The sequence below is a fragment of the Danio aesculapii genome, chromosome 9 (genome assembly GCF_903798145.1).
Source record: "Danio aesculapii chromosome 9, fDanAes4.1, whole genome shotgun sequence".
NCBI lineage: Eukaryota > Metazoa > Chordata > Actinopteri > Cypriniformes > Danionidae > Danio > Danio aesculapii.
The window spans coordinates 14,431,642-14,575,820 of NC_079443.1; the positions used below are offsets into that span (position 1 = coordinate 14,431,642).

Sequence of the window (144,179 nt, forward strand, 5' to 3'; positions counted from 1 at the left end):
CATAAATCCTGATAATTACCATGCATAAAGAAGCAAGTAAGGATACAGTAATTAGAATGTTTTTGCAACATATAATACGAGAAAAAAAATTCAAATATCAGAATATTTTAACTAAACTTCGGTCATGAAATCCTTTTTGTTTTGAAACAAAAAACTTTAATTGTTTTGGTGATTTGATTGACATTAAAACAACTTTACAACTCTAAATCTTACTAATGAGTTAGCTCTATTTATTGAATCTGATAAACATGCAGTTATTTAAGAAAGAAATTCTCCAATTCCTAAATTTAGCTGAATAAAACGCAAAATAGACTTTTTAAAAACAATTTATTCTTTCTGCAAATGTAACTGAAAACGACTATTAAAGACTCTGTCAAAGAACATGAAAATAAACTTTGATGATTTGTACAGTGAGATCACTAACAACAAATTGACCTGAGGTAAATCACGTCAAGTGTGTGTTTCTCTCTACAGCAGGGTGACGTCAGGCAAAACAGAACCCAGCCCTTCGCATTAATGAGACAGCTCTGAATATGCCGTACTACATACATATGTGATATCGTTGAATTAGTAACATTAAAAATAAAAAATAAAAAAAAACATGTAACGTGAGCTGGTGATTAATATCAATCTGCTAAAACAGCAATTTATTAAAGGGGGCTGACATTTACAATTTGCCAGTAGCATGGCAATATTTAAGCGAGTATTAAAGTTAATATAATTGATATATAAGGATTAAGCCTTCCTTTTTTATAACACATTAAAGCCAGTGAAGCTATAATCACAATTTAATTTAGCCACGTCCTATTAGCACAACTTCGCTTTGAGTCAAAGCAGCTGGTTAACAACTATAGGTATCGATCTGGTTTTGCAAACAGCTTTAAAACGACATTGCTGTCTATGACAGCGCGGCGATGGTGTTTTTAAAGGGTGCACAAATGAAAAGCGACACAAACTGAGCTTTTCCGTTGACCTGGATAAAATGAAACGAATGTTTAAGCTGCGCTAGCTAATGCGATCTCGCTAAGGAAGTTAGCAGCATGCTAACGGCTACTGCTGTTTGGGCTCAAACGAGCTGCTCATGTATAACCCAATGGGTTTTGTTTACAAACACATCCAGCTGCACGCCATCGCACCCTGTTTCTCGTCCAGAACCGAGCCGGTAAATCAGACCCACCTGCCGAGGTTGAGCCCCTGCTCTTTGTCGTTGATCGCGGTGGTGTAAATCCTCCGGTACCGCTCCGCCAGTGCTCGCCCTGAGAGAAGAAGCTGGTAGCGGCTCCGACAATCCGAGCGGGCCCCCACAACTGCACAGGAGCCCATCCCTGATCCGATCGGTGCGAAATCGTTTCCAGCTCCGGGCATGACCCTGACACCCAGCCCCATGGAGTGGGATGAGGAGGACAGAATCCCGCTTCCACCGGCACCCGCTGCCGCAGCAGCACACATCATCGTTTAGGGGAACAACGCATATATTAGATTACACTGTCAATCAACAGAGCTAAAAGTCCCAGTCGCACTCCATAAATCCTCCCCGCAAACCCGCAAAACGTCCGGCGAATTACATCCGAGTATCTCCGATTAAAACGACGTTTACGGTTAGCCGCTGTGCTGCGACTGCGAAATACGCGTCCCTTCCTGCGCTGGATCGACCGAATCAACCGTTATTTCCCCGTTTGCAGGCGATCCAACCACGTTCAACTGGCCGAAGTGTAATAAGTCAAATGCGCGAGCTGCCGTCCGTGCCCTGCGTTTGTTCCTGTTGTTTTTCTTGACCCCGTAAAGACAGCACCCCTAGTAGCGCTGCCATCTTAGCTTCATCATCCTTCCCTGTTCATGTCGCTGACTGTCAAGCATGCTGGGATACATTCCCATCCACAGCACACACCGGCTGCGTTTCAAAGCGCAAGCACTTGGCCTACATAGATACCATTTGGCCGCGCAAACGAAGTTTGTGAACGCGCATACAAGTGTTGTCTTGTTAGGGGACTCGTTAGAATTTGAAACGCGACTGTAATGAAGCAGCCGAGTATAACGCCTTCAGAAGCGGTTTAAACGCTTTATCGTTTGTTTGTTTATTCTCACTGAAGAATTTAAATTTAATGCAGGATTATATAAAAACACTACCAGCACGGTTATTTCATGGTAAATCTTACATACATCAAATATGTATGGTTATTATGCCATGGCAATACTACAGGCTATGAATTTATGAGTATATTGTAATATTTCTCCTGTTTTGTAAGCTCTGGTTATGCGTGAATATTGTATTTAAGCAATGGGCCTATATTACAAAAATGCTCTATTCTGAATTAATCTTATGTTGTTAATAAATTAATTTATTCTATATGCTTTAGCAATGCACTTCTCCCAAAAATGCAATTTATTTAGCGTACCACATGCTAATTGGACAACAAAATGATACGGTTACCAACATTGTTCATGGTTACGGGTTTTGTATAACATTAGACTGATATTATAAAATTAACAATTTGGGTGAACTGTCCGAAAATAAACTAATAGTAATGATATCCCAAAATAACTCATCATTTTAAATAATGTGCTCAAACTGTAAACTTGTTGTAAGAAAGTGTTTCCACAGATTATGTTTCTGCATGTTATCTGGCATAGGCCTACTGTTTCTGGTATAGGATTACCATAAGCTCCCTTAACAGTGACCTTTATTACAATAGATCTAAGGATGTAACCTTGGAGAGCAAAAGTAAACATGCAGAAATTAAAAATATGTATCAACCCAAAATAAAATATAAAAATCTAAATATATTTAATGTAAATTAAATGTTTTTAAAGAATTATAATAAATAAATAATAATATAAAAAAAACTTTATATGAAGATAATACAATATTAGCAAATTAAGTTCTCTAAGTTTTAAGTAGCTACTCTTAATGATAACGTTTCTTAATATTAATTGCATTTCATAAGAATTCTGGATATATGAATTTGTATGTAATATAATTTGTAACAGTACAATACATTCAATTATTCATTCATTCATTCATTCATTCATTTTCTTTTCGGCTTAGTCCCTTTGTTATTTAGGAGTCGCCACAGCGGAATGGACCGCCATGTTCAATTATTATATTAATATTTTTATTAATACATTTTAAATATTAAATATATACAGTTGAATACATTCTTCAAGAACTGTCAGTAAATTTGTCAACAAATAATAAAAGTAATAAAAACACATAAAAGTAAAATATATTCACAAAAGATATTGTTTAAATATTTGTCCGTGCATTAAGCATTTTACTTTAAATAGGTTTAAAGACAGTAGACATAAGGATAAAATTACAGCATTCACTTTGAATCTTTTATTTATACAATCCTAGAATACATTTCAGCTTTTTGTATCTGCATAGATTTCTTCTCAAATGTTACATTTCTCTTAATTTCCAACTGTGTTGGTGAGTATAAGTTTATGGTAAACCCAGCAAACTTACGTTTTTATGTAGTTTTTAGACATAAGTGAAACTTTTGAAACCAAAACATATGAATGAATGAACAAATAAATGAATGAATAAGTAGTATGGATAATGCTCAGCAAATATGAGTAAACCCCCTGCAAATCGCTCATTTAAATTAATATTTTCTATAGGAAGCTGTACATTATTATATTTATGCATATACATTAATTTAGTCAGTTCTGAAGCCAAATCTGGAGCTAATCTAACAAAATAACTTACAATAATGGTTCAAAAATTAGTTGCCCAAATGTATATGTTAGGGAGAAAATTTAAATCAATTCTTTTAAAACAAAAAATAACAAAAATCAAGAGAAACAAAAAATATATACAATTTTGTTGAAATGTAGTAATTTGTAATTTTGTTTTGCAATATTTTGCATGAATTTAAATGTTTTATCTTTCCATTTCTAAAGATGTTCTGTGACAAAAATATTATTTTAATACATATGTCTGTTTAATAAATCTGTTTTGTTCAAATGCACCAATATATATTACTATTGTTCACTGAGAAATGGTTAAAAATATTAATTTTCAAAATGGTTTTTACTTATATATGCTGAGCACTTTATAAATAAATAAATAAATAAATAAATAAATAAATAAATAAATATCTGATGCAGTATTTAGTACAAAATCTACCATTAAATGGTATATTATATTATATTATATTATATTATATTATATTATATTATATTATATTATATTATATTATATTATATTATATTATATTAAACCCAAACTTTGTTTGTAGGTTTTAGTGAAACTTTTGAATCTAAAACATATTAATTAATTCCTTACAGTATGAAGTTTCTTAATGGATAGAATAAAAATAAAATATAAAAATGTATCGGATTTATATTATTATATTTTTTGTACATGTATTACATCATTGTATGTTATATTATTATATTATATTATTTTATTTTTTATTATATTATATTATATTATATTATATTATATTATATTATATTATATTATATTATATTATATTATATTATATTATATTAGCACTATTATGCACCACTGATATTATCTGCTGGTAAGTGAGACAAAAATAAAGACTGTGCATATACTGTATGTACATGAAACGAGAAGAGAGATAGTGAAAAAAATGTAAGGTGACAGAAATTGCTTCAGACAGTACTTCAATGAAAAATGCCATTTTCCCTCCTCCCTTCACTGTCACAGAGACAGACAACGGTTAGGGTGGTGTCAGCAGCAGTGAAGTCATTTATTCTGCAATGAATCTCAATTAGCATGTAAGTGTAATCGATGTGAGACTCCTCGGACACCTTCACTTGGGTAGGGAGTCAATTTCCCCCAAAACAAATCTCGTAAATGGAAAATGGATAGGGGTCTTGACAATATACACAATATGACAAGGGAATGAATGTGCACAAAACCTGCCAAATTAAAGTACCGATTACAATTATTTTAAATACAAACAGATAGATCAATTTTATTTTTAATTGGAAAGTAAGAACGCGGTAAATCAAATAATTAGTATGCAAATATGAGACAAACTGGAAACTATAATCGAAATTACATTTCTTTTAAATGTTTCGCGCCATCTAGTGGTGATTGTCTTTTAATTGCTACAAAGCTGTCAGGTTATACTGCAATAACCCCTTGAACATAAATATTGTAAATTAATAAAATGTAATAAAACAATTTTTTCCAAGAATATTTTAAATATATAAAAACGTATATGCACTAGAATAGTTTTTCATGGAACAGGCCAGCTGCAGACCCGCAGACCCACATTCGTTTCAGTACACACAATCCAGGACACACGATCTAGGCAGGGGTGAACCATATATGGACGGATGTTAATGTTATTAACGTCTTCTCGGACCTCGTCATCAATATAGTGTACACAATAGACAATAGTGTATACTATTTCACAAAAATTGGCGCTACCAATAAAGTATTTAATTAGTAAAGGAATAGTTCACCCAAAAATTACAATTCAGTCATCATGTACTCAACCTTTCTTTCAAACATTTATGAGATATTTGCTCTTTTAAACACATGAGATATTTTGAAGAATGTTGAAAACCTCTAACCATTGACTTACATAGTAGCCTATTTGTTTTGTTTCTACTATGAGGTTCAATGGTTACAGGTTTTCAGCTTTCTTCATTTTTGTGTTCAACTCAAGAAAGAAACTCATAAGTTTGGAACCACTTGAGAGTGAGCAAATAGTAAGTACATTTTAATATTGGGTGAACTATCCCTTTAAGATAGGGCAACATGAGAAAGTCCTTTCCACTTGGAAGCCTAGATACCTACTTGGAGTATTGTGTGTCCTAAAAAGTTTGTAGAGTGTATTTATGCAAATTATTCCCAGAGCAATCGTGTAGTGGTCCTTTTCCCCGATAGAAGGCGCTGTAAGCTTTATCGATCACTTGAAGAAATTCGGACATGGAGAACCGAACCACAGTCTTTTGTTACAGCTGTTTCAAGTTAATCACTCACTAATTGTTCGTGCAAAATAAATCTATTGTATGTACAATGTCTTAATTCCTAAATTTTACTTTAAAATGTAACTTCCTACAATTATATTTATATAAAGCACACTAATTTTTCCTTATTTTTAGACTAATAAGGTTTAACTAGTGGTTATAGGGCTATGGGTCAGTTTTTCAATTTATGGGTAAATACAAAAAACTATAATTATTATTAGAACATTTGATCTGCTGTTTTCCGTAGTGTGATTTATACCGAGTTTAGATCAGTTTGGCATACAAATATTAACATATTTATTATTATAATAGTATATGAAACCAGGTCCGTAACATACCTATTGAAAGGGGTGGTTCTTTTTTTCTCAAAATGTGGAGATTTTTGCAGTTATTCTCCTCAATTTCTATTAAATTATTAGCTTCAAATACATCATTTGTGACATTTTAAATCTTTGCTGCATTAGCTTGTCAGATGGTGATCATAACCACACTTTTTGATGATATAACAAAAATATTTCCTACAGTTTTATCAAAGTGCTTACAATACTATTTTACCACAAAACGTTTATTTAGAAATGTGCATTTAAACTGTAAGCTATTACAGTATTATAAATAATGCTGTGTGATTAGATCTTTTAATTAAAAATTTTGAATCAAGAATAAAAATACTTGTTTTTATGCATCCTGCATCATTAAAAAACAATTAGGAATCTGTTAAAACTTTTTAAAAACCAACTAAATCATATTAAAACTGTAGTCTGTAGGTAAATAACAAACTGTCCAGCTCATTTCAAATTAGTAAATTTGAAGAATTAAAAATTAAATTTGTCTTAAAGCCTCCTTCTATCGATTATTTTCACAATATATGATGGCATACTGTCAAAAATGGGACACATCTGAGCTCATATAGACGCCAAATTCTGGATTTTGTCAGTGAGGGGGTGGGTCTTTCGAACCGCCTGAATACCCCTCCCCCTACCCCCGGCTATGGGCCTGACATATGAAACATCAACATTAAAACAAAAACATTAATTCATTTTCTTTTCGGCTTAGTCCCTTTATTAGTCTGGGGTCGCCACAGCCGAATGATGTGCCAACTTATCCAGCATATGTTTTATGAAGCGGATGCCTTTCCAGTTGCAACCCATCACTGGGAAACATTCATTCACATTCATTCACACACATACACTACAGACAGTTTAGCCTACCCAATTCACCTCATGTCTTTGGACTTGTGGAGGAATCCGGAGCACCCAGAGGAAACCCACACCAACACTGGGAGAACATGCAAACTCCACACAGAAACGCCAGCCTAGGCTCAAACCAGCAACCTTCTTGCTGTGAGGCGAACGTGCTACCCACTGCGCCACCGTGCAGCCCTAAAACAAAAACATATTAAATGTATTGTCTCTGGTTTTCTATTTAGAAAAGGTGACCTTACTTCTGTTTGTTCAGATATGGCTTATAGCACTAATGCCTCTTTACATTCTTCTGAAATTCAGTGAAAGAAACACACACACACACACACACACACAATGCTAAAATGTTACACAATGCAAAATGATTCACTAGTCCACACTGGGTGCATCATAATTCAATTAATTCAGTGCACTTATTGTGTGTACATACATGTTTTTACACATTTCTTAAACGTTTAAAATGTACATCAGTATATATAATGGATGCTAGTAATTGCAATAAATCTGTATTGCTCTTATCATCTTACCTCTAAATCCACTCCTCGAAACTGCAAAAAACCTTACACATTGCCCTAAATACAGTTTTGACATTTAGGATGGCATGGTAGCTCAGTAGTTAGCACTGTCGCCTCACAGCAAGAAGGTCAAGTCCCGGCTGGATTGGCTTTTGTTTCTGTGTGGAGTTCGCATGTTCTCTCTGTGTTGGTGTGGGTTTCCTTTGTGTGTTGCAGTTTCCCCCACAGTCCAAAGACATGCGGGACAGGTGAATTGAATAAGGTAAATTGTCCATAGTGTGAATGTGAGAGTATATGGGTGTCTCCCAGTACTGGGCTGTGGCTGGAATGGCATCCACTGCGTAAAACATATGCTGGATAAACTGGCGGTTCATTCCGGTGTGGCGACCCCAGATTAATAAAGGGACTAAGCCGAAGGAAAATGAATGAATGAATATTTGACATTTTACAAGTACACAGTAAAGACACTAATGTGGGTAAGTTGAGATAATATTTGTGTTTGTGTCTTATGTTAAATCTTATTAGCACAACATTTCCTTAAATAAACACAACTATTGTTTCAGCACTCCTTCAAACCTCGTATTTTCAAATATTAATATTTGCTTAAAAAACAAGGCATGCTTTGTGAAACGGAAGCAGCAGAGTTTTTTGTATTGTTTTCTGCATATTACACACTTCTAAACTATTGAATAAGGGTGTGAAGGACCGGTGTCACACCCGACAGACATACTCTTCATATTTGCTGTCAGACATACTGTACTTAGCTTTACAGAGAGAGAGAGAGAGAGAGAGAGAGAGAGAGAGTTTTACTTGACCCACCCAAAACAAATGGCAAACCAAACAAGCCACATGCTTCAGCAACAACACATCTACTTATTTTGGGACCAATAAAATTTTTTATTATTTAAATTGATAATTTTTAAGACTACCCACAAAGCAAAATTTCTCTGGCCCAGATCTGGCCTACACAATCAGCTTTTGCTTGGCCCACATGCCGCAGTGTATTACGGTACATGATTGGTCCAATTCTGGCTTCCATACAAGGGCCAAACATGAACCATATCTAGGCCAAGTTTTAGGCAAGTTAATAACCTGGGCCTGAACTGGGCCAGATATTTTGGTGCATCACGACTGCAATGACTTTGATAAACCCATTAAGCATTTCACTTTATGGCCATGCTTTTTCTTGAAGCAACCTGATTGGTAGAATTGTTTCTTTCCTCAGAAATGATATAAATGTATTTTAAAAGTGGGTCAAGATAGGCCAAACTTATAAATTTTTTACATCTGGGCCAAATGCTACATTTAATATCTGGCCCAAGTCTTGTGTGCCGCCTGGTGCCACCTCTGCGAAACCTGGGCCATGTTTGGCCCACATGCCAGTGCCAGGCGAATGCCTGTATGCCAGCTTTATGCCAAATCTGGGAAAGAATTCTTTGCTATCTAGGTAAGAATATGCCAGCAAACATGGAATGTTTCCCTAAACTTCTATAGCTCATTTCACACACACTTAAATAAATGATTGTTCAAACTTCTTATTAAAAATGAGCTGAATCAACACAGTTCTTGAGTTTGTTTCGGACAAATGAATTGTTTTATGTTCAGTCCACTTAAATTTGTAAAAACAAATAAGTCAACTTAATCTGTTTATGTTTGGACAACTTAAAGGAATTGTGTGGAACCCAGCATTTTTTACAGTGCAGTAATGCTGGAAATTGCTGTAAAATTCCTGGTTTGACCTTACAGTAAATCTAAAATCAGAGGAATTCCAGCAATTTATTGGTAATGTTTCCAGAGAAATTTTGGAACAAATGTTAACAAATGATCTCTTAACACCATTTTACTAGTAATTTTCCAGCAAAATTCTCATCTTTGGGTCATTTTTGGGAATAATCTTAACTTAGCATCTAACTAAGGTTTCTTAGCAAACACAAATCTTTTTTAGGTTTATTTGACAACCTTATGAGAACCATATGGGGTGCTTTTCCCAAAAGCAATTTTAGCCATTTATGGTCTAACATGGTGCTCCACTGGAAAAAGGTGGCTTGCAAAGGTCCTTACCCCAGGTGGAGGAGTTCAAGTATCTTGGGGTTTTGTTCACTAGTGAGTGTGGGAAGGATGGAACGTGAGATTGACAGGCAGATTGGAGTAGCTGCAGCAGTAATGTGGTTGACGTATCGGTCTGTTGTGGTAAAGAAGGAGCTGAGCTGAAAGGCAAAGCTCTCGATTTACCAGTCAATCTACGTTCCTACACTCTATGGTCATGAGATTTGGGTGACCGAAAGGACACGATCTCGGATACAAGCGGCTGAAATGAGTTTCCTTCCCAGGGTGGCAGAGCACACCTTTATGGATAGGGTGAGGAGCTCTGACACCCAGGAGGAGCTCAGAGTAGAGCCGCTGCTCCTCCACATCGAGAGAAGTCAGCTGAGGTGGCTCGAGCATCTGTTTCGGATGCCTCCTGCATGCCTACCTAGGGAGGTGTTCCAGGCATGTCCCACGGGGAGCAGGCCACTGGGAAGACCCAGGACATGCTGGAGGGACTATGTCTCTCGGCTGGCAAGGGAATACCTCAGGATCCCCTCGGAGGAGCTGGAGAAAGTGTCTGGGGAGAGGAAAGTCTGCGGTTCTTTCCTAAGACTGCTGCCCCTGTGACCCGGCCCCAGAAAAGCGGACAAAAATGAGATGAAATGGTCCAACATAGTTCAAGCATTTAGTGTTTCCCAAATCCATAGTTTATATGATCATTTGCCAACAGCAGGTGGTTTCAAACATTAAAGACATTAACCAAAAATAAAAATGTACTCACTATATATTCACCCTCAAGTGGTTCCAAACCTTTATGAGGTTTTTTCTTCTGTATAACACAAAAGGAGATATTTTGAATAAAGCTGAAAACCTGTAACCATCGACTTACATAATAAGAAAAAACAAATACCATAGAAGTCAATGGTTACAGGTTTCCAGCTTTCTTCAAAATATCTTCTTTTGTGTTCAACAGAAGAAATAAACTCATGATGGTTTGAAACAAGTAAAGAGTGAGTAAATGATGACAGAATTTTCAGTTTTGTACACTGTTAAAAATTTCTGTAAATTACACAGTATTAAACTGTAAAATGAACTTTTTTACATGAAAAGAATGTAAAAAAAAAGGAATGGAAAATTTATTTTACTGTAGGACAGTTATACAGTATGTTGCTGTGTATGAAATATCCTTTTGGCACCATAAAAATACAGTATTTTTTTAAACAATTTGTTTTGGTAAAACAAATGAGCATGAAACATGACCTATAGGAGAATGGAATTTTTTTCTGCCTGGAGGATATACAGTTGAAGTCAGAATTATTAGCCCCCCTTTGAATTTTGTTTTGTATATTTCCCAAATGATGTTTAACATTTTGACAGTATGTCTGATAATATTTTTTTCGTCTGGAGAAAGTCTTATATGTTTTTTTTTTTTTTTTATAAACCATTTTAAGGTCAATATTATTAGCCTGTGGGCAACGCAGTGGCGCAGTAGGTAGTGCTGTCGCCTCACAGCAAGAAAGTTGCTGGTTCGAGTCTCGGCTAGGTCAGTTGGTGTTTCTGTGTGGAGTTTGCATGTTGTCCCTGTGTTAGCGTGGGTTTCCTCTGGGTGCTCCGATTTCCCCCCACAGTCCAAAGACATGCGGTACGGGTAAATTGGGAAGGCTAAGTTGTCCATAGTGTATGTATGTGTGCGAATGAGTGTGTATGGGTTTCCCAGTGATGGGTTGCGGCTGGAAGGGCATCCGCTGCGTAAAACATATGCTGGATGAGTTGCAGGTTCATTCCGCTGTGGCAACTCCATTTTAATAAAGGGACTAAGCCGAAAAGAAAATGAATGAATGAATAATATTAGCCCCTTTAAGCTATATTTTTTGATAGTCTACAGAACAAGCCATCCTTATACAATAACTTGCCTAATTCCCCTAACTTGCCTAGTTAACCTAATTAACCTAGTTAAGCTTTTAAATGTCACTCTAAGCTGTATAGAAGTGTCTTGAAAAATATCTAGTCAAATATTATTTATTGTCAATAATACATACATAAAATTGGGGCAAAAAATAAACAGGGGGGCTAATAATTCAGGGGGGTTAATAATTCTGACTTCCACTGTATATCTGAACTATCCCTTTAACGGGTTTATTTCCTTTGTTTATCTGAAGAATGTTGGAAACCAGCAACCATTTATATCCATAGTAAAAACAAAAAATACCCATTTCCAACATTCTTCAAAATATCTTTTTATGTTCAACAGAAGAAGGAAAAAACACAAACAGGTTTGGAAAAAGCGAAGGATGAATAAACAATTACATAATTTTCATTTAATAGGGGGAATCTCTTAATTGACACTGACTAACTCTCGACAGACACAACAGATTCAGGAAAAACTTTAATAACCCACACTGTAAAAAATGTCCATGATTTTAACAGTAAAATCTGTACAATCTACAGTGGAAACCTGTTAAATGATTAACAGCTCATTTCAGTGCAAAATACGGAAAATAACTAACAGATACAACCTTTGTTTTCGAGAAACTAATCAGAGTGTCTGAAATCTCACCACACACCCTCATTCACTAGTCCCTAAATTAGTCAATTAGTTTAGTCCACTAGACATAGTGAATGACCACAAATAAGTGAATGTTGAACACCTGCAGCTAACAAGCACAATCACTGAAGGAAAGAACAAGAAATAAAACTACAGACACAGCCTCACACCAAACCAACTGAATTAAGACAGAGGATTAAACAACTCCATTAAATAACAGCATTAGCAGCTTCACTGATTACAGTTTGATTCAATTCTCTCATATCTGCAAGAATATTTGATAATTAACAGAGGTTTATATTTTTATTGAAAATGTCTGATTTAACCTCACCATCATGGAGATCAGAGGCTGCATTAGTTCAGCTCTTGAACCTTCACTCTTTGATCTTATTGTTTCTCTGGCTGTTATAACTGTGTTTCTGTCACTCATCAGATATGGCAAGAGAAGCAAAAAAAAAACCTTTATGTTTTATTACAGATTGAGGTCATAAGTCACAATAAAAAATGCAATTTATTATATTTAATATATGTGATGTTGGGACAGTAGTACAGCTTCCAGAAGGGTTAACAAACAATTATTAAGGAATTAATCATTAGAGTTTTATGCAGAAAGCCCATACAGCTTCGGCAACTCATTTAAGACACACAGACATCAAGAATCAGGATATGAACCTCAACCATGGTTGCTAAAAAACAAAACAAAAAGCTGCTTCATTCATTCATGCTGGGTGTCAGCATAGTACAAAAAAACTCCCAGCAAGCATTGCAGCATGAATAAGTTATGCAGCTTTATGCTCTTAACATTTCTTTCTTTGCCTTTATTTAGTTTTTTGGGGTGTGATATTTCAGTAGAGTGTTTTTTATTTTTGTTTGTCACCATTATTGAGATTCAAAAACTAATTGTTGACATCTGTGTGTTTTCAAGTTCTGCCATAGCTCAAATGTTCTCATTATGACTAGTGTGTTTAGACCTGTTAAACTGTCATTGATTCTGACACTTAAGATGATATTCATCAAGGCAAGGGTTGCTTTGATATGATACATAATGGAACCACACTTTAATTTATGTTTATTAAGACTTTTCTTGCCATGCAATTAGTGTGATTAACACAGTTATTTATAGTAACCAATGTATAACTGTTTTCAATCAAAAAAAAGTTGAAGATCCCGACTAAAGCAGGCTCTGTCCTCTATCATGGTGACTTCAAATGAACAACAACAATTTCATTAAGAGCTTTTGTTCATGTGACAGAAATAAGTAAAGCTCCTGATGTTTGTAGAGTTGTTTAATGATCTCTGCTGAGATCTTGAGAAATAAAAGTTTTATTGAGTAATTATTTTTATTTTCGTTAATTATTATTTTTATTTAGAGTTTTATTTTCAGTTGATTTCATCTTTGATTTTGGCTGTAATTTGTGTTATTTGGTCTTGTTTTTCTTTCCTTCAGTGATTCTGCTTGTTAACACTTGTTCATCAATAAGTATTAATCCTCCTTTAATTAGACACTTAATTATCTTTTTAACTTCATCACTGTCTGAGTGTTCAACCCTCTGTAGTGAGGACACTAGTAAGGATTTTGTTGGGTGAAAAATACAGACTGTAGAATATTTTTTGCACAGAAATATTCTGTAGATTGAATTTACGACTGTAAAATGTTAAAAACAGTAGATTACTGGCAACCACAGCTGCCAGTATTTTTTTTGTAAAATCAGGAAAAACAACAGCAAAATACTGTAAAACATTTTTGTATCACCATTATGGAGGACAGTAGCATCTGTGTGCAAGGTCAAGATGAACTAAAAGAATCTGATGTTATGCTGCATCTTCTTTTGTTTAAATGTGACTGTGTAGTTACTAATGCAATGAAAGTCTGTTTGTTAATTAGTCACACATGAACACAATAATGCATTTAATGACTTTTCATAATTTAAAAAAGTTTTTGTTGTGAACTAATGTACAATGGTTCTCAATAACAATGTGCTCAGATATATTACTTAGACATTTAAAATATTGATTTTAATGCCAGTAAATGCCAATTAAAATGTAGTTGCTTTCTGCAAATATAAATAATTAACTCAAAGGTTTGTAAACGGTCATTGCATCAGTTAATAAATAAAATTTCTCATGTTAAAAATACAACATTTTTCTGTAAAAACAATTTTACAAAAAAATTCTGTATTTTTTACAAAAAAGTTCTGGCAACCATAGCTGCCAGTATTTTTCCGTAAATTATACAGATTTTTTTTTACAGTGCAGGGGAATTAACTAAGACCGGGGACTGGGACATATGAAATGTTTACGCGTAAACAAGACAGACCACAAGCTGAGTTTATTTATATACACTATATGAGGGACCAAAACAGTAACAGCAGAATAGAACAATTCATGATAATTTCTTTTTTTTCTTTTTTATTTGCACATTTTAATCCAATATTAATAATTTTTATTCTTTGTTGTTTTTATTTCTTATACTTGTTTCTTTTAGTATTGTTTATGAGAAGCACTTTGTATTACCATTGTGTATAAAATGTGCCATATGGATAAAATTGCCTTGCGTTGCCTTACTCTTTTCGAGAAGTGCCATGGGATTTTTAATGACCACAGAGAGTCAGGACCTCAGTTTTAATGTCTCATCTGAAAGACAGATAAAATGGATGAGGGTAATTACTAATTACTCTCCCTCATGGTGTCTCAATCCCCTGAGATTTTCGTTTATCTTCAGAATACAAATTACGATATTTTAGGTGAAATTTGAGAGCTCTCTCATGTGCACACAAAGGTATTGTCATAGCTTGATAATATTCCGATTACTGGAGGATTAATTCACTCATTTTCCTTCAGTTTAGGACCAATCGGAATGAACCGCCAATTTATCCAGCATATGTTTTACACAGCGGATGCCCTTCCAGCAGCAACCGAGAACTAGGAAACATCTGTGCACACTCATTCACACACATAAACTACAAATAAGTCTTATTTGTTTTTTTCCAACTACAATAAAAGCAGTTTTAAATTTTTTAAAACCTTTTTTAAGGTCAAAATTATTAGCCCCTTTAAGCTAAATACTTTTTTGATAGTCAGTCTACAGAACAAACCATCATTATACAATAACTTACTTAATTACCCTAACCTGCCTAGTTAACCTAATTAACCTAGTTAAGCCTTTAAATGTCACTTTAAGCTGAATACTAGTGTCTTAAAAATATCTAGTCAAATATTATGTACTGTCATCATGCCAAAGATAAAATAAATCAGTTATTAGAAATGAGTTATTAAAACGATTATGTTTAGAAATGTGTTGAAAAAAAAATGTTCTCTTCGTTAAACAGAAATTGGGGGAAAAATAAACAGGGGGGCTAATAATTCAGGGGGGGCTAATAATTCTGACTTCAACTGTATATTTCCTCAGTACTTAAAGTTTTTTTATTCTACATAGCACAGCATGTTTATTTATTTATCTATTGGATAAACACATTTGGATTTATTTGCAGTATTATCCATTATTATACAGGGTGATTCAAAAAGAACACCACAACTTTGAAAATCTGTATTTAATCAAAGAAACATGATGGAACCTTGGGTAATTAATCAGTGTGAAAAGTACTTAACAATGTTTTTTTTTTTTTGGTAGAAAACAAGTTTGTAGATGGTCAATATGACCTCCTCTAGACACTCTAGATGCATGTATTTAATTAGCAATAAAATATTTTTTTCTATTCTATTTAAAAATATTCTCTATTAAAAAACATTTTTTTTATTTAAAAAGTTCCCAACATTCAAAAGTTCCCACTCAAAATGCAAAAATAATTTTGTTAGTTTAATTGGTGTCCAACAGTGTGTAGCTTATTTGTAAGACCCTGTAACAACTAACTCCACTGTGTCATGTTCTCCCCAAAGTTGGCTAGCAGTTACTGTGTGTTTTTTATTTATTTTAAAATGGTTCCATTTTTTAGCCTAGAAGACGGTAATCACAACAGTATAAGATTTTACGTACATACTTTCACAGATTTTTATTAATTTTTTTAAAGTAAAAAAAAAATCGAGTAAAATAAAAATACTGTTATGCTGCAAAAATGGTTTCTCCTGTGTTTTTCATCTAAATTTCGCTGAATTTTTTAAATAATTGGCAGGAAGACATCTGCCGATATTGTGGTGAAAACCTCAGAAGCATGCAGTGGTGAACCCTGAGCAAATACCTTACTGTAAAAAAAATCTGTTATTTTACTTTTTTTTCCGGAATGTCGGAGAAAAACGTAAAATAACAGTCATTACATTACAGAAATTTACAGTTAAATTACATACATTTCCTTAAATTTACATTTCCGGTAAATTTCAGTTTAAAGTCTGTTAATTTACGGTAAATTTCTGTAATTTAAAGTCTGTTATTTTACAGTAAATTTCTGTAGTTTAACAACCATTATTTAAAGTTTTTTTTTTTTCGGTAGGTGGGGTGCCGAAAAAAAAAAAAAAGTAAATTAAAGGCCACAGAAATTTACTCTAAAATAACGTCCGCTAGATCAGTGTATCCCAACCCTGTTCCTGGAGGCACACCAACAGTTCATGTTTTGGATGTCTCCCTCATCTGACCCATTAACTTCAGGTGTTGGAGTCTCTTCTGATGTTCTGATGAGTTGTTTCAGGTGTGTTTGATTAGGGAGAGAATGAAAATGTGTACTGTTGGCGTGCCTTCAGGAACAGGGTTGGGAAACACTGCGCTAGATCACAGAAATGTACCATAAATTATGCATGTTAAATTACAGAAAGGTCCTTAAATTTAATTTCCGGTAAATTTCTGTAATTTAAGGTCTGTTAATTTACAGTAAATTTATGTAATTTAACATCTGTTATTTTACGGTAAATTTCTGTAATTTCATGGCCGTTGTTTTACGTTTTATTTCCGGCACCCCAGCTGCTGAAAAAAAAAAAACAGATTTTTCTTTTACAGTTTTACCCTGCATTACTTTGTGCCCTGCACTCCTTAATTGTTTTTTTTTTTTTTTTTTAATTTAGGTGAATTGAACAAAAAACAATTCAAGAACTGTGTTGATTCAACTAATTTATAATAAGTATTTTTGAACAAGCAGCAAAAATAAAATTGAGTTTAAAAACCACTTTTTCTAAGTGTTCTTTGAGATAATCTGTATCGTTTAACGTTTTAAAGAATTAATAAGTGAGTAAAAAGAACATTTTAATAATTTAAACAAGATTTGTCCTCTATTAGGAATGCATGCAAACAATCTATATCATGGGTGTTCAAACTGGAGGGCCGTTGTCCTGCGAAATTTACTTCCAACCTTAATTAGATACACATGGGCTAGCTAATCAAGCTCTCACTAGGCTTTCTAGAAACATCCTCGTAGGTGTGTTGAGGCAAGTTGGAGCTAAAATCTGCAGGACACCGGTCCCCCAGGACCGAGTTTGGACACCCCTTTTCTTTATATTAAAGGACGTCGACAGTTTCAAAAGCTGAAACAAAAATTACTCAAGTATATCCACAATTTTTTGCCCAATTGCCTCAACATATAGACTTGTGTGAATGAATTTGAATGTGAGTGAATAACTGTCAAAACATTATAACCAGTAACTTTTAAACCTTGAGAATGACAGCTGAACAGTTTTTCTTTCGTCTTATCTCGATCCGTATCTGCCCAAGGGTTGTTTTGGCTGCGTTCAAATAGTTTCCTATGTCAAACAATCGTCTGCTGTTCTCCAAATGACATTCATTAGTTACCGCCTTTTCATCATTCCCAGCTAAAGGAAAAGACCTCGTAAAAACACGCCTCTACAGTAAACCACACTGCTGACAGTTCAGGTTCAGTTGCTCTAGTGTGTGTCATACGAATTCAAGCCACACCTTTCAACACACTCTTTTTTTTTCCCTGCCCAGGTCAAAAATGTAAGACGGGAAGAGCAGTAAACTGTTTGTTATTCTCATCCAACTTCTATCACATCCTGCGCACACCTGAAATACCAAGGTAGGACTGTTCTTTATGTCATATCTATGCTTTATATGTGCCTCTGAATTCTCCTCAGCCTTTTTCATGGTTAAAATTTGATCTTTTTTAATATATAATCAAAGGGATTTTGGGTTAACAGCATGCGATTATGTCTAAAAATGTTTTTGTTTCTTTAAAATTTATTATACTGATTTGTATCTCTTGTATGAAATTCAGATATTTTGAGTATTTGATTGTCAAGGTGAGACTGAAGGACACAACATTGCATTTGACAAAATTTTAGATAAAACTTTGACAGTGAGTTTCTTCTCGTATGAAAAGACAAATCTTCATCGCCAGTATTAGTACAGGTTCCTGACTGATGTTTTTAACGGATTTGATAGTTATTTAAGGAGACATAATTGTAGCAACAGTGTTTATAAATAGTCTGTTGAGTTTTTAAATGAAGATTTTATAAATGAATGTAAAACATATAATTGTGATATGTACATTAGTTATCAGATTTCTCTGGGTTAATAATTTATAGTTATGTGTTTGAGTTAAAAATAAATTTTATTTAATTTTCTAAACTGTTGATATGTTTTCCAAAAAAAAAAAGGTTTCTATTTTTAGAATTTTTTAGGCGTAAAATAATAAAAATGTTTACATGCTTTCAGACAAATTTATATTTATTTTTGGAAATATTTGCAGACATTTAGTCAAAATATTAACGTTTTAACTCAAAGAGTTAAGAAATCAATATTTTGTGGAATAAGCCTGCATTTTCAATCACAACAATTAAAAACATTTTCTATTTTTGAAAAACTAATTGCTCTAAATATTTTATTTGAAATTTGGAAGAACATTTATCATACATTTTTACTATGATGTGAGTTACAAATACACTTACTAAATTGTCATTCAGTGTAACATTGCACCAGAAACACTTGGTATTTGATCATGCATATTTGAACAAGGCTGCACAGTGGCACAGTGGGTAACACGATTGCCTCACAGCAAGAAGGTTGCTGGTTTGAGCCTCGGCTGGGTCAATAGCCGTTTCTGTGTGGAGTTTGCATGTTCTCCCCGTGTTCGTGTGGGTTTCCTCTGGGTGCTCCAGTTTCCCCCACAAGTCCAAAGATGCGCTATAGGTGAATTGGGTAAGCTAAATTGTCCGTAGTGTATGTGTGTGACTGAAAGTGTATGGGTGTTTCCCAGTGATGGGTTGCGGCTGGAAGGGCATCCGCTGTGTAAAACATATGCTGGATAAGTTGGCGGTTCATTCCGCTGTGGCAACCCCTGATTAATAAAGGGATTAAGCCGAAAAGAAGATGAATGAATGAATCAATATTTGAACAATAATAATTTGATGACATATATGGTTGTTGCTAGATCGGATACGTTTGCGGCTAGAAGTTGACGAGAATTATTTATATTATTTATAAAATTTCTCATTTATTGTATTTTTTTAACATCTACCCCCACCTCAACCCAAAACCCAACTGTCACAGCAATGTAAAAACAGTTGTATCAAGTATTATTCATGCTATCTATTAAATTACCCAATAAATTGTGATTTATTAACACCTACCCCCAACCCTAAACCCAACTGTCGCAGTACTGTTAAAATATTAATTATTGTTATGTTACAAAAATAACGCAATACTGATGTGCATATCTGTAGCTGTATCCTATCTAGACTTTACTCAAAGTGCAGCTCCAAAATAGTGTTAACATTTTTTTTTTTTTTTGTAATTTACACCGGATTTAACTGTAATATCAATTTTATTTATAAATGTTTACATTTTAGAAAAAATCTTCTTGGAGCCATTCAAAATGCATCTTTTATTTGCTGTAAATGGAATTACAGTAAAAAAAGATGAGCATGAAACCTGACCAATCATAGAAAATACAGTAATTTACAATTTGGACTATTTTACAGTAAATAGATAAATGGACAATGAATTACAAGTTGATTTCTTAATTGTATGAAAATATATCGCAATAAAGAAATCTAAAAAACACTTCAATACATTACTGTATAGTTATTTTTCAATTTTCATATTTACAAAATACTGTGTATTTACAAAAAATATTAATACAATGTTTTTACTGCAAGTTTGATTTACAGTAAAATGTCTGCCTGTAAGTTACTGTAAATTCTACAGGCCATTATTACCAGTATACATATTAATTCTAATAAAAAATTTTCATGAATACAAAAGTCTTTTTTATCATCAAGTTTTTAATCATTTTAAATATACTCACTTTTTCATATATATATATATATATATATATATATATATATATATATATATATATATATATATATATATATATATATATATATATATATATATATATATAAATATATATATTGATAAGTAGGTCAGAATAAGAATGTTTAAAGGAACATAAAAGAACATTACGCTGAATGAATATGGAAGATTATTTTGCCCAATATTTATTTATTTTCACAAACTTTCACAATTTGAAACACCAGAAACAGACTTTACATATATCACATGAGTTTAACATTAACATGTGGAACACTTGTGAAACACGTGTATAGTGCTGTGTTTTTTTCTGTAATGGTTCACTTACATTCAACATGCTTTCTGCGTATATGAAATCGTTTGTATTTTTAATGCAGACACTCTAAAATAGGATGTCTGATCTTCAGCCACTAAAAAATGAAAAACACCGAATGAGAGTTTATATCATTAAACATAATTACAGTTACAAACTTTCCCACATAAAATCCAGTGAAACCTGTCAGCTGATGTTAGTGCATGTAATGTCCATTGTATGTGAAACTTCTTTCCAAGCATGAGTATGTTGCCATGGTTACAGGTTGTTGGCAGGTGTTTGAACAGGGTGTGTCTTTACAGGCATCAGGACAGACTAGTTTTGGGTGTAACCAGGAAAGTTAAAGGGCAGTGCAACATCAAACACCTCCGTGGGATAGACAAATGTATTATTAGAATGGAATGTATCAACCGTGATTTGTAAAATCATAGTGTTTTAGCTATTGGCACCTTGTGGATAGTATAGTATGACACACTAAACATAATAATGTGCATTTTATTTTACAGTGTAAACCATGTCTTTCACTGGAAAATCATCCAGCCAATCAGGTGAGAAAATTCCAAATTACATTGTTCTCAAAATAAAATATAAAGTTGAAGCCAAAAGTGTACATATACCTTACAGAATCTACAACATGTTTATTATTATTATTATTATTATTATTATTATTATTATTATTATTATTATTATTATTATTATTATTATTATTATTATATTATAGATATTTTTTATATAATAATGAACTGAATATGATCATTTAAAGAAGAGACATTTAGTCTACAACACAAAATTATTTCAGATGCTCACTGATACTCACTCCAGAAGGTAAAAAGATGCATTTAGAGCTTGGTGTGTGAAAACTTTGTGAATTTGAAGATCTGGGTAAATTTTGTCTTCTGGAAAACATGTATGTATCTATTGTAGCTTCTGAAAGGCAGTACTAAATAAAAAACAAGTATATACATAAAATATAAATACAAAATATCTACATTTTAATATCAGATAAATAAACATCTTATACGGGTCAGTAATACATCTCAATTGATCCCTCTTTAGTTTTTTGTTTTTCACTCAAAAACTTATTTTTGCTGCTTGATAAAACTAAAATGAGCTGAAACAACACAATCTTTGAGATTTTTTTGGGGGACAACTTAATTGTTTTATGTTCAATCCAGTTTGTTAAAACAATTAAATTAACTTAATTTAAGTTAAGCTAAATGATACAGCAAAAATGCAAAAGTTTCACAAATATTTTTATAGGAAATACCGGATGAGCCCCCAAATTCATGTTACAAGTCGAAGTCAAAATTTATGCACAATGTAACCTAAATAAGGTTCACAGAGTCTAGTTGTGCCATGAATGATGATACTTTAATACAAATAAGAATAAATTCAGCCAAAGACATGACAATTACCCCCCTTCCAAAAACAAAAAAACAACAAAAAAGAAAGCCTCACACTTCCAATCTTGGATGTTAAAAGGTTCTTGCATGTTCCCAAGAAAAGAGGTGAGTCTATCATACAACCAAAAAAAAAAATACTAAACCTAAACTATAAAAGTGTTGCATTTTTTTAACTAACTAAACAAAAACTAATGTAAGGTTTGGTGTTTCAAACATCTAGGGAGAATCAAAGGCGAGAGAGTGTGGCATCTTGCTATAGGGGTGGTATTTATTCAAGATGGCTAACCCTAAACAACACAAGCTATATAACACATGAAAAATGCTTAATGGAAACGACAAGATGTGCATACATTTTGAAAAAGCACATAAAAAAAACTGAGTAGGATAAACTTGATATCTTTTGTAGTTTCTGAAAGGCAATACTAAAACAAACTAAACTTATAAATAAATCATGAATATGAAATATATACATTTTACTATAAAATAAATAAGCATCTTATTCGAGTCAGTAAATCTTAAATGATCCCTCTTAAGTTTTTTGTTTTTCACTCAGAAAATTATTTAGCTGCTTGTCCAAACTAAAATGAGCTGAAAAAAACACAATCCTTGAGTTTTTTTGGGACAACTTATTTGTTTTATGCCCAATCCACTTAAATTTGTTAAAACAATTAAGTTAACTTAACTAATTTGTGTTGGGACAGCATGAAGGAATTGTGTGGAACCCAGCCTTTTTTTTACAGTGTTGTTTAGTTTTTATCTTCAAAACAAAAAGCTAAATGATACAGCAAAAATTCTAAAGTTTTACAAATCATTATGTAGAAAATCCCGCACGAGCCCCAAAATTCATGTTATGAGTCAAAGTCAAAATTTATGGACAATATAATATAAGGTTCACAGAGGCTAGTTGTGCCACGAATAATAACATTTTAAGAATGAATTCATCAAAAGACATGACGATTGTAACATCTTGCTATAGGGGTGGTATTTATACAAAATGGCTAACCCTAAACAACACAAGCTATGGAATGGCATATCACATTTTGGAATATCACATGAAAAATGCTTTATCGAAACGACAAGATGTGCATTTTTGAATATGCACATAAAAAAACTGAGTAGGATAAACTTGATATATCCGCTGAGAAAAATTGTGCATAACCTACAATGAAGACACATTTACTTAATAAATTCCAGCATGTGCATTAAAAAAATAGGCGTGATGGGACGACATTTATGAACAAACCAGTGGACGACCACATTGTAATACATCTGAAATTTTGTTTTGGTCATTCTAAAATTTCAAACCAAAGTTCATCATCAAAGTGGTTCAGTATTATTACCTTTGAGCAACATCTGCGCTCCCAAAGAGTGGTCTCAGGCCTCCAAAAGCTGAAGCACTTTCATTGCAAAAGACCTACAAAAAGGCCCACAGTTGCTTTTCCTGCCATTGCAAATTCCATTTTACTTTTTAATATTTGGCACCAGGGAGTGAGGATTTTATTCTCTTACACTCATTGGATGGAAACTGCGCTTTATTTAAAAAAAATAAATGTGAAATTTCATTACTGTGTATTTAATTTGGATGGAAACATAGTTACAGACACATCCAAAGCCCATTTTCCAACTACAAGAATAAAACAACAACAAAAATTAGACACTTAAACAGTAAAATAATTAATATTTTGTAGATTTTGAAAGGTGTATGCTAACTTTAGCCTTCAACTGTCAGTACATCCATAATCAAGTCATTAATATTTTTGATCAAAACAGGCACAACTTCAAGCACAGGATCCATTAATCCAGTGAGTGAAAGCAAAAGGACAACATCCCTGCTAAAGGACAATAGCTGGATCAAGGCAAATGTGAATGAAGACCAAAAAGCTGAGTAAGTTTACAGCAAATTCATCTTCAAGACAGATACAACTTGTTTAACATCTTACCTCTGTAATAAATGTATAAATATACTGCAGATGACTTCTCTGGCAGACTAAACAGCTGACAAACAGAACTTGTGTTTCATATTTTTCAACAGACAAGAGACAAACTACGGCAAAACTGTTTTGAGCCGTTACAAGTCCAATGAAAACCTCACCAGGTAGTAACTCTCATTTAAATGCCATTGTGTGTTGAACTCACGCTGCCATTTAAAACTGAATATGACATTATGATCTTCTTTTTTATCAAAGCCCTCAAGATAAAACTAGCAAAACGGAGACTAAAACCACCACTGTCACCACTTCACCTGGCTCTTCTGTTCAAGCTCTCAGTAAAAAGTAACACACTCATCACTTTCACACTTTAAAGATATTAAGTTATGTCATATAAATATCTTTAGCTTAATAATAACAACATGCAAGGAAATGTAAACACTCTGGTTTACAAATTAGATTCAAATTACACATTATATAACTTCTCTCTAGAAGCTTTTTTCTCATAAGAAAACTTTTGAACGACATAAGCTGCAATTACAAGATATACAAAGTTGAAATTATGATATTGAAGGATATAACCGTAATATTAAAAGTCAAGCTATGATGTCAAATTACTAGTTAAAAAAACACACAATTATTAAACAAAATGTCAGAATACATATACGTTATTATTATGACGATAGAAATCATAACAAAAACTGGAAATAAAAAGAATTCAGCATAAACTGAAATACAAAGTCATTTAAAGCCTAAATTATCACAGATCATATGGCATAAATTCTAAATAATTAGTTCAGATCAAGATACATAGGGTGTGATTTGTGGAAAAAATATATTTTTTTTATTATTATACAGATCACAAAGCACCCTGCAGCTATTTCGCAGTAATTTAGATTTTTTTGTATGAATTGTTTAACTATTTTTTTAACACTGTGTTTTTATAATTAGGCTATTTAAATGGAGCCATACACTACCTGATAAAATCTCGTCGCCTATTCAAGTTTTAGGAACAACAAAGAATAACTTGCCTTCTAGTTGATTATCTAGATTACGATTATGTGACCAAAATAAAATATGATCAAGCCTTGATTTTTAATTATTTAATTAGGACAGTAAGGTCTGACTTTGCTTAGGCAAAGTCTTGACACTTAACAGAAATAATGTACATTTTAGAATATAAAGTCATGGTGCAGTGGAAAACTAATTAATATTGTGTATGACTGTCATGAGCTTGGAGGACTGCATCCATACATCTCTGCAATGACTCAAATATCTTATTAATAAAGTCATCTGGAATGGCAAAGAAAGCGTTGCTCAATAATGTTTATGCCTGGTGACTGGGCTGGTCAATTCTGGAGCATCTTGACCTTCCTTGCTTTCAGGAACTTTGATGTGGAGCCTGAAGTATGAGAAGGAGGGGTATATCCTGCACCCTCTCCTGTGGTTTGTAATGTAATGTGCAGCACAAATGTTTTGGTACCTCAGGCTGTTGATGTTGCCATCCACTCTGCAGATCTCTCGCACGCCCCCAAACTGAATGTAACTCCAAACCAAGATTTTTCCTTCACCAAACTTGACTGATTTCTTTGAGAATCTTGGGTCCATGCGGATTGCAATAGGTCTTCTGCAGTATTTGTGGTTATTGGGATGCAGTTCAACAGATGATTCATTGGAAAAATCTACCTTCTGCCACTTTTCCAAATTATCAACTTGAATTCAAGTTATTATTTGTTGCCCGTATCGATGACAAGACTTTTGTCAGGTAGTGGTTTAATTATATTGCACAAGGCACCATGAAGATAAAAAAATAAAAAGGCTATGCCTATTTTGAACTCTGCATTCTCAAAATTATTACTCAAATTAAGCTATTAACTGTATGGCACAAGATGCTATGAACATCATCCTAAGAAAGACTAAGAAAACTGTCTTCTTTGATGATGCACTTCTGTATTTTTTTCTGTTTTTCGATGAAAGGATCATCTGTGGCATGTCGCACCTCTTTCAACCACATCTCTGCAAATCTTTGCACAGGGAATGAGGCAACCTCTAAGCCCTTTACTAAAATGAACAGCAGGCTGTTCAGCATTGAGACATTTGCTCTGTTTACCATTAGTTAGAATATGGTTCATTGCACTGAATCCCCTTTCACAACCGGCTGTTAAAATCAGAAGCGTGGAGACAATAATGAGCACTTTACGCAGATTATGTGAATTTGATCATGCACTGAATTCCGCAGATTTTTAGCCCATCATTGATCCTGTTTTTTTACTTGTGTAAATGTGAGTAAATTTATATTTATTCAGTTTTTTATTAATTTCAGTAATATTACTGACTAATATGAAAATATTCATATGGTTTATTTACAATACAGTTTGTAAAATAATATTTTCTGTCTTGTGGTAGATAAATTGTATGAGAGACTTGCTTTTTTACCAAATAAAATGGATCTAATTGGATTTGCATTTTAAACATTAAATAAAAGTTAAAAAGGTATTACTTTTAATTTGATATATTAAGTTTTTAGTTATGATACTCCCAAAATCATTCCGCATAAATCTTTTAACAAAATTCTGTGCAGAAATAGCAAAAAATGTCCGCAGATTCCGTCTGGCCCTAACCATAACAGACCTTCAATAAAACATTCAAACCTCTCAGTCATTGACTTTTATAATAAGCTGAAGGAAAGTCAGTGAATGAGTGAGTGGTTTGTTCTCTAACCAATTTGTAAAAACACTTTAACAGGGCTAATAATATTGAACTTAAAATTGTTTTTAAAAATTATAAAATTACTTTTATTAGATGTTTTAATTGTGAAAAATGCTTTAAGGTATATATAATTGTTTTCCATTTGTAGATTTGGTGGGAGCCAAGACAAGCTAAAGGAAACCAGGTAAAACACACTCTTATCACTGCACATCATACCATCCAACTTTTTAAACTGTAGGTTAGACAGTTGTAAATCTATGAACTATTACAATATGCATAACACACTAACACAACACAATAATCTGTTAAACAACATGGACTTACATTTAAAGGGATAGTTCAGACAAAAATGAAATGACTTCTTTTTTCTGCCTTTTAATGAGTTTCTTTTTTTTTGCTGAACACAAAAGAAGATATTTTGAAGAATGATGATAGCTGGCAGCCATTGACTTTTACGGAGGAAAAAAATACTGTTAAAGTCAATGGGTGCCAGCAACCAACATTTTTTTTTTTCAAATTATCTTCTATTGTGTTCATTAGTAGAAAGACAAGTAACAAGTTAAGTGTGAGTGAATGATGATATAATTTTCATTTTTGGGTGAACTATCCCTTCAAATTAGTCACTACTGTTCGGAAGAGTGACGAAAATCCAACAATGATTAGAATTTAAAAAATTTTAAGAGCTCTATTGTCTTTCCAACCCAACCCTACAGAACCACATCAACTAAAACATCTGTGAAATCGCAGCCCAGGACAAGGTAAAGCTTCGAAAGTCTCTGAGACACACCTATTTAAAAGTGTGAGTGAATAAAGACTGGCTTCTTACAAAAATGATGATCACTCTTTCAGCACTACCAGCACAACAACAACAGTCAAAAATGGTACAAAGACAACTGAGACGACTGTGACCACTACCAAGTAAGATACTGAGAGAATATGTTATATAAGTATCGTGCTATATTCAGATTACAGTCAGAGGACATGTAATGAATGACAAGATCAATTCAAACAGTTTCTGCTATTCTAAAGCAGTTTCTGCTATTTTAACTTTATTTGTAATTTTTCCACTAGACAGGATGTGGTGAAATCATCTACCAAACCTGAGACAGTCATTGATCGAAACCTGGCAGATTCAAGTACCAGGAGATCAGGGTAAATAAGTTCAGTCCAACAAGTATTTGATCGATAGGTTAGTGATTGATAGGTTTTAATTGAGCTACACTTAAATGTGTATGTCATTGCATTGTAATGAATATTAAATGCATAGTTGAGTTAAAAGTAAAATCACCTCACAATTTTCTCACCCTCAAGTAGTTCCAAACATTTACAAGTTTCTTTTTTGTTGTTGTTGAACACAAAATAAGGTATTTTGAAGAATGTTCAAAACTGGTATCCACTGATATCCATAGTAGGAAAAAACACCGTGGAAGTCAATGGTTACAGATTTTCAAGGTTTTTAAAATATCTTCAAAGAAAGAAACTAGGTAACTAAGTAATAAACTAGGTTTATTTTGATGGGTCATTTGAGTATTAGTAGACTGTCTGCTTAATATCTGTTGATACTGCTGCTTTAACAGACATTTAACTGATTATAAGAAACTTTGCAATGTCAACTTACACTAAACCTAAACCTAACCCTAACCCCAACCTAACAGTCTCATAATCTAATGAGAATTAGTTGGCATGTATATGCAATGCAACCTAAATTCAACAAATAGACCATCAAAATAAAGTGTGACCAGAAACTCACACATGTTTGTGACAAGTGAAATGTGAGTAAATGATGACAGATTTTTTTAATCATCTTCTTTAAAGCAGCGTTATTGAAATTTGCACTTTTTAAAATGCATTTTATACATTTTGTGTGACTGTGGGACAAAAGTAGATACACTATTCAAAACTAAAGGGCCTTTATATAGAATTCATAAATTGTTATTAGCAACACCAGTGGCTGTTAAGTGAACTGCAGTCAGCAACTTGTGAGAGTTTAAACATTGAGGCAATAGTCTAGTGTAGAGGTCTGCAAGGACTGTTTTTATTGTCCTGCTCCCGCCAGGTTTTATTCCGCACCCAACCGCTCCCGTTGTATATTCAGTCTTTGTTCACTCACTGCCCGCTTAGAATAATGTTCTACCCGACCCGACTGTTCCCGCTAAATTTAGATCTGGTTTTCAAAATCTCATGTTTAAACTTGGTTCTAACCCCCCTAACCCCCCACCCGCCGCGCAAAATAAACAAACAATTATTATTTGGGCACTACCAAAGAGAGAGAAAACAGATAAAACTGTAGGTTGTGCAAAGATTGTAGACTAAATGTCAGTTTTGTTTGCCCCTTTATGATGAGACATGAGTGCCACCTTGAATCTGAGGTTCCAGTCTTATGACTGCTAAGGGGTAAAACTTTGAGGTATTATCACATCGCATATGGATTTTTTGTTTCATTTGTGTCTATGACATACCTGCCAACAACTCCCGTTTTTCCCGGGAGTCTCCTGTATTTCAGACCCATCTCCCACCCACCTCCCGTATTGTTTTGTCTCTTGGAAAAAGCTAAGCTTTTTGGTTCAGTCGCCATGCGCACCGAACCCACCATACCTTCATACCTGCTTCCCAGTTCACGCGCAGCTTAACCCCCGCTCTTCGGTTCGCGCACACCTTCACCCCTACCCAACACCCCACCCCAACCCCCCAACCCCCACTCTTCACTTCACGCACAGGATAAAATCTCCTGGATTTTATGATCCGAAAGATGGCAGGTATGGTCTATGACGCATGAAAAAAGACTCCCATACATCAAACTTGCCTGAATTGTGGGTTTCCTAACAGTAAACTGACCATTTTCTAATGCAAGCTGAACATCTTTCAAAGGACAGCACATCTTCCGTTTGCTCTGCCATGTTGGTAAAGCATGCTCAGTAATCTGTGTTATGAACCTTTCAGATAGTACTGAGGGTCTCTGAAAGTCTCATTGCACATGTTATCTGTTCCCAAAGTGACTACAAGACTACAAAACAAGAGGTCATTACTGTGAACTCATCAAAGGACACTATTGATGGGTGAGTGCTGTATAGCAGAACCTCATAATTAAATTATTGTTAGTTGCATTTGTACTTTAATTATGTATATTTAAAAAAAAATAAACCAATAATTATTTTTGTGTAGACCATCGTCACCTGTCAAGACTCCCACAAGGTAACGTTAACCATAGCCTTTTTTTTTTTTTTAATTTCTGACTGAGATTTCTATGACTTTCTAAACATCTTAATGTTTTCAATTCAAGCATCAAAAGCTACACCAAGGAGGAAGTTTCACCAGCTAAAACAACATCCTATTCTGTCCAATCCACAAAGAGGTGAGAACCTGACAGAGCATTACATGCTTTCAGTTACTTTATGACTAAAGGGTCAGTGAATGTTTTTGCACAGCTCTGAGAATCTCACACCAACGTCAATCAAGACAACTAACACAAGACCTGAAATCAAGTAAGTGGTATCTAAATGACTCAATCAATATCTTATTTTAATTAGAATTTAAACCTCTGCATTCTACATGATTCTGTAGATCCACTGCTGATCTAAATCTGAACTGAAAAGTCTAGTATTTACTGCTGAAAATAATGAACTTGTTGTTTGTTCCTAAAGTGACTCCAAGACTGAAATGGTTGCTGTGAAATCATCAAAGACCATCATTGATACGTAAGTGTCTCATCTGATGGAGAAAACATGCTAAATACAAAGAAATCAAATGCATCTTATCATATATTCATCTATTAGAATTAGCCCTTAAGTAGTATGCATTAGTAGTTTACTTTACATCTCAAAAGTGTAGAACGAATAAAAACAACATACTGTATGTGGTGGAATGGTGAATGGTGGAATGGTGACTCACAACAGGAAGGTCCCTGGTTTGAGTCCCGGCTAAGCCGAGATGCCTTTCTGTGCAGAGTTTGCATGTTCTCCTCATGTTCGTGTGAGTTTGCTCCATGTGGTCTGGTTTTACCTGGTATAGGTGAATTGGATAAGTAAATTGGCTGTAGCATGTTTGTGTTTTATTTGTATGTTAGTGCAAAGAGATGTGTCTTTAGTAGATTTAAAAGGAAAGAGTGTGTCTGCCTCCCAAACAGTTTAGGGACCATTTATGAAATAAACATATTTCTTTTCTTTTGCAAGGGACACAAAAAAATCCCTTTATAGTACACAGTTTCCCATAAAACAACAGAAAATACACAATGTCTGTATATTTTTTTCACACTCATTAACATTTGTGACTTTCACAGTACAAATAGGGACAAATACTGACATCACCATAAAAGTCTACACTGTAAAATATGTACATGATTTTAATAGTAAAAGTCTGTACAATCTACAGTGAAAACCTGTTAAATGATTAACAGCTCATTTCTGTACAAAATACGAAAATAACTGCAACAGATCTAACCTTTGTTTTCGAGAAACTAATCAGTGTCTGAAATCTCACCCCACGCCCTCATCCACTAGTCCCTAAATTAGTCAATTAGTTTAGTCCACTAGACAGAGTGAATGACCACAAATGACTGAATGATGAACATCTGCTGTTAACAAGCACAATCACTGAAGAAAAGAACAAGAAATAAAACCACAGACACAGCCTCACATAAAAACAACTGAATTAAAACAGGATTAAACAACTCCATTAAATAACAGCATTAGCAGCTTCACTGATTACAGTTTGATTCAATTCTCTCATATCTGCAAGAATATTTTATAATTAACAGAGGTTTATATTTTTATTGAAAATGTTTCATTTGACCTCACCATCATGGAGATCAGAGGCTGCTTTAGTTGAGCTCTTGAACCATTACTTTTCTATTTAATATTTCTCTGATTGTTGTAACTGTGTTTCTGAAACTCATCAGATATAGCAAAATATGCAATGAGAAACTATATAGTGTGTACTCAATCTTTACATAGATCATTTCTAATAATATATAAGTTAGGTCAAAGAAAATAGTTTTATTGGATATTATTTAGAATGTGTTACAGCTTCCCATGGAGGTTTAATGAACAATAATCAAGGAGCTAATAAGAAATAAAAAATTAATTAGTGTCATGCAGGAAATTCCCAGCTGTATAGTATGACACACAGACATCAAGAATCAGGATATGATCCTCAACCATGGTTGCTAAAAACAAACTGCTTAATTAATTCATGCTACAATGCATCCTGGGTGCCAGCGTAGTACATAAATCCCAGCATGCATTGCAGCTTGAGTATATTATGCAGCTTAAAGTTCTTACAATTTCTTTCTTTTCCTTTATTTTGTGTTGTTTTGGGAGGTAATATTTCAGTAGAGTGTTTTGTATTGTTCTGGGTTGTTTTTATTTGATTTTTATTTTTTGTTTGTCACCATTGTTGAGATTCAAAGACTAATTGTTGATGTCTGTGTGGTTTTATGAATTCCCTAAATTGAACATATGCCTTGTGAAAGGTGTGTTTAGATCTGTTATACAGACATTGACTGCTGTAGGTAAAGTGGTTTCATTTACAAATGATACGTAATTCTCATTTCTAACTTACAAGTTAATAATTGAGTGCACAAGCAGGTGATAATGGCTTTGATTAATAGTTAATGTCATATTTTCTTTATACAAATAGTGTGAATAACACATTTAATTATAACAGCAAATATAAACCCAAGCGTCTGAACAAATAGTTGAAGAGCCCAACTAAAGCAGACTCTATTCTCCATCATGGTACCTTCAAATGAACAACAACAATTTCATTAAGAGGTTTTGTTCATGCAACAGAAACAAAATCAAAGGGCAGTAATAAGTGAAGCTCCTGATGTTTGTAGAGTTGTTTAATGGTCTCTGCTGAGATCTTGAGAAATCATGTTTTTATTCTGTAATTTGTTTTATTTTTATTATTTGTTATTTCAGTTGATTTCATCTTTGGTTTTGGCTGTAATTTGTGTTGTTCTTTCCTTCAGTGATTTTGCTTGTTAACAGTTGTTTATCAATAATTCTCAATCCTCCTTTAATTAGACACTTAATTATCTCATTAACTTAATCAATGCCTGAGTGTTCAACCCTCTGTAGTGAGGACACTATTGAGGATTTTGCTCTGGCATTTAGGGGTTAAATGTGTTTGATGAAAAATACAGACTGTGGAATGTATTTTTAACAGAAAAATTCTGTAAACTGAATTTATGACCGTAAAATGTTAAAAACAGTAGATTACTGGCAACCACAGCTAACCGGTATTTTTCCATAAAATCAAGAGAAAAACAGCAAAAATTTCTTTCTTTAGTTTAAGGGAACTGTGTAGTTACTAATGTAGTGAAAATCTGTTTTGTAATTGTAAACACACATGAACATATTAGTGCACTGAATGGCTTTTATGCACTAAGCTACATTTTTGTGAACTGAACATTGTATCAGTTCATGAAATGCAGTTATTTTCCGTAAATTTAAACAGTTCTATAAACATCTTTATTTTTTACGGAAAAATTCTGGCAACCACAGCTGTTGGTATTTTTCCATAAATTTCACGGATTTTTGTTAATAGTGTATATAAATGTATTTTGTGTGTGTGTGAAATAAGGGAATGTGCCACATAGTATATATAAAGTTTTCAGTTTGGCAACCCCTGTTAAAGAAGAAAATAATTAAAAGGAAAGTAAGTGAGTGAGGGAGAAAAAGATACATTAGTGTATGTAATAAAATATGGTTAACTGTTTATACTGTAATAAATGCTGGTGTCACATGGGAGACACTGACAAGGGAAGTGCAGATCCAAATGCAGGTTTATTAAACGGAGAATGGTCAGACAGGCAATGATCACAATCAGGAGCAAACTGTTGTATACAGAGCCGTGGTCCAATAACAGGCAAATGGTCAATACAGGCAGGCAATGTAAACAAACAAACAATGCTAGGGTCAAAAACACGGCAGTACAAGGCAAGGAAAATGCATCGTAAAGTTAACTTCACAGATAAACGAGACTTGAGTATGTGTGCGGTTTAAAAAGTCCATGGAATCAGTCTTTGACAATCCTCTGGCTGTGTGTTTGCAATTAGTCAGGATCAGGAACCGGTGTGAGTTTTTGTGGTGCATGACTGGGTCTGTAGTCCAAAAACCGGCTGATTTGTAGTCCGTAGGGATCTGCAGCCACTGGAGATCATAACAGAGGTTCCACACAAGACTTTCTTTGTTGGGACAACATGAAGGAAATTAAGTTATTTTAGTTTTTTACAAATTTAAGTGGATTGAACAAAAAACAATGAAGTGCCCACAGCCCCCAACCCCAAAAATTATTATTTTTTTTTTTTACATTTAAACATCATTTTATTTATAATCATTTTAAATGAATAATTTGAACAAGCAGCGAACATTTTAGGTGTACAACTGTATACAGGGAGGGCCATTTATGTGGATATAGCTTAATAAACTTGGGAATTTCACAAGAAAAAACAATGGTGTGCTTTGTTGTAACGTATCTTTATTCTTTCATGCGTTATTTACCAGCACATATACTAATGTGCCACAAACAGGACGTTAATATCACCAACCATTCCCATTTTATTATCCATATAAATGGCCCACCCTGTAGTTTCATAACTGTTTTATAAAATATTTAATAACACACTTAAATATGCCAAAAAATAGATTTTGTATTGATCATGTAAACACTCAAAATATGCAATGCATATTCTGTGTAATCTGGTATATTTTCATAATTTCTGTCTTTGTGTATTAACATTGAACCTATACCATTCTTTTTGTTTAGGCCAGCTTCACCTGTGAAGACCACCACAAGGTACAGTAGTTCTTGATTACAGATTCATGACGAACCTGAAATAATCAAACTACTCTATTAACCTTTATTAATTGCAACTTTAGCATCAAGACTTACACCAAGGAGGATGTGACACCCCCTAAAACAACAACATATTCTGTGCGCTCCACAAAGAGGTGAGGACCTTAAAGAAAATTCCATGCATTCAATTTCAGTCACTGTAAGACAAAGAGCCTCACTGATTGTTTCTTCACAGCTCTGAGGATCTCACACCAACGTCAATCAAGTTAACTAGCACAAAACCTGACATCAGGTACTGTATGTGACATTTACATACTTATTAACTAAACACATCAGTCAACATCTAACTCCACAAGACTTTAAGAAGTATTATTTTTCATCACAATATCAATTTGCCACAGGATTATGTAGTTCCACCACTGATATGAATATAAAAAACTAGTGTTTACTGTTGAAAATAACGCTTGTTGTTTGTTTCTAAAGTGACTACAAGACTGAAGTGGTTACTGTGAAGTCATCAAAAGACATCATTGACATGTGAGTGTATTAACTGATGGGTATGACCCACAATAGCCTGAAAGTATGTAAAAATCCACATTAGTGTTCTTTAAGAATTAGATTTTTATTACTACGTTTAATAGTTATTTGGATTTTGCAGTTAGACATGTTTTTTCGCCACAATATTTCTTTGTTTTTTGAATGTCATTCCTATCTTAAAATTAAATCCACATATAATTTCTATCCCTAAACCCAAAACTGTGTCCTAACTACACACAATAAGGTGGTACATTATGCAATACAAACTCTTTCCCATGTTAAACTTGATGACAACGTTTCTATTTTAGAAACAGTTTCTATTTCAGTGATGTCACGACTGAAAAACAGCAAAAACTGGTGCTGATTATGTGCTGTTTGTAACACACATACATCACTGAGATGTCTATTTGATGTTTTTGCTTACAAAAAATATTTATTAGAGTGTTTGTTCATCTGCAAAACATTTATTAGATCAGATGTGCATTTTCAGATGTTAAATAAATGTTTAGAATGTCTTTAAAATGTTTGAAACCGTAATGTTCATTCAGCAGACGTTTATTATACCTTTGAACATAGCAGATATATCATTAAAATACACATTGCATATGTACTTGCTCTGTCTCTAAATGTTACTACTTAACAGTGTAATTTTGAATATCATTTTACGTGACACTTATTGCCATACTTAAAGTGGTAGCAGATAGTTTACTGCAGATCTACAAAAAAGAACGCTAGAGTGACTCAGCACAAACCAATAGAATCATCACTCAGCCTGTATTTTTTATAATGTTAATGAGGTTTAATAGTTATTTATTAGATTATAAACCTGTCCATGTCATTGGCAGTGCAGTTCTGAATATCTATGAGATAAAAGATTTGTTGTGTGGCATCAGACAAAGTGCTTGCTGCTAGAATCTTGTGTTGTTAGGACACGGGTGTTACAGTAAATTGTAATTAAAATCTGAAGGAAATGATAAGTGAATAAAGATGTATAACCCCAATCGTAAGCCTGTACTTAAAGTCCACATGAACCAGAAGCCGCGATCCTTTTTTCCATATTGTGACATAGTTTCTAGAGAAACGGAAAATTAAATGAGAAAACAATGGGCGTGGCTTGTTTTTTCTACTGTGAAGTTATTGGCTGTAGTAAAGTAGGCACTTCACTCAGAAAGATCGAGAAATGGGATTCAGGAGAGTTATTACAGCCTAACAAAAACCTCCTTCTCACCATTTTAATTTGTTGCTATAGCGCTGTCAAAACCGACAGTTGAAGGGGCATGATTGACTTTGTTAACCACTCCTCAAATAGACGTAATATGAGAGTTTAACAAACAGGAAGTACATTTTCAGATTTCCATTTTAGATTACAAGGGCAAACAAATTATTTTTTCTTAATGACATACACGGATGAATTGTTCACCACATAACTAGCAATGTGAGCTAACAAAATCAATATGACTAGTTTTGATTTCATGTGTACTTTAACGTACAATTAGAAAAGTAAAGTTCGTAGACAAACTTTATGGTAGCTTGAGAAAGCCGAGTCTGAAAGTATGAAGTAGTTTAAATGTTTAAATAACTGAAGTAGTTTTTAACGAAGTTTGAAAGAGTCGGCACAGATAAGTACATATATGTTAGCAAAGATGGATTGGCATGTTACTTGCTAGGCGGTTCGTAGGGGGTTCTGAATAGTTGCCAAGGTGTTGCTAGGGTGATCTGAGTGCTTGCTAAGGTGTAGCTAGGTAGTTGCTATGGTGTTCTGAGTGGTTGCTTGGCAGTTGCTAAGATGTTGCTAGGAGGTTGTTAAGGTGTTGCGAGGCGGTTGCTAAGGTGTTCACTAAGGTGTTGCTAGGCGCTTGCCAAGGTGTTCTAAGTGGTTGCTAGGTGGTTACTAAGGTATTCTGGGTGGCTGCTAGGAAGTTACTAAGATGTTGCAAGGTGGTTGCTAAGGCACAGCCTAGGTGTAGCTAGGCAGTTGCTAAAGTGTTCTAGGTCATTGCTAAGGTGTTGCTAGGTGGTTGCTGAGCTGTTCTAAGTCATTGCTTAGTTGTTGCAAGATGGCTGCTAGGGTGTTCTAAGTGGTTGCTAGGAGGTTGCTAAGTCATTGCTAGGTGGTTGCTAGGTGATTGCTAAGTTGTTCTAGGTTGTTACTAAGGTGTTGCTAGGTGGTTGCTAGGGTTTCTGATTAGTTGCTAATTGGTTGCTAATGCATTGCTAGGTGGTTACTAAGGTGTTGCTAGGCGGTTGCTAATGTGTTGCTATGTGGTTGCAAAGGTGTTGCTAGGGTGTTTTGAGTGGTTGCTAGGTAGTTGCTAAGCGGTTGTTAGGGTGTTGCTAGGTAGTTGCCAAGATGTTGCTATGTGGTCACTAAGGTGTTGCTATGTGGTTGCTAGGGTGTTCTAAGTGGTTGCTAGGCTGTTGCTAAGGCATTGCTAGGTGGTTGCTAAGGTGTTGCTAGGCAGTTACTATGCTATTCTTGGTCGTTGCTATGGTGTTGCCATGGTGGTTGATAGGGTGTTCTGAGTGGTTGCAAGGCAGTTGCTAACATAAATTAGCATGATTCTAGTATGAATTAGCATTATGCTAGCATGTTTCCAGCATAAGTTAGCATGTTATTAGCATGTCACTAGAATGTTTCTAGTATGAATTAGCATGTTAGCCTGAATTTTATATGAATTAGCATATTTGCTAGTATGTTTCTAGTATGTCTTGGTGTGTTGTTAGTATGTCCAATAAAAAGCCAATGGCAGTTTTTATAATGGAAGTCTATGGGACAGTGTCTAGGGTGTCGTAAGTGGTTGCTAGGGTATGACTAGTAATTTGAACGGTCATCAGTGATTGGCAGATTGGTAGTCTGAGTTAAATGAGCCCAACCTTAAGTCTGTATGACAGTCTGGCGCAAAGTTATGAAGTCATAAAGTTTGGTCCAATGTTAAGTCAATGGGACTTTTTTTAATTTTCCGGGTCAGTTTTCAGAAAACCAAAAGTTGGATTAGTTGGATAAGATATAGCAACCCGAGTCAGACCAGTTTGGAGTAAGTTTGGTGCTTGTAGGTTTAACGGTCTAGGAGGAGATGCATATAGAAATTAGTCTCAGAAGACGGAAAAAGAAGACGTATATGTAGTATAACATTATGTTGGCTTTCCCAAGCCACCATAATAAACAGGTCAGATCTGAATGAATGATTGGAATGTTTTTCCAGGATCAAGATGTTCATATAGAAAATTTACACTTGGTAAGTTTTTTTTTGTGCATGTGTATATTAAAATTCAACCAATCATTCTTTTTGTTTAGGCCAGCTTCACCTGTCAAGACCACCACAAGGTGCAGTTACAGCTAATCAACCCTGATAAAAATAATATGTCAACAGATTTCTGACTAACCTAGATAAAAATTTGTCTACTCTCATAACATTTTAACTATTTAATTACAGCATCAAAACCTACACCAAGGAAGATGTTTCACCAACTAAAACAACAACAACAACCTACACCACAAAGGGGTGGGAGCTTAAAGTCACGTCACACTTCCAGTATTTGCAGTATAATTAAAGGAATAGTTCACACAAAAATGAAAATTCTGTCACCATTTACTTATCCTCATCCACATTACTCATGAACTTGAATTTTGAGACTAAAATGTTGATCACTGTATATTTTGTGTGTCTAAAGTGACTACAAGACTGAAGTGGCTACTGTGAAGTCATCAAAGAACATCGTTGATATGTGAGTGTCATAAATCACTGCTTCACAACCAGTGTTGTGCAAGTTACTTCCAAACTGTAATACATTACAGATTACTTATTACTGTGATTTAAAAGTAATCCCTTACCTTACAATATTACTGTCTCAAAATTGTAATATGTTACATTACTCTTATATTACTTTTTAGTTACTTTCACCAAAATAACTACAGAATTAGAACTTAACATTCTAAAATGACTAAATGTACTGCAGAGCAGTTTACATCCAGTAGAAAGCGATATGATGTAGCAGAATGACGGTGACCTATCCAGGCTACTAACAATATAGTATATATTTGGCAACGTGAAGGCTCAAGACAATGCAAGAAAGGATAAGAGCTAGAATCACAAATGATCAAAGTCTGTTGAAAGTATGGTAAAGGTAAAGTGGCTATTTTCATATTAGACACAACAGGCCTATATGTAAAATCCAATGCCATGACGAGATGCATTTTTTTCTTAATCTTGCCATTATTCTATTCACTTTAAATTCAGGTTCACAACACAAAACTGTCATGCTCAAAGTGAGCATGATGAACATAGCTTTCTCAATATAATGCTCGTGCACCGATTTCCTCTGTGGACAAAACTGCTTGTGAGCTCTCAAATATACGCTGCTCGCGTGCAAATTTTCTCATGCTCTCTCAAATATGCACTGCTCACGCACAAAATTTCTTGTGCGCTCACAGTACACTACTCGCTCAGTGAGATTATATGCAGACTCACAATTTGTGTCTTGTGTTCCCTCTTCCTTTCATGCTTTTTGATATAATTTATATTTGTACACTATTTATTAACAATAACCAAAATACTAAAATAGACTTACATATAAAATTTTTAATCTAATCCACTATAACCTTTTTTGTTGTTTGTTATATGATGAAATATTTCCAATTTCAAACACTTGAGACACAGAGAAAAGAAGTTGAATGCAAAGAATACATTTTTAAAAAACATTTATTAAACATCCAAAAGGTGCACCATACTAATCAAATAAAACAACATTTAAACAAAAATATAACGAATGCAAGCAGAAATGTAACCGATAAAAATAGGGGAAAACTTGATGAGGTATTATAGCCTACTGAACTATTCACTCCTCAAATAAATCTCACTATCAATCCCATTTTATCATGGCAACTAAAATAAATTGAACACATCTCTGTTGTCTTCCACATTGCTGATGAGATTGTGGAGGACATTTTCCCTGTCATGTACAGTGTTTTGAACAGTTCTACAGTAAAGTACTTCAATTAATCAGTTGTGCTAATACTAGTTGCTATGGTAACACAAGCGTAATATAAACAAATTACCCAGTGCTGTAGTTTTTTTTTTTTACAATATAGGGTATACTATACTACAATTCACCACACTTTACTGTAGTAAAACTACACTTTGTATTTCAATTTATCAGTTCACTATTCTTAATACTACAGTATGCTGAAGCATTCATTAACAAATTGTAAATAATACTAGCCTAAAACATAGGCAGTATATCTAACACTCAAAAACACAAGTATTTATTATAGAATTTATCATAACCTTTTAGTGTTTCGTGTATTGCTAATAAATACCGTAGCAATATATAAACCATATCAACATTCTTGGGATAACCAATTGAACAGGAGGATCTCTGGAGAGCAAAAGCACGAAAAGAAGAGGAAACATGAGGCACAAAATGTGAGTCTGCATCATCTGACGGAGCCAGAGCAGATCATTCGCACGTGAGCAGCCGTGTTTTGAGTGCATGCGACTGCGAAAAAAAAATTGCAGTCGAGTTGTCCACGAACAGAGAATTACATGAATGCGCTCTTGTAAAACTGCGCTTACGACTGTTGTCAGTGAAATAACGCCATATGCACATACGTCCATCTCGCGAATGTACTGTCTTCAGCTCATCTATTTTGCCGCTCTTCCGCTGCACGTCAGGGCTTGACCTTACTGTGAACCGGGCTGAGCCAATAGCCTCGGACCTCGAGCTCAGAGGCTGAAATCATTCCGCGTTCAAAGTAAAAAAAGTTCCAATAGCCAGAGGGATATTAATGACAACAAGCGCATATATTCACTAACCACGAACAGAAAATAGAACTTACTTGCGGTATTTTTTATTTGGTAATGTCTTGCGGGCGAAAAGTTTGTTGTAACGCACGCGTTACTGAACATGTACCGAGTAAAATATTACTGAAAATGTATAAGTAATGCCTTACACTACTGCGTTACTGGAAAATGTAATACATTACTGTAATACATTACTTTTGTAACGCATTACTTCCAACACTGTTCACAACTGATGGCTCATGAACTAAACAATTCTAAAGTGGTAGCAGATCTACAAAAAAGAGCAAACATGCAGTTTAATTTGAACGCTAGAACTCTGACTCAGCACAAACCAATAAAATCATCACTCAGCCTGTATTTTTTATAATGTTAATGAGGTTTAATAGTTATTAAATAGATTATAAACCTGTCCATGTCATTGGCAGTGCAGTTCTGAATATCTATGATGTTTAAATGTTTTTTTTTTTTGTGTGGCATCAGACAACGTGCTTGCTGCTAGAATCTTGTGCTGTTAAGACACGGGTGTTACAGTAAATTGCAAATGAAGGAAATTATAAGAGAATAAAGACCTATAACCCCAATCGTAAGTCTGTACTTAAAGTCCACATGAACCAGAAGCCGTGACCCTTTTTTCCATATTGTGACGTAGTTTCTAGAGAAACGGAAAATTAAATAGGAAAACAATGGGCGTAGCTTGTTTTTTCTACTGTGAGGTGATTGGCTGTAGTAAAGTAGGGACAGTAATATGGAACAATAATACGCATTCCCTAGGCTGCATTTGATTGGCCACATTTCCTTGTAACATTATAACAATGACATTTTCCCCTTAATTTCTGTTTATCTAAGCTTATATTAAATTTAGCATACATACTCTTTTTTTTTTTTTTTTGATCCAGCCAGTGCAGATTGCTGGTAAAAAAAAACTGATTGCATAGAACTACAAATCCGCCATTATATGGACCACAAGATCCGGTCATGCACTGCACACACACACACACACTGGTTCCTAATCCTGTCTGATTGCAAACACTCACAGCTGAAGCTGCTCATGGACTGATTAGAGGACTATTTAAACAGCGCACACATACACACACATCAGGGTTGTTGCTAGATCCGATATGTTTGCGGCTGGAAGTTGGTGAGAATTATTTCTATTATTTATAAAATTTCTCATATATTGTATTTTATTGACGTCTACCTCCACCCCAACCCTAAACCCAACTGTCACAGTAACGTAAAAACAGTTATTGTATTGAGTATTAGTTATGTTATCTATTAAATTACCCAATAAATTGTATTTTTTTAAGGCCTACTCCCACCCCAACCCGAAACCCAACCCCCACAGTGTCAAAAAAATGCTGCTTTATTAATGTGCATATCACACTTTCGGCCAGCCGCATATCCAATCTAGACTTTACCACACATTAGACCTGAGTCTTGTTATACTTTCCCTGTGAACATTACGACGCGTTTTTCTTGCCTTGCATTGCCATGTTTTTGACCTGTGCCTTGTTTGTTTGTTTGTTTTTGTTGTATGCTGCATGCCTTTTGGCCATTTGCCTGTGTATTGACCCCGCCACTGGATTGCTCGTATACATCTGTTTTCTTAATATACCTGTATTCTTAATAAACCTGCATTTGGATCCGCACCCCTGTCAGTGTCCCCACTTCACATTGCAGAACAATGACGTGTGTGTGTGTGTGTGTGTGTGTGTGTGTGTGTGTGTGCTGTGTTAATAGTTCTGTAATCAGTTCATGAGCAGCTTCAGCTGTTAGTGTTTGCAATCAGATAGGATTAGGAACTGGTGTGTGCAGTGCATGACTAGAGCTTGTAGGCCATATAATGGCGGATTTGTAGTTCCATGTGATCTGTATGTTTATCTGCACCAGCCTGATCTCACGAGAAAACGTAAGTATTTTACGTTTTGACAGTTTAGTGGCTAATTCGTACGAATTCGTACGAGTTCAGTCGTACGAAATGGTACGATTTTAAAAAGGAGGCATGGCACCTAACCCCGCCCCTAAACCCAACTGTCATTGGAGGATGAGCAAATCGTACTAAATTGTACGAATTAGATCGTACGAATTCGTACGAATTAGCCACAAAAAAAAGTTACAAATTGCCGTGAGATTGTGTTGTCTGCACTGGCTGGATCACTGGTGACCGTGACACAGGAAGACTAAAGCCTAGCCTGCCACGGCACTTCTTTACAATGTTTTCTATAAGTTGCTTAGTGATCCAGAACATTAGTGAATGGCGTTGCCGATAAATTCATAAACATAAAAAAGAATTTTTTAACTTACAAGTCATATACCTTTTCTCTTTCTTATGTTGAAATTAAGCAGAGTAGAGTGGTTCAGAACAAAGAAACAATAAAGCATTAATTCTAAAATAAAATACAGTTTCAGTGTTATTTTTACATTGAAACTGGCTTGTTGTGTATTTAAAGGGATAGTTTACACAAACATGAAAGTTCTGTTATCGTTCAATCATCCTTTTTTTTTTGTTCTGTTGAAGACAAAAGAAGATATTTTGAAGAATGTTTGAAACCAGTAACCACTGTCTTCCATAGCACGACATACAAATACTATGGAAGTTAACGGTTGCCGGTTTGCAATGTTCTTCAATGTATGCTCTTTTTTTAAAAAAAAACTCAAACTGGTTTGTGACAAAAGAGTGAGTAAATTATGACAGAATTTTCATTTTTGGCACAACTATAACTTTAATACATACAGTTGAAGTCAGACTTATTATCCCCCTTTGATTTTTAAATATTTCCCAAACGATGTTTAACAGAGCAAGGAAATTTTCACAGTATGTCTGATAACATTATTTCTTCTAGAGAAAGTCTTATTTGTTTTATTTTGGCAGAATAAAAGCAGTTTTTATTAAAAAAAAAAACATTTTATGGTCAATATTATTAGCCTCTTTAAGCTATAATTTTTTTCAATTGTCTACAGAACAAACCATCATTATACAATAACTTGTCTAATTACCATTACCTGCCTAGTTAACCTAATTAACCTAGTTAAGCCTTTAAATGTCACTTTAAGCTGTATAGAAGTGTCCTGAAAAATATCTACTCGAATATTATTTACTGTCATCATGGCAAAGATAAAATAAATCAGTTATTAGAAATGAGTTATTAAAACTATTATGTTTAGAGATGTGTTAAAATGAAAAATAAATTTTAAAAATATAAAAAATAAAAAAATATAAAAAATTAAAAAAAAAAAATAAACAGGGGGGCTAATAATTCAGGGGGGCTAATAATTCTGACTTCAACTGAATGTAACTTCACATTTTTAATGATGAGGATTTAATTTACTCAATAAAAATTGATAGTTTCCCAGTACTGGGTTGTGGCTGGAAGGGGATTCACTATATTAAACATATGCCAGAGTAGTTGACGGTTCATTCCACTGTAGCGACTCCTTATAAATCTGTGACTAAGATGAGGGAAAACGAATGAATAAATGAATAATATATAGTAACTTTAAATGTAAACCAAAATTAAATTACAATCTAGTATGTACTGTATGTGCTTTAGTATTTGTATGTTTTAGTATGTAATGAAAACACAAAAATAAGTGCATGTTAGAACACAAAAATGCTTTAACATACACGTTAAAATTAAAAACAAATTAAAGAGTTAAGTTTTATTAAGCATACTTAAGTTGCATTACACTTTTTGTGAGCCCTTTTTTTAAAAGTACTTATAAAATGAGGTTTAAATTCACTAAAATTAACATTAGATTAACAGAAATGTAGCATATTTTGGGATATTTCAGTTTATTTTAATTTTAAAATACACCTAAACACTGTAGAAAATTTTCAAATCCAATACACTCAAACTACTCTCTTAATTCTGTTGGATGCTGCTTTTAGTTTGTTGTTGCTTTTTAATCTTAAACCTATCATTCTTTTTTTAGACCAACTTCACCTGTGAAGACCACCACAAGGTACAGTAGTTCTTGATTACAGATTTCCAACAAACCTGAAATAATCAAACTACTCTATTAACCTCTTAATCTCAATGTTAGCATCAAAACCTACACCAAGGAGGATGTTACACCACCTAAAACAACAACATATTCTTTGCGCTCCACAAAGAGGTGAGAAATCCTTAAAGAAACCTTCATGCTTTCAGTCACTGTAAGACAAAGAGCCTCACTGAATGTTTCTCCACAGCTCTGAGGACTTTCTGTATGATACTCCTACTAAAACATCAATCAGGACAACTAACGCAAAGCCTGACAGCAGGTATGTGCTATCTAAATAACTCAGTCAACATCCTAAGAAAATGTATTATTTTTCATCACATTCTCAGCGTGCCACAGGATTGTGTAGTTCCGCCACTGAATATGTAAATCATTTATTGTGAAAAATAATTTGTTATTAAATTATTTGTTTCTAAAGTGACTACAAGACTGAAGTTGTTACTGTGAAGTCATCAAAGGACATCATTGACATGTGAGTGTCATATATAATCTTTTTTTTTTGTTTATTTTTTGGCTGTTTCTGCACAGATTTTTGTAAGAAAAAAACAAATAAATAACTAAATAAACTTCTTAACTAATATCTTATCTAATAAATGGTTTAAAATGCAAATCATACTAGAACCACTTGACTGGTAAGCAAATATACAGTAGAGCTCTTATATAATACATCCACTAAAAGGTTAAGAAAATATTATTTTACAAATGTATTTCCTCACAAACCCTCTGAACATTTACACATTCAGTAGTCATTCTGAAATTAATATAAAATTGGAGTAAATATATATGTACATACATTTGCATAAGTAATCAAATTATGTGGCTTTGTATGTGAGTAAAAACACATCAAATGAAAGATTATCAAAACAAATTTGTTTAATACACACTTTTAACTTTGAAAAATGTAAAAAGTTTTAACTCTCAGTTCCTTAACGGTATAGTTCACCATAAAATTAAAGTTTCCTCACTATTTACTCACCTTAAGTGGTTCCAAACTTCAACAAATGAAGATATTTTAAAGAAAGCTGAAAACCTGTAACCACTTTCCTTAGTAAGAAAATCAAATATTATTATCTCGATGATTACAGGTTTTCAATCTTTTTTAAAATTTTGTGTTCAAAAGAATAAAGACATTTTTGGGTGAACTATCCTTTGAAGTTGTGATTTATTAAATTTAGCATAATATATATTTTTGAGTATTGTATTTTATAATACACATTTGATTTGAGATTTAAAATACACTACACGTCAACATTCCATTAAATGCATTTTATTTCACATCTGTAATACTAATAATTTAGCATATTGTTTGGATCGTTTCATATATTTTAATCCTGAAATACAGCTCTCACAGTGTTTCAAATCCACCCTACCCTAAACAGTCTCTTAAATCTGTCACTGTTAAATTGGTTTATTGTTTTTTAAACACGATCCTACCATTCTTTAGACCAACATCACCTGTCAAGACCACCACAAGGTACAGTAATTTTTTAATTCAGATTCATGACCAACCTCAAATAATCAAATAATCGTTGACTCGCCTTTCACTTTTCACAAACCTGTTTGAGTTTCTTTCTTCTGCATGTCGAATACAAAAGAAGATATTCTGAAGAAAGCTGAAAACTTGTAACCTTTTACTTCCATAGATTTCATTGATTTATTTATTTTTTTTGCTACTATGGAATTCAATGATAACCGGTTTTCATCTTGATTGATTGGTGGAATACTGATCTGACGTGTGTGTTTATTTTACACATACAATTACTACATTTATAACCATCAACAAATGTAAATTAGCATTTTTGCTATAGCTAAAATATTATTGAAAAAGGTTTAAATGTAACGTTGTGGGGCAACACAGTGGCTTGCTGGTTAGCACTGTCGCATCACAGCAAGAGGCTGGTTCGAGTCTCGGCAGGGCCAGTTGGCATTTCTGTGTGGAGTTTGCATGTTCTCCCTGTGTTCGCATGGGTTTCCTCCGGGTGCTCCGGTTTCCCCCACAGTCCAAAGACAGCTATAGAATTGAATAAACTAAATTGGCCGTAGTGTACAGTATGTGTGTGCATTTGAGAATGTGTGGGTGTTTCCCAGTACTGGGTTGCAGCTGGAAGGCTATCCACTGTGTCATATCCTGGATAAGTTGGCAGTTCATTCAGCTGTGGTGACCCTTCATAAATAAAGAGACTAAGCCGATGTATTGCCCTGTTTAAATAAACTAAACTAAGATCTTTCTTCAAAATATCTTCTTTTAAACTAATTTAGGGAGAGTAAACAAATTGTGAGTACATTTTCATTTCAACTGTCTCTTTAATTTCTTATTAATTCCAACTATAGCATCAAAAGCTACACCAAGGAGGATGATTCGCCAACTACAATGACATCGTATTCCATCCGATCCACAAAGAGGTGACGTAAAATTCCCTTAACTAAACTCCCGTAAATGTTTTCAGTCACTGTAAAACAAAGAGCATCACTATGTGTCTCTCCACAGCTCAGAGGATCTTCTGTATGATACTCTCATACCGACGTCAATCAAATCAACAAACAGCAAACCTGACAGCAGGTATGTGGCATTTGCACATTTATAAGGTGTGAACCTTTTTGTGCCGAGTTTGACATTTGCTTTGGCTTTTAAGTAGTTTAACCAGTCTTACGGCTGACTGGTTTAAAGCAGGCGTACAGTCGTATTTAAGCTCTTTCATGACTTTCCATTAGAGCTTCCCTCTCAGCACAGCAGCGTTTATAATATGGATTTTTTTCGTTCTTACAGTCGTGAGGATTTGTCATCCTCCAAAACTGTCAGAACCGTGTACTCGACAAGTGACAGGTAGGACGGTGTTTATAATTCAAGCTTCTTTTGCTTAAAAGTCATTTATTACACTCATATATACCTTTTTTGAATGAATAGAAATGAGTGGAGTACAGTCACAAGTCCTTCTTACACCAGAACATCATACACAGAAAGCAGGTTATGATGCATTTAAAAACACTACACACCATATTTAAGCAATATTAATTAAATCAGACCAGGTTTGTTGATTTAGGATTGTTTTTTTTCCACACAGGCCTTATGATTACCTGTCTGACTCTCTCACATCAAAAACTACTACGACTGTGTACTCATCACCGGAAAGGTATGGAGGCGGAAATAGTTTTTATTTCATTAGGTTATGCGTATACTGAAATGCATGTTGTTTTGTTGCAGGAAAGTAAATGTGAAGGACATCTGCACATATTGCAGTCAAAGCATGTACACGGATGAAAAGATTATCTTGGATGACATGAACATAAACTGTCATGCAAGATGTTTCAAGGTTAGTTGTTGTTGTTATTATTATTATTATTATCGTTATTAATAATGAATATATAAATATATGTGTTGTCAAAATATTTATTATCAATCACATAGGTTTTATTAGAAGTTTGAAGGCTTTGTTTTCTATTTTAATTTTATTTTGAACGTTTTGTTTTGTGTTTTCATCATTTTAATTGTCTTTAAAAATATTATTTACGTTTTGTTGTTTATTTATTTATTTATTTATTTATTTATTTTGTTTTTGTTTATTACATTCCAAAATGTCAATTTAAAATAATATATGTATTTGCATCAGTGTTATTTTCAAGTATCATGGTTTTAGTTTTTGAGTTTTATGTAAAAATATATATGAGTTTTAAATATGCTACTTATAAACTATAATTGCATTTATACATTTTAATGTATATTTGTATTTTCTAACTAAATATTTGCATTTATTATTATTATTATTATTATTATTAGTATTAGTAGTAGTAGTAGTAGTAGTAGTAGTATTAATGCATATATAAATATCTGTTGTCCAAAATATTTGAGTATCAATGACATTGGTTTCATTAGAAGTTTGAAGGCTTTGTTTTCTATTTTAATTTTATTTTGAACATTTTGTTTTGTGTTTTCATCATTTTAATTGTCTTTAAAAATATTATTTACATTTTGTTGTTTTTTAATTTATTTATTTATTTTGTTTTTGTTTATTTAATTACAAAATATCAATTTAAAATCAGTGTTATTTTCAAGTATCATGGTTTTAGTTTTTGAGTTTTATGTAAAAATATATATGAGTTTTAAATATGCTACTTATAAACTATAATTGCTTTTATACATTTTAATGTATATTTGTATTTTCTAACTAAATATTTGCATTTATTATTATTATTATTATTATTATCATTATTATTATTATTATTATTATTAGTAGTAGTAGTAGTAGTAGTAGTAGTATTAATGCATATATAAATATCTGTTGTCCAAAATATTTGAGTATCAATGACATTGGTTTCATTAGAAGTTTGAAGGCTTTTATTCTTTAGTTTTTTATTTTTATTTTATTTTGAAAGTTTTGTTTTGTGGTTTTCATCATTTTAATTATCTTTTAAAATAGATATTGTTTTTTTTTTCTTTCTTTATTTAATTACAAAAGGTCAATTTAAATAATATATGTTTTTGCTTTAACGTTATTTTTAAATAACATGGTTTCAGTTTTGTATAGAATTTTTTTAAATGTATATTTGTATATTCTATCAAAATTAATATTATTATTATTATTATTATTATTATTATTATTATTCCCAGTACTGGGTTGCAGCTGGAAGGGCATCCTCTGTGTAAAACATATGCTGGATAAGTTGGCGGTTCGTTCCTCTGTGGTGACCCCTGATAATTAAAGGGACTAAACCGAAGGAAAATTAATGAAATATTATAATCATTATTAATGAATAAATAATTATGTGTTGTCAAAAATATTTCTAACATCAATGACAAAGGTTTCATTAGACGTGTGAAGGTTTTTATTATTTTGTTTTCTATTTTAATTTTAATTTAAAAGTTTTGTTTTGGGGTTTTCATCATTTTAATTGTCTTTTTTAAAAGTCTGTTTTCTTTTATTTTTTAGGTTTTAACATTTTATTTATTCATTTCATTGTTTAATTCATTCCAAAAGGTCAATCTAAAATAATATATACACTTTATTTGCTTTAACTTTAATGCTATGATCAAGTAACATGGTTTTAGTTTTGTGTAGAAAATATGTATATATAAGTTTTAGATAAGCTGTCAACTATAATGATTTTCATAAATATTTGTTATTGATATTTGTATTTTCTAAGAAACTACCTAAATGAATTTAGGTAATTAGTTTATGAAAACACTGTAAATATATAAAAGGATTTAAAAAAAACTGCATTTAAATGTTTTAGTTAAATATTTTAGTACCAGTTGAGACTACTTTATAAGTTTGAATGTTTTTATTCTTTTGTTTTCTATTTTTCATTTGAATGTTTGTTTTGTTTTTATAATTTTAATAGTCTATATAAAAATGTGTCTATACAGGTAATTTTTAAAATAATTTCAGTTTTTTTTTAATCCTGAAGGTTAATCTAAAATATTATAACATTAACATAATATTATAACAGTATTCTTTGAATGTTATTTTTAAGTAAATCTGTTTTAGTTTTGTAATATATGTGTATATATAGATTGTTTTTTAGCCATCAACTATAAATGTTTTCATAAATATTTTTATTTATATTTCTGTTTTTTTTTTAATTGTATGTATGTATGTATGTATGTATGTATGTATGTATGTATGTATGTATGTATGTATGTATGTATGTATGTACTGTATGTATGTATGTATGTGTGTGTGTATGTGTGTGTATGTATATAATATGTGTATTAAATAAATAAATATATATATATATATATTATCATTATTATTAGTGTGGGGTTTGCAATACTTCACTGGGAAACCTGAAGGCTGGGGACAGCTTGTGGGTTTACCGCCGTGCAATTCACTGTGAGAGCTGCTTTGGCGTCACTAAGAGTAAGACAACTCTATGCAACTACATTTTTCAATATTCTGAAACATATAGTCAGTATGCTTGACAAATAAACCAAAATGTATTTTAAACAAAAGCATATGTTTTTGTTTTACAGGCAAATGGAACCGCTGAAACAGTTCCCACTGATAAAGTGAGCTAATGAAGGAGATGATGGCAAATGTGATAAAACTGCCTATACATTGATTTAACATGGACACGGGTCATTAGAATTATGGTGGTGGACTTCTGTTTGATAGAGTTTGGGGTTTATTCATTGTATTAATATATATTTATATACTTATAGAAGTACCAATACTAATAGGACTATTTTAAAGGAAGAATAACATTATTGCCATATATTTTTATGACTGCATGAAATACAAAAACACATTTGTTTGCATCTGCATGATTTTTTATCGGTCAGATGCGCTTGATGTATTTAAGGAAGTATTTCTATTAAAGAGAACTGAACATGCTCTGATCAAACCAGACAGCTTATGTGTTATGACAGGATTCCTATGAGAATACAAATAAAGAGCTAAAGTTAGCTAGAACCTGAGAGACTTTTCTTATATAATAGGGTTTTGGGCTTAAAGAGATGATTTCAATTATACAACAACTTCAATGACAACAAACACTTAATACCCAAATACACTTCATTGAACATGTATTATACACCTAGACCTCACCCTTTTGCAAGTATACTATATACTGTATAACTGTTACCTATGGTTACAGTTTATATTGTCCACCCTATACACAACTCATTAAATCTTTTGATTTTGACTATTGTATTGATGTGAAGCTGCTTTGGAATGATAATTATTTTGAAAATGCTATACAAGTAAACTTGAATTGAATTGAATTGAATTAAATAGGGTCAATGAACTGGTTTTGGAAATTTTTTAAGTATGATTTTTTAATTATATCTATCTATCTGTATATACACACAATTATTGTTATTAGTATTAATATTAATTATTATTATTTATTATTCATAAGATGAATGTGTCACAATTTACAAAATTAATTTCTTCAGCTTAGTCCCTGATTTACCAGTGGTCGCCACAACGGAATGAACCAACAATTACTCTGACATATATTTTATATCTTATCAAATATCTTATATCAAATATATGTAAATGTTAATATTACCTTTATTTTTTAAATACCCTTGGATGACCCTTTTGATATTACAGTTTTTTTTTTCATTGGAAATCAAAGTTATTAAATGATCTGAGTGAACTGACCACAGGAAATGTTTAATTAATTGTGATTGCAACAAGTTTTGAGGACCATCGAGAAGAAAGAGCTGGAGAACCGAACAAAGCAAATACTTTTAATTATTAAAATAAACATAAGACAAAATGGCAATCCTGGGGCCTAAATGCAAGAACATTTGAAGAGTGCCCTCAGTGGAGGCAGTGATGATGAAGAAAGGTTGGGGGTTGACAACGATGAATATGGACAGTTGGTGGGGTGTTGGGTGGATGTATGACAATAGTTCAGCCAGGCTCAGGACGCCTCACATGCCAGGCCACTCTCACCTTTTTCCCCACACTTGCGACACCCCCAGGAAACTGAAAGCACTGCTGTCTCTCCTCCAGACCTCTTCCATGACCTCTTCCACTTAACGCTCCTGCCACCATGTCTCGTACCGCTCTCACGGCTTTCCCCACTCTCTAGAGTCTACAGTGATGTTGTGAAAGCCTAATACGTAATATAAACACTATTATTATGAGAATAATGTTAAATTACCTTATATTTAATATATTTTCATGTTTCAAGACTAATGACTTGGTTTCTGTGTATACAAATTAAAACCATTTGTTTTTTAATTATGTAAATTAAAAAGAACTACGGAAGTCCCAAGAGGCCGTGCATTAAAATATTTTTCTCTCATTTTCATGACTTAATTTTTTCGTGATCTCGACATAACAAAAAGTTATGTCGTGATCACAACTTATTTTTTTGCTTTTATTTTTTATGTATTACAGTTTTCTCAGTTGCTTTGGTGCATTTCTCACAACACTATTTACATTTGCACAACAGTTAATGCATTTCTCAAAACAATTAGTATAAACTGCAAAACCTAGTTGATAACCTCAAAATGGATAGCTCATTCCTCAAAAGCAAGTATTCATGTCAATGAAAGTGTCAGTGTCATCAAGATGAAAAGTCCTGACACCATTGTTTATGAACAAGATGGTAAAATGGCTTTATCATGTTTTCATGTTTGATACTCTGTACATTTTTTTCCAATTTGTTTCCAAGTGTCACAAGTCAGATTTTGGTGACACTTCCTGAAAATGCTCAAAACAGCACTATATACTATTTGCACAGCCATTTGAAAACTACAGTAAAGTTAGACATCACCAAATTTAGTGAGGTATCTGAGTACAAGACACTGAATATGTGTTTCACATTTTTCTTAGCAATTGTAATTTATTCACAGCATTGTGCAAAAGAATAAATAAACCCTTATTTACAACAAACATAAACTTCCTTTGGGTAGAGCTTTGCACAGCTGTAAACAATATAGCAGTACATATTGGAACTGAACCTACAACACACATAGATCTGTAAATGATTCATGAAATTGTTCAATTGTTCAAAGAAGAAATTTTTGACAATTAGTTTTATATGGAATGACTATTCAGCATTCACAAGTTTAGATAATTTTGACCGACATGACATTAGCTTGTATAAAACAGCAGAGAGTTGAATGAAAGCAATTGATGCCTGTCCAAAAGCATTTGCAATTTGTTGGAAGGAATGAGAAACTGCTACTATGATGTGCACAAATGACTAATTGTTTTGAGAAATGCGTAACTGTTGTGCAAATGTAGTGTTGTGAGAAATGCACCAAAGCGACTGAGAAAAACTGTAATTATTATTATTATTCATTCATTTTCTTTTCGGCTTAGTCTTTTTATTAATCTGGGGTCGCCACAGCGGAATGAACCACCAACTTATCCAGCAAATGTTTCACGCAGAGGATGCCCTTCCAGCTGCAACCCATCACTGGGAAACCCATAAACACTCATTCGCACACATACATACACTATGGACAATTTAGCCAACCCAATTCACCTGTAACGCATGTCTTTGGACTGTGGGGAGAAACCGGAGCACCCAGAGGAAACCCTCGCAAACGTAGGGAGAACATGCAAACTCCACACAGAAACGCCAACTGAGTCTGCACCGGCCCTGAGAACAGGGAGAGAATAGCCCAACTGCAGACGCGCATTCCTGCAACACCTAGGCGTTCAGAACATCCATAATAATTTGCGCGCAAACACTCGGGCTCATGATTAATGTTCATTCATTATTATATTCATGTATATGGTTATATACCATTGTTATATATCATTATTTACAATAATATTCCCTAAACTACCATTGTAAAGCAACTCTATATGGCGCAATTTCAAAGTAATTTTAAATATGTTGCGGAAAGGCTGAAAGCAAAAGCAGGATGTTCATCATTTTACATTTTACATTCTTACATGCAGCAACTTATTTTGCGCCATATACTGTAGAGTTGCTTTAAAATGGAAACAGTTGAGGGAATATTGTGAATAATAATACATTATCATATACATGAATATAATAATGAATGTGCACTAAAAACATTATCTTTTAAAAATAGGTTTTTATGAAAAATGGTTTTGACCCCGCTCTCCACTAGCACAATTGATTAATTCAAGTAGCCTACTTCACTACAGTATGGTTCAAAAACTCTATAGTATTTTTTTACTATGAATGTCAATAGTGATCAAATATTATGTCAATGTTAATAACATAAACATAATTACATAAAATGTAATTTCTCCTGAGATGGTAATGTTTAATTTACATCACTTTATTTTATTTGTAGGCTATTCATTTCAGGATTCTTTGATCAAGAAAGGATTTAGTTGGAAATAGAAACATTTGTCACATTGTAATGTGTAACGTGTAAATACCTTTACTGTGACTTTTGGTCTTTTTAATGTAGGCTATCATTGTCCACTAATAGAAAAGATTTGTTTTATCAGTTTTTTTCTCAAATTGTTCCTGGAAGGTATGCTAGTGGTGCAGTATGGGCATGACAAGTTGAATATAGCCTAATTCTCCAAAAGACACCATTTTTGCTCGTCGTCCTTTGAATGAAAGGAGCAGTGTGTGGTAGCGTGACTGTTTTTGCCTGGTAATGTGGTGGTCGTGTGTTGTGTTTTGAACCGAGTGGGAGGAGACACAGACATGAGCAGCACATCAGCATCTGAATGAAGCATGTAACCCCGCTGAAAGCACTTCGAGTCTGGGCATACAGGGTAAACAACGCCGCCACCATTTTACTATCGTTTATATGCTTTTCTCTTCAATGGACGGGCTATTGTTCAAGCCGCAGATGATGGCGGACGTCAATGGCAACAGTAAGATGATGAACGCAGAACTGGAGGTGAAAAAGCTTCAAGAGCTCGTGCGAAAACTGGAGAGGCAGAACGAGCAGCTCCGGACGAGAGCGAACGCTGCGAACAACTGCACCTCCAGTGTCCGTCTGTTAGCCGCTCCGGCGTCGGCCTGTCCCGCAGGTCCGACTGGCCCAGACACAGGCACGTTTCAATCCGGGAATTATTGCGTTTCACCTTCATATTCCCCGTCCTTTGGCTTATCGGATGAGCACTATCCGTATTTTCATCCGCAGTCAGTGACTGGTGCTGATGAGGAAGATGAAGATGCTACTGTAATGGATGAGGTGGAAAAACTAGACCTTCATGCTCTTCTTCCCATCGATGGAGAGTCTGATTATAGCTGGTACTGATGCTTATACTAAACATTTGTTTTCATTGTCTCTTTGTCATCCCTTATGGTCAGTTCTCATGAATTGTCACTATAGTATGTGTCCTGGTCCATTGTTAGGTCGGTGAGTGTAAACATCTCAGAAGACATCTTCATTAGGAATACCTTCATTAGTGTAGTAGATTGGCTTGGTGTTACATTGCATCTGGTGATGTGAATATATATATATATATATATTTCCTTTTTGAGGTAGCCTAATATGTAGACATAATGCAAGGCACATGAAGTGCAGAGACTGAAATGCTAGATTTGTTTTGATTGTTTATGCCAGATCATTGTCAAAATCTTTTATGCTTAACCACTGCAATATGTAGACTAGACGAAGGGGAAAATCATGCCAAATATGGATGGAACCACATCTAAATACGGATGTCTTAAACATTAAAATAAGCAGGACATTTAGATGTTTTTATTATTTACAATTTAAAAACATATTTTAATATATTTAAACTATTTCTAATATTTGTATCTATTCAAACAATTATCAAATCAGATGCATGTACATATGAGCTCTTTGATCAGATGTTTTTCCTTACAGTACTTGCCCTTGCTTCTGTAGATCTTTCTTCTAATAAACACAAAAGATATTTTGAAGAATGCTATAAACGTTTAAACACTGACTTTGGTAGCCTATTTGTTTTTATGGAAGTCAGTGGTTACAGGTTTTCAGGTTTTTTCTAAATGTGTTTTGCATTCAAGAGAATAAATAAACTCATAAATGTTTGGAAGTACTTAAGGTTGAGTAATAGTGAGTGAATTTTTATTTTTGGGTGAACTATCCAAATTCACCCAAATTTGAAAAATTAGTGCAAATAAAGAAAATGTAACTGTAAAGTGAAAGTGAAAGTCATGATGTGGCTAAGTATGACGGTCCAAAGTACTCAGAATTTGTGATCTGCATTTAACCCATCCAAGTACACACACAGCAGTGAACACACACCCGGAGCAGTGGGCAGTTATAGTGGACTGGAGTCATTTCAAGCATGGAACATGATAGTGATAGAAATGTATAATTTAGCTATATCTCATACTTTTAAAAATATATTATAAATCATTAATATATATCATTAATAAATCATATATTTTGCATATAATAGAATTTACATTGTTTAAAAACAGTATTAACTGTATGATTAATGCGATACAATTAAAATATAAAACATTGTCCCACATTCATGTCCTAAAGATTTAGAACTCTTATTTAAAGTTGGATCTTTAGGAAAACTAAACAATAAAATTACAGGGAAGTTTACATAATTATGTGGCAATTTAATGATTAAATGTCTAAATATTAAATATTAGATATTGCAATGTGTGTGTCCATAAGGTCACATCACTGGAAATGCAATGTTTATTTGGGATTATAGTTGATCAGCATAAAAGTTGAGAATACATGAGATTTGTCATTGCAAAGAATAACCATAACAGACTGAAAGTTTATCATTTGCATGTGTTTTAAAGGCAATTCCAGAGTGCTTAAAACATTTGGGCACAAAAAAGTACATTTGTAACTTTAATGAAGAATATTTTACTGAATTATTAATACAATAAACACTATAGAGTGTAATTTCATGTTTCATTATTCAATTTCTGTACCTGAATACTTTTTGACTCAATTTGCACGCAAAAGTTTACTTTTTATACATGATTTACAAATTAGAGCTATTCAAGCTATCTGGTGAAATTGCATTCATATCGCAATATATATCGCAGAGAAACAAAATATCGCAACGTCAGATTTTCCAATGTCATGCAGCCGTAATTCAAACACTATAAACAAATCAGTGAAAATCAGTAGTTGATATAACTTTACTGTAAACATAATGCTAGGTTTATTTTAGATTTTACACATTTAAATTTACAGTAGAACAAAAAACATATATATAGTTAATATTCCAACATTTTGAAGTACTAATGTGTGTTGTGTATGAAAAACACATGGTGATTAGAAAGCCTATAAGTTAATCACAAAGAGCTTCTACATGAGCTTAAGTAACTTTTAAAATATTGAACATGCATAGTGTCATAGAGACAAATACAAAACATCATCATGGATACTCGCACAGTGCTAATGTATTGTAAAAAATTTAATTTAAGAACATATGGTGTAATATAAAACTCATGCATGCATAAACGATAAGAAAAAATGAAGTATTTATTGTGAATTAGGAAACTGCTGCTATTCAATTGACCCTTCGCTAAGCCACACCCGAAAACCGCCACACACCAATCAAGGCTTAGCAACCATAGCTACGCGCAGGAGGTCTGTCAAGCTTTCGAGCGAGGGAAACAAGCCAAAGCTTTGTGCATATGGATTGTGCAAATCTGATACCCGGTATCCTAAAAGTTTGGACAGGGTGGTGGAATTTTTTTCCCTTTCCAAAATCTAAAACACAAGAGGAGAAATGCCAGCGTGGATCAAGCTCTGTGAGAGGCGCTAAAGGAGTTAAATTTTGTTTTCGGTATTCCTGACTAGGCATGGGCCTGTATAAGATTCTGATGGTATGATAACCTTGGATAAAAATATCAGTATCAGTTCACAGTATCACGGTATTTAGATTGCTACTCTAAAATATATTCTTTTTAAATGTTGGGGTAAACAACACATTTTCCCCCCTTTTAAGCATAATATATGAAAATTTTTTAAATATTTAAAACATTTTGGAGCAGTAAACTTGTCAGGCTAAATTATGAAAATGAATCATTGACTTCTGCTATCTTGATTAAGTTTAAAAATACTGTTGTCCTAAAAAACAAACAAACAAACAAAAAAATCAAATAAAAAATCTTACATATACCTTAGCAACGGTATTACAGAAAGTTTTGCCGGTTTTAAAACCTTGACTTTTCCAAAACGTCGTATACCATGAAAACGGTTATCGTCCCATGCCTATTCCTGACACATTTGGTGATAGGAACTCACACACGTCTTACCCTAAAATTATCTAACTGAGTCAGTGTTTCCTTCAAAAATACAAAGCAGGTTATGTTTCCCAGCTGTCTTTTTCTCTTTTTTCTCTCGATATTATGAGCACTGCTCCGTTAAGCCCTTGCCATAGTGCACATACTAATAGCAATCATATTTCCATCTGTTTCAAGCAACAAATATTTGAAATTACGTATCAACAGATCAAAACCGAGATGTGATCACAATCTGAGCACTTGCGACCAATATACTTCACCTGCAGCTGTTTTTCAGTCATTCATAACCCTCATGTCCATGTCAGAGCTACAAATCACTGATGTTTTTGGCGGTCTTTTAGAAATTAGTCATTGGTGATGGCATTATACCAGGTTAGTGTCTGCTTTTATATTTGGTGTCTGATTAATATTTGCTGGTAGGGAAAAATCAATTTGTTTGCTTCTGCTATTTAAAGTTTGATTTGAATTTTAATGTATTAATTTTTTCCACTTAACTGCAAATTAGAAAAGAAACAGTATAAAAAGCACATAAACATACTGACAGTTATAGGCGCTGTACATTGTTATGGGTCAATGATGCTAATATTTGGCACAAATCAATCAATTTCCCCTTTCTGTCTGTTCTTTCTACGAATTAATTATGTAGAAGCACTGTCCATGTGTGTTTCCTCGTTGGTTAGTAACGCTATATTTCATTGCACAACAATTAGTCTATCAGGCTTTTTGGCTAAAAATAGAGAAATCAGGGTTTATTTTGTTATTATTAAATTATTTTAAAATTTCACCTCTCCTGCTGTGCATGAACTAAACTGTTGAATGGTCAGTATATGAGGCAGCTAGTCTAACCTAGCTTCAATTTTGATTTAATAATTTTCTAATCGGTTGCCTATTATGTCGTGAATATACCCCTGTAACGCATACTGCAGTCTTTTTTTTTTTGTCTTGCTTTCTCAGATATCTCACCTGTTCGCCAAAAATGACTAATTATAGCCCTTAGAATGTCTGACACCGGCGCATACATATTGTAATAGACGTGCCAGGCACAAAAGCTTGACAGGCGTAGCAACAGTAACCAAGGAGGGCAGGGCTTAGCGAAGGGTCAATTAAATTTTTACCAGCACATTTATATATTTATATTTAAAATGGCAACCTTTATTCTACAATGCCTCTTGAATCAAAATGTGGATAAAATTTACAGTAGGACACATAAAAAATCAGTATATAAATATTTTTCGCTTCTGTGGTTGGTTTTTATATTGCAGACAGTTTCCACAGAATGTCATTAATTATTGTTCTTTTTAAACAAATGACTAAGATTTAATCAAACATTTAATTAAACCTAATATTTTTATGTGCTGCTGTAAAACTATTTAAAATTTTAATCAGCTGAATTGTGAGTTTAATGATAAAATTCATAAACCAGTGCTCAGCAATATGGTCTTCCTGTTGGAACGGGGCCAGCATGATGCTCAGGACAGTAGATGGGATCTGCCTTGTCACTAAAGTTTAATTTGCCTGCGACTGTTTGTCAAACATTCGAGAAACAGTTTGTGCTTTTAAGCCTTTAAAGGCCATCTTTTCTGTGATGTTGTAAACACCATATTTGATTGGATATTGTGAGCACATCATTTTTTTCCATAACCTGGTAACAATCAGGGGTGCGTTTCCCAAAAGCCAACCAATGTCGCAGGTTCTGTCCAATGCTCCAACAAACATTCGCAAACTGCATTGCAAACTTTTACACTTGCAACTACACATCTAGAGCTGTAGTTAGAAGCATAGTTTCTCGCTATGTTCTATTCCCAGTTATCCCTCTATGCTTTATTCCTTTCAAAAGTTCCAACATTTAAACTTAGAATGATTTAAAAAAAACATTAATCTCTCTTAGGTGTAGGCTAATTTGCTTTCAAAGTATTTTTAACAGTTCAGTTTTAGCGATCTTCATATTGACAATTGCGCTTCCTTTGTTGTGCACTTTGAAAATATTTATCCTATTTTGGCCGGAGCCGTGGCTCATGACGAAAGCTATAGGTGAAAGCAAAATTTACATTACGTCTCCAGAGCTTGTGAAAACCAAATATATAGCATACGTTAATGGTTTTAATTCATAGTAGGTTATTTATTAAGAAATGTGTCTGTAGCCTGCCGTATATAACATGGGCCTAGTGGTTAGAACATTTCTGCAGTGGTTTGAATGTGTCAAAGTTAAAAAGTAGACTTTTCAAAAAATAAATAAATAAAAATAAATAAATATACAATATCCTACTTAATAATAGATAATATAATAATAATAATAATAATTATTATTATTATTATCATTACTTTTCTTAATATATAGCTTACTGTAAATTACAGCCATTAACAATTTATATGATTTATATATGAGAATAGAATACATGTTAGCTAAGTTTTTATGTTTTAGCATGGAATATGGAATGTTCTTAATAATATTTGTAAATTAAACATTGGCCCTATATGTGCTGTTTACATATATTTCAGTTAATATAGAAAACAAGATATGTTTTTACCAAAACTAATATTGTATTTTTTAAGTGTGTACGTGTAAAACAACATGATTGTAAACGAAAAAATTGTGGGCATTTTCTCTAAAGAAGTTGTTACTCCGCCCCATTAGAGCGTCATTATGGAGATTTTATGTTATAACTAACGTAGTTCAAACGATGGATCTGCAACAGAGAATCTACAGTTTTGGGGAAGCACTGATAGAATGATAGTTCAGCCATGAGTTATGTCGTTGTTTGGGAAACGCACCCAGTACAGCGAAGAGACGGTAACATGGTGACAACATCAAATTAGGAGACTAAAAGAAAACGTTTTTTCTAACATCTTGGAAGCAGACATTTTCATGGGTACAACATGACAAAAAAATGAAGTGATGTTTTGCACAGTTGGTTGTCAGTTTGGCAGGTCAGCCACCTTTTGTAAAATAATTTAGAACTGCAATAAAATACTTGCACATTGCACATACTGCTCTTTTTGGTTGCATAACACTTAGAATTTTGCTTATACATTTTTTAACATTTTAAAAATATTTAAATTCTAGATTCACAGACGTTATTTTTGACACATTATTTAAACTATGTGGTTAAGAAATAGCTTTTAACTTTTTGGAAAAAAAGTAAAAATCTAAACCAATCAGGCCAGTAGAAATAAATCCTTGTTTTTGAACCCTGATCACCCATACAGAAAACAATACAAAATTGATGTTTACAACAGCACAGATTGGAATGTATTGACCAAGTTTTTATTTCATCAGGTTGTACGTGTCTCCCAAAGCAAAGCTGTTTCCTCATGCTCTCCTCAGTCCTCTTCAGTGGTGCAGGCATGTGCTGGACAACCCCAAACCTGAGGTGGAGTTAGCCAAACGCTCCTTATGCTACAAACTGGACCAAGGTACCAGTGATAAGTGACATATAAAAAACACAGTAATTACATTAATATAAAGTTTCTCAGTTTTGTTTCTTCCACAATTTGATAAAGATGTAATATTTGTATTTATTTTATATCGTTGGGATAGAAATGGTTTATGGTCTTGAGGTTTTAAAATGACTTACAGAAATGTTGAGCATGAAGGCCTTTTACACCAATGATAATTAACTATGATCATGTAGTTTTAAAAATCTTTTTTTAAGAATTCACAACATAAAAGACACAAAGATAAACAAAATCATTGAAATCACCTTCATAATTTTTCGATGAATGATAAAAACAGCCAATCAGAATTCATACTAATTTTAAAAGGGCAGAAACAAAACTGCAGTGTGTGTTTTTCTGTGAATGGTAATGTATTTATAGTTGTTTTTATAGATATATTAAGCCTTTACAGCTTTTTAAATGGAATTTAGGTAGTCTGTAAAAAATATTTTTCCAACATGTAATTTAAAAAAATAGTTTCAAGAGTTCACACTTAGCTGATGATTCATCAATAGCTTGTTTGGCATGCTGTCCCGGGAGAGAGCCCCGAGCTCAAGGGATCCTCGAGCCCGGGGCTTCCTCCCGTTTGCAGAGCGAGAGGGGAGCCTGAGCTCGGTGGATCTCAGAACTCCCCGTCTGCAGTAGCTAAGGGAACCCGTGAGGAAAAAGCAAGGGGGCTAGACAAATGTTTCATTGTTATGCATGATGTATATTTTTTGGATGGTGGGAGGAAACCGGAAAACCCGGGGAAAACCCACGCGGACACGGGGAGAACATACAAACTCCTCACAGAAACACCTACTGACCTGGCAGGACCAGGGTTGGCAGTGTTCTTGCTGTGGGGCTAACAGTGCTAACCACTGGGCCTCTGTGCCGCCCGATCTAAGGTGAAGGAGGAGAATGGGGAGGAAGGGAGGTTTCTTCCAAACGAAGATAAGGTGGACTGAAAACTGTGGTTATTTATAGTAGCTTATGGCTCATATGATTGGATGATACTGATTAGCTTAATACGAGACCAGCTGTGATAAATCATAAGCACGTGATCCTCCCGAAATTAGTTTATTAATAAACTTCACTTAGTACATTTTAAAAGAAATTACTATTCTAGATTTTCCATTTCAAAATTTCACATTTAATTAAATGTGTTATTTTTTGTTTCTTAGTAATTATTTCTGAATATTACTATAGCTGTTTTTACAGTGATAGTAGTTTTAAAGCCAATTATTTCAGTTTATTTGCAGTTTATCAATGTTGGGAATAAAGTAATAGGATTGGAAGGACGCTGGACAACGGAGTTGAGGATCCACATGCAGTATATTAAAAGTAGTAGTCACGCTGGCAATGGTCAAACAGGAACAGACAGAAGCATGCAGGTTATCCAAAAGAGTAGTCGGGGTCACAGGGAAAAGGATCAGTTCAGGCAGCAAACAACATAAAACAATTAACAAGGCGAGGGTCAGAAAACAGGGCAAGGCAAGACAATGAAACACTTCGAAATGTTAACCATGTCATTAATGTTATAAACCAACAAGACTCAGCAAAGTCTGTGTGTGTGTGTGTGTGTGCGCTGTTTACATGGTCCATCTGATTAGTCCATTATGAGCTTCCAGTTATGTGTGTGCAATCAAAGAGAGAACTAGAACTGGTGTGTGTCCGGTGCATGATGGGATTTATAGTTCTTATCAGTGGCATATGTATAGTTCTCCAGCAATCTGCACAGGCTGGATCGCTAGTGTTTGTGACAGTAATACTTTACAGTAATTTATTCCTTTTTTTGCTGTAACGTGATGGTCCAAGGCATTACTAATCAAATTTTAGTAATTTTTGACTCAGTACATGTTGAGTAACACATGCATTTCAACACACTTTTCATCCAAAATGTAATTGTTCAAAGTAAAAAAAAATACAACAAGAGCACGAGATATTAGAGCACTACTAGAAGTCATGTATTTAAAACAAACAAAGCTATAGTTTGATGACACAGTGACTGAGTGTGGACTTATGGGAGTTGTCATCTTCATATTAGATGCTTTGGCTGTTTCAGGCTGTGGCAGTTGTTAATTTTTAATGGGAGATATTCAGAAAGCAGCACAACCCACATTTTCCTTGGTCATTATTAAGCCTTTCCCCCTTTTTTGTTCACATATGAAAACTACCAAAAGTAGTTGCTATAATGTAAGTACAGAAGTCAGCTAGATATACAATGCTGTTCAAATGTTTTTTAGATATTTTAATAAAAAATACAATGTATTTGGAGTGCTCAGCATAATTGAGTACACCTCCTTTTGAAAATGACTATTTTTATCTGTTTCTCAGTGAATATAGCCTTTCATTTTTGGTGCATTTAAACAATATAGTTGGATCGAACAGTTATATCTATTAAGATAAGAGTTTGGTCACCTTACATCTTAAGGAACAGAAAGATAATGGGCCCTATCAAACACACCCCGCAATAAGGCGCAAGACAATTTGTTGCTATTTTGTGACCAACGCAACCCTAATTGTGCCACTTTGCGCGACATTGTTTAAATAGTAAATCCATTTGCGCCACTTTGTGGACTCATGGGTGTTCCGGTCTAGAAAGGAGGCGCATTGTTGGCACGTTGCTATTTTGAGGAACTAAAATAGACTGCGCAATAGCCTTAAATGCCTACACTTTGCAATACACACAGGATGTACAGCAATGCGCAAATATCTTTACAAATGAAAAAGAATTAAAGGATTAAAATGTTACACAATATATTGTTTTCTACATAAATAAAAAAAAAACACTACCTCCATGCCTTCTTCATCTAGGGTGACTTTTTTCAGTTTATTCATGACAATTTGTATTTGAATAAAGTTATTATAAGTAGTATTATTTATTATATGCATATTTATATTTGTTTTAATAAAAACAAGTTTAGATTTGTCTACCTGTTGGGTTTTGTAGATGTATGCATCACCATATGAGGCATAAGAATAGGACATATGTTTGGATATAACTAAGTTTTTTGACCACGCTTTGTTATTATTGTTCATTTATTTGTTTGCTGGAAATTACAACTGAATTTAGAAATAGTTTTGAAACAAATCTTTGTGCTTAACAAACGAAATGAAATATTTAGGCTAATGAATGTCTTCAGTGGAGTGCGTACAACACCGTTTCCTCATCCACGAAAGTTAAAAAGTAAAGTAAAGAGAAAGTAAAGAGGACAAATGGCGGAGGCTCATTCTTTATGCTCGCTGCAGATGGACTGTTTAACTCGCTAGTGAAGCATTCAGTTTTTCCACTTACAGATATATATGCCCGCCATGTAAATAGCAAATGCACCATGGCCCATAAAGGGAATTGGGAGATGAAACTCTGATTTTTATGGTTTTAAGCACGTTATGCTCAAAACAAAACATAACTCATTAAGAGATTAAGCACAACCCAGTTAAACCATGCGCTGAGGTGCAAACTGTATTTTTCCATCCTTAAAATAGCAAAAGTGGATTCGGACATGCCCTTAATGCTTTTGCGCCCTGCGTTTTAGACTTTGCACCTAGATCGTTAAAATAGAGCCTGATACATTTAAATTACAAAACTTCAAATAAATGTTATATTGTGTTTTTCTTGATTTTTCCTGTTTATTAACATTTTTTATTTAATATTTTTAATTTAACAACATATGGCTTTGGTTTTGGTCCTGGTTTTGGCTTTGTTACTGACTAATCTAAAATACATGTTTATGCACAAATGTGTTACTGTAAAGCATCCTATCAAAAAATATTAATTCAAAAGAGAGATCTATAAGGGTTCCACTCATTTATGCTGACTACTTTAAGTTCTACATCTGTAGTTATATTATTACTCAAAAGTAATACATGATCATTTAACGCATTACACTATTGAGACAGTACTATTGTAAGGTAAGGGATGTGGGTTTACAAAAAAAAATGCAACGAACATAATCGTGTTGCACTAATACACTTAATTTTGGTTTTATTGTAAAAAAAACAAAAACAAGAAAGCTTGTTAAATGAGAATCTGAAATATTTTATGGCATACTCCAAAAAATAAATATGAGTTAGTATTCAAAAAAGTTTTATTTTGAATATTTTTTAAAATAAATTGGTTTTACACTTTATAAATTTAGATTGTTCAAAGTATATGTATTAATTCCAGTACTTTTTCCATAAACTGACATATCAACCTTTTGCTAGAGGTTTGTATTTTAAAAATTATGGGATGTGTTGAAAAAAAATGCATTGATTGTGTTAACTAGCGACATTAGGAGTTAAGAAATGCAATTCAAACATTTTTTCTTGTTGGGGTAGTTAAAGGGTTGGGAGTATGTTTTTAATAGTATCCAAAATATTAATGAATAAGACCTTTAGTAGATGTGTAGAGGTAAACTTATAACCCACACTATCAGTTGTAAGCTGCAATATGCTAAAGAGATTGTGTCCATCATAACAAATGTACATAACTTTACTGTAGAATCAACACTAACATACTGTATATATCAGAGACTGTCTCGGGGACATTGTGAAATGTTTTTGTATTAATTATTTCTGTGGATGAGCCCATACATAAATGATGTATGAGGTGCAGATACAGAGATGTGTGTTGTGGAGTTGCGGGTGCTCTGAAAGGCTTTTGAAAGGCCAGATTCAGTAAGCTTGGCTCTCAGCAAATGGGGTCATGAATACATCTTTGTTCAGGCGGCCTCTGAAAACCTTTGTTTTTGTGGGTCACCGTGAATGCTTGTTTTTATGCAATCTTGGGAAGGCTAATTGAGGTACGCAAAAGTACTGGTGTTCGTTTGACTACCAATAAATTATTTTCACTGTTTTAAAGGCAGAGAAATTTGGAACAATGTTCTAGTTACTGTTTTTGAAAATTGTCAGAAATTGTTTTCAATAATTCTTTAAAATGTGGTACCCATAGAGTGGTACTGCATCCATCTTTACTGAGAATAGTCTTTATTTTTATTTTTGTAATTAGAAAGATACAGCTTTGCGAAAAAGCAAAGCAACTGGAGGCATGCTGTGGGTGGATCTACTGAGTCCACTTGCGTTTAGCAATTGACAACAACCTGTGATATCTCTGTATATAAAAGTGGGGGCAAAACTTTGCAATTGGAACTCTTTGACATGTACAATCACACTGTTGTGATCAGCTAGTCCCTAGAACATTCAGAGCGTTCAAATCTGCTTTCTCAACTGGCTGGCACTGAGACAGAGAAATATGAACGTATATCAGTGTTTTCAATGAAATAATGTTTGTTTTGTATTGTAGGCATTTGAATACACATATTTACTTGCAAAACTAAATATTTGTAAAATCACATAGATTATGGAAGACGGCAATGATAATCTATTTACACATAATCTGTATTGCATTGAAATACACATAATGTATTTTTGAGAGAAGTCGATGAATTGAAGTGCAGTAAATCCAGAAGCTCTAATCACTCCACTGCAGTGCAAATCTTTTTTTTTTTTTAATGAAAATAAGCTGCTTTGACACAATCGGCATTGTAAAGCGCTATAGAAATAAAGATGAATTGAATGAAATTAGTACAAGTACAATATTGACAAAGAAATATTGAAATATTTTAGCACCGTCTATGATTTACATGAGAATCCAACACTTTAACAATGACTCTTCATTGCTTGTCCTCCCCCCAACCAAACTAAGATGAGTAAATGCTAGGGCTGCACAATATATCGAAACATTTTTATAATTGTGATAATAGTATATGCAATATTTCAGACAAGTGCAGCAAATTATTATCTGTTTACTCTGCCAAGCATTGTGTGCTGCATGCATAGGGTATTTATCCAAATCTGACCAATCAATCAGATGGGGCTTTTACTATCTTTATTCCTATACACCTCTCCATAAGATGCTGTTAGGTGAACCTAGAGCTGAAATTAAATACTAATTCCAGGAGACAAGAGAGAAAAATGACAACAGGCAAAAAGAATCAGTATTTTCGCCAAGGTTTTCAGTCATTCGTGCTGTTCTAAATGCTATTTTTTAAGATTTCATTAGCTCAATAGAATATGTATTAAAACATTTTGTTATCGAAACACTCAACAACCATATTGCATATTTTCCCTGTATTGTACAGCCCTAGCAAATACAGAGATATCACCTATTGCTGCTAGTTTAACACCAACGATAACTTCTTTGAAGGTCGTTATTGAACTACAAACTCATCCATGAACTACAAATCCCTGCATGCCGTTACACACAGCGGTCACCATTCTCCTGATCACTTATGTACAGCTGATTATTATTGATTATTAATCGCACTATATATACACCCTACACACATCAGTCTGGAGTCTTTGATGCTTCACGTCACATATATTTCCTGTCACTGTGTTTATGCCTTAATCTAAGTTTTACTTGTACTTTTGGATCGATGCCTTGTTTATGACCTTATGACTGTTTTGACTATAAATTTGGATTGCCCTGTTTGATTTTTAATTTTTCCTAATTTTGTCCATGATTACCTGCACGAATATTTTTTTTATATATTATTATTAAGCTGCACCTGGATCCTACCTCTCTTGTCTTCACCATGCTGAGACCCAAACGTGACAACTAACACATTAACCTGTGTGATATGTAAACAAACTTTTTCACTTTACCAATTTTTTTTATTTGCTAATTTGCTTTACTATAAGCATTTATTCACATTATACCAACCTAATCTATTACCTTGCTGTTACTAAATTAATGTTGCTGTGTGTGATGTTTGTGTTGACTGCACCTCCCTTTTCCCATTAGCCAAAAGATGGCGAGGGGTCCTCTCAAGCTGTGTGTCTTCAAGCGTTCTGTACAGTCCTTTAGATGGGGTCTCTTCTTTAAGCAGCTGCTCTAAACCCTTTACTAAACCTGCACTAACTGAGCAAACAGGTAATGTGTGTGACAAATAGAAAAGTTTCTCATTATACGTTAGATTCTTTCTCTAACTCTCTCTAACTTTCTTTCTCTAACATTTCTCTAACTCTCTTATTGCATCGTGTATTACTTTGAAATAATATTCGTGTGTGTACTGAATGTACATTTTTTAGACAATTACATTTTATTTATGATCAAATACAGTTAGCTAAACTTTAGAATTACAGTGGAGGAAATAAGTATTCAACACGTCAACATTTTTCTCAGAAAACATATTTCTAAAAGCGCTGTTGACTTGAAGAAATTCATTTATGCAAAAAAACTATATCATAAGTTATGCTTGATAAAATGAAATGACACAGGAAAAAAACAGTATTGAACACATGAAAAAATGGAGCTGTAGAATGGCAGTGAAAGCCCAGGCAGCAGCTAAAATCTCTCAGTAGTTATTCAGCAACCCTCTGCCCATCATCAGTGTAAATGAATATTATCTGCTTCAGTCCAACATCTACATTACCAGGATGATAAAGATGAAACCAGAGTGGACATTACAACAAGACAATAATCCAAAACACAGCCAAGGAAACTCTTAAATGCTTTCAGAGAAAGAAACTCAAGCTGTAGAATGGCCCAGCCAATCACCTGACTTGAATCCGATAGAAATTACAAAATAAAGCTCAGATTTGATAGACGAGATCCACAGAACCGTCAAGATTTTTACATTCTGTTGAACTCTTTGAGCTGCCATCAACAAAAAAGTGTTTTATATAAAGTATTAAATACATTGTAGTAGTTCAGTACTTTATCCATGTGTCATTAAGTTATTATTACACAAAACAAAATTTTCAGATTTTTAAAAATATTTTTATGTTTGTGTTGTTTTTTGTTTTTTTTTACCAAAAAAATTCTGTCTGATTCAATTCCATCCCAACAAACACACAACGTTGCCTCAATGTAACGACCTTCCTACAACGTTGTAACAACCTTGTAAAAAGGTTGAGGATCTAAGTTGTTGGTGAAGGTTGTCACAACGGTGTCATAATGTTGCCATTCAAAAGGCTGTTGCTTTAGGTTGTGCTTAGGCAGCGTGGACGACCACTGTACAACATTTACTCGTCATTAATGAATCAGTTAAAATTTCAACAGACCGTTCAGCGTCTCATTCAACAACGACAGAAGAGACGTGAGTATTGCTTTATTTCTTCTTGCTAAATAAGTCATTTGTGTAGTCCTGTTGTGTCAAGCTCTGATCTGTTTTCTCTTTTTCACTGCCTATTTTGACTTGTGGATGCTGTGGATCAATCTCTGAACTGGATTCTTAGTTGGATTTCTTTCCCTGACTGCTTTCTCCGTACCAGCAACTACACTTGGTCTTCGGCTGCGCTCCCCGGTCTGCTGTTTTCTCCAGTCCAGAGCTTCAATATAGTGTCTGCATTTTATTTATTTATTGATTGATTGATTTATATTTTAATGTTTTATGTTTGTTAACCTTCGCAATTTACATTTTAATTTAGCCTACCCTTTTAGTTTAATTATATATGGTTAATTATTTAAAATAATCTATAAAACTTTATTTTATACTGTTTGCTTATAATTATACGTGTACTGTATGTATTAAATGTTGTGAAATATATAATAAAAAAGTTTGATTATATTCATTTGTGTGGCATTTTTACACTTAAAAGCTTACACATGCAGTTGTTAAATTAAAAAAAGAAAAATGAATGAACAATATGTAATATTAAGCAATACTGGAAAAGTATTACTGCTTATCCTGTATTCTAGGCAGTATTGATAAATAAAAAAAGGAAAAGGAAATAAAAATGACGCAAATGCAACGTTGTACCGACATCACTACAACGTAGATGTGTTTGTTGGGATGTCAACATGTCCAACAACTCATTCATTTTTCAGAGAAAAAAAAAACATGACGTGTTGAATACTTTTTTCCCCTCACTGTAAGAAAGAAGTAAGGACATAACATTCAATAATTCTATTCTCTTTAAAAAGTGGGTAAAGTGTATTGCAGATGTGTTGTATAGATTAAAGTATTTGGGGTAAGCCTAACAAATAATTTATGCTTTAAAAACACTACAAGTAAATATTTATGGCAATTAAGCGCACTCTTTCAAAATGGTTATGTGTAAAATATAGATTATATTTTTCAGTATTTCATAAATGTACTGATAAATGAAATGGTTAAGAAACACAAAGTAGTAATAGAATAGCTGAGAAACCTATTGATTTTTGTTTTTCAGGCATCAGATATCCTTTCCAGTCAACTCAGCATTTTTAGGTGAAATCTGAGACATCACTTATTATTAGCGGTGACCACATGAAGTCTGGAAAGGACTGTTGCAGCATATGTTCCATCAAACAAAGATCTGATTTCAGTACTTTGTCACAGAAGGTCTGCATATGGACTAGATATATGGATTTATGTGCATAAGAACAGCTCATTTTGCTTCAGGACACAGATTTTACATTGCAGGTGGCAAGTAGCACACGGAATTGAAATAAATGTACTCTTTATCTTGCGTAGTTTGCTCTATTTTTGTTCATAGTCTTTGTAGGTGACAACTTGAATGATCTATCATCTCTCTTCTGACCCAGATCCACCTTCACCAAACCACCAGAAGCCTCTCACTGGAAGGAACTGCTTGAGCCTCACTGAAAGATCTCCCACATTCCTCTATCACACGGCTACGCAGAGTAAGCTTGAGTATTATGTGTGTGTTTACACAAGTTGAGGGTCTGTAAAAGTTTTTTTTTGCTCACAAAGGCTGTGTTGTTTTATCAAATATACTATATATTTTTAAAAAAAACCTAAAAAGTGTATTCTAAAATATTATTTCAGTTAAATGTCATTTGAAAAATCTTTACTGTCACTTTTGGTCAATCTAATGTGTTTTTTTCTAATAATTTTTTTTTAAATTTAAAAATAAAATGTTTTTACCGCAAAGTTTTAGATGTAGTGTTGGGTAGCAATTCATTTAATGTAATCTGCATTACATGAGCAGATTCATGATATAAAATCATCTTTATTTCCATAGCGCGTTTACTATGTAGATTGCGTCAAAGCAACTTAACATAAATTATGAAAAAAAGAAGAAAAAAAAAACATAATATTATAGAATGCTTAAATTATTGTGATAGTATTCTATTTTACATTTATGAATGTTTTATGTCTATGAAATTGCAAACATTGTTGTTATGGTTTTATTTTTCAGGATTTATTTTTCATATGTATCCTTCAAACTTTTGTGATTAATGTGTTAGTGCAAATGTAATCTAAAAGTAATCAGAAAGTAATCTGGTTATAGTGTCTAAACGGGTGTTCCACTACGATATCATGTTTTAAACTTTATCTGATGTGTAATGTAGCTGTGTGAACATAAACAACATCTCTGCGTGTAATATGCTTAAAGTTCAATGCAAAGAGAGACACTGGCTTTTACAGAGTTAGCTTAGCAAAGCCTACAGCGAACGAATTTGGGCACTACAAAAAATATGTCCGGGTTAGTTAGAGCACAAACACTTCATGTTACGCGCATTCACCATGCGCACACACCCTGCGCAGCAATGGGGCGTGGCCAGACGTGCTGTAATGTTATAGCAGGGAAAGCTAAAATGCTGTCTAAGCGCTGCTTTTCCACAGAGCTTGTTCTGTTTCTGTATTTGGGCTTCCAAAGGACATGACACAAAGAGAGAAGTGCTTACAGTTTAATTTTAATTATGTTCCAGAGAGTTATAAAAATATATAGCTAGCATTTGACAGAGGAGAGCTTCCAGAATCTCTCCCAGTTCAGTGCTGAATTTGGCTCCTCCAACCGACGAAGCTGTGAATTGTGAGCCACAACCTGTAAGTGTTTTTATTTGATAAAATTGATCTATTACATGCACAGTTTCTAGTGTTAACAGTATGTTGTAGCGAGGACGTAAACAACTTTATCAATTTAGCTACAAATTCTTATTTATCAATTAAACCACTGTAAACACCCACAATCTTCAGCAGCGCTGCAGTTTCTCTCTATGCGGCCACTTTCCCTGCATTCTACATCTCAAATAACAAACGCACAAAAGATACGTGAACGTTTAATATTACTTACAGATGCTTATTCCAAATATATGTAAAAGACACTTGTCAGATTTTATTTTAGAGAGCAGGCTCATTTTCTGTTTAATTCAGCTACTGTTTACACAGTGCAAAAGCGCGTGTTTGTAGGGGCATGACGTGGTGACATGGAGCAGATCCACGAATCACAGCACATTATGTTAGCTGACCAATCAGAGCCTCTTGAGGGCGGGCCTTTCGGAGGAACTAGGAAATATGCCAGTCGTTTTCATGTTAGCTGAGTAGCTGTATATAATCAAAGTAAGGTATGTGAAAAAATAACATGATTTTCTACAATTGAAGCATCAGCATACATGGCTTTGTATCTTATAAACACAACCAAGCCGCCCCTTTAAAGGCTCGTACACTCTGGGATGCTATTTGTTTGCATTTATCATCAGCGTTTTTTGAGACGTTTTTCCGGATTTAAACCTAGGTAATTTTCCCTTGCGTCAAAGCAGAAGAATATGCAAATCACTCCTTGACGTTAGAGGGCTCTACACAACTTTAAGCTTCTGACACCCGCTTGTAACACAGAAGAAGAAGACAGAAAGTGACATGCTTGTTAAAGTTACTGCAATTCGAACAAGCATGGAGGATTCAAGCGATGAAGAAATTATTATTGTTCACCAGTGCAATAAGCAGCTCCACATTAATATCGCCTCTGGGCATCTTCTTTAATGTTCGCTCGCATTGACAGTTTTGCGCTTGAGCGCCTCCAAGTGCTGTTTGCTGTAACTTCAGCAGCTCCGTGCACGTGAATGAAAGTGCCAATCTGATTGGTGGAGAAGGTTTTGACGTGGCTCGTCAAAACAAAAAAATTAGCATGAGGGGTTTCTTAAAAAATTATGCTTTTACACTTGCCGTTTTGCGCGTTGGTGTGCACGAGCACGTTGGCGCCATTTATTTATTCACGAGGTGTTAAACGTCAATGGAAAACGCGAGCAAAAAGCATTCCGGTGTGCATGGGCCTTAAGATTCAAAATCTTAAATGACACCCTCATCTAAGGATGCAACAGTTAACCAGTTTTACTATTAACCGCGCTTTGATTCATCATGGTTAATTAATTGTAAAGGCTTCTCAACACTGCGTTTCTGCACAGAACAAAACTTCTGCAACTTAACAAAGTTATGCCAACTGTGCGCTAGTTTGTACACCGAGATTAATAACCATGCAGACTGGATTAACTATGACTGAGGCTTTTAACTAAGGCAAGCTTGTGTAAGTTCATTAATTCCAATAGAGGAACAGGACGCGCACACGACGCAACACGCTCACGCTTTTCAGGCACACCTAGTTGAGATGACAGGGGGCTTTTGTGACCGCGGGAACTGCAAACGGCTGAAGTTTGAGGAAGAAGCAATGAAAAGTACACAGGTTTGCAAACCCACTTAAAGTTACAAAAAATGGCGCCGATGAGAGCGATCATGTGGTGAATGTTGATCCACTAGCCGAGATCAACCGAGTGTTGAGAGAGTGCTGAAAGACTCGGAGTGGATCAGCTGTTTAATGGACCGTATCTCGATGCGTTGCATTCACTCCAGGTTCTCCGGTTTCCTCCCATAATCCAAAAACATGCAACTTAAATTAATTGACTAATCCAAATCAGCACCATAGACATGCTCCTAGTAAGTAGTTATCTCTTAAGAGCAATCACTATCTGTTCATTAGCTACTACAGCAGGGGAGGTTTTGAGATCTACCTGACCTCAAACTCCCCTCTTGCCTTGCAAACGGGAGAGAGCCCCCGGCTCGAGGATCTTATGAGCTCAGGGCTCTCTCCCGGGACAGCATGCCAAACAAGCTTTATAATCAATCACCAGCTAAGTGTGAACTCTTGAAACTAAGTTTAAACTGAAACTGCGGCTCATGACAAAGAACGGTATTGCGCGGGTGGTCATCGTAAGAATCCTTCTCTGCCCCGCTCATTAATTTGGCCGGGTGACTCGCCTGCATTTCCACAACAGAAAAATATATATCTGCGTATAACGAGACTATAAGCATTTAAAATGACACAAATCGAAACCAAAACCTTTAAAGAGTGGTAGAAGTGAGACTTTTTTCCCTTTTTTGGTCAGATCTTTCTGTTTATCAAATTGTCATGCATATAAAAACAATAGTGCAAAATGTATATTTCTTACTTCAATGCTTTATTTTTGTTTGATGCAAACCATTGATTATTTTTTCATAATGTATCAGTAGGACTTTTTATAGCAGATAACTCACATTCAAGCACATTCAAGGCAGCATGACAATGAGAAATGTTATTCATTGTTAGTATTATTGTCATCATCATCATTAATATTTTATAATTGTTAGACATTCATTTTGGAATTATTGCACAAATATCATAATCACAAAAGTCATAACAGAATTAGTTAGTTGTTTCTGGTTTTTGTTCATCCTGATTGATGTTGTTTTCAAATACAATACATCAGTTAATATACAATTTGCAGTGGTGCTCATTAATTTTTGGTGGGTGCTCCTAAATTTAAAATTGGGAGCACTGGTGATACCTTGTAAAAAGTTAATTTCAAGCCCTGAATTAGACAAATACTATTTTTTTATTTATTCCTATTTTATTTATTTATTTATTTATTTATTTATTTATTTATTTATTTATTTATTTATTTATTTATTTATTTATTTATTCATTGTTCTGTCATTTATTTACAGTGTAAAATTATTTATGTTTAAATGTCAAAAAATGTCACTTTTATTTTATGCACAAAAGAGAGAAATGGACTATTGTTTGTTTTTATTATTATTTTGTGCTGTATTATTTGGTTACTGAGCAGCAGTAAATGACACTTTAAGTTATAAGGAGTTTTCATCTGATTTTCTAAATTGTTTTGAAATTAATGAATGTATAATAATTGTGATAACTGTGAAATCATGATTATTCCTCAGACTATAATCATAAAACCAAAATCTAAAATCGTTGGATCCCTACCCTCATCCTCAAAAAAGAAACCTTAAAGGGCACCTAGGTTAGCCCTTTTTTCAGGTTTAATATAAGTGTTTTGCATCTCCAGAATGTTTCTGTAAAGTTACAGCTCAAAACACCCATCAGATTATTTATTATACCTTTTATTAAAGTCCTATTTATACATTTTTTCACTAGGTGGCGGTTTTGGTGTACTGCTCCTTTAAGGCTAGTCCCTCCCCGCCCCCGCCTACGTGCCTTTCTGCGTGCCTTAAGCTGTGGTCACACTTGACTCTTCTTCCCATAGACTTCCATTCATACACGCGAATGCGTCAGACCGGAAACGCAGGGTCATGTGTCAAGTTTTGCATGTTGCTGCGGTGCAAAGTTCAAGCTTGGTGAACTCTGACCTGCGAAATCGCATCACTTGACTGCGTGAGACCAATCGAGAATCAAAACAGGACCTCTCTGGACAGAAATTTAAAACATGGAGCAAGAGCTCGCTTTTTTTTAATGTCTAATCATCTTGTTTAATCCCGCCCCTTTTCGCAGTGCCGCATGACAGAATTTCGCACACACAAAGCCCAGTGTGACCGTAGCTTTAATCTCCTCCCTCGGCTGCATCAGACAACAGACAGACATAAAGGGAGCAGATCCCACATAGCGTTTGTGAGAAATACTACAGTAAGAACTTTACCAATGAGTATTTGTTTTGCAGTTGCATCGATGAGTCACACAAAGTTCACGCTTCGCACTCTGTTTGCACTGCTGTATGGATATCTGTTATGTTAATGTACAAAATAAACCTGATTTAACGTCCACAAACCGGGATTGAAGCGTCTTCCTTTATAATTGTTCGGACACGCGGCTGTGCTGATGAAGTAAAGCTAAGCTAAATCGCTGTAATTCATGATGCACATGCTATGTTTTAAAACATTTTAAACATGTGAAACTTACTCTTGATCACATTTGATGATGATTGATGATCCTAGCGAACTGAACAGACCTTTTATTCCTGTTTGCTTTGCGCACTCTGGTCTTGCTGAAATAATTTTAAAGGCCCTTTAAACCTTGTTAAATATGTGCTATAACAGGGGTGGGCAAACTCGGTCCTCGAGGGCCAGTAACCTGCACAGTTTAGCTCCAGCTCTGATCAAACACACCTGCTTATAGATAATTAGTGATCTTGGAGACACTGATTAGCATGTTCAGGTGTGTTTGATTAGAGTTGAAGCTAAACTATGCAGGACACCGGCCCTCCAGGACCGAGTTTGCCCACCCCTGTGCTATAATGTCTAAATTTCAATCTAACATGTCTAATCTAACTATGGTCTGACAAAAACTGCAGACAGTCTGAATGAAAATGCAGATTCTTGTCATTCCACAAAAATCTAAACATACATTGCGACTATTTAACTTAATGATGGACAGAATTTATTGTCCAAATATTTTCAATACTGTGATTAAAAATGTTTATTAACTATTCTGTTAATGATTGTTATAACTGTAATAGCAACATTGTGGAATTGACTCTTTCCACAATGTCTCTTCACTTCACCCTATCGGCAACGCAGTGTATTTTTTGTTACAGTTTACCTTTGGATGAATGGGAGACTTCTCTTGAAAATGTACAAATAAAAATGTTAACATTGCACGATTTTATTTAAGACTATTATTGATATTGGGCATGTGTCCAAATGTTTCTCTTTCAATACTGAACTGCTTTCTGAGTTTGAAAATGATTTAAGATGTAAGTTATTAAGAACAGTTTATTTCCTCAATAATGGATTTATTTTACTTTAATGCTGCTCTGAATATAAATTTATATTATCTGTTATATGTAAATGTTCCAGCATGAGTAAAATTCTTTACTAAATCGTCTTATATTACCTGGTATATCTATAAATGCAACCAGTTTCATAATTTATTATTTACTGATCTATTAATGTATTGTTCTCCATTTGAATGAATTAATTATGTCCTACCGCCACCTTTTGGGTAGATTTAATTTGATATTAGTACTACCTTTTAATTAATAATGCTACAAATAAATTCATAATCTAATAATACTGAATTATAATGCAGTTTTCTTGGTATTATTTTTGCAATTGGATTTTTTTTTAATGATTTCGTTTGATTATTAAGAGTCACATACAACATTGTTATTCTATTTCATTTAATTTGAGTATTAAATAGACATAAATGTTTTATGTTCATGAATAAAATACCTATATAGAAAAAAATGGCAGAGAACTGAGCAGTAGAATGTGAATAATATGAATGTGTTTTCAAACAGCTGTCCACTGTAAACAATCACAATAAAACACTCACAGTTTTAATTATTTCTTATTCTTCAGGACACAAATAAAAAATAATAAAAATAATTCTGACATAAAAAAAAAAGTTCAGCACCCGTGTAAACATCTGAAATCTTTATTTGACAAATACTGACAAGTGCATTCCAACTTCATCTGCAGTAAAGACAACAGCACAAAGCAATAGACTCTGTTTAAAGTCCCATTTTCTTGGTTCAAGCAGAAATATGATCCGTAATGATCCGTAAGTTTTTTTTAGATGTCAGATGTCATACCTTGAATGCAGACAACAGAAAACAGCCGTAGTCACAGTCTAACCGTTTCTGTAGTAATAATACAGCTGACTGGGTGAGTTCTCTATGGGGATTTCCATGTAGGCGGAAGTAACGACATACTGAATGGAGAGAAATCAGAAACTGTGTGGCGTCACGTGAAAAGGGTCTATTTGCTTCATTCCTACTGCTAGTTTGGTGACCACTCATAAATATCTGGTGACCCCTAGTGGGGGGCTGCAACAGATTGGGATCCACTGATCTAAAATATGTAATCAAATAGATTATGTAAGCAATAGGGTATACGCACAGCTGGAGTTTTTCCCCTGCTAGTAAGCTTTGGGTGAACGGTTAATGTGACTTTTTAAAATTTTATACGGTTGCTTTTACAGCATCGATGTTGTAATGTAATTAAAATACAATCAGTTAAATAGACTTAAGCATTCATTTAGTTTTTCAAGTGTAAAAAAAGCCGTTTGAAGAAAGTTCAAGTGTGAAGAAATGCCGTTTACATGCACACACCATCAAGATCAGCAAGCTAGCGCAGAAACTCCATTGAAAATACTGGAGTAAAATAAATGTTCATATTTTAAAGACAATGGCGCAGACAAATAGAATTTAATGCAGTGCTTCTTGTTCATTCTGAGAACCACTTTACATCGTATATCAATCAGGCAGTAAAGATCATTGATTTTTACAGAAAACAGATGTTAAACACAGCGATTTTGTAATGAAATACAGTTCACCGGAAGTGCTTTAACCAGGTTACTGAAAATTAAAAGTCCTTCTGCATATACACTATTCTATCACAGATTATAATTTGTGAGTAGTGAGTAACCTATCCAGTAATGTGTTTATGTCTGTGTCATTAAACTCTCCTTGTCTTTTTTTAGGTAATAGTCATCGGCAGCGGCCTCTCAGTCCTCAGTCCTCCATAGACAGTGAGCTCAGTGCGTCAGAGCTAGAGGAGGACTCGGTCTCAATGAGCTACAAGCTTCAGGACATGACTGATGTGGAGGTCATGGCTCGACTGCAGGAGGAGAGTATGTACTTTAATACATCATGTAGTTGGGGGAGGCTATTCATAGTCTTTTTTTTTTCTATAATTATTTTTTAGGGTTACTCTCACCTTTATTAAGATAGGACAGTGAAGATAACACACAGGAAAGCATTTGGAGCAGAGAGAGAGGGAAAGGATTGGGTTAGTATTTAACCTAATACATTTAAACTTAGGTTCACATCTTTACTTAGGCCAAGTTTACACTAATATGTTTTTAGTTTTAAAATGCATAAGTTTTTCTACAGTTTTGCCATCTGTCCACACTACGCCGGAGTTTTCGAGTGCTAAAAACGGAGTGTTCTGAAACCACTGAAGAGGCCGTCTAATTGGGGCTTTTTCCTCAATATTAAGTAGCCTACACAAAGTTCAGTCTTGCATCCTCTCCTTGTAAGTTCAGACTTCGAAAGTTTAATATGGAAAACAAACTTCAAGGACATGTCGGGTAAATCTTCAAAGGGAACAGTGTACTTTATTTTTTTTATGATTTGAACTTTTTATAGATTTTTCATATTTCAAAAAAATGTAGATGAATATCAAATACAGAACACTAACATAAAAGCAAAACAATACAAAATAATTAAATACAATAAATAAATTATATTATATAAAATGTGTAAGTAGACCAATTCTAGAACATACGCAAGGAAAAAAAAGGAAAAGAAAAATTAAAAGAAAAAAGAGGGGGTGGGGGTTGCTAATATCAAAACCTTCATTATTATTTTGTCACGTTACATGTTTGCTAACATTGTGGGTCACAGAATTTTTGAAATTTTCCCCATTTATCAAAATAAATTTCAATTCTTCCATGTAAACTGTAGGAGAGTTTTTCATAAGCTGCGACTTGTCCTAACTCTGAGATCCAGTCGAAGATCCGAGGTCTACTGGAAGATTTCCATTTTTTAACAATTACACGTCTGCCTAGCATAATGCAGCTCTGTATCCATTGCGATTCAGCTTTATTCATGTGGCTTAAGGGACATGGGTCACCAAGTATATATAAGCACTACAGTTTACGGTAATTAGGCAAGTTATTGTATAACGATGGTTTGATCTGTAGACAATCGAAAAAAATAAAGCTTAAAGGAGCTAATAATTTTGATCTTAAAATGTAAAAAAAAAAAAAAATTAAAACAGCTTTTATTCTAGCTGAAATTAAACAAATAAGTCTTTCTCTAGAAGAAAAAATATTATCAGACATACTGTGAAAATTTCCTTGCTCTGTTAAACATTATTTGAGAAATATAAAAAAAGAAGAAAAAAATTCAAAGGGGGCTAATAATTCTGACTATCTGTGCACTTCTGGTCACATGGAATTCCATTAGGTAAGGGCTATCAATTGGTATCTTGTTTTTGCTCTGAATTTGTTTATATTCGTAGAATATTTCCTTCATTTTGTTATCAATGCCTATCTTCCAATGATACAATGAGTTCCCAAAGGATAAAATCATGCACCTACAATTTTTTTATTTCAGGACCATGGATGTATGTCATAAAAGTGGACACAAGGACAATATTAACTTTAGTTTCATGGCAACTTTAAGATTCAGTCTTGGGATTCTGTTAAGTCTAAAAGTGTAGATTGGGACTTCTAAATGTATTGTGTTTTTCTGTGTAGGTCTCCGGCAGGAGTATGCGAGCACCACTGCCACAGCCACACGCCGCAGTGCCAGCTTCTCTATCCACACAGGTGCCCGCAGAAGCATGAGGAGTGAAGCTGAGCTGGAGGAAGAGGAAGAGTACGACCAGCTGTCCGTTCCCCAGCCGCGACTCTTCCGCACGGCCTCCATGCAGCGCAGCACGTCCCACACACAGAACCTCTCTAGCATGAAAGACTGCCGGCGCAGCCCCTCCACACCTCAGTACCTCAACAGCCTATCCTTCCAGCAGCTCCATGTGGCCAATAACAGCTCCCCTACAGCAGAAGCACAGAATTACAGAGCCAATACAGGTCAGACAACACAAGGTATACTGGTAACACTGAAAATTCAACAGGTTACAACTGTAAAATATATATTTATACAGCAGTTCTGTCTGGTTCTTGAATCTGATTGGCTGATAGCTGTGCGTTATTCTGCAATATCAGCGCTCGTACAGCGTATTGTATTGTATTGTATTGTGTGAATACACTCTTGTGTATTCACACAACTCCACCCACATAGAGTGACAGAAGATCAATAAACTCACTACAGTTTGACAAATACTGCAGCTGCTGGACAACATAATGTACTTTTGAGGCTGTTTTAGATGAAAATGTAGTTATTTAGATTGCTACTATGCAGTTTATTTATAAAGATAGAGCCTATTTTAGAGATATAACACTGGCATTGGCATGTTGCTGTCGAACTGTTGTATAAACGCAATATCACACTCATAGCAGTGCGATATGGCTATATATCGTCACTGGTGGAACAATTAAGACAACGCAGGCCTCCCACCAGTGCCAGCCTACAGCTTGATTTTCTTTCTTTAAAATCATTTGAGAGTTTTGTTGGCTGTGTTTTGGATCATTGTCTTGGTGAAATGTCCACCTTGGTTTCATCTTCATCATCCTGATTATGTAGATGTTAGACTGAAGCAGCAAATATTAATTTACGAGTAAGGGCAGAGGGTTGCTGTTTATAAATTAAACAGTATATAAACTTCTGAATTAAAATTCTCACTTTTATTCAATCAGCAAGCTTTTTTTGGACCGGAAATAATGCAGGCTTCTGCCAAAAGATAAGACGATGTAAAAGAGGAATCATTGTGGAAAAAAAATATTTCTCAGCTTTTGCTTATCTTTGAACAAAAAGTGGCATGTCCAAAATTGCTCATACCCTTCTCAATAATCAATAAAAAAAGTCTTTCTGGGATATTACAGCAATCAGATGCATGCTATAATTTACATTTACATTTAGTCATTTAGCAGACGCTTTTATCCAAAGCGACTTACAAATGAGGACAAGGAAGCAATTCACAACTATAAGAGCAGCAGTGAACAAGTGCTATAGACAAGTTTCAGGTGTGTAAAGTCTAAGAAGCAAAGCATTAGTAAAAATTTTTATTTTTTTTTTTTTTGAGAGAGAGAGAGAGCGTGAGAGAGAGAGAGAGAGAGAGAGAGAGAGAGAGAGAGAGAGAGAGAGAGAGAGAGAGAGAGAGAGGGCACAGTTAGTGGTATAGCCAGAGAGGCAGTTGCAGATTAGGAAGGAAAGTGGAGACTGAACAGTTGCGTTTTTAGTCGTTTCTTGAAGACAGCAAGTGACTCTGCTGTTCTGATGTAGTTAGGGAGTTCATTCCACCAACTGGGCAGATTGAATGTGAGAGTTCGGGAAAGTGATTTCTTCCCTCTTTGGGATGCTGCCCAGCATGTAAAAATATATTTTTCTCATCATTTTTTTTAAACATAAGAGTTTTAATGACTAATTTCTAATAACTAGTTTATTTTGTGAGGATAGTCAACACGTATATTTTACTAATATTTTACTAATTATTTTGATACTACATGATGCCAGTATTCATCTTTAAGTGCTATTCAAATGCTTAACTAGGTTAATTAGGTTAACTACAGTAGGCAAGTTCGATTAATTAGGAAATTAATTGGACAACAGTTTGTTACCAATAAAAAAACATTTCTTAATAATATTGATCTTAAAAATTATTTAAAAAATGGAAAAACTGCTTTTATTCCAGCCAAACTAAATAAATTAGATTTTGTCCAGCAGAAAAAAAAATGGTATAGGATATACTGTGAAGATTTTCTTTCTTAATCTGTTAAAATCACTTGGTAAATATTTGAAAAAGAATGAAAATTTACTGAAGGGTTAATAATTGGGCCTTGAAATGTATAGTTAAACAGAGTTTATGTAGAATTTTAACTCATTAACAACAACTACATCAGCAATAGTCATATTGATGCACTGATACCATTTTTTGGAATCGATCCCGATACCAAAATTCTGAGTATCGACCGATACAGATCCGATCCTGATACTGTGCTTTTTTTAAAGCATAATACAATTTCTATAGTTCTGGTGCTAAACTCAAATAATATATCTTCTTTAGTAAAAATAACAGGCTTACTGTATATGACAGACGACACAATATAATGCTTAAGGTAAACTAGGCTAAATTATTTGAGCATTCGCTATGACATTGATAGGATCTGTTTTAGTCCAGCTTATGTTTCCTTTTTTAATATTAAAATTTTTCTTTGAAATCTGTAATAAGCTACCAATATTGACCCTAATCGTTGGTAAAATAACCAGCCTTTTTAGCAAAGCCTGAAATTTTCCTACAGGTTTGACGCAGACTAAACTACACTGTCTGAGGTCAGTTTTACTTAATAAACATTCCCTTTTTTAATGACAATTTATATATTGCACTCGTCAGATTCACTTTTAAGAATTTAATCAACTACTATGACCACAATGAGCCAGGCTTTACAAACTATTCACAGCACTGAAAGTAAAGAATAAACTCGGAAGGATGAGAGGACAAAAACTCATTGTAAGAATAATCTAACGGAGCGGCGCACATTGCGTCTGCACAGGCAGTGCCTGAATGAAGCACTTGATGCATCACTGAGAGACAGCACGCAGCCCTCCAGTATCTGCAGACACTTCAAAACTGAGCGGCACAAAGGGAAGAAATGAGTGCGTTGAGGTTCTGTCCAATGCATCATTAAGCCTTTTCTAATTTAAAGTTTCAGGTAGGTCTACTTTGTGTGTGAAGAGCAGGTAATAACCCTCTCTACTCCAGTGATGAGAATGCGACCTGCTGATCTAAAAGACACAGCGCAACATGATTTAGAAAAAGCAGTTCATGTTGCAGGTCAAAATGCAAAACTAAATGCCTTTCTCCACTGATTATTTATATTAACAGGAACAAATAGTCTTGGAGAAAGTTTTTCATGTTGTCATGAACGCGACATGCAGTTTGAATTGTGAATGAATGGAGAATGATTGACAGTCGCAGTGGCGGGAAGCGCTGAAGTGAACATGAATTTAACCACATGAATATTCATCTGTGCTTCACATTAAACTGTAGAATGAGATATAATATATTTTAGATATAATAGGCATACATGACAACTTTCTAGTGCCTTATAATATGCTACCTTCATGGCTTTTGTTGACTTATAAACACAAAATATAGCGCACGCGCAAGATCGGATTTGGATAGGTACCAGCTGGCCGATACCTGATCCAGCAAAAATATGCGGTATTAAACCGATATCCGATCCATGTGTCGGTATCAGTGCATCCCCAAATAATAAAAACTTTGTCAATAATAATGATCATAGTCAAAATTTGAAACCTTTGATCAAAACTGTCATAAAACTAAAATGTGATGACATTCTTGTCTTTTGTCTTTGCTGAACTCCAGTATTGTAAACCTTGAAAGTGTACCGAGGCCCTCTAGTCGGTTTCTTTCCCCTAGTTGAGGACCACTACTGTATACTAGCTAAATATGTTCTGTTTGTCCTAGATTGCACATTTAAGCACATCTTTTTTTTTCAGACAAGTTACGGAGGAGCATGCCAAACCTACTTCGAGCACCCAGCATTCCCAGTGTCATCAATGTGCCTAATGTTTCTGCTCCAACTGGTCACATCGCTACAACGTCATCTTTATCATTACTCCGAAACAGTCAGAGTTTTGATTCCCACAATGCACTGGCCAAGATACAGTCTGCAAGTAAGTCCAACACTGTAAATGCATCCTAATAACTAGGATGATAATCCATCTTTACATGCAAACAATCTCCAGCACCATTGAAATCAATCGCTAAATTATGTTATGAATTAGATATGAACAATTGGACAGTTTTGGTAGATGTTATGATGTAAATTTAAACACTTTAAAATAATGGTCCATTAGTTAATGTAAGTTAATAAGTATAAACTAAGTATGAATCATCAGCATTTAGAAATCATAGTTTAACATTATTACAATCCAAAGTTGTTTGTTAAAGGGCACCTATGATGAAAATCAACTTTTGTAAGCTGTTTGGACAGAACTGTGTTTATGTATAGTGTGTCCACGGTCATATTGGAGTGATTTAAACAAAACAAGTCTATTTTTTAAATTTACTGAGGTTAAAATAGGATCCAAATCTGAAAATCAAAAGTGATTTTGAGGCCCACTGGAATGTGAAGTAGGAGTGCAGTTTTCCCTGTCCACCGAATTGATTGACAGGTGCCATGTCTTCATAATAACATGTATACACATGTTCACAGAAACTTTTTTGCAAAGAAACTGAGATTAAATTATATGTTACAAGTTTTTGTGATCAGCTGCACCTCAATAATTAATTTTTTGAGTATAAAATGTTTTCAAAACAGAGCATGTTTGTAGAAAAGAGAGTAAAATCACGATGTAATTCATAACCGCTATAATTACCACAGCCGCATGGTGTCAGTAAACATGCATAAGTGTGTGAGTGTACTGCAAACGGCATTTGTGTGAGACTGTGGCTGTGTTTGAAACCATGTACTTCCATATTACTCTATATGGAACGCTAAAATTGTATGCGAGCCGAGCAGTAGGTCTGAATTCATAAAATTCGAAAATCAGTATGCGAGAAGTACCCGGATGACCTACTACTTCCGGCGAGATTCTGAAGTGCACATCCCATGCACGTTACGTTATCCCATGATGCCCCGCGAGAGAATTCATGAATGGGAGTGAAGCGACGCAACTCACGAGGGTAGGTCACATGATCATGACAAAAAGGCAGATGTAGTACATCCAAATTCCATTCATACAGCTCACATTCATACTGTATAGTGTGTACTTCTAATGGCCGAGTAGTACGTTTAAATTCAAATGCAGTACCTACTGAGTAGTAGGCAGTTTCGGATGCAGCCAGTCTCTGTCACTGACGGCTGTTTATCTGACGTAACGCAGGAGAAGCAGACACGCACGTCGGAGCGGTAGGCAGGGAGAAACAGCTCATTTGTATTTAAAGCCACAAGCTACAAAAACAGCTATATTGTGATCAGACACCAAAAAGGGCAGATTCTACATTATATAATAAATAATTCGATGGGTATTTTGAGCTGAAACTTTACAGAAACATTCTGGAGACACAAAAGACTTATCTTACATCTTGTAAAAGGAGTAAAATAGGTTCCCTTTAACATTAGTTAATGCATTGAGTTAACAAACTATTAAAGAATGACTATTTTTGCTTACTAACGTTAAGAAAGATGAATAATAAGTAAATAATAATAAATAAATAAAGATGAACTATAAAAAATATAGTATTGTTCATTATTTGCTCCTGTTAGAAAATTCACTTACTGGCATTAACTAATGGATCATTATTTTAAAGTGTAAGGGTCTATCTATTAGTCCAATAACGGAACTAACAGCATGGGTGAGGGTTAAATGCATGTGCGCCTTTTTAGCACATGTGAAAAGATGGAGAAAAGTTTTTATTTGTTAAAATTTATTTTAATTGTTTCCAACTCCGAATTCAATCTGACTCCAATTTGTAATAATTTAAATTTGGATTCATCCAATTCAAGCTGATCTCTTTATAGATTGTTATTTGGTCTAATTTAGATTGATCAACATAATAAATCCTTATTTTCAGTTAATGGTTCATCGTTTACCTAAAGTCGCTTAGAGTCAGTATGCTGGCCAGTTACATCTGCTCATGGACACAACCTCGTCAGTTCTGGTTCATACAGTAGATAGAGGATATAACTGTAGACTAATTTCCTTAATAATGCCCCATGCTTGCTCATACTTAAAGAAAGTTTGATTTAGCCATTAGATTATATCATACTAAGTCAGTGATTGTCAGAAATCAACAGGTCTCTAATGCTGTGCCTATGCTCCATCCATTAAGCCCGAGTGTATGAGCAATCCTGGTCATAGACTGTTGAAACATCAGCCTAAACAATCTACTAGTTACAAAGATTTCAGGAGTTATTAGAGTTAAACAAGAATTTTACATTTATTTGTCAGGCAAAGATTTTCCATTCAAATTCAAATAATTAAACAAAATAAGCCAATTCAAAAATGTACAACATCAATTACCCAAAGATACATTACAGAGTTAGAGATTAATACCTGACCATGTAGAAGTACGTTGCAGCATATAAGCCTTGATGCAGAACTCAGAGACTCACACACTGCAATGGGGTATCCTGGCTTCAGAATCCCACACACACTTTTGCACCTTTCCCTTAAATACTCAAATCACAACAAACCATCATAAATTCAAGACAATAAAAGCATCACAAAGACACTTGTCTGGTCATGAGTTTATGTAAAGACCATTTTCCCTGGAGTGGAGCATCAGGCAAAGATCTTATCAAAGTCAAAACCCAGACCAGTAAAATATTACAGTGAAACTGAGACGATTTTACCAATCACACAGAGAAATTTAAAATGATACCAAACATGAATATGGAGCCACAAGATACACCATATAAAAAACTTGGGCATTCTGTGTGATGGGTGACTGGCACAGTTGAACAACTGGTTTCCTAGCTAATATTCTTCTCAGATTAGAAAGGTTATATGTTTTAGTTCCTGCCAATTCTCGTGGTTGTGTCTCGTGTGAACTTCCATTCCATTCCAACACTTCTCAGGGTTTAAGGGGCACCTATGGTGAAAAATCTACTTTTCAAGCTGTTGACAGACATATGCATATGCCCCCTCCCCCACTCAATCCAATTATATTTTATATATATTTTATCAAACAAATACTTTTCGCAGTTCTGAACACAACTGAAATAGTATGAAGTAGTAAAAGTAAAATTACACTAAGCATGTTAAGTCACAAAGAATTACATCTCATCCCACCCCAAATTTCTTCTCAATTTAATTTTCCTCACTAAATGATTATAGCACATTGACATGCCTTGCTTTTGTACCTTTTGTCAAAACAAAAAAAAATACAATCGCTTCTCATATGTGAGGTGTAAAGTCTTTGCATGCGCAATTGACTGATACTGCTATTACACCTCTCACAAAGTGAAATAAAAAAGACTGTTAAATGTTTAGTGTAAAAAATAAACAGAGACAAACTGCCTGAAATGTTCTGTTTTATCAAAATGTTATGGACGAACCTTTCAAAAAAGTTACCAAAGGCCTAATGTATCATGATACATTATAAATTTATAAAAACTGAACAAATGACTATTTGTTCAAGTGTGAGTTTTAACAGGGTTAAGAATCATTATAATCAAGTATATAGAATTTATAGGGGATTTTTTTAAATCCAAATATTATTTTCTATTTTATCTGAAATATATTCAGGTCTGTACTTACATAAACATACATTTTGTGTGATCCCTCCTATTTTGGCAAAACAATTAAATAATTATTAATAAATAATAATAAATAAAGACATTTTTTTCAGATTATTCTTATAACTTTTGAATCTCTTATTATCCAATTTGTCATGGCAGTTTTCATTTTAAGGCATTATTTGTTCTTTTTTTCTATTGTGCTCCACTTGTTTTCATTCTTCTCTCTATTTTGAACATGTGACTGTAACCGAGCAAGAGATCAATCAAATGGTCAACGATAGGGGAAGGATGGTATAATTGTTTTATTTAATAAAATGCAATGTTACACTCATATAAAATGCAAAATAAACATTTTTAACAAGACATTTTTTATTTATTTTTATTATTTCAAACTTCTAATAAGGATAATTTCAAAAATAGTTTTGGTACAATGGCGCCCCCCATGTGTCACGCCCCTATGCGCTGCATATACTGCATACCCCCTGTTTGCGCCCCGGACATATGTGTAGGTATAGTGTAAAGACTGTCATATTGGGGTGATATAAACACACCCAGTACTTTTTTTTCAATTCAACAACATAAAAACCAATTGGTGGACCAATTGGAGCAGTTTTCAGACTGACCGCAACTTGACGTAGGAGTGTGGTCCCCCGCCCACTGAATTGATTGACAGCTGCGTCTTTTTATTTAAAAAACAAAAACGGTTTATCTACAAAGTTGAACTCTAGCTTGACTCTATAAGGTTCTTTCTGTGAGCCAATCAGCATTTTTAATACACATACAAGGACCAATTAGGATCAGATTTTTTTTTTTTTTGCCATTTCACCAGACTGCTCTTTTGACAGCGGGAAAGACCAGAAAGAAACACAAAATCACACAAAATCAGAGTTGACTAAATGATGCTGCTGCACCACACAAAATTGAGATGTGTGTAAATGTGATGATTTAGAAGCATTTTTTGACATTGAGATGAAATGTTACGTTTTACATTGTTGAAAAAGAAACGAATATTAAAATAAAAATTGATATTACATGTGAAATATTTTTATTTGTGTATATATGGTAAGTGAAACATTTTTCAGGGTTTATTAAACTCATTTGCTCATTGTCTGTTTTCTTTTAAAGTCTTTAAATTTAATATTAGGCCTTGAAGGGCAAATACTTAATTTAATTTATGGGGCATATAATTCAATCAATGTAATTCAATAATTCATATAAAGCATAAAATGTTGTAAATATTAACATATTAATTAGATAAAATTAACATTTACACTGCACAAAATATTTAGCACAACCTTGTATGCTTAATTTAAACAAGAAAAAAGAAAGCAAAAATTTTACTTTCTCAAGCATCAACATATTGTTACAACACCATATTATATATATTTTTTGATTGTATTTCTTGAAAATTAATGCTTCAATGAATGATCTGCCAGATAGAACCCTATTAATTCCAAGCAGAAAATGACTTTTCAGAATGAGAAGGTTCTATCTGCATTTACCGTGGTTATTTTTACTCCAATTTGCAAATGTAAGAGAACTTTGATAATTTACGTTTAGAGTGTATTTAGGGTCTATATACCAAATAGTGGACATAAATTGATAGATGTTATGATGCCCTTAGCATAAATAATTTTCACTCTCCTAAATATCCTTTTTACGGTTAATGTGTGTGAAATAAAATAAATACAATGTTTATTTTGCTAGCTCACATTGGTTTTCTATACGTGAACAAATAATCAGCGTTAATCCACTAAAAATAACAATTGATTTTGGGAATCTTTAAAGTCTGACCATTTGGTTTCTGTGTTTGGTCTTTCTCTGTTGACGTTTAGATTGTGTTTGACATATTGTGACTTTAGTTTGCTACAAGGGAAGGATGTGAAAAAGAAAGCCCCACCCAGGGTGTGAATTGCAGGGGGGTTTGGGGGGGGGGGGTCTGACCCCTCTAATTAATGCTTGATCACACCTGAAGGACATCAAAACAAGAGGGGTCTGCTCTTTAATAGTTAAGAAATAGTTTGCTCTGATCTATATATTAAATAATATTAATAATTAAAATAATAGATATAATAGAACTTCAGTATACATTTGACCACACCGATAATGGTTCGTACCATTGTAAAAGCATGTTTGCATGACTGAGGCATATTTCCGAACATAACCAAAAAACTTGACCGCCCTAATCGTCAATGTATAATTTGCACCCTGGCCCCTCCCCCAACTCAATGTTTAATTTCAGTTGGAAGTACATCAACAAACCTTACATAAAAGTCCAAGCAACTTTAACCTGCTTATATGATCATTTGCATGCAAATTTGATCACATCCGATGTCGCATTTTATTCTTCTCTTTCAATTTACAGTTCCCTCTCCAGGCCAATTACAGCAGCGAGTTCAGAGTGTGGGCAACTTCTCCATGACAGCCCGTCCTCCTCTAAAAGCCACAGCGTATGTGAGCCCTACGATCCAGAGTTCCAACACAATGGCATCCTCTGCAAGCCTCAGCTGTATCTCCAGCAGCAGTATTCCCCTGCCCAGCAAACCCAGCACCCCATCCTCCAGCCGTAGCGCTCTACCTCGACCTGCTTCTTTTGTTGGGACAAATGGGGCCTCACGCAGTAAAATCGGCCAGCCTGTACGGAGGTAATCATTTACAGCTCATTGGCTTGAAGGCTTTTGTTCGACGAATAAAGAAGGGATAGTTCACTCCAAAAAAATTATTTACTCGCCCTCAAGTGGTGGTTCATAACTTTAAGAGTTTTCTAAGAAGATATTTTGAATAATGTTAGAAATCTCTTACTATTGTTTTTCACATTCAGAAAAACAAATACTATGGAAGTCAATGGTTACAGGTTTCCAACCATTTTTCTAAATATCTTCTTTAGTGTTCAACAGACAAAGAAAAAAGGATTGTGATAAGTAAATGACAGAATTTTCAGTTTTAAGTGAACTATCCCTTTAAGGCAGTTCCAAAAAACTACAGATAATAAACATTTAAATGCACCTATCATAACATGATGTCATAAAAAAATATTTTACTGAAATAACCCACAATGTAAAAAATGGTCAAGATTTTAATAGTAAAATAAAGTAAAAATTCTACCTGGTTTACAGAAATGCATTTTAATACAGTGAATAGCATAACTTTGACATTCCTAGAATTTCTTGCATGACACTTCACTTATTGGTTGTTTTATTTATGTTTTGTCTAATCAATGATGTACATTAGAGTTTTATGTTACATCTAATCAACATAAAGAATGTCTATTACATGTCATGTGTGTTACATGATGTTGATAGCAATTGTATTAAAAAGGATCAATGTAGAGGTTACTACTTCAAAACATTGTTGTGTTAACTAATTTACTTTAAATTTAGAAATGTTTCTTTCATATTTTAACTGTAAAATTCTGGTGCAACCACAGTTGCCAATTTTTATTTTAGTTCAAAGTCAAAGAGTTATAAAGTCTTCTGAGAAAAAAGTTAAAATAGTGTGATATAGGCTGCACGGTGGCACAGTGGGTAGCACGTTCGCCTCACAGCAAGAAGGTCACTGGTTTGAGCCTCGGCTGGGTCAGTTGGCATTTTTGTGTGCAGTTTGCATGTTCTCCCAGTGTTTGCATGGGTTTCCCCCAGGTGTTCCGGTTTCCCCCACAAGTCCAAAGACATGCGCTATAGGTGAATTGGGTAGGCTAAATTGTCCGTAGATGTTTCCCAGTGATGGGTTGCAGCTGGAAGGGCATCCACTGCATTAAACATATGCTGGAAAAGTTGGCAGTTCATTCCGCTGTGGCGACCCCAGATTAATAAAGGGACTACGCTGAAAATGAATGAATGAATGAATGAATGGTGTGATATAAAGTCAGAATTCTGAGAAATAGTTAAAATGGTGTGTTACAAGTCAGAATTCTGAGAAATAATGTTGCATTTGCATGTTATACAGTCAGAATTCTGAGATAAAAAGTTAAAATTGCATAATGTAAAGTCAGAATTGAGGCAACACTGTGGCTCAGTGGTTAGCAATGTCGCCTCACAGCAAGATGGTCGCTGGTTCAAGTCCAGGCAGGGCTAGTTTGCATGTTCTCCCCATGTTGGCATAGGTGTCCTCCAGGTGCTCCGGTTTCCACGCGGTATAGGTGAATTAGGTTAAAAAAATTGACCGAAGTGTGTGTGTGAATGAGTGTGTGAGTGGATGTTTCCCAGTACTGGAAGGTCATCCGCTGTGCAAAACATATAAGGAAATATATATATGAATAAGTTGGCGGTTCATTTCACCGGAGCGACCCCTGATGAACAAAGGGACTAAACTAAAGGAAAATTTATGAATAAAATCAGAATTCTTAGAAATAAAGTAAAAATTGCATATAAAAAAAAATCTGAATTCTGAGAAATAAAGTCGCAATTGCTGAGATATGTCTAAGGCAAATTTTAGAAATCCTAAAATAATTCTATAATACTAGACTAAAATCTGTGGTCTTTGATCGTTGGTTTGACATGTTCATCGTCATTAAATGGTTCAGTGTCAGAAGATTTGATTCTCACAATGAGCAACAACAGGAACGCAGAACCTGATGATGAAATCAGCACAACTTTAAACCATATTGGGGAAATATTTTTTAAAATTTTATTATCAAGTAAACTAAAGCTACAGATTGTGAATGTTTGCTGTGAGACATCGTTACTGAATACAGTATGTAATGGATTGATGACATCAAATTCCATATAAGTCCTGCATGTGTCTTCATTGTCATTCAGTCTGGTATTATGACAACTGAACTCTTACAGTGTGATACGGGGATCATGTCGTCTGACAAGCTACAGTTGTATAGATAGAAATATATAAACAAACTCCAGTGTGAGCCAGGCTTTAGTGTGTCTTATAGTTTTTGAGCTGTTAAAGCTAAACTAGTAGACATGAACCACATAAATAGTGGTCATTCAGGATATACAGTTAAAGTCAGAATTATTAGCCCCCCTTAATTATTTCTCCCCAATTTCTGTTTAACAGAAAAAAACGGAGAGAAGATTTTCTTCAATACATTTCTGAACATAATAGTTTTAATAACTCATTTCTAATAACTGATTTATTTGACCTTTGACATGATGACAGTAAATAATATTTGACTAGATATTTTTCAAGACACTTCAATACAGCTTAAAGTGACAATTAAAGGCTTAACTAGGTTAATTAGGTTAACTAGGCAGGTTATGGTAATTAGGCAAGTTATTGTAAAATGATAGTTTGTTCTGTAGACTATCGAAAAAATATAGCTTAAAGGAGCTAATAATTTTGACCTTAAAATGGCTTTTAAAAAATAAAAAACTGCTGTTATTCTAGCCAAAATAAAACAAATAAGAGTCTGGAACTCTAGAAGAAAAAATATTATCAGACATACTGTGAAAATTTCCTTGCTCTGTTAAACATCATTTGAGAAATATTGAAAAATGAAAAACAAATTCAAAGGGGGCGAATAATTCTGACTTCAACTGTACATACCAAAGTTTTGCTGTCATTAACACTTCTTTCTCTGTCTCTTTGCAGCTTACTGACTCCGCCGAAGAGTGTATCTGCTCTTAGCGCTCTGCGGGATGGGAGTTGGAGGGACGGCTGCTATTAAAATGCTCTGCACACTGACCTTAAATGTTTCAGGCCCAGCTGGCTGGGGAGAACCTGTTGCTTGTAGACCTTAAGAGGATATAACATAACATCAAGTGAGTTGAAGTCAAAAAGTACTGTTAACAGATGCAATACAGCACCACTGCAATATGCCGATGGCTGAAACCCAATGCATTATGCATACGAGTGTTTACGTGCAAATAATCTGCCTAATCTGCAGCACAATTTTTTTAACCATTGAAACCAATTGTCAGATTATGTTATGAATTAGATATGAACATTAGGACAGTACTGGTTTTGGTAGATGTTATGATTTATTAAGCGCGGTCTCTCAAATAGCACTTTTATTATTAACGGATTATTAGATAACCAGTAGTGCCAGATATTGGTTACGCAAGTTGCGTTCTTGGTTTATTATGTTGCCGTTTATGTTGCAACATACAGCAAGAGAATTCTTCAAAAAGCAGACTAAATGGACTGTAAAACTCTGTATACTGTAATGTAACATTGAAGTAAATGCAGCCTAGAGTAACAGGCAACCATTCCAGATTGTATGTTTACATGATGCTCCTGAAACAGAGCACTGTGGATAAGGGTTTGCACATTAAATGGTAACATTTGTTTTTCTCTTTTTTAAAAAAAAAGAACAGGTTTATGAGGGAAGGGAATGGATGGTGTGTTTTCCAATGTTGAATAAAGGCCTTTAAACTGAAATATAACATTGCTTGGATATTTCATACTGTAACTGGAACAGAAAAGAGAGATACTGTATGAAAACTTCCATTTCTTTCGGCTTAGTCCCTTAGTTATGAGGGAGAAATGAATCGCCAACTATTTCAGCATAAGCGGATGCCCTTCCAGCTGCAACCCAGTATCAGGAAACACCCAAACACTCTCGCATTCACACACACTGTGGGGGAAACTGGAGCACCCAGAGGAAACCCACACTAACATAGGGAAAACATGCAAACTCAACACAGAAACGCCAACTGGCTCAGCCGGGACTCGAACCAGCAACCTTCTTGCTGTGAGGTGACAGCGCTACCCACTATTTCACCGCCATTTCTAAATTTATCTATGTATAATGGGTATAGAAAAGAATCACCCCCCTTCAAAATAATTACATTTTGTTGCATCATGAAATGAAGACAGACAGAGTTTTGTTTTCTTTAACTCTATTATTTTGGTTGAATAACCTAATTACAGCCTTTAATCTGTTGGGACACGTTTCTACTAACTTTGCACATCTAGACATTGCAATATTAGCCCACTCCTCTTTACAGAACTCTTTAAGTTCAGTTAAATTTGATGGTGTCCGTTTGTGGACTGCAGTCTTCAAGTCATTCCACAGATTTTCAATGGGTTCTGGACTCTGACTTGGCCATGCCAGGACATTCACCTTTTTCTCCTTTAACCACTGTGTGGTCAGTTTTGCTGTGTCCTCCAGGTCGTTGTTATGTTGGAAGGTAAACCTTCTTCCCATTGATAACTTTCTGCCAAAGGGCAGCAGATTTTGTCGGTATTTTGCCCCATCCATTTTTTCTTCTATCCTGACAAGTGCTCCAGTTCCTGCTGAAGAGAAACAGACCCATAACAAGATATTTCCACCTCCATTTTTTACGGTAGGAATGGTGTTATTTGCATGGTGAGCTGTATTGGATTTCCACCAGACATATCGTTTGGTGTTGATGAATATAATGAATCTTGAATTAAACTAATGAATGTTGTCAATAAACGTCATAATAAACTACATAGTTAATTTTTAAAGTTGAGATTAAGTTTCTACAATGCATTTTTTAAAAATTACAAATTATTAAATTAAATAAAAAAGCTATGGGCAACTGTTTATTACCAAATATGTTTTAAAGTGTACTGCTATAAAGGCTGAGATCCATTATAAAACATAGACTACACAAAAGTAAAGGCTATTAAGATGATGATTAAGACAGCATACTAAAAATATAAAACAACAGCAGAGTTCAGACTACAAATATAACAACAAAGATGTAGAGAAACGTTATCGTTGATATGCTATCATTACTTTCAGAATGATTTTTCCCAGCTAATAAGTAACTAAAGCATATAAATAAAGCGGCTTTGAGTTGCCTGCTGTTTAATTCAAATTAATTTATGGTTTTACTATTAAGCTGCGGTTACACCGGGCTTTGTGTGTGTGAAATTCTGTCGTGCGGCGCTGCGAAAAGGGGCGGGATTAAACAAGCTTATTAGACATTAAAAAAAGCGAGCGATTGCTCCATGTTTTAAATTTCTGTCCAGAGAGGTCATGTTTTGATCCTCGATGTTCTCACGCAGCCAAGTGATGCGATTTCGCAGGTCAGAGTTCACCAAGCTTGAACTTTGCACCCCAGCAACCGGCGAAACTTGACGCATGACCCTGCATTTCCGGTCTGACGCATTCGCGTGCGTATGAATGGAGGTCTATGGGAGGAAAAGCCCAGTGTGACCGCAGCTTTAATTCATTACTACACTGACTGTGATCTACGGTGGCCGGGAAGTGCAAAACAATATTACAAAGTGTGAAACACTTTTACAACGCTCGAGACAAAAATACATTTTGAAAAACATTTTTACCAATCATAAGACACAATTACATAGGAAAAACTATTTTACCAAGGACGAATCAAATTTACATTTTAGAAAAAAATTAACAAAACGCAAAACACTTTTACAAGTCCTGAAACAAATTTACAATTACAGATTCCTTACGGAAAGGGAATGTCCCACACACCGGAAGTAAGGTATTATGTACCACACACCAGAAAATACCAGCTCATGTGTGACTTTGTAGACACAGGTTAACACGTCTACAACAATAAAAATCATGGTTTTATCAACTGCGATAAAACATCGTTTTGTCATTTAGAGCTATTCTGAGAAAATATTAGCGTGAGAGTATGTAGAAACACGTAAACACAAGTTCATGGAAACAATCACAGCATGACATATATTGACTGGCTTCAATATGTGGACCTGGATAGCTCAGTTCGATAGGTCGGTTGATACCTTCACTGAACCTTTTGACAAGGGTTCGAATCCCGTTGATGATATGTCAATTATAATTATTTATTTACATTAATTTTGGTTATATACTGTTCTGCTACAGAAATATTAAAATCAATAATGTTTACACTGACACCCAGTAATAAGAATCTTTATTTGGTATGGCCATGTTTTGTTGCTGTGAAAAAGTGACGAATCTGCAAAAGTTTACATCACCAGTTAACACGGACACCAGTTAAACCGTAACACGGCTTCATTCAGTTTACTGTTAAGAGTACTCAAGCAGATGTTTACACCGTGTACACTTGACATCATGTCCACGAATACAGCGTACGAGTGGCCCTCGTTAAAATATTGAACACATTGATGGAGTGGTCCACTCCAAAGACCGACCACACGTAAAGCAAAACCACGTTAAGCTGCTCATGTGTTTGCCGCAAAACATCCCTCGACCGCAGTCCATGTTCGGTCACCATACACTTTATATACACGTATTCCACAGTACGAATTTACAGCGCTCACCACCAACATGACTTTTCCCCACCTCACTCCCGGTGTAGGTTCCACGTCACTTCCGGTGTGTGGGACATTCCCTTTCCTTAAGGAATCTGTAATTGTAAATTTGTTTCGGGACTTGTAAATTTGTTTCGCCACTTGTAAAAGTGTTTTGCATTTTGTTATTTTTTTTCTGAAATGTAAATTTGTTTCGTCCTTGGTAAAATAGTTTTTCCTATGTAATTGTGACTTATGATAGGTAAAAATGTTTTTCAAAATGTATTTTTGTCTCAAGCTTTGTAAAATTGTTTCACACTTTGTTATATTGTTTTGCACTTTCCAGCCACCGTAGTGATCGCTAATTTCACTGTTTGACACGAGCAAGATTCATGCGCTAGTATCTTGAACACAGAGGACATCTGCTGGTCACAGGCGAGTAATGCCAAAGCTATGTATTATAAAGGAGAAAATTGCATTAAAGTTTGTAAAACTATGATTACTGACACTGGACCACATAATCAGTGCCGTTTTTATTCCACCTCAGGTGCTAAACCCAAAGCTGAAAGTTCCTGTTCAGAGGCAGGTCACATGCTAGACGCACGAATCAGTGATCTCCTTACAAGACACACTTGATGACGCAGACTGGAACATGTTTCGACACATTACCGATGACATTAGTGAGTTTACGGAACTGGTTGTAGGATTTATAGAGAAACTAACAGATTATATTGTAGAAAAAACTACGATCAGAACGTTTCCCAACCAGAAGCCATTGATGGATAAAATGCTCTGATATTCCGTATCAACGCAGAAATTACATTGGGCAACATTATTCCATACAAAGTAGCACTATACTATGCCCGGAAAGTGGTGAAGGAGGTGAAACAGGTGAAGCAATGCTATGGACGAAGACTAGAGTTACAGTTTAGAAAAGAGTAAGTCCAGGAGCCTGTGGCAGGGACTAACAATGCAAATAATACAACTGTAATACTAACAATACAAAACAATAACGAACTATAAAGCACCAACATCACATATGATGAGCGCGGACGTGTCTCTGGCAGACAAGTTAAACACCTTCTATGCTCGCTTCAAGGCTGCTGATAACATCAGCTCTGGAAAACCTCAGGGGTGTGTTCTGAGCTCCCTGCTGTTCTCTCTGTACACATATGACTGTGTGGCCACTACCAGCTCCACCAAATTTGCTGACAACACCACAATGGTGGACGTGATCTCTGACAACAATGAGATGGCCTACCTGAAGGAGATTGGAAATCTGGAGGATAGTGCCAGAGAAAAGTCAGCAAGACTAAAGGTTTATTTATACTTTTGCATCAAGAGCATGCGTATGCTCTGGCACAGCCTACGGTGCACCTCTCAAAAAATTTTACTGCACATCACAATGGTGCGTAGCGCAAGCTCTGTGATATGTCTGCTTGGTAGCGCTGATAAGTATGGGCAGGGGTGAGAGCTGCGTGAAGCCGTTGGAGCAAGTGTTTACAAGTGTAGAACCCGTGAAGGAGCTCAAGATAGAAACTTTTGTTTTGTGTTTACCTTATGATTAAAGTTGTTGCATGTCTGCCGGTTTCCGCCTCAAAGAAAAGCAAAACACCAGCGAAGAAAAGTTTCGTAACGTTTCGTAAGAGTTATAGCTGAGTAACACAAACAGCGCACAGAAGTATAAATGCACGGCAATGTGCAAGGCAGGCGCCATGGGTCACGCTGGTAAACTCAAAGCAGAAATATAAACCTGCTTTAAGGAGGTGAGAGTGGACTTCAGTAGAAAGCAAGAGAGGAACTACGCTTTCCTGTGGAGACTGGGGAGAAGCTTCTTCCCTCAGGTGATACAATTTCTCAATCATTAAATCACTCAAGACTGAAATACAGTTTTGCACATTTGGCAACACACTGGACAGTTACAGTGAAATTGTCGAACAGTATCTCTGCTTCGCAGGATTCTATATGTTTTTTGTATCTCTGCAAACAAATGCTCTGAGCCAGAATGATGTAATTAGCCATCATGATGGTGGATAAGCAGATGAGTGACTGAATGTTTAGGGTGTAGTACAACAGGGTGGAGAATGGTATCTGCAAAGTCAGCAACTCTCCTTAGGCAATCATCCACTCTAATCAAGCCACTTGAAGGAACCATCTCTGGGGCCAGGGCAACTAAGTGGCTGCTAGGTCTGACAGACTTCCTTGATTCTAACAGGTGGTAATCTTCTGTCAGACATCCAACTGTTTTAGCCAGGTAGGTGAATCCCATGTCCTGGGGTCACTGCCAGAAGTCGCCAAGTTAATGACTGCAGAGGAGGTAGACTTCCGTAACTCAGCTGAATCTGCACTAGGTGCAGTAGGAGGATAGTCTGGCCAATTTCCAGGGTCAAGGAGAACGGAAGATTGTCTCTGTGACCAACAGTTTGAGGTTGCAAGGTAGGAAGGAAATCTCTCTTTTATAAGGTCACAGTAGAGTGGTCGATAAGCTCTTGTATCTCAGTGATCATGTTGCCCAGAAAAACTTTGTATTGGCATGATTTGGATTCCAACCACTGAAGGACCATAGTAGATTTGATCCACAATACAGTAGACTAAAATGGACAATGTTATCTTGCACTGAACCAATTTCACCAGTTGATTCACAACCAAGCTCCCACAGATTTCTAATCTTAGAATGTAATGTATTCTCCTTGTGGTTATATGGGAATGAGCGATAAGAAAAGAGGGATAGATCTGACCTGCTGAGTCAATGGTATGTAGGTAAACTACTGCCCTGTAGGCTTGCTACGAGGCATCTAAGAAGATGTGAATTTCATGATTCATTGCACCCTAAACATAGTAGGAACATAAGGACGAGGAAAGAGAGTTCAACTTAGTTCCTTTTCCCACTCACTTCAGGATTGAAGGAGGTCAAGATCATCCCATTCTCGCTGTCTGTTCCACACGTTTAACAATTACAATTTAACAATTTACAATTTAAACAAATCTTTGCTCGGTTGTGTATGGAAGGAGCTGTCCCAGAGGGTTGTTCTGGGAAGCAAGGATCCTATGAGTGTTCCTTAGAGTATATGTCTGATAGGTGATAGGTGTTTTCATGAAATTTCACCGAAGTTCAGCCCTTCTCAAGAAGTTCCAGAGCCTTTGAATAAAGGTCAGATGGACTATATCTAGTTGGTATCATTAAACCTCCCACACAAGCTTAGGTTCCTTCCCTCCCAGTGTCCCAAAAAACTTTTCATGAAATTTCAAAAATTTCATGTCCCAAAAAACAGTTTCTGAGTCCAAAGTTTGGGTCATTGTGGATCTGGACTTTGACCATTGCCCAGTGCAATAGCACCTTATGGTTCCTCCTGCAGGTGATTGATGTACAGGGGGGTGGTCCCACATTGCACCTTTGGGTAAGCCTGGCCAGGTTCTGCGGGGATATCTCTAAAACATGATACACCACGCAGCCCTATTGTGAGTGTACAATCACGGTTGAGAGTGCGCGATGGAGAGAAAGGGTGAAGGGTTAATAGGTGAAGTGGTTGAGCCTGAACACAGAGGAGGATAAGGAAAGGAAAACAGAAAAAAAGGGAAATTAAAGGGAATTAACTAATAGAATACAGGTGAGTGAAATTAAGCCCTGTGAGATAACAAGTGGAAGAGGAAACCCCCACAGAGAGCATATGATGTACAATCAAAAAAGCACCATGTGCTCTAGGCATGTAGACAGATATACAACATAAATAAATGTGAAAATGTTCCAGAAAAGACACCAACATATGAAAACTGTAAATTGTATGGAAAGATTAAGTGCATAATATCAATGTTTCATATTAATATATAAGACAAATAATACTGGTCAACTGTTTATTCCTGTGCATAAATATGTACAGTTGAAGTCAAATTTATTATCCCCCCTGAATTATTAGCCCCCGTTTATTTTATTCCCCAATTTCTGTTTAACTGAGAGAAGATTTTTTCAACACATTTCTAAACATAATAGTTTTAATAAGTAATTTCCAATAACTGATTTATTTGATCTTTGGCATGATGACAGTAAATAATATTTGACTAGATATTTTTCAAGACACTTCTATACAGCTTAAAGTGACATTTAAAGGCTTATCTAAATTAATTAGGTTAACTAGGCAGGTTAGCGTAATTAGGCAAGTTATTGTAAAATGATGGTTTGTTCTGTAAACTATCGAAAAAAATAGCTTAAAGGGGCTAATAATTTTGACCTTAAAATGGCTTTTAAAAATTTAAAAACTGCTTTTATACTAACCGAAATAAAACAAATAAGACTTTCTCCAGAAGAAAAAATATTATCAGACATACTGTGAAAATTTCTTTGCCCTGTTAAACATCATTTGGGAAATATTTAAAAAAGAGAGAAAAAAAAAATCAAAGGGGGCTAATAAATCTGACTTCAACTGTATGTAATAATAGTATGTCTAATATTGAATAATGTCAATGCTTGCTGCAGTGACACGCTACCCATTTCCAGACCAGTGTCACCCTGGGTACTACCTAATCACCACTGTACACCTGCTGGTCTAAACTCAATGAGGACTGCCCTTTTTAAGCAAAGGAAAACTCTGCAATACGGCAATCCCATTGCACAGCCTGGAACACTCACCTCTCTGCATCGAGCACACTTACAGCACTTCGTGGATTCGTCTGCAAGCCATCAAAGTGAGGACATAGCAGACGGTTGAGCAGCTATGGAGAGCCGCTGCTGGCGACCTCCTTTTTGAACTACTCGGACTTCTGGGACTGGGACTTCAGCCCACCAGTACCTTACCAAAATCAGCGAATAGGAACAATAAGCGTATTTGCACACCATTGAGGTCATTGCTACTAGGAAGAACTGGGATGAGGTTAGACTGGGTGCTGTAAACTTACCTCACGAGAGAACCTTAACAAGCGTATTAATCCATACAAGCCCCACAATATGACGATGATTATATGGTGAAGATAGAGAAGTTAGCCCATATCAGACTCAAAGCAGCATTTTTTTCTGTGGTCTAGCAGTGAAAATATCCTCATTTGAGTACAGGCCACCCAGCTCATACGCCTCACACACCTGTGGCCGAAGTTCCACCGCTACCCAGGTCACTGAGAAAGTGGTGATCGACCGTCTGCTATGGACTCTTTCTTGCCAGATCAGGGGGCCGGTAAGCATGAAAAACTTTGTGACCATTGCTGAATTAGTGACGGCAATAGAGACATACTTCGCCTGTGACCTGGAGAGAGAGCTGACTCCTATTGCTGGAGGCAGATTGGCGGCCACTGGAGCCTTGCTCCTCTGAAGTAGGCGTGGTAAAAAAAAATTTAAAAGGACATGGGGACCTGCTCTTTTGGTCGAGAGCAGCATGAATACAACCACCAAAAGAACTGCTGGTCTCAGGTCCTGGTAATGGAGGGAGTGGTCTGGCTACCAGCACCTCAGCCCTCCCATACTTTTTAGGGAAAAAATGTCTGCTGTAGTGTGTTGCCCACGTGCGGGGAGATGAAAAAGGTCTGCTAGTAGTCCCACATGCCTCTTTTATGTCCAGGCTGATAGTGGACCTCTGCCACCTCTCAAGGTAAACCAGTTACATATCTCTGTTTATTAGACAGACGGTCGGTCCTAGTGGAGCATTATAACCAGACTCTGAAGAGGATGCTAAGAGTCATCTTGGCTTAGCTGAGGCTAAGTACCTGGGGTTCCAGATTGGAAAAGGGCCTGATCCAGCCACAGACTGTCAAGGTCAAGGCGGTCCAAGGACTTCAGTTGCCCCATTATCCTGCAGACTGTTGCTTCCACCACTGGCCTGGATGCTATGCTTTCATAGCTGAGGGGAGAAAAGGAGCACTCATTTGTTTACATCAGTCAGAAGCTATGCCCAGCTGCAGGTACGTAGCCATAGAGAAGGAAGTTTTGGCCATCAAATAGGCAGTCCTGGGGTTGTGGTATTACCTGTTTGGGAGAAGGTACCCTTATGACATATCATGTACCACTACAGGGGATGTCCTGAGGCAAGAACACATGCTTGGGTCACTCAATGGTTCATAACACTTCAGGACTTCCTTTTTGTGGTAAAACATCGGGCCGGAGCTACCCATACCAACCGGCAGGTTTGTCAGTGATTACCTGGTATTACCTGTTTGGGAGAAGGTACCCTTATGACAGATCATGTACCACTACAGGGGATGTCCTGAGGCAAGAACATATGCTTGGGTCACTCAATGGTTCATAACACTTCAGGACTTCCTTTTTGTGGTAAAACATCGGGCCGGAGCTACCCATACCAACCGGCAGGTTTGTCACACTTGGGGGGGTCTGTGATGCACGACCCAATGCTGGAACAGTGTCGCCCTGGATATCACCCAATCAACACTGCCCTTTATAAGCAGATCAAAAGGAAGAGATAGTTGAGCTTGGACTCCACTATGAGAGTCTCTACATATTGTGTCCATATTTTCATTATCCGTTGCGACATATGAGGTAACTGATACTGGTCAGCTGTTTATTTCTGCTATACTTCTGTTATGTTAACCCTATTGTCTTAACAAAATATATTTATCCGCAATCATCAAAATATCAATGTAATATGTTTCGCAAAGCAATGGTTACAGGTTCCCAGCTTTCTTCAGAATATCTTCTTTTGTGTTTAACATCATACAAAAACAACACAGGTAAAGGTTCACTAATTGATCATACAATTTTCAGGGTTTGGGTGAACTATCGCTTTAACACAGAACTGAAATGAATTCTTTTCAAAATTGTGCTTACTTTACTCTCTAATACTGCTCTGAGCAATTTCTTAATGTAAAAAAAGTTTAATTTTTAACCAGGCAGATTTGTATTGGTCAGTCTCTATGCCAACTGACCACTCCAGTCACATTAACCTCTACATGCAACAACTTGTAAGCGTTTCACATGAAATATTTAGGACAAAAACTGAGCAAAAAAGCACAGAGAAGAACTTAAATCCTTTTATATGTGGACAAAATGCCAAACAAGGCACAAGAGGTGAGTAAACTTTGTGTTTTTTGTTGTTTGTTTGTTTTTACATGAAATGTTACCATCTCTATGAATGCTCCACTTTGTCCTTTAGGATGCTGTGATCAATATGAAATCTGTGCAGGAAATTGCTAAACAGTTGGGCTTTGAGTGGAATGTTCTAGCATTTGAACTGGGATTCACCAGAAATGAAGTCAGGCAGTTTAATGCCATATCCAAAGAAAAGAGAGTTCAGGCTCAGAGAATGCTGGAATCATGGTATTTATTAATCAAACGCTGTTCAATCTAGCTGTTGACATTTGATACTAGCTAATTAGCATTTATTTTACATAACATTGAGAGCTGAGGGTGTTGGTGGCTTACCTCTAGTGACTTCTGCTTTTAATTGATAGGTATGAGCGTTCCTGGGACAAACCAAACAAAACTAAGCTGCTGCAGGATGGTCTGGAGCGAGCAGGACGCCGTGATCTGGCTGAGAGGCTACGCTGTCTGCACTGGGGTCACCAGAAGCTCAGCCGTAGAGTCGAACTGCCCTCTGCCTTCCCCTTCATCATTACCGTTCATAAGACCATTGACAACAAAGATGCCCTGAGCAAGATTAATGTGCTTAATCGCAGTTATAACTAAGAACATTTACTGAAACAAAGAAAATAATGTGAGATAAAAGTCTGAAACAAAATTAAAAGATAATTCAGAATGTTTCTCTTCTGCTTGAGGTACTTCAGGAAAACAGCTGAAATAAATAAAAAATTATAAGTTAGTGTTAAAGCTTTTGGATGATCCCAAATTTGTCAACGTGGCCTAAAACTTTTGGACTCTTAAGACTCTTATTCTTAAGAATCCAGATGTTTTAGCTGTTTGGTATTTTTTAAAAGTACACACACACACACACACACACACACACACACACACACACACACACACATATACATATACACATATACACTACCTCACAAAAGTCTTGTCGCCATTAGGAACAGTTTTAGGAACAAATAATAACTTGACTTCTAGTTGATAATTTGGTATCAGAAGTGGCTTATATGTCAGGTAAAGGCCTCTAGATTATGCTTATTTTACCAAAACAAAATATGATCATGCCTTGATTTTTAGTTAATTAGCACAGTAAGGTCTGACTTTGCTTAGACAAAATCTTGTCACTTAACAGAAATAATGTAAAGTATAGAATATAAAGTCATGGTGCAGAATTTATATTTTGTATTGTACCATGAGCTTGCCCTCTCCTGTGATTTGAAATGTAATGGGCAGCACAAAAGTCTTGATGCCTCAGGCTGTTGATGCTGCCATTCACTCTGCAGATCTTTCGCATGCCCCCATACTTAATGTAACCTCAAACCATGATTTTTCCTTTACCAAATTTGACTGATTTCTAAAAGAATCTTGGATCCATGTGGGTTCCAGTAGGTCTTCTGCAGTATTTGTGATGCAATTCAACAGATGATTTATCAAAAATAAATAAATTTTGTATTTTCACATTTGTAACAGTAAAGTTGCATTTTATCATGCGTGTAAATATGAATTTTAATTGTTTTTATTATGTGTGTTTTAATTTGATTTAAAATAATTGGCAGTGCATTCATGTCGCATTTACTCATGTGGTTGTTTCAATAACAAAACATTCTTAAAAATGTCTTGTTTGTGTTTTTCTCAGTCTATAAATTAACGCAAAACTGCAGTGCCGCTTTATTAACAAAGAGCACATGGGGGGGAAATTTTATAAGTATATATTTATTGGAATAATTCAAACAATGACATTTTCAAATACTTAATAATTACATGATTTAAGCAAAAAGTGATATCCTCTGGAAAAACTGATATATTTGCCATTTATTTAAACAGATTTAGAGTGAACAGATCTATTCACTATGAATGACAATGACCCCTTGAAGCGAATTCTCAGACAGATGGATTAACAGTAGAATGTTGCCTTCATTAACTGACTTCTGAAAGGGCTCTTCATGAAGATACTCAGATATTTATTCTTCTTCGGAATGTCTCAACAATTGGTGTCCAAAAGCACAAATTTGGAATTTGTATGTGTTCCCCTTTTCAGCTGTTTAATTTGGGATTATACAAGAAAATATAACATATTCAAACAGACAACATGAAATAATTATTATTCATGTAATATACATCTGACAGAAGTATACCAATAAAATATTAAGAAATAATTAATTTAATTATTCACACTGAGGGTGAAATGTTAAAATCAGACTGATAACCTCAAATCAACATGTACGATAAAATCAACTTGCTTTGTTGTGCTGTGATTGATTGGCCTGTGTGAGTATTTTATAGGGATCTAGTATGACTCAACTTGATATTGATTCATAATTTTTAACGCTTAATCATGCTCAGTTTGAAACAGACTTTGCTGATTTTCATGCAACATATTATTATTATTATTATTATTATTAATATATAAAATGTTGGCATTTTCTATAGTTTAACCCTTAACATGTAATACCCTTAACTTGAATCATATGTATTGCTCTATATTGTGTTATCCGTTCCAAATTACCAGAACATTTTCACAGCAGTTTCAATGATGAGCCATAGCAAATATAAAACCCAGGATAAAGAGGCTGAGTGAATGTTGTCTGGACTGTATGGATGAGTCTCATTGGGTCAGAAACGCTGTAAAAACACAGAATTCCTGCAGTGTAATTCACATACACTCCTATTCTAGAGGAGCTGTACACCATAGGAAGGTGAGTCTGTTTGTTATTGTGTATGAATGAGAATCTCGAGCCCATGCAGTACAAACTCCAGGACAGATCATTGTGTCCAAACAAACACTCCTTACCCCCTCCTTTCCTGCTGATGCTCTTATATGACACTGATACATACACACCCTCAGACCCACTCCACTCAATCTCCCAATAACTGCATCCACACACACTCTCTTTACACATCACCTGACTATTAAACTCATCAAATCTGTCTGGATGATCAGGGTATGGATCAGGTTGTGCCTGGTGTGGCACTGTTTGAGTAATCATTTTGTTCATCTCACATAGACGGAGCCATCCATTCATTGTGTTTTGATCCAGAGTGAGCTGATGCGAATCTAAAGAAGAAAAAAGTGCTTTGTAATGAGTTATGAATGTTAAATGGGACAGAGATGGGTTCAGTACAGCTTTCAGATATCTTGTGAATCATATTATAAAGTATCCATTAAACAGTTCTATCTTTTTTTTTTCCCTATCCACTTTTCAAAATGAGACTTCTGACTTACATTTTAAGAAGCTGTTTCTGGGAACAGTGTTGGGTATCGTAACTGTGGAAATCAAAAGACATTAAAAGTGTCATTCCTGTGTAAACATCCATTCCTAAGACATTCTATGATGATAATAGGTAATGGAGGACTTGTTTCTGAGAATGTCAGTCACCTCGGTTAGTTATCTTTGTGATCACCTCTTTGGAGAAATTCTCCATTTTATCTCTCAGCTGACAGACAGATTCTCTTATGCCATTTAAGACAGAATTTAAGGGAGTGTAGAGTATGTCAATTTCAAGAGGTGCTGATGAGACAGGAATTTCTACAGAAAAAGAAATATTCATCGCTTTAATACTTCAACCAATAACCATTCAGATCTAGGCAGCTCTTGCTAACTAATTTTTAGCTAAAACTGTTACATTTCTTATAATTTAATAAAGCTACAAATTATTAAACTGGTAAATTTACAATAATTTATTGAATATGACACTATATATAGATGATAGCAATTGAAAATGTCTAAGTCAAGCACATCAAAGGTGTAGATACTGCAATTTTGCAACATTTAATATGTAGATTTAATCATTTAACCTTTGTCTAATTAGTAGCACTGTACTGAAACTTTACAAGATCAACTGACCCAAATTTTCTTTACTCAGTAAGGAAAATATTCCATGAGGAGTGTAATTATATTGGTATATATTTGATACTACTTCAAACTACTCCAAACACATAGGGCTTTGGGTAGAAAAAATGTGCATTAAAATATGTACAGAAAAAAAAACATTCAAAGAATTTTACACTATCAGTTAAGAGTATCTTTGATTTTCCCTGTATTTCTGATACTCATCACTTTCCCTTAGGAACAAAAACTGATTGCAGACCTTAGTTATGACTTGCTCAAACACTATTAGTGTGCCTCTGTGGAGTCTAGTTTTATGATTAACAAAATCAAAGTATGAGAATAATAATACTCCCCTATTGTATTTACTAGTGACCCTTTATCCTATCCTAAACGAGAAGTATCGGCGAAGACCCACAAACTGCATAAATTATCACAATGCAAACAACCATACTTTATCATATGGAATAACTCTGCTATCTGTATTGTGAAATCACTTATATAAATGGAAGAAATGGCATTGGTTTGTATATGGTGAAAGATCTATTTGAACAGGGTGCATTCATACCTTACAATAATATTTTAAGTACTTTAAGTTAATTTAAACTTTTAATTTTCATTTCTGGAAATATTTTCAAATAAGAAATTGTTTCCACAAAAAAAAAAAAGAAATCAAACACAAGGTTGAAATCCATATCCTGGACTTTCTAACATTGCCTCATCTCCAACAAAAAGCTTCTGTTTATATATATATATATATATATATATATATATATATATATATATATATATATATATATATATATATATATATATATATATATTTTTTTTTTTTTTTTTTTTGTTTTTTTTTTGACACCTGTTCAACTCAACTCTGACAAATAATAATGTTTGTTGGAAATGCCAGAAAGACAGAGGCACATCATTGATTCTGAGACTGTCCACTTGTTCAGCCCTTTTTCGAGCCAAATTCTAAATGCTATGAGCAAATGGCTTAGAACATTGTAGATCATTGTAAATAAGTGATATCTGTGATGGTGAGGGTAAAATAAATGACATATTATAGGCTGTATAAATTACATACTAAGAATAAAGCAGGATTCCTGTGTGTATCCCGGTTTGGGAAGACTTGTGGTCTTACATAATGTCTTTTCATTTGACAATTATTTTGACATTATATTATTATTATTATTATTATTATTATTATTATGTGTCCTAATAAGATGGAAATTGGCAATGCACACATTTTATGAAAATGGTTTTATTGATTTGCTCTTTTTATGGCTGAGGTTAAATAAGAATCTGACTGATTATTTATATAAAAACAACAATTTACATCACCTGACAAAGCTCAGGACAACATAATCTTTTTAGCAGCTCATTTTAAAAGCTGAAAATCTTAACATTAGAAGTGCTGTTCTTAGATCTCTGTTACCTGAAGAAAATGAATGTGATTTTGTATGTGCGAAAGCTTCTCCAGCTCAGCGTCACTTTCCTTCAGAGTCTTCGTCTCCTCGTTCACTTGAAAAATAAGTCTTTCAGCATGATCCACTGCAGCCTTTTCCTGACCTCTGATTAGCAGCGTGACCTCAGAGCGCCTTCTCATAATGGAACTTATCAGCTCATTAAAGATCTTCTCACTGTAGTTCACTGCTGCCTGTGCAGAGCACTGTTTAAACATGCATAACAATCAGGTTTTATCACTGCAAATCTGCACTGCACATTCAATAAGAGACAATGAGCTCATGTCATGCGTGTTCAAATAGTTTTCATCTCACCTTATAAGACTTCACAGCATCCCTTAGCTTCTGAAGATCTTTTTCTCCCTGCTTGATTCTTTGCTGAAACTTTCTTTTCAAGCCTTTTAAGTGTTTCTTTGGTTTAAAAATGAACAGCAAACATGAGAAATACTTGACAAGACAACGCTTCTTAAAAGCATGATGTACTAAGGCTTTTTTACTGTACGTTTGTTTTTATTACAGTATTTAAAATATATTAATTTATTTGTATAAATATACTGTAACTACAAAAAATACCAATTTATTCAGGGATTTAGTAACTAACAAATTAGTGACTATATTACAAGTTGTATGGATTTACTTATATCAACATGATGCTCTATTGAGTGTGAGTTTCACTAACAGTGGTTTAAGATCTAACATGAACGGTTATGTTTATACAAGTGTTCCTGAAATAAGATGAACATGCAGTATTTTTAATTTTTAATGAAATAAAGTGCATTATTCACCAGTGCCATAGGTTTATACCTGTTTTTCTGCCCGCTGAGCTGCTGCTGATACAGTGTTGTGGTTTTTATGTTCATCCATTGTGCACAGCACACAAATACACTTATTATCTGTAAGGCAAAATACCTCCTTGATCTTATCATGTTTACGGCAGACCATCTCCTGCAGTTGTGCGGTTGCATCCATCAAATTGTGTTTCTTTCCTTTAAATAAATCCTCATGTTGTTCAAGATGACTTTGACAGTAAGAGTTCAGACAAGCCATACAGGACTTCACAGCTTTGTATTTTCTTCCAGTACAGACATCACACTGCACATCTCCAGGGCCAGCATAACAGTCAGCAGGAAGTTTAATCTTCTTCAGTTTCTCTACCATTTCAGCCAGAATGGTGTTTTTACCTAAAGTAGGTCTTGGACTGTGTGTCTGTCTGCACTGAGGGCAGCTGTAGACTCCCCTCTGATCCTCCTGATTCCAGCAGCCAGTAATACAGCTCTTACAGTAACTGTGTCCACACGGAATGGTCACTGGATCTCTCAGTAAATCCAAACAGACCGGACAATTGAACTCATCCTGAAAAATTCGGGCTTCAGCCATTTTACTGAATAAAAATTGAGACAGAGACACAAACAGGCAGCAAGACTACACTGAAGTTTCTGTTTCCTCGAAATGCGAACAGGTTCTGTGTGGGTGACGTGTGCAAGACCGGTTTGACTATTATTAAATGTTCATAAATGCCCACTAGATGTCAGTCTCAGACAGAAACTCAAAAAACACTACCAACCCTGTTCCTGGAGATCTACCTTCCTGCAAATTTCAATTCCAACCCTGATCAAACACACCTGCCTGTAATTAATATAAAGTTCAGGTCCTAATTAATTAGTTCTGGTGTGTTTGATTAGGTTTGGAGTTGAAATCTGCAGGAAGGTAGATCTCCAGGAACAGAGTTTAGCACCCCTGTTCTTTAACAATCTGAATGTTAAATTAGACAGTTTTAAATGCTGTTGAGGCCTTCACTTTTGGTGGATTCCTGTAAAGCAGCTTTAATGTCTTAATGTAGTAGGCCAAAATTCAATAGTCTATATCTAGCTCTTATGGTCAATGAGGAGGCTGAGGCTGCTGAAGCTATACTATTCCTGATGAAAACAGGCAAAACCGTTTCTATTATAAATACTACAACTAGAACCGAGGGCTTAGCCTACTGTTTATTCATTCATTCATTTTCTTTTTGGCTTAGTCTCTTTTTTAATCAAGGTTCGCCACCATGGAATGAACCGCCAACTTATCAAGCATATGTTTTACACAGCAGATGCCCTTCCAGCTGGAACTCAACACTGGGAAACTCCCATACACACATACACTACAGCAGGGGCATAGTGGACATTTTAAAAGTGGGGGGAGGGGGGCTATATGAAATCCAAACGTTTACATTCTTAATCAGCTGTTTCTAAGTGGTCTATCTCTAAAAGTGAGGGGGATGCGTCCCCCCCTCCCCCCGGTTGCTACGCGCCTGCACTACAGCCAATTTAGCTTATTCAATTCACTTATAGCGCATGTCTTTGGACTTGTGGGGGAAATCGGAGCACATGGAGGAAACCCACACGAACACTGGGAGAACTTGCAAACTCCACACAGAGATACCAACTGACCCAGTTGGGACTCGAACCAGTGACCTTCCTGCTGTGAGGTGACACACTAACCAGTGAGCCACTGTGCCACCCATGGACAAATCTATTTACGTTATAAGAGAGACCAAAAGACATTGACATGCTACAGGTTGTGGAATGGCTGTTTGCAGTGCTTTGTCTAATCATTTTGCAATGTGTTGTGTGCCATTAAACACTTTCTTTAAAGACAATATAAAAATTATGTATAAAAATGGATGTCGCCATAACTAACACATGTCCGTCAACTTGTTGAAATTGTAGTGTTATTTAATAGATGTTTTAATTGTTTGTGTACTGTTTCTATCTGCATTGTGATGTATTTTTCTTCATTTTAGAGATGTGTGAAAGTTAAGTATATGTTCAAACAGTAAACAAGCTTATGAAAGTTTATTAAAAAGTGAAATAATCAGAATTAGATAGTTGAATCCCATTAAGCTGTTAATTATGTTTACTAATTAAATAATAAAATATCAGATGTTTAGAGGTAGATCTAATACAAAGTATGTAGAGATGCAATTTTAAATATTAAAAAAATTTTTTTTAAATAAAATGAATAAATTTAAATCATTTGAATGTTCTGGACCGGTTTTATTGTTTTTATACAATAATAAATAACATTAATTCAATAATAAATCAAAATGAACCTATAACTGGTTCTAAATAGAACCATCTAACTTGAATTCAAAGAACCATTTGGGGTTCTATTTAATAAACCCTTAAAATGGTTCTATTTAGAACCTTTTTGGGGCTCCATATATGAAGCACTTGATAGAACAGTTTTTGGTTCTATATATAGAACTATTTCTTTTAAGAGTGCACACAGAAATGCCAGACACAGCCGGGGCTAAAACCAGCGACCTTCTGTGAGGCGATCGTTCTACTCACTGCACCACTTTGATACCACCTACTGTTTATTTTATTAATATTATTATTTTATTCTTTTATTTCCTGACTTTGAATTAAGCAAGACATTTGACAGTGGTTACAAAATATGTTGGAATAGGTTGTTTTTTTTAAGTAAGCGATATTCAATTCACATTTATTTGTATAGTGCTTTTCAATATAATTATTGTTTCAAAGCAGCTTTGCACATTATTGCATTACAATCAAAATCAGAAATGTGAAGGTTATTAGCAGTGTTGTGTAAGTTACCTTTAAAAAGTAATCAATTACAAATGACTGATTACAACTTAAAAATTGTACGCTGATTACATTACTAATTACATCATGTATAAAGTAATCAGATTACTAATTACCTTACTTTGAAGTTACTTTTAAAACATAAAATATACCTATCCAAAATACACAGCAGCTTGACATATTAAAAAGTGAACTTAAAAAACTTAAAATTCTCTCATCATTCACTTGTTCCAAACAAACATGTGTGTCTTTTATTTTTTTTAAACCCAAAAGAAGACATGAAGAATACTGCATACCTGTAACCATTGACATCCATAGTATCAAAAAGCACTGCCGTGTTTGGGTGTTCTGTGTTTGTCTGAGGTAGTTCTACTGAAATGTGTATATTCCTTACAAAGTACGGAGCTGATTGGTCAGTTCTTGTCACGTGACTCGCAGTTTTCAACTAGGGGCACCTGGGAAATGCGAGCACAAACAATATGCGCTCCCAGTATGTGCGCAGGCTAAAAAGATGAGATATGTGAACTGCCCCAAGCAGCTATACTTCTCTTCACATTCAGAAGATACCTTTACTCCTGATCCTGCACAAAAATCCAGTTAGCCTGTTTAGGCTGAGTTGGGCCGTCGTGTTTTTGGGCACCGGTGTCCTCCTTGGTGACGAGTATTGACATAGAATTCTTTCTGTTCAAGTGCATTATTACAGTTTTTCTGAGTCGCTTTGGTGCATTTCTCACAACACTATTTACATTGCACAACAATTTCTCAAAACATTTAGTACAAACTGCAAAACCTAGTTGATAACCTGCAAAAGCGTGTCACTTGCTCAAAATGGATAGCTCATTCCTCAAAAGCAAGTATTCATGTCAATGAAAGTGACAGTGTCATCAAGATGAAAATTCCTGACACCATTGTTTATGAACAAGATAGTCAATTAGCTTTGTCATGTCTTCATTATGACAGTTTACTCTGTACATTTTTTTCAATGCAAAAAAAGATATTGGAGACACTTTCTGAAAATGCTCAAGACAGCACTATATCCTATTTGCACAGCCATTTGAAAACTACAGTAAAGTTAGACATCACTGCATTTAGTGAGGTATCTGAGTACAAGACACTGAATATGTATGTTTCACATTTTTACTGCATATGCTCTTTACAATTTAATTTATTCACAGCATTGTGCAAAAGAATAAATAAACCCTTATTTACAACAAACATAAACGTCCTTTGGGTAGAGCTGTGCACAACTGTGAACAATATTGCAGTACATATTGGAACTGAACCTACAACATAAACAGGTCTTTAAATCATTCATGACATTGTTCAATTTGAAAGCCATTTTAAGAAAAAAAAAAAAAAAACGATTTAAAACTTTACATTTACATTTGACAACTAGTTCAACATTTTTGTATGTAATGACTCAAGTAATGAAATGAGGACTATTAGTTTTATATACATTAACATTTACATTAAGTCATTTAGCAGACGCTTTTATCCGACTTACAAATGAGGAAAAGGAAGCAATTTACACAACTATAAGAGCAACAGTGAATAAGTGCTATAGGCAAGTTTCAGGTGTGTAAAGTCTAAGAAGCAAAGCATTAGTAATGTAAGTTTTTTTTTTTGAGAGTACAGTTAGTGGTATAGCCAGAGAGGCAGTTGCAGATTAGGAAGGAAAGTGGAGACTAAATAGTTGAGTTTTTAGTCATTCTTGAAGACAGCAAATGACTGGCGTTTAAGGCAGTTGGGGAGTTCATTCCACCAACTGGGCAGATTGAATGCGAGAGTTCGGGAAAGTGATTTCTTCCCTCTTAGGGATGGAACCACGAGGCGACGTTCATTCATAGAACGCAAGGTATGGAATGACTATTCAGCATTCATAAGTTTAGTTCATTTTGACAGACATGATATAAGCAAATGATAATGTTATAACAGAGAGCAATTGATGCATGTCCAAAAGCATTTGCAATTTGTTGGACGGAATGAGAAGCTGCTACTATGATGTGCACAATAGACTAATTGTTTTGAGAAATGCGTAACTGTTGTGCAAATGTAGTGTTGTGAGAAATGCACCAAAGCGACTGAGAAAAACTTACATTGCAGCGAAAAAGGGGTTTAAAAGAAGCATTTTTATCTTCTAAAACTATAATTGTAACATACGTAATGCAATTACCTTGACTTTAGTAACTGTAATCAAATTACACAAATGTAAATTGTAATTTGTTACATTACTGCATTCCTCAAAGATGTAATTTGAATACAGTAATGCGTTACTGTGGAACACGTTATTAGTTATTTTATTTCTTAGTTAGTAATTACTTAACTAGGTACTAATAGCTTTATGAGTTATAAACAGTTAACCTGCAGTTATGTGGCATATAAGTGATATCTGTGTATATGTTAAATGAAGAGTACGTGTGTATTAAATGTTTGTGATATAATTTGTTGTGTTGTGCAGTGCCATATAAATATCAAGAATATATATATATATATATATATATATATATATATATATATATATATATATATATATATATATATATATATATATATATATATATATATATATATATATATATATATATATACATACATACTTGACACCACAATAGTTATCAACCAGTTTGAGTTCTTTAGTATGGCACTGCACAACACATATTAGACAAATTAGAATATTAGACATATCATATATATATATATATATATATATATATATATATATATATATATATATATATATATATATATATATATATATATATATATATATATATATATATATATATATATATATATATATATTCCACAATAATAATGATATAATATGATTAAATAGTAACAACAACAACATACTATGTTAGATATGTCATTTTTAATTCAGTTATTTAAAATGATATGTCTGATATTTGTCAGATATGCCAAATATTTTAAACTAATTGCATATTTTGTTATTGAGGTCATATGAACAAAGCTTTAGCAAGCCAACCAAACACAATACAGGGCCCTGAGAATGGCTACGTCTCAAATCCTACTGAGCTGCCTTCTTATCGGGCTTTTGTTGGGTCTCATAGCCTTGGGCTGCCTTTTTTGAATCACTAGCCTGCGCTTGAATGCTGTCTATATAGGCAGCTTAACATGAATGAGCCGCGACCGATGTGACCAATCAGCGCCCTATGTTGCAGCTCAGGGATAGCATGTTTGAGTGAGACGTACTACGTCGATGTCTCAAGATCAATGCCGAACGATATGAAATTAAAAGGGACTGACATCGCCAATGCATGTAGTATGCCCTGAATCGTAAAGTCGAAAAGGACTGCGTTTCATTCATAAAACATGCGTGGGTTTTCATGCAACACAGAAGCAGCACCAGCAGTTCGCAGCTTGTTGTTTTCATGGCATTTTGAATCATCACAGCAGCAGAGCTGATGGAGATTTGATGTCACCGTCGTCAACGGGATTTAGTTGCGTTTCGTTTGGACGGAGAAAACAAGCTCAACATGGCTTCGGTGAACAGCTTCGGTGGTCCGGAGGAACTTGAGGACACGAATCACGCTGTAAGTTTGATGAAAGAGATGAAATTATTCTACGACTCGCAGCTGTTAGTCGACGTGACTATAGAAGTGGAGCCTGACACCGAAACAGCAGACCGAAGTGTTTCCTCTGGTTCTGGAAAAGTGTTCCAGTGTAGCAGAAATATACTGGCAGCAGCGAGCCCTTATTTTAAGAGCATGTTTACAGGAGGACTGTACGAGAGCACGCAGAGAAAGGTCACCATACACGACGTGGACGCCGAATCAATGGCGGTCATTATTGATTACTGCTACACTGGCAAAGTGACAATCACTGAAAGCAACGTGCAGAGGCTTTATGCAGCTGCAAACATGCTGCAGCTGGAGTACATCCGGCAAGCATGTGCTAACTTCATGACAAGAAGACTTGACCTTTCTAACTGTGCAGGGATTTTGAAGTTTGCTGACACCTTTGACAATCTGGAGTTGAAGAGCGAAGCTCAAGCATTCATCGCAAAGAACTTTGTCCAGCTCGGTGCCAGCGTGAAAGAGCTTTGTGAGCTGGACCAGAGGCAGATTAAAGAGATCCTCATGTTGGATTCTTTGGATGTGGACTGTGAACGTAAAGTGTGCTCATTCGCAGTACAGTGGATTGAGAGTAATTTACATGAAAATTCAGAAGATGTGCTGCAGGTCCTCAAATGTGTGCGGTGGTCTTTGTTTTCAGAGAAAGACAGAGTTTATCTTGATGGCCTTAAATCAAAGCCTTTTATAAAGAAATATCTTTCCAATGTATTCGATGGCGCTGGCAGTGAGCAGAGCGGTACGATTTCAATGAGTGTACATGCTGCTAAACAAAGAATAGGCAAGAGTGCAAAAGAAATGGTGCTATTCCTCGGACGGCCAAATCAACCCATCATGTGCTATGACCCCTACGTTGAAGACATCTATTCCATGGCATCCCCGGTCATTAACCTCACCAGTCAGAACTTCAAACGTTCCCCTATGGAGACGTTTTTGGTCTGCACCACACCAGAAAACAATCTGTATCTCGCCTCACAGCTGTCCAAGCACTTTTGGGTCTACAATCCCTTGTTGGATTGCTGGCAGGAGCTTGCAGAAAGACTTCTTGGAAGAATGCAATCATACATCGGCTACCTCAGTGGGCACCTGTATATTTTGGGTGGCAGAGATCCAGTATCAGATACCAGGCTTAAGGAAGTAGAATGCTACAGCATTCAAAGGAATCAGTGGGTTTTTGTGGCCCCTTTGCCTCATTCTTTGGGAAAGATGCAGGTTGTGACCGTTAATGAACGTCTTTATGTGGTAAACAAGAGGAGGATGCTGTGCTACGAGCCAAAGAAAAACCACTGGCTCCAACGGGCCTCTCTGAAGCGCAGTAAACTGCACAATGCCTGTGTTTTCCAAGAGCAGATTATCTGTTTATGCGATATCCCTGTGGTCAAAGCATATAACCCAGTTCGTGGAGAATGGAGGCGGATCGGAGACATTCCTATTGACAGCTGTGCTCTCAACTATCAAGTTGTGCAACACAGCAGCAAACTGCTACTTTTAACTATTGCAGTTGTTCATCACAACAAAAACAGGCTTGTTATACATGAATATGATCCCACTCGCGACTCTTGGAAAAATGTTTCCACGCTGTTGGGATCTTTCTTCGGATCCATAAGTCTCTCCACCCGGTTGTATACTGCATGTTTGGGGTCTGGTCGGAAATTTGTTTTGGAGGAGGATGACGACAGCGGCTCCAGCGCTGACTGGGACTTTGATGGATTGACTGATGCAGACTCAGACTCCGGCAGCTCAAGCTCTTTTTCAGATGAGAACTGGTAGTTTTCAGCCCAGGCTCACTGGAAATACCTATATGTTTTTTGTGAAACGTAAAATATGTTGGTTGGTACATGTCATTGTTCATTTTAGATGACAAATCCACTAGATGGCACTGTGTACATTCTTGCGAATCTGAAATATGCTACTTGGGGTACTTTTCATTGTATATTTCTGATACACATCCTTTTTGTACACACCCACAAGTAGGCAGGGCTTGTCGTACAGATCATCTAGACCAGGGGTTCCTAAACTTTTCAGCCCGCGACTCCCAAAATAACAATGTCAGTAACTCGCGACCCTCAATTTTCAAGGTGGTTATACTGTAAATAAACAAATGTTGCACACACAATTATAGGCATATATAAACATATATTGAAAACACAAAAATGCAAGTCTAATTACCGTATAATTTTTTAATATTTATTTATTATTTTAATTTAAAATTAATATAAAAAAATAAAGGCTGTTGGATTTTTATTTGTATGTTGTTGTTGTTTTTTTTAACGTAACTATTAACTATTTTCTGTGTGTTATGAATAAAATATGGTAGCTCTAATAGTTTAATAAAATTTATTTGCGTTTTGGAAATCATAAAGCAACCCTTTGTCATAGTCCCACGACCCAGTGGGCCCCGACCGCCACTTTGGGAACCACTGATCTAGACCAGTGAACCACTGACCTAAACCCAACCAATAATGTTTTTAAAAGCAAACATAAGAGAAAAATGTCCCATTAAATGTCATTAGTGAGAAAAGGAACAAAAAATGTTGCTGTCATACTGCCCCGTAGCATTAATTTGACTTAGAATCTGCTGTACAGTTGAAGTAAGAATTATCAAACCCCCTTTGAAATTTTGTTTCTTTTTTAAATATTTCCCAAATGATGTTTAATAGAGCAAGGACATTTTCACAGTATGTCTGATAATATTTTTTCTTCTGAAGAAAGTCTTGTTTGTTTTATTTAGAAATTTTATTTATTTTTTAAAAGCCATTTTAAGGTCAAAATTATTATGCCCTTTAAGCTAAATATTTTTGATAGTCTACAGAAAAAAACAATTATACAATAATTTGACTAATTACCATAACCTGCTTAGTTAACCTAATTAACCTAGTTAAGCCTTTAAATGTCACTTTAAGCTGTATAGAAGTGTCTGGAAAAATATCTAGTCAAATGTTATTTACTGTCATCATGGCAAAGATAAAATAAATCAGTTATTAGAAATGAGTTATTAAAACTATTATGTTTAGAAATGTGTTAAATAAATCTCTCCGTTAAACAGAAAATGGGAAAATTGGCTAATAATTCAGGGGGTTTGATAATTCTGACTTCAACTGTATGTTTAAATGCATTTTTTGCGATTTCACAAAAATGTAGGCTGAAGTACGTGTTTCCAATGAGCCTGTGTTGGATACTTCTCTACAGTCCAGCTTAGAACTGTGCATAATAGAGCCAAATGCAAACATGCTGCAGAGTATTTTGAGATATAAGTGTTAAAAATAAATGCCTTGTTTGAGATGTGGGACACCCCACAGCAGCCAGGGTAAGGCCTACTTGAAATTCATGCTGTTTGTACGATGAGTATTATTTAACAAATGCTTACCTTATGGCCAGTGAATGAAACATTGTCTCAGGATTATATAAATTGGTACAAAAGAATATGTGTATTTTGTCTCTGGAGGTCATACCTGTAAATAAAGAGCATACTGTAAAAGAGAATATGTATTAACATTTGCCATAACCTGTGATTCATGCGTGTTTATTATGCATTGGAATTGCATTTTAGAGCTTTTGAGTATGCTCAGATATTCTTGGATGTTAAAAATATAATTCTGCTGTTTAACAAAGGGATTTTGTTTCACATTTTAGTAGTTTGAAATGGTATATTGTATAAAAAATTATAATTATAGAAATAATTCTATACAACAAAGAGTACTTGCAGCTCATAAAAAGTGAAAACTTTTTTTTTGACGTGAAAGAAAAGTTGATAAAAATGTTTATCAAGTTTAATCTCGTAACTTTAGATTTTTAAAAATAAATTATCGTGGCACTAAAATGTAGTCGTACAAAACTACACATTTGATGTGTTTCACACGTAATTGTAATGTGAAGCTAATACAATGCCTAATCATTTTTTTGTGCCATAATTTACACAACTTAATTTCAAACTACTAAAATGTCAATCCGCTTGTTAAGTGTGACGTCACGTGAAGTGGCTTCCGGGTCCAAGCACTATATCAAACTATATGGGGAGACTCATCAAATGGTGATAATAAACATTTACAAAGCGATGTAATACTTTAGAAAATCAGGATTGCAACACACACACACACACACACACACATATATATATATATATATATATATATATATATATATATATATATATATATATATATATATATATATATATATATATATCCATGTCTAATATCCGATGGCCAGAAAGTGATTAATTTTTTATAAATTGTTAAAATATTGGTGTTTGTGAAGCAGCATGTCCAGAGACTGATGTGTTCGCCTTTTTTTAAATATTAAATTTCAATTTAATGCGTGATAGGGAAAAAAGTGGTCATAAACGAAAATTTTCTCAATTCAAATGAGTAGTGGCTTGACCCGGAAACAATATTCCATATGTCACAGATACGTCACAACTTAACAAGCGAACTCCCCCAAGGTCCCATAATGCAATTTGAAAGCCAAACAGAGTAAAAACACACTGAATCATGAGCTACAAGCAACGGTTTAATATTTTTACAGTGCAGTGTTACATTGGCATTTTTAACAGGGTAATGTTGTGCTATTTCCAGTCTCACAATGTACAATGATCAGAAAATATTTTAAAGTTTTGATTAAAAGGGTCCCAGTGGTTGTGCTTACATAGGGTCCAAATTGCCTGGGCAGAATGTGAATACACCTTTTAATATTATCAGATACATATAGCTTTCTGGAAAGATGGACCATTTTCTATGTTTTTAAAACAGCTTTGGTCATTGCTGAACCATTAAAGTATGCTAAAACCCGTTATTCTGTGTTTAGTTTTGTATCCACCCTGTTTTTACATTTTTGTGTTTTGCTTTGTTTCTCATTCTTTACTGTTGTTTAATATTATAATTGTTCAATAAATTATGTCATTTATGTCATGTAATTTGTATGGTTCTGTTCATAAAGTGTTTTTATTTTACATAAATAAGTTTACTAATCGCCTTCTTTCCCTTTTATTTATTTTAACAACGGTGAATGAGGCTACAAGCCAGAGGTCACAGGAGTTCACGTTAAGCTCTCGGTCTTATCCTCTCGCGATAATTCACGAGTATTTGAGCTATGGCAATAGAAAACACAACGGGTAGCAATGAATTCGCGACGATTTACACTAGAGACGGTCTCGCTAATGACTCGTGTCAGGAATATGAAGGTCCCCAGGCGAGGGTCTTTAAAATAATCGTCATTGGGGATTCAAATGTTGGAAAAACCTGCCTAACGTACCGGTTTTGCGGTGGTAAATTTCTTAACAATCCCGAGGCAACAATTGGTGTAGATTTCAGAGAGAGGTCCCTGCAACTTGATGGGGAAAACATAAAGGTAAGTATCTGCAGTTTCTTTTAATGATTGCTAAAATCACCATGCATTACATAGGTGTATTTACATGGGTTTCCTTCAAAATAGGTGTTTACTGTTAGGATGAGTCCATTAAGCGGTGGTCAAACACCACTTTTTCTTTAAATTTAAATGTATATATAAATACAGTTAAATAGTACATTTTATAACAAAAGCTTATATGTAAAAAACGTCAAATCCGGATTTGTCACACGTGTACAATAGGACTTTGGTCTCAAACTCTTGAGATAAAGCCTTAGTTACTATTAGTATAAAGATGAACACAGAGACAAATTGTGTATATGTGTGTATGTATATATATATATATATATATATATATATATATATATATATATATATATATATATATATATATATATATATATATATATATATAAATAAATATATATATATATATATATATATATATATATATATATATATATATACACATACATACATACATACATACATACATACATATATATATATATATATATATATATATATATATATATATATATATATATATATATATATATATATATATATAATGTATGTATGTATTTATATTATGTGTGTGCGTATATATGTATATACACACACACACATACATACATATTCATTCATTTTCCTTCAGCTTAGTGCATTTCATTAGGGCTCGCCACAGCAAAATTAACCGCCAACTTATCCAGCATATGTTTTACACAGCGATTGCCCTTTCAGCTGCAACCCAGTACTGGAAAACATCCATACATAAACACGCATTTAGTTTATTCAATTCACCTATAGCACATGTCTTTGGATCGTGGGGGAAACCCGAGCACCTGGAGGAAACCCACGCCAACACAGGGAGAACATGCAAACTCCACACAGAGATGTCATCTGACCCAGGCATCATGGTGAAGATAAAATAAATCAGTTAATAGAAATTAAAACTGTTATGTTTAGAAATGTCTTCTCTCCGTTAAACAGAAATTGGGGCGGGATAAACAGGGGGGCAAATAATTCTGACTTCAACTGTATTATTGATGACAACTGGTCTTTTTTTATACCACTGTTATCTATTATATATTTAGTAAATTGCATTGTCATTCTCAGTTGCAGATCTGGGACACGGCGGGTCAGGAGCGTTTCAGGAAGAGTATGGTGGAGCATTACTACAGAAACGTCCATGCCATCATCTTTGTCTACGATGTGACCAGTCTGGCTTCATTTGAAAGTCTGCCGGAGTGGATTGAGGAGTGCAGACGTCACTCAGTTCCTCCCATGGTCCCCCACATCCTAGTTGGGAACAAATGTGACTTAAGAGAAAGCAGAGAAGTATCTACGTTTTTAGCTCAGCGACTGGCTGATAGCTACAACTTTCCCCTTTTTGAGACGTCTGCAAGAGACCCTGCAGAAAAAGAGCATGTAGATGCCATTTTCCTCACATTGGCCTACAGACTGAAGAATCACAAGCCGCTGAGACTGAAACAGCCTAGCGAGAGTAACTTCATACAGCTCGCCGCTGAACAGGAGGAGAAGACACCCTGTTACTGCTAATACACTTCGGCCCATAGAGTATTATGCAATAATTCAAGACTTATTGGGAGTTATGCGGTTTAAAGGGATAGTTCACTCAAAATTGTTTGACTTGTTACAAACTTGTTAGTTTAACACAAAAAAAGCACATATTTTGAGGAATGATAAAATCTTGTAAACAGTCGACTTCCATAGTATTTGTTTTTCCTACTATGGAAGTCAATGGTTACCCATTTCTAACATTTTTCAAAGTATCTTCTTTTGTGTTCAGCGGGGGAAAAAAGTACTTGAGAAAAAGTAAATAGTAGATTTTCAGTATTGAGTGAACTGTCCCTTTAATATAACTCTTTAGGATTTATGTTTGTATCTATGTGGAATTTGATGGCCTAATTTATGGATCATGGGCATTTTTTGGGGCATATTTTTTGTTATTCCATTCATTCCACATGTTTAAGCTAGTTATGTTTGTTGTATCAGGAAAAACCTGCCTATACCTTATTAATGAATTTTATTATTTATTAAAACAAGCTCAGCGCCTTGGAGACCTCACTGTTATGATCCTAACAACTTGCATGTTGTTTTAATGTTCACAATATATCATAACAACACCAAGTCGGTTGCTATGATGATGCAATGGTATGCAATCTGGGGCATGTCTGACCATCATTATTCTGCACCGTGAGCTGTTCTTTTATGTTTGTGGATACAGATCACTTGCTGTTATGTTTACTTTGCACAAAACAAGAAATTCTGCTACTAAAGAATTGAATGCAAACTTTTGATCCAAAATGAATCTTGTGAGACGCTTGTCTAATGAGTAACTTAAAGGGATAGTTCACCCAAAAAGGAAAATTTTGCCACTGTTTACTCATCAAACATGTTTCTTTTGCTGTAGAGTCATTGGAGGGTCAATAAATAGTGAAGGACGTTTCATATTTGGTTGAACTATCCCATGTGAACACTAGTGGGCAGCACTATATATGAAATTCGTATATGAAATGAAAGGAATCGGATTGGAAATGCTATATTTCACACACTGTAAAACCCAACAGTCAACTTTATCAAATGAAATGAGTGTAGTTAACTCAAAATTGACTGAAAGTTAAGTCTACTCATTTAAAAAGAGTTTTGAATTCAGTGTTGAAGGTAATGAGTTAATTAAATCCCTCATTACTTCAACGTAAATGGAGTAAGTTCACAGCACTCATATACTCAAATGGTTTGTAGCAATCAGTTTCCTCAAACGGTTTGAGTTGCCTTTAAACTTATTGGGTTTTACAGTACTCCGTTGGTTTGAGTTCTCTTCATTTATCAGGTTTTACTGTGCTCAAATTGCTTTGTTTACTCAAATGGATTAAGTTCACAGTACTCATTAGGATTAGTTTTTGAACCTAAATGGTTTGGGTTACCTTCACTCAACAATGCACCCTTTATCTTATATGAGAACACATATTCCAGCATTAATATGTTTTGTTTACAAAACACTGTGTTACCACGTTTGAGAACATAAAAGAAAACTCAGACAACAAAATGATCTGGATGCAAAGTATTTATTATAAATAGAACTAATAGAACAACAAATCAAGCAAAACAAACAGTTGTCTAGGGATAAAGTACTTAAGATATAATCACAACTAACTTTAACTACATGATATAAATAATACAAAACAAAACCATAAGGTTACAGAATGGAATAGATGGTATTGACACAAGGACATCCAAGGAGCTACAACGTCCTCCTGAAACTAGCATAACAACTTTTATTTAAATGCATTGACTCAATTGGTGAGCAAGCAGGCGTCCAATCAGGATCCAAACTAGAATATTGTGGTCGTCACAATTGCGACATGCTCTGAAACCTTAAATATATTATGATGTTTAATGTATTTTAGAAAGAATTTCAGGCTACAGTAAGTATTCAAACGCATCTCAAAGGCTTGATCTAACCATTTGTTTTGATTATGACCAACAGAAAAATGATTATATTGCACTTTAAATTGAGATTGTATCATGTTTAAGCTTTATCTTATATATTTGGCGTCATATATTGTACTTGTCATTAACTCTCAGATGTGTTTCGAAGTGAATATGGATATAAAATGTGCAATAAAATGAATTTTGATATACGGTATATTCTACCGCAGTTGTGATTGGTCAATAATTCATTCAAACAAAGATGTCAATGTTTTTAGTTTAAATGTAAAGCCAGGCGTTCCCATATTGTAAAATCTGAAAGACATAAAAAACCAGGAAAAGGAAAATGTAAGCCTATATCGAAAACACACTATATATTTTTATATTTTACAGTGCCTTGCTATATTAAACAACTAAAATATACATTATTTACGTACCCTTTAAAAAAACTTTAAAACATGTTGTTACCATGCTGCCTAAACCAGTAAAAATATATTTTTGAAATAACCTACCAATTAAGTCAAATTAACTTTTTTATAAACGAATGAACACACTCAAAAAAAAAAAAAAAAAAAAAACTCATTGAATGAATTTAATTTAATTGAGGGCCAGATCTACATCCAATAAATTTGCTTAGCACCAACTAAAAAAATCTTTACACAAAATGCAATTGATTTGGTTCAACATGATTTTATCAAATAATAGTTGAAATATATTTATATTTTTATTTAACTTAAACTCAAAGATCTTATAATAACATGTATGTCTATGTGTCGCACATTTCAAAGTCTCTTAGTTTTATTTGAAGTTATCCTAAATAAGAGCCATTTTTAAGCATATTTCATGACGTTCAGTTGTTTGAGACTGATCTCAGAACTACTTTTAGGACAGTTATTGCTCACTGAGCAAAGCAACAAACTGTATTTTTGCTAAGCATGCTAAAGCATGGCCGCTTCTGCAAGGTGGTAATCTCAAAACTCAAATAATTACATGAAAATCTTTTAAATCTTCAAACTAAAGTGAAGATTAAACACCTAAGATTACTTTTATTCTCAACATTTCCTTAATTCAATCCCACAGAGCTACAACTCTACAAATCCCCTAACCAGGTAGTTGGACCAACACAATTCCTTCATTTTGTCCCAACACAAAACACTTAAGTTAACTTAATGGTTTACAAACTTAAGTGGACTGAACATAAAACAAAAAAAAAAATGGCCAAAGAAATGACAAGAATTGTGTACAGGACAGAACAGGTAGTTTAAACAAGCAGCAGTAATCATTTTTTTAGTGCAGTTTACTTTAAATAACATGGTATTAAAACAAATTAAAAGTCTGGGTAAAAAATTGCTCAAGACAAAAAAATTTTTTTTTTTAACCATTTATTTTTAATTTAACAGGGCGACGCAGTGGGTAGTGCTGTCGCTTCACAGCAAGAAGGTCGCTGGTTTGAGCCTCGGCTGGGTCAGTTACCGTTTCTGTGTGGAGTTTGCATGTTCTCCCCGTGTTCGCGTGAGTTTCCTCCAGGTGCTCCGGTTTCCCCCACAAGTCCAAAGACATGCGGCATAGGTGAACTGAGTTGGCTAAATTGTCCGTAGTGTATGTGTGTGTGAATGAGAGTGTATGGGTGTTTCCCAGTGATGGGTTGCATTTGGAAGGGCATCCGCTGCGTAAAACATACAGTATGCTGGATAAGTTGGTGGTTCATTCTGCTGTGGCTACCCCAGATTAATAAAGGGACTAAGCCGTAAATAAAATATATGTATGTATGTAGAACGGTAGGCTAAATGGTCCATAGTGTATGTGTGTGAATGCAAAAGTGTATGGGTGTTACCCAGTGTTGGGTTGTGGCTGGAAGGGCATCCGCTGTGTAAAACAAATGGTGGATAAGTTGGCAGTTCATTCCGCTGTGGCGACCCCTGATGAATAAAGGGACTAAGTCTAAAGAAAATGAATGAATGACTTATATACACACATGTTTTTATTGAACAAAACATGAAACATTCACTATGCATGGTGGAAAAAGTATGTGAACCCTTAGGCTAACTTCTTCCGCAAGAGCTAATTAGAGCTAATTTCAATTTTCAATCAACATTATCAAAATTAGCATATTGTTGTATCATTTAATAGTTCTGAGCTAACCTGAAATAACATTCCAGTGTCATATATCAAAGGAAATACTCTCTGGAAATTAATGCAAATCCAAAAAAAGGTTAAAATGTTGTGGTACATTTTAATTGCTTGTAAAATTTTTATTTTTATTTTTAAATTTTAATTGTCTTAAAAACTTAAAGGGACAGGTCAACCAAAAATAAAACAAATTGTCATCATTTACTCTCATTTGCCCCTTTACTTGTTTTAAATGTTTATGAGATTCTTTATTTTGTTCAACACAAAAGAACATGGATTAAAGAAAATTTACTTTTTTTTTTTACTTTTCAGCATTTTTCAAAATATCTTATTTTGTGTTCAACAGAATACAGAAATCTCATACATTTCAAAACCCCTTGTGGGTTAGTAAATAGTGCATAAATAATATCTTATCCTTTAATACTTTATCCTTAGTTTACACACATCATCATTTGTCTTTTTTTTTTTTTTTACCAACAACATCCATTATATCAATGTTAACTTTTTATTTTGTGAACTGAACATTTTTCAGCCTCTCACACAGTATGTGTCGTCTTTGACACCTTCCCTGTTCACTTAAACCCTAAAGTCAGTAGGCAAGTGCAGCTGCAAACACATCTCTTGTTTTACCATGTGTCTACCTGTTAACTCCAGAGCTGAAGGTGTGAAGAACTCTTTCTAAAGCGATAAATCCCACACCCCCCACTAAACATAACAACAAGCGGGATTTGGATTTGGCACCTAGGCCAGTGAATACAACCGTCTGGCCTATTGTGTAATTGCCTGTGCTTGAAGTTGTATGAATAAGTATTTGTGTGTTGTTCAGTCTGGTAAACGACTTCTTTCTTTTCTAAAGCATGAGCTCCTAAAGTGTTGATCTGTCTAGCTGTTAGGCAGCAACAACTACAAAACTTCTGAATTGGCTTGTGCATCTGAACCCACATGGCCAATAAAAAAGTCTGTATCAGAATTGAATCAAATTGAATGACTGCGCATACATATAGTCACCACCAGATGTCTGCAGAAACTTAAGTAAGATCAGATGATCAGTTTTATAAATGACAATACAGGCAAGACAACCATGAGACTTCACACAGAAATTGGATACTTAGAATGTAACACCTAACAAAGAAAAAAAGTTAAGTTAAAGAAAAAAGTTAGGTTGAATAAGAAATTCTTTGGATACATTTTTTAGGAGGGGAAAATGGACAGCAGAGAGAATATTTAACAAGATATGGTAATAAAATATATTGTTACATTCAAAACACCTTTACCTTTTTGTACACTTAACAAATTCCTGTCGATTCTAAATTAAATTATTGGCAGCAATTTGTCAGTAACTTACTGTAAATCAATTACAGCAAAAATGCTGTATTTACTTTTACATCACCATTTATCTTGATGTATATGTATTTACAATATTGTATACCTTTAAATATAAAATAATTTTCACAATGCAACTTTAAAATACAGTAACATACTGCATAACTGTCCTACAGTAAAATACAGTTCACATTAAAGTTAAATACTGTGTAATTCACAAAAATAGTTAACAGTGTATGTCTGTCCTTTTTATTTTTTATTTCATTTCCTTAAAACCTTAAAATATCTGGTGAAGCACCAAATACTTGTATACATTTCTGGAAAATTCTATATAGATACACTACCGGTCAAAGGTTTTAGAACAGTAAGATTTTAAATGTTTTTTATTATTATTATTATTTAAAGTACCATTTTCTGCTCACCGAGCCAAAATACAGCAAAACACTAACATTTAGAAATATATACTTTCTATTTAAAAAGTTTTATATTTGTTTTCTATTTAACCACATTTTACAATGTGATTTTATTTCTGATTTAACATTTTTTAAATTTTTAAACCATCATTACTTCAGTCACACAATTCTTCTAATGTTTTAATTTTGTGTATTTATACCATAAAAAAAAATGTAAACAATTAAATAAATAAATATTTGTGTTTTTTGGTCTGGAAAATTACCTAATTTCAGATAAAAAAAAATGTAACCTTATATTGACTTAATATTTATGAGCTAATTAGTTGATTGACTACTTATTTTTTCTTTTGTTCTTTAAATGTAACATTATTTATTATTTATGTGCTTTGGAGTTTATTGATTCTTACGGTAAAATTTTCTCTAAAATTCTCTTTCATCATGAAACAAAAATATCATTTTTCAATCTAGTATCTATTTTCAACAAATATATGGAGACACGTTCATTTATGTGGACATGTCAAAGGACTTTTTGAGCAGTAATGCATCTTTTTAAATCCCATATTACATTACACACTTAGCACTTTTCCTGTAAATAACATAATTGTTGCTGGTAAAAATACTGGCATCACAAAATGAACCTTAGTTAACCAGGCTTTGGGTTATGTTACATAGGGTTATGCTTAAAAATAAAGTAACACTCATGTGCAAGTGTCATCGTAGCTGTTTACAAACACATACTTCAGGGGGAATGACGCCAGTCCGTGAAACCCACCCGGAGGGTTAAAACGGGCGTGAGCGCCTCATTGGCGGTGCGTTTCCCACGTCCGACACGCCTCCTCCCGGAGCCGGGTAATATTTAAAACAACCCCACACACTGCAGTGTGCGCGCTAAAGAGCTCAGACACGGACACGGTGTGAATTAAACAAACGAAAGCAGAAAGAGTTTTATATTATATCGGATATTTCCTAATTGGACACTAACGGAGTATAGAAATGAAGTCTCCAAAGATGAAGTCACAGAGCAAATGTAAGTATTTAAGTAAGTAAATGTATATAGTCTACACATATAGCCTATTAAATATACTTAGGTAGGAGTGATATAAGCTTAAGGGGTAGGCTAGTTCACCCCAAATTGAACATTCTGTCAACATTTACTCACTCTACTTGTTTCAAACCTTTATTAGTTTCTTTCTTCTGTTGAACACAAAACAATATATTTTGAAGAAAGCTGAAAACCTGTAACCATTTACTTCCATGGTATTTGATATTCGATATATATTGATATTTGATATGGAAGTCGATGGTGACAGGTCTTCAACTTTTTTCAAAGTATCTTCTTTTGTGTTCAACAAAAGAAAGTAACTCATAAAGGTTTAAAAACACTCGAGGGTGTGCACATAGGTGACTTTTCATTTTTGAGTGAACTACCCCTTAAATTAGGATTTTTTTTTTCTCGACTTTAACAACTTTTGCATGTATTATCTAGCATTTCTCGAGGATGACGACGACCTCAACGCAGTATTGTGTGAATTCGACGCTGTCATTGAGGATTTCACGTCCCCCGTGGAGAAGCGACACTTCAGATACGACGAGCACTTGAAAACTATGAAGAGACGGAGCAGCGCGAGCGTCAGTGACAGCGGCATCAGTGACTCTGAGAGTGAGTAATTAATTATGCAGACAAAAGTCGAATTTGTGTTAGCTATTATTATTAGAGAAGGTTGATAGAAGCGCACGTGGTCGTGTCTTAAGGTCATTGTCTTCGCGTCAAGACTTTAAGCTCTGCAGCCTCAGGAGTTACAGTGCATAATCTTATCTATCTAAGATAATCTGAGCCCACACACATGAGAACAAAGGACACGTTTCGTTAAATGTCTTTTGAAAGACCTTGACACTTACAAAAGGCTTATTATATTTAGTTTTTATTGATTATTTGTGTTATAATGTACAATCAAAAATACTACAGTGATTTAATTAAAATACTATAGTGATTTATAGTAAATAGGCCACTAAAGTGTTTTTGATGCATACTATTGTAAAATGTATTATAGACCTGAACTATGCCTCTAATTATAGATAACTAATAAACGGAGCATTTACTACAATAATCTGTGGTAAATTGTAGTGTAATATACCACATAGTTGTTGAAAAGTACATCTAATTTGTTTATATTAGTTGTTGTATTACCATAGTAACAATAAAGGTTAAATCAATGACTTAACCATAGTATGGTTCAAAAACACTATAGTATTTTTTCATGTGGAGTCAGCAAATATTGGTCTATTAATTGTCCTGGTAGATATTCTGTCATTAGTTTGCCTTGTCATAGTGTTAGGGGGACACAGGTTCACTCTATGTTTACACTGTCAATCCTAAAATTGGAGATTGTCCCAGTGTGGAGCAGATGAGAGTTCAGTCAGGCTCTGCCAAACACCCAGAGACAGGCTGGATCTGAGCGCAGCATGGAGGTCTAAAACTCCAGCCACAAAGAACGAGAGCCTTACTTTTTGTGGAGACTTCAGGCTATCGGTTTCAAGTTAAACACTGCCCTTTTTTTAAAGCCTGAAATCATATTTGAACCTCTTTGTGTGTGGAAGTACTGAGGAAATATATCCAGAATAAAAAGATGCAATAGATTTGAAGACATCAAGAATGAGGAATATGTAAAAAAGAATAGTTTGAGAGCAAGTATTCTTGTGTTTATTTGGTTAAGCAGTGATACAGTGATTTTTTTACCCCACCCTTTTCCTTCTTCAACAAACAGACTGGGTTTGAATAATAAAGCATCCTTTTTTTTACAATTAGTGATGCATGTTAGTTCTAATCAATCCAGTGATGCTTTTATTAGGCACATGTGCCATTGATCTTGATCAGTGGTCACAAGTGCTTTGGCTTTAGGATTTTACATGCACTGTAAAACCCAACACTCAACTTTATCAAATGAAATTATTGTAGTTAACTCAAAATTCATTCATTCATTCATTTTCTTTTCGGCTTAAAAGAGTTTTGTGTTTAAGGTAATGAGTTAATTAATTACCTTATTGCTTTAACTTAAATGGAGTAAGTTCACAGTACTCATATAGATTAGTTTTTGAACTCAAATGGTTTGTAGCAATCAGTTTCCTCAAATGGTTTGAGTTGCCTTAACTTATTGAGTTTTACAGTACTCAGTACTCAACTAGGCATGGGCCGGTAAAAGATTCTAACAGTATGAAAACCTTGGATAAAAAATATCACAGTCGGGGTAAAAAAACAACATATTTTTCCTCCTTTTAAACATAATATATTTAAAATTTTGAAAGATTTAAAACATTTTGGAGCAGTAAACATGTCAGGCTAAATAATGAAAGTTCTCAATAATGAGTTCTGCTGTCTTGATTAGTTTTAAAAACACAGATTTAAAACAGCATCTTTGGATTTCTTTTCTGCTGGACATACTGTTGTCCTAAAAAAAAAAAAAAAATACGCGGTATACCTTGAAAACGGTTATCGTCCCATGCCTACCTTCAACACAACTCTTTTCAAATAAGTAGAATTAACTTTCCGTAAATTTTGAGTTAACTACACTCATTTCATTTGATAAAGTGGACTGTTGGGTTTTACAGTGAGTAATCTATGAGATTTAGTTAAATGTATGCTGAAGGAACTGGCAAGGATTAATGGTTAACTAAAATGTCCTTCAAGGTTATTTCCATGGAAAATTGTGTCGTGTATTTAGATACATACACTCAAAAATTTTTATTTCACTTGTTCAGACTGCTTATTTAAAATGAGCTGAAACAACACAAATCTTGAGACTTCATTGGGACAACTTTTTTATGTTCAATCCACATAAATTTGTTAAAAGTGTTAAGTAAATTTAATCGATTTTTGTTGGGACATGAATGAATTGTGTGGAACTCTGCATTTTTTACAGTGTATTTGTATAACACGTTTAACATGAAACACTCTTAAAGTGCACTCTCATGAATATGAATGTTACATTTTAAAAACACTTTTAAGGATTAAAATACACTACAAGTGTAAGTTCAGCACAATTAAAGCTATAGTTCAGCCAAAAAATGAAAATGACCTCATCATTTAATCTCCGTCAAGCGAGTTTTACACCTTTATGAGTTTCTTTCTTCAGTTAAACGCGAAATAAGATATTTTGAAGAATGCTGGTTGCTGGTAACCATTGACTTTCATAGTAAATAAAATAAAAGTGGGGAAATAATACTATTGAAGTCAATGAGTCCCAGCAATCAGCATCTCTCAAAATATCTTCTTTTGTGTTTAACAGAAAAAAGAAACTCAAATAGGTTTTCTACAAGTAAAGAGTGCCTTTTGGATGAACTATCCTTTTAAATGCACTTTGTTTTACAACCATATTTAATTGACCATATTGTAATTATGCACAGGCTTGAGAACTGCTAATGTAGATGTTGCAGTGTCAACTGAGAAGACCTCTGTTGTTCTTTTCTGCTCGCACGTTTCCCCAGCTGATGTGCTGAAGCCTGCAGGCGGGGGGAGTCTAATCACTGAGGCGGTGGGCAAAGTTGAGCTTCTGTGTAATAGCATGCCTGCTCTGCCTTTAACTGCATTGAGGGCAAAGAATGTGTAAACAAAGTTTGTTTTAAGATGGAGAGTGAGTAGCAGATCAGATCTTTAGCTTTAAATTAACCTGCTTGAGGGTGGGTCACGGTTGAAACCACTTTGAAAGTGTGCTCGTGAGAGAGAAGCTGTTATTAGAGGAGTATGCATTGATTACAAACTCAACCTGCTCTGCTAGTACAGATTAACCCCTCCCGACACCCCCTACCCCCTCCGGTTATGGGTCAGTGCACATGTTTGGCAGCCCTGTGTGGTAGAGAGCAGTGTCGCTCCACTGGTTTTACATCGGATGTTAAGTGGTGCTACAAAGAGTAACTAGATTCTGTAGAGTTTTAAACTTTTTTCCACTTGTTCCTTGAATTTTAGAGGATTTATGGTCTGGGTTAAGGTTAGTGTACACTAACTGCAAGTAAAATATTATTCAATGTAGATGAGTTTAATAAGTCTATGATCTTTGCCTTACAAAATGTTACAATTTTGCAGTATATGTCACACTATTTGTACATCTGTTAAATTTACTTTTTGGATTTTATTATCTTAAAGGCTAAGACTGATAATTATAGCCATACTATAATAACATCTACAATAAACAATAGTTTAAAGGGATAGTTCACCAAAAACTGAGACTTCTGTGACAATTTACTTTTTATTTACTTGTTTCGAACCTCTTTGAGTTTCTTTTTTTCTGTTGAACACAAAGGAAGATATTTTGAAGAATGTTGGAATGCAGCAGCCATTTACTTCCCTTCATTCATTCATTCATTCATTTTCCCTGGGCTTAATGCCTTTATTCATCAGGGGTTGCCACAGTGGAATGAACTGCCAACTTATCCAGCATATATTTTACACAGTGAATGCCCTTCCAGCTGCAACCCAGTACCTGGGAAACATCCATGCACACTCATTCATCACAAATACACTACAGGCAATTTAGTTTATTTAATTCACCTATACCACATGTCTTTGGACTGTGAGGGAAGCACCTGGAGGAAACCCATGCAAACATGGGGAGAGCATGCAAACTCCACACAGAAATTCCAACTTGCTGGGACTCAGTCCAAACCACTGAGCCACTGTGTCACCCCTCATTTACTTCCAAATTTATATATATATATATATTTGTTTCTACTATGGATGTCAGTGGCTGCTTGTTTAAAACATTCTTCAGAATATCTTGTTTTGTCTTCAACAGAAGTGTATAAAAGTTTAGAACTACTCAAGTGGGTCATTAGTGAGTACATTTGAATTTTTGGGTGATTGCTGCTTTGAGATACGTTGGTGCGCACAAAACAAACAGACTGAGTCCACAACTTTTGGTCACACTTTATTTTGATGGGCTGTTTGTTTTTAAGTTGCATTGCATCTACTGTTAGGTTGGGGTTAGGGTTAGTGTAAGTTGACATAAGTTGGCAAAGTTTCTTATAGTCAGTTAAATGTCTGTTGAAGGAGCAGTATCAACGGATATTAAGCAGACAGTCTACTAATACTCAAATGCACCATCAAAATAAAGTGTTACCCAACTTTAGATTCACTCGACTCACTTCCCAGCAAAATCTGGTGCTATTTAACTGAAATATTAATTAAACATTTAGACATCTAAGTGAACTTAAAATAGGACACAATTTCACAATATCCACAAACCACAAAAAAAGTTACTCAGAAAAAAGATTATTCAGATGTAATTAAAAAAAAGTTGCACAGTTTTATAGATTTAAGTTGTTGTTCTTGATGTGATGTGCCTTAAAGGGATAGTTCATCCGAAAAATGAAAATTTACTGTTAGTTTACTCACCTTCAGGCAACTGAAGATTGCAAATTTATTGCCTCGGCAGAACATTAAAGAAGATTTTCAGGTTTGCGAGTCAATGGTCACCCATTTTAAAGTAATTTTTAAGAACAAACACACGATTAGGGCTGTGCGATTTGGGGAAATTATCTAATTGTATTTTTCTTACTGATATTGTGATTTCAATTTGATTTGCGATTTAATTTTTTTGTCAAGTTTCAGCTCAATAATCTGTATCGTACCTTTTTACTGCTAAAATGCAGCGAGTGTTAGTTAAAAAAGGAACTGAAAAGATTGTACTTTGCTGTTGCTTGCTTCTAGATTGAGTATCACTGGCAATACTTTCAGTTGACTTTTTAGCAAGACACTTCTCATATAGCTGCCTGAAGTGCTTTTTAAGGTGCTGGTTGTTGTATTTGCTTTGGCAACAATTCTTACACTGTAAAACCCAAAATGTTAAGGCAACTCGAACCATTTGAGGAAATCGATTGCAACAAACCATTTAAGTTCAAAAACTAATCCTAATGAGTACTGTGAATTTAATCCATTTGAGTAAACCAAGCAATTTGAGCAGAGTAAAACCCATTCAATGAAGAGAACTCAAACTAACTGAGTACTGTAAAACTCAATAAGTTAAAGCAACTCAAACCATTTGAGGAAATCGATTGCAACAAACCATTTGAGTTAAAAAACGAGTACTGTACGAGTACTGTGTACTTGCTCCATTTAAGTTACCTTCAACACTGAGCTCAAAACTCTTCAAATGAGTAGCAATGAGTTCAAATGATTAACTTTCAGTAATTTCTGAGTTAAATACACTCATTTCATTTGTTAAAGTTGACTCTTACAGAGTACAATTGACCTGTTTTTGTTCGGTGATGTGACTTTGAAACCAAAATATTCTCATATTACCGATGTCCTGTTTTTCTATGATATTAATTAATCTATTAATGCTTCTGAAGCAGCAAATGCCATCATCCCACTCTGCTTTTTATTGTGGGTGTTCCACATAGTTCGCGTAGATCTGATTGGGTAGAACGAAAGTGTGTTCACTCAATTGGCTAGTAAGACTATTACACACAGACGCCAGTCACACATTTGATCTAGGTGGGGGAACTAAACAATACATATATATTTCATATCACAGCCTCTTGCGATTAGCTAATCGCAACATTTCAGATCGCAATTGTGATTCGATTTATCGCACAGCCCTACACATAAACAAGTACAAATCAAATCATCCTGTGCCTGATAATATATCTTATTAAGTTAAACAATTAGTTTATGCTATAAATGGAACATTATTTACAAAATCATTAGCTTTAATTCACAGCCTGAGCAAACGAACATGAGTTTATTGAATGCACATTTCCGGTTGCTTGATAACGTATGAGCGCACAATGATAATTGAACTTACTGCATACATCATCAAGAGATTGGTAGCTCACCAAATCTGTTTACCCAGGCTGTGGATTAAAGCTAATAATATTTTAAATAATGTTAGATTTCTTGCATAACTTCATCAAGATCTGTGTATAATCAGGCAAAGGATGATTTAAATTGGACAGAGATGACGATTATTGGTGTATAATCAGTAAACATAGGAACTGATTTTGACTTGTTTGTTTGGGTTTATTTTTAATCTCAAAAACAGGTGGCCATTGACTTGCATTATACAAATCACCAAGAACCATGGATCCAGCTAAAGAAGAAATCAATTTTGAAGAATTGAAGTCAGCTACATTTTTTGGTGATTAAATGTTGATTAAACAGACGAAAATAATCCAACACACATACATTGTCAAAAATGCAAATATTGGCGACTGCAATTTCTATCAATAGCCCTATCAATAATTAAATAAATAAAATAAAAGCAAACAGAGACAAAAAAGTATAAAATCAACGTTATCTCACACCATTTGGTAATGTTTTGATTTAGTGGCTAATTCATATGAATCTCATTTGTACATTTTAGTAAGATTTGCTCATCTCCCAATGATTGTTGATTTTAGGAGTGGGGTTTGGTGCCACGCCACCTTTTAAAAATCGTAAATTTTCATACAGCTGAACTCGAAATTGCCACTAAAGTGACAACAGATTTACAGTCACCTGCATTAATAATACAGTAAATAAAAATATTACATTTTATTTTGTGATGAACTATCCCTTTTACTCGACACAATTATATGTCACTGTAGACATGTTAGAGATTTAGGGCTCATGATCCACCTGTTGAGAATAACTGTGTTGGGGTTACTGCAATACAAACAGGAAACATCAGTTATTTGTTACTGATTTCCTCCTTTTTTTCTTGTGTAACAGGTGCAGAATCCTTGAACAGAAACAGTTTCAGCTTCAGTGACGAGAAGCTCAACTCTCCAACCGTTTTCTCCCCCTCATCAAACAGTCCACTGGCCACATCTCCCAAACGTGAGTGTAAATAAACAAACATTTTTCTGTTTCAGACATTAAGCTGATTTGGTGCAGTGTGATGATTAACTATACATTGTGCTCTTCAGCTAAACTGGGAGACACTAAAGAGCTAGAGGACTTCATTGCTGACCTTGACAGAACATTAGCGAGTAAGTCATTTTTTAAATAATAATAATAATAATAATAATAATTCCTTACATTTATATAGTGCTTTTCTGGACATTCAAAGCGCTTTACACTTTGGGGGGGAATCTCCTTATCCACCACCAGTGTACAGCATCCACCTGGATGACGTGACGGCAGCAATATTGCGCCAGACCGCACACCACACACCAGCTGATTGGTGGAGAGGAGACAGAGTGAAGTACCCAATTATGATATGGGGATAGTTAGGAGGCCATGATGAACAGAGGCCAGTGGGCAAAGTCGGCCAGGATGCCGGGGTTAAACCCCTACTCTTTTTGAAGGACATCCTAGGATTTTTAATGACCACAGAGAGTCAGGACCTCAGTTTAACGTCTCATCCGAAAGACCGCACTCACTGAGCACTATATAGTCCCCGTCACTATACTGGGGCGTTAGGACCCACCCAGACCACAGGTTGAGCGCCCCCTGCTGGTCTCACTAACACCACTTTCGCCAGCTTTCCCATGTGGTCTCCTATCTATTCCCATCTATATCAGGTACTGTGATGAAATGAGAGTAGAAATGTGTCAGCTTGTAGATATTCTGCTTCAGCATTTATACAGTGTGCGATAGATCAGTGAGTAGCACTGCAGTGCATAATTGTATCTGATAACATGAATGTCCTATGAGTTAACATTTTGTAAAGTAACAAAAAACAATGTTCAGGGTTTCTGCAGGTTTCACAGAGTTAAATTTAAGACTTTTTAAAGACATTTTTAGGACCATTATGAATGACATTTTAGACTCATAAAGCGCTAAAGGCTAAGTAATTTTTCAAATGGCCCAGATGGAAAAGACTTTTATTTGACCTATCAAAAAATTATTATAATTTAATAATACAATAATATCTTAATAATAAACAATTATACTATTTTAGATTTTATTTCTTAGCTAAATATTTTAAATATAGTGTAAAAAACAAGCAAGCTCTACTTGTATCGAAACACTTTTTTTCCAACATAAACTTTCTTAAAAAAAAAAAATAATAATAAAATAAATAAAGAACAAATGTTTTAAAAGTTTTAAAAAGTTCAATAAACTAAATCTATGGACAACAATCTGTCCAGGTCGGTGTCCTCAGCAGTAAATACATGGAGCACTTTTAACCAAATGTTACTGTAAGGAAAATAATTAAACCATAAGGAGTTAAAAATTACCTTTTTTTTAAAAAAAGTTACAATTTTTATTGAAAATAAAAGGCGTCCAGAGTGATTTTGCGAGCCCTTTAACTCACTCTGGAAGAGTACAGTTCTTGAAGTGTAGGAAGGGTAGTGCCAGTGATTTGTTCAGCAGTCTGGACTATTTGCTGTAGTCTACGGAGGTCGGTTTTGGCAGCTGAGCTGAACCAGACGCGTATTGAAGTGCAGAGGATGGATTGGATGACAGCTAAGTAGAACTGTACAAGCAGCTCCTGTGGCAGGTTAAACTTCCTCAGCTGACAAAGGAAGTACAGTCTCCATATTTAGCTGTACTAAATATATTAAATAATACACAGTGGAATGAACTGCCAACTTATCCAGCATTTGTTTTATGCAGCGGATGCCTTTCCAGCTGCAACCCATCACTGGAAAAACCATCAAAATTGTCTTACCAAATTCTGTAATTATTTACTCTTCCTTCACTTGTTCTAAACCTGTTTGAGTTTCTTTCTTCTGTTGAACACAAAGGTGGATAAACTGATGAATGTTGGAAAATAACAGCTATTGATTTCCATGGTATTTTTTGTTCCTACTACTTTTTCCCAAAATTCTTCAGAATTTCTTGTTTTGTTTTCAACAGAAGAAACTCAAAGTTTAGAACCACTTGAGTGTGAGTAAAAGCGAAGAAATATTAATTTTTTACACGAACTAACCCTTTAATAATAGATTCAGGACATGCTAATCATTGTCAATCACACTTCCCCTTCCTATACTGTTGCATTAACACAGTTAAGATCATTTGCTTTGGACGCTCCTACATTCTAGAGTGCTATGACTTGCTTCAGAAAGAGAAAAGAATGTGTGTGTGTGCAGCTCTGCTCTCTCTCAAAGCAGTCCTGTAACTGTAGCCAAAGGGGGATGTCCACTGATTTTATCTGCCATAGAGTGAGGCCATGACATCCTAAATCTTATTCATTTTGTAGGGTGTTTTTTTTCTTCACCAAAACAGTCATAAATCATTGTTGTTATGACAACTTTCCACCCTCTTTCTGACACTTAGAATTACATAGCCAGTGCCTTGAACATTTTTATTTATGCACACATACAATTTAAATCACTCTGACAGGACAGAGAAGTCAAAGTAGTTTTATCTCAAAACATCAAGGGAAACTACATTCATGACGATACATTGATACGACTTTCAGATAATGTGTTTCTGTGTTCTATGTTTCCATTACTTTTCAAAAAAGTAAGGGACCAAGAACTGAGCCTTGTGGTACCCCACAGTGTACTTTGATATGTATGATGCCTCTTCATTAACTGATACAAATTGATAATGTTTAGATAGATAAAACCTGAACCAGGCCAATGCAGTTCCTGTAATACCAACATAATTTTAAGGAGACCATTATGATCGATTGTATCTAATGCAGCACTGAGGTCCAATAACACTAAGAGAGAAATGCAACCACGATCTGACGACAGGAGCAGGTCATTTGTAACTCTTAGTGCTGTTTCTGTGCTATAAAATGCTCTAAACCCAGATTGGATTTTTTCACAAATAATGTTTCCCTGTTGTAAGGAACATAGTTGAGCAGATACAACTTTCTCTAATATCTTTGATAGAAAAGGCAGGTTTAAAATGGGCCTATAATTTACTCATTCTTTGGGATCAAGCTGGTTTAAAGGTTTAGGAACATATCCTAAAAGTAGGGATGAATTCAAAAAGTTAAGAACAGGTTCAGAAACTTCTGAAAACAATTGTTTTAATACTTTGGTTGGTATAGGATCTAACATAGACAATGTTGATTTGGAGGAATTTATCAGTTTAGACAGTTCTTCCTCACCTACTGCTAAAAAAAGTTTGAAGTTTGTCCATTAACGGTCCACACTGCTCTAATTGGAACGATTCTGTAGGAGGCAGATTGATGGTGCTTATTTTATCTCTGATATCATCAATCTTGCATGTGAAGGAGGTCACACTTTATTTTGATGGTTCGTTTGTCGAATTTAAGTTACATTGCATCCACATGCCAACTTATTCTCATTAGATTATAAGGAGACTTTTTGGTTGGGGTTAGGGTTGGTGTAAGTTGACATGTACTTGTTAAGTTTCTTATAGTCAGTTAAATGTCTGTTGAAGGAGCAGTATCCACAGATATTAAGCAGATATCTAATACTCAAATGGACCATCAAAATAAAGTGTTACCATGAAGAAATTCACAAATTCATTACTGCTGTGTTGAGAAATGCATGTTGATGCTTTATTTTTAATTAAATTGGCCACTGTGTTAAACAGGACCCCAGGGTTGTGTTTATTTTCTTTTATTAAGGATGAAGAGTAAGCACGTCTGGCAGACTTTAAAGCTTTTCTAAAGCTCATATCAGGTGGTTATTCAGACAATTCTACAAAATATGAAAACAACTTTTCCTGCATTTACCGGTCACATGAACCCACATTTACAAGTTAAATATTTTAGGTTGAATCAAATAAACTGTTATAGTGAGCTTAACTTACATCAATCAAATTGACAAAAAATATTTCGCTGAAACCTTATTAAAATAAGTAAATGCGATATATAAGTAAACCTTATTTTTTACCATGATTTTTGGAAAGACTTATTGCAAGATGTTAGGGTTTTAAGTTGAACGGCATTGGTTAATGAAATTCCATCATGTTGCAATAGTATTTTGTTGACTTATTTAATGCACATATTTGTAATGGAAATGCACCAAGTGACATTGTATTGAACTGAGCTGAATAATTGTAATATTAATTAGAACAATACCGGCATTCTATTCCTGATATATTAAATATGTTCCACAATGATGACATTTTCTTATCTGATTTATATTATATGCATGTTTAAACAAGCAGCTGTAGCTTGTAAAGCACTATAGGAATAAAGGTGGTTTGACATAAAATGGCCAGCTAATGAAAGGTTAATAGGGCTAAAATGTTTATGGTTGGTGTCTCTAAAAAGAGGATCCACATACACACCAAAAATAACTGACACCCGAGGGCCTGAAAATGTACTAAGTATGTCCTGTGCTTGTCTGCTTGTCTCTTCAGGCATGTGAGTCAGAGACGGGATGACTGGAACCCACCACATTGAAGCTCCGCTGGGGGACGACAGCCACACCACACCTGACAAACTACTGTGAAGATGGAGAATACATAGTCATGGTTCCACAAGTCCTCTTGTATATTTAACGCCCATACAAAACAATCTCAAACGCAAATGAATAAGAAATACACATTTGACAGGAATGGCTGTGCTCTCTGGAAAATAAAAAAAACTTGAGCTGTAAGATTATTTAAATAGCTTTTTATAGAAATATATTTGTAATTTTATAGAGTTGGTTATTGTAAATTTATCTGTAATACCGTTTTGTGAATTTATATTTTTGTATTTTATGTAAATATTGGTTCAGACTTTATCACCTTGCTCTGTTTCATATGAGAATAAATTCATTAGAGTCATTAGAAAAATAACTGGAAAAGGAATATAACATGTATTTAATACAACTAATGTCTTCAAGAGATTAAAGTTAACAGAAGATGCATTTCTTATTGTCTCCGTGCTTTGTGTATATGTGTACCTTGTATTCATCACTTTATGGGGATCAAATATCCACAATTTCTTTATGTGAACAATTAATCAGTGCAAGTTAATCCACTGAAAAAAATAATTTGGTAACCTTTAATCAACTTCTAAATATTTACTCCTTCGTTTGGAGTGGCGGTCCATCTCTGTTGGTATTTGTTTGACAGATTTAGCCACAATATTCTTAACATTGCCTAGTGGTCGGGAAAAGTGAGGCTATATGAAACACTGAAACAAAGCAAATGTGATCTCCTGGCTTGAAACCCTTCTCTATTTTTATGTACTACTCTGGAACAGCTTCAGCAAAGAAACAGTTAAGCATAT

At 34.7% G+C, this 144,179-nt stretch overlaps 8 protein-coding genes across 15 annotated transcripts in view; 6 read left to right on the top strand and 2 right to left on the bottom strand.

Moving 5' to 3' along the window:
* LOC130234612 (E3 ubiquitin-protein ligase MYCBP2-like) overlaps positions 1-1,833 on the bottom strand; it is a 30,374-nt gene extending 28,541 nt beyond the window's left edge. The window contains exon 1 of the mRNA XM_056464856.1: positions 1,178-1,833. Coding sequence (XP_056320831.1) covers positions 1,178-1,452 — 275 coding nt within the window. The 5' untranslated portion in view covers positions 1,453-1,833. The remainder of the gene's footprint in view (positions 1-1,177) is intronic.
* Positions 1,834-18,120: 16,287 nt separating this feature from the next.
* scel (sciellin) lies at positions 18,121-51,583 on the top strand. Of its 5 annotated transcripts, XM_056464977.1 has the most exons (34): positions 18,121-18,217; positions 21,274-21,315; positions 23,941-24,055; positions 24,203-24,265; positions 24,357-24,443; positions 26,956-26,991; positions 27,521-27,565; positions 27,657-27,725; positions 27,879-27,959; positions 29,801-29,863; positions 29,970-29,999; positions 30,088-30,159; positions 30,233-30,289; positions 30,449-30,502; positions 34,575-34,604; positions 34,688-34,759; positions 34,840-34,896; positions 35,088-35,141; positions 38,437-38,466; positions 38,576-38,644; positions 38,814-38,867; positions 44,876-44,905; positions 44,987-45,058; positions 45,135-45,206; positions 45,363-45,416; positions 46,389-46,418; positions 47,276-47,347; positions 47,433-47,504; positions 47,712-47,768; positions 47,850-47,909; positions 48,007-48,075; positions 48,147-48,255; positions 50,697-50,799; positions 50,913-51,583. In XM_056464977.1, the coding sequence occupies exons 2-34, from the start codon at positions 21,282-21,284 to the stop codon at positions 50,927-50,929; spliced, it is 1,989 nt and encodes a 662-aa protein (XP_056320952.1). In that variant the 5' UTR covers positions 18,121-18,217; positions 21,274-21,281; the 3' UTR covers positions 50,930-51,583. The 5 variants fall into 5 exon arrangements, with proteins under 5 accessions (XP_056320952.1, XP_056320953.1, XP_056320957.1 ...); XM_056464978.1 differs by lacking the exons at positions 38,437-38,466; positions 38,576-38,644; positions 38,814-38,867; XM_056464979.1 differs by lacking the exons at positions 27,521-27,565; positions 27,657-27,725; positions 27,879-27,959 and having other exon boundaries at positions 18,122-18,217.
* A 3,312-nt stretch (positions 51,584-54,895) lies between these two features.
* slain1a (SLAIN motif family, member 1a) lies at positions 54,896-95,128 on the top strand. 2 transcript variants are annotated; one of them, XM_056464622.1, is made up of 9 exons: positions 54,896-55,597; positions 61,842-61,978; positions 68,769-68,897; positions 71,496-71,594; positions 79,403-79,552; positions 81,185-81,517; positions 85,068-85,244; positions 91,182-91,461; positions 94,361-95,128. In XM_056464622.1, the coding sequence occupies exons 1-9, from the start codon at positions 55,149-55,151 to the stop codon at positions 94,434-94,436; spliced, it is 1,830 nt and encodes a 609-aa protein (XP_056320597.1). In that variant the 5' UTR covers positions 54,896-55,148; the 3' UTR covers positions 94,437-95,128. The 2 variants fall into 2 exon arrangements, with proteins under 2 accessions (XP_056320597.1, XP_056320598.1); XM_056464623.1 differs by lacking the exon at positions 68,769-68,897.
* Positions 95,129-104,829: 9,701 nt separating this feature from the next.
* Positions 104,830-106,523, top strand: wu:fc50b12 (uncharacterized protein LOC103911624 homolog). 2 transcript variants are annotated; one of them, XM_056464892.1, is made up of 3 exons: positions 104,830-104,951; positions 105,037-105,200; positions 105,335-106,523. In XM_056464892.1, the coding sequence occupies exons 1-3, from the start codon at positions 104,931-104,933 to the stop codon at positions 105,567-105,569; spliced, it is 420 nt and encodes a 139-aa protein (XP_056320867.1). In that variant the 5' UTR covers positions 104,830-104,930; the 3' UTR covers positions 105,570-106,523. The 2 variants fall into 2 exon arrangements, with proteins under 2 accessions (XP_056320867.1, XP_056320868.1); XM_056464893.1 differs by having other exon boundaries at positions 105,067-105,200.
* Positions 106,524-107,940: 1,417 nt separating this feature from the next.
* LOC130234651 (E3 ubiquitin/ISG15 ligase TRIM25-like) lies at positions 107,941-111,692 on the bottom strand. 2 transcript variants are annotated; one of them, XM_056464891.1, is made up of 5 exons: positions 111,070-111,692; positions 110,581-110,676; positions 110,238-110,471; positions 108,199-108,240; positions 107,941-108,030 (listed from the first exon to the last, which is right to left on the bottom strand). In XM_056464891.1, the coding sequence occupies exons 1-4, from the start codon at positions 111,640-111,642 to the stop codon at positions 108,202-108,204; spliced, it is 942 nt and encodes a 313-aa protein (XP_056320866.1). In that variant the 5' UTR covers positions 111,643-111,692; the 3' UTR covers positions 107,941-108,030; positions 108,199-108,201. The 2 variants fall into 2 exon arrangements, with proteins under 2 accessions (XP_056320866.1, XP_056320865.1); XM_056464890.1 differs by lacking the exons at positions 107,941-108,030; positions 108,199-108,240 and adding an exon at positions 108,359-108,502.
* Positions 111,693-117,050: 5,358 nt separating this feature from the next.
* Positions 117,051-121,547, top strand: kbtbd7 (kelch repeat and BTB (POZ) domain containing 7). The gene has a single exon (XM_056465973.1). The coding sequence runs from the start codon at positions 117,350-117,352 to the stop codon at positions 119,213-119,215; it is 1,866 nt and encodes a 621-aa protein (XP_056321948.1). The 5' UTR covers positions 117,051-117,349; the 3' UTR covers positions 119,216-121,547.
* A 986-nt stretch (positions 121,548-122,533) lies between these two features.
* zgc:101559 (Ras-related protein Rab-33B-like) lies at positions 122,534-126,417 on the top strand. The gene is made up of 2 exons (XM_056466033.1): positions 122,534-122,791; positions 123,908-126,417. Exons 1-2 carry the CDS (start codon positions 122,534-122,536, stop codon positions 124,349-124,351), a joined length of 702 nt encoding a protein of 233 aa, XP_056322008.1. The 3' UTR covers positions 124,352-126,417.
* A 4,555-nt stretch (positions 126,418-130,972) lies between these two features.
* rgcc (regulator of cell cycle) lies at positions 130,973-143,814 on the top strand. Its single transcript, XM_056464986.1, has 5 exons — positions 130,973-131,137; positions 131,597-131,770; positions 138,812-138,919; positions 139,009-139,071; positions 143,321-143,814. The coding sequence occupies exons 1-5, from the start codon at positions 131,104-131,106 to the stop codon at positions 143,326-143,328; spliced, it is 387 nt and encodes a 128-aa protein (XP_056320961.1). The 5' UTR covers positions 130,973-131,103; the 3' UTR covers positions 143,329-143,814.
* Positions 143,815-144,179: the final 365 nt, after the last annotated feature.

Bases quoted from the DNA above. Each gene is read 5' to 3' on its own strand.
- rgcc (XM_056464986.1), top strand. From the start codon at position 131,104: ATGAAGTCTCCAAAGATGAAGTCACAGAGCAAAT. The intron at 131,138-131,596 runs GTAAGTATTTAA...TGTATTATCTAG, and splicing joins GATGAAGTCACAGAGCAAAT to CATTTCTCGAGGATGACGAC. The intron at 138,920-139,008 runs GTGAGTGTAAAT...TGTGCTCTTCAG, and splicing joins ACTGGCCACATCTCCCAAAC to CTAAACTGGGAGACACTAAA.
- slain1a (XM_056464622.1), top strand. From the start codon at position 55,149: ATGCTTTTCTCTTCAATGGACGGGCTATTGTTCAAGCCGCAGATGATG. The intron at 68,898-71,495 runs GTAATGTGTGTG...CTTCTGACCCAG, and splicing joins TGCACTAACTGAGCAAACAG to ATCCACCTTCACCAAACCAC. The intron at 85,245-91,181 runs GTAAGTCCAACA...TTCAATTTACAG, and splicing joins GGCCAAGATACAGTCTGCAA to TTCCCTCTCCAGGCCAATTA.
- zgc:101559 (XM_056466033.1), top strand. From the start codon at position 122,534: ATGGCAATAGAAAACACAACGGGTAGCAATGAATTCGCGACGATTTAC. The intron at 122,792-123,907 runs GTAAGTATCTGC...TGTCATTCTCAG, and splicing joins TTGATGGGGAAAACATAAAG to TTGCAGATCTGGGACACGGC.
- kbtbd7 (XM_056465973.1), top strand. From the start codon at position 117,350: ATGGCTTCGGTGAACAGCTTCGGTGGTCCGGAGGAACTTGAGGACACG.
- LOC130234651 (XM_056464890.1), bottom strand. From the start codon at position 111,642: ATGGCTGAAGCCCGAATTTTTCAGGATGAGTTCAATTGTCCGGTCTGT. The intron at 110,677-111,069 runs GTATAAACCTAT...TTTAAACCAAAG, and splicing joins CTCAGCGGGCAGAAAAACAG to AAACACTTAAAAGGCTTGAA. The intron at 108,503-110,237 runs GTAACAGAGATC...CTTTTTCTGTAG, and splicing joins ATCACATTCATTTTCTTCAG to AAATTCCTGTCTCATCAGCA.
- wu:fc50b12 (XM_056464892.1), top strand. From the start codon at position 104,931: ATGCCAAACAAGGCACAAGAG. The intron at 104,952-105,036 runs GTGAGTAAACTT...TTTGTCCTTTAG, and splicing joins TGCCAAACAAGGCACAAGAG to GATGCTGTGATCAATATGAA. The intron at 105,201-105,334 runs GTATTTATTAAT...TTTAATTGATAG, and splicing joins CAGAGAATGCTGGAATCATG to GTATGAGCGTTCCTGGGACA.
- scel (XM_056464977.1), top strand. From the start codon at position 21,282: ATGTCTTTCACTGGAAAATCATCCAGCCAATCAG. The intron at 45,207-45,362 runs GTATGTGCTATC...TTGTTTCTAAAG, and splicing joins AACGCAAAGCCTGACAGCAG to TGACTACAAGACTGAAGTTG. The intron at 47,910-48,006 runs GTTATGATGCAT...TTTTCCACACAG, and splicing joins ACATCATACACAGAAAGCAG to GCCTTATGATTACCTGTCTG.